Source organism: Centropristis striata, chromosome 5 (genome assembly GCF_030273125.1).
Source record: "Centropristis striata isolate RG_2023a ecotype Rhode Island chromosome 5, C.striata_1.0, whole genome shotgun sequence".
Classification (NCBI taxonomy): Eukaryota; Metazoa; Chordata; class Actinopteri; order Perciformes; family Serranidae; genus Centropristis; species Centropristis striata.
In genome coordinates this window covers 18,407-152,306 of record NC_081521.1, presented here as the reverse complement: position 1 = coordinate 152,306, position 133,900 = coordinate 18,407, and the positions used below count along the sequence as shown (strand labels likewise).

The window sequence follows — 133,900 nt, the reverse complement described above, 5'->3', positions numbered from 1 at the left end:
TGTGTTAAAGTGTTAATGGGTTAATGTGTTTTTGGTCACTTAATGTCTTTTTTTGTCATTTTGTGTTGTTTTTTTTGTCATTTTGTGTATTTTTTGGGTCATTTTGTGTCTTTTTTGGTCATTTTGTGTCTTTTTAGGCCATTTTGTGTCTTTTTTTTTATCATTTTGTGTCTTTTTTTTTTATCATTTTGTGGTCAATTTGTGTCTTTTTTGGTCATTTTGTTTCCTTCTTTTGGTTATTTTGTCTTTTTTGGTCATTTTGTGTCTCTTTTTGATCATTTTGTCTTTTTAGGCCATTTTGTGTCTTTTTTTGATCATTTTGTTTCTTTTTTTAATCATTTTGTGGTCAATTTGTGTCTTTTTTGGTCATTTCGTGTCTTTTTAGGCCATTTTGTGTGTTTTTTTGATCATTTTGTTTCTTTTTTATCATTTTGTGTCTTTTTAGGCCATTTTGTGTCTTTTTTTAATCATTTTGTTTCTTTTTTTTAATCATTTTGTGGTCAATTTGTGTCTTTTTTGGTCATTTTGTGTCTTTTTAGGCCATTTTGTGTCTTTTTTTGATCATTTTGTTTCTTTTTTATAATTTTGTGTCTTTTTAGGCCATTTTGTGTCTTCTTTGGTCAATTTGTGTCTTTTTTGGTCATTTTGTTTCCTTTTTTGGTCATTTTGTTTCCCTTTTTGGTCATTTTCTGTCTTTTCTGGTCATTTTGTTTCCTTTTTTTGGGTGATCTGAACTGTGTGTGTGAGATTGTGTTCAGTGAGCGGGGGTCACGGACAACATGCATGTTAAATTGGGGGTCGCGACTCAAAAAGGTTGAGAACTACTGCTCTAGAGTCACGCCCATTGTAAGATGCATTCAAATCAACTGTCTTTTTCTCTGTCACCTTACTTGCTGTGTTGAACTGTTAAACGCTCCTTTTTTACAATAATATTAAATTCAACTTAACTTTGATACTGTGAATCCAATCGTCTTTATTGAAGGGTCACTCTAAAACAGTGCTGCTTTATGATACCTAAACAATTACTACAATACATCTTAGAATATAAAGATGTAGAACATTCAGAGAGTTTTATCTGTAGCCAGCAGCTGGTGATCAGGGAGGGTCAACCAGCAACTCAACCAGCAACTAGGTTACACAACAACAAGCCAGCAACTCCCTGGAAATACCCACCAGACTGAGCCAGCAGGCCCCAGCAGCGCTGGGTTGATGAAATAACAGCATTCTTTAGTATGAACCAGTAAAACCAGCTGTACCAGTCAGAACCAGTTAACAGACCAAACTCACCTCTGCCTTAAAGGGAAACACGCCTTTTGGAATGTTTTTTTAAATGCCACCAATCTGTTGAAGCCGTTCTCATTGCACTTTATTTGCAGATGTCAAAATAATGCGTACTCTTTTTGCAAATATGTTATAAATATGTAAGTAAACGATCTAAATACTTCTCATCCTAACTCCCTTTTCTTCTTCTCTCTCTTCATTCGTCCATCTTTCCACCTCTCTCTCTCTCTCTCTCTCTCTCTCTTTCTCTTTCTCTCTCTCTCTCTCTCTCTCTGTCCTCTCTCTCTCTCTCTCTCCCTCTCTCTCTCTCTCTCTCTCTCTCTCTCTCTCTCTCTCTCTCTCTCTCTCTCTCTCTCTCTCTCTCTCTCTCTCTCTGTACTCTCTCTCTCCCTCTCTCTCTCTCTGTCTCTCTCTCTCTCTCTCTCTCTCTCTCTCTCTCTGTCCTCTCTCTCTGTCCTCTCTCCCTCTCTCTCTCTCTGTCTCTCCCTCTCTCTCTCTCTCTCTCTCTCTCTCCAGCCTCCTCTCCTGTCCTCAGTCTGTCTCTGTCTCCGTCTCTCAGCCCTGAGGAGTTTGAGCGTCTCTGGTTGGACCAGCAGGTTTCTCCAGCTGAGAGAGGTGATTATTATTATTATTATTATTATTATTATTATTATTATTATCATTATTATATTATCATTAATAAAGGGGAGGAGACAGTTACGCTACTTTAGTCTCTGTGCTGCATGTTTTTCTGATCTTGCTCTTGTTTTATGTGAGCAGGTCCTGAAGAGGCGGAGCAGCAGTTTGTGGTCTGTGAGCAACACCTCCAGGTCCCTGCTGTCCCTCTGTGTTCTCCACAGAGCCTCCAGGCGGCCATGCAGCTGGTCAACATCCAGACGCTGGCCTTCACACCTCCACACACACTCCCCTGGAGGGTCTACCTGTACACACACACACACCACACACACTCACCACACACACACACACAACACACACACTCCGGACACACACACACTCACCACACACACTCCGGACACACACACACTCACCACACACACTCCGGACACACAGCCAGCAGCACGCTGATCGTTGGAGAGCTGCTCTACACCGGAGAGACGGACCAGAGGGGAGGAAGGAAAGGACTGGACGGAGGAGAGGAGGGGGAGAGGAGGGAGGAAGAGGAGGGAGAGGAGGAAGAGGAGGAAGAGGAGGCCACTCCCAACGGGCTGAGAGGGAGAGAAGAAGAAGTCAAAGTGACTCTGAAGCAAAAACCAGGAGATGATGAAGCTCTGAAGGGGTTTCTGTCCATCCTCACCACGGTGCTGCACACACTCTCCTCAGAGACAATATAACACACACACACACACACACACACACACACACACATAAAAACACATCATTACATATCTACACTGCAAAAAGGTGTTTAGTCTAAAAACCAGATCAAACAGATAATTTACCTTGACAAGATTTATTAAATTAAGATTATTAAATTTAGAAATAAGCATGTTGAACACTTAAAATAATAAATTAACTCTTAAAATAAGATGAATTATCTAACACTTCTAAATCTAAAGTCTAATTTATCTGGTTTTAAGACTTAATTTTTTCCCTGTTTTTCTGACTTTTTTCTATTTTTCATGTTTTTTCCCCCTGTTTTTCTGACTAATTTTTTCTGACTTTTTTTTCTGTTTTTCGTGGTATTTTGTCCCTGTTTTTCTGAGTATTTTTTTCTGCTTTTCTGACTTTTTTTCCTGTTTTTCTGACTTTTTTTTCTGTTTTTCTGACATTTTTTTTCTGTTTTTCTGACATTTTTTTTCTGTTTTTCTGACTAATTTTCCCCCTGTTTTTATTAAATCTAGAAATAAGCATGTTGAACACTTAAAATAATAAATTAACTCTTAAAACCAGATAAATTATCTAACACTTCTAAATCTAAAGTCTAATTTATCTGGTTTTAAGAGTTAATTTATTATTTTAAGGACAATTTTTCCCTGTTTTTCTGACTTTTTTCTATTTTTCGTGTTTTTTCCCCGTTTTTCTGACTAATTTTTTCTGAGTATTTTTTTCTGCTTTTCTGACATTTTTTTCTGTTTTTCTGACTAATTTTTCCCCTGTTTTTATTAAATCTAGAAATAAGCATGTTGAACATTTAAAATAATAAATGAACTCTTAAAACAAGATAAATGGGCCAGTTCATCACTGCTGGCAGCTTTACTTTATCTGGTTTTAAGAGAGTTTTAATTTCTTATTTTAAGTGTTCAACGTGCTTATTTCTAGATTTAATAATCTTAATTTAATAAATCTTGTCAAGGTAAATGATCTGTCCATGCAGCAGCAGATTTACTGTTTGATCTGGTTTTAATCACCTTTTATCAGTGTACGGTGGCCCTGAAGGCTCACAGCGCTGCACCTGAAGAAAACACATAAAAACACACAAAACACAGAAAACTGAGAAAACATCTTCATCAGTCTGACAACAACTAGAGAACAGAGACCAGAACACAACACAAGTGTTTCCAGAGGACACTAAAAAGTGACGCACACGTATGGACACGCTCGTGATATTAAGTTATTTCAAGATAATTATAATTTGACGTTCCTTTTGTTGTGTTGTCTTCTGTTTGCAGCTCTTTTGATGGAAGGGTTTTTGTCCTTGAAATGGAATAATTGATTAATAGTTGAGTTTAATATTTGAACTATTACCAGATGTGGCCTTTACCTGGAATATAGATTTGATTTGACAGATTTCTGTGTATGTACAACACATGACTCAAATAAAACATTTGGAAAAACATTTCGCAATATTATGAAGTTTGACCAGTTTTATATGCCAGCAGACAGTGGTAAGTACATTTACTCAAGTACTGGACTTAAGTACAATCTTGAGGTATTTGTACTTTACTTGAGTATTTCCATTCAACACACAAGAGCTCTCTATATTCACAACAGGAGGAAAATAAACCACCATGCAAACCTAAATGCACCTGTATGTTTAGTGTTAAAATGAGGCTTGAGAAAATAAAAACTCTGCTTAAATAAATATATCAGTAATAATAATATTTAGAATATATAAAACAATCTGAGTGGTTCATTCTGCATAATGAGTACTTTTACTTTTGATACTTTAAGTACATTTTGATGCTGATACTTTTGTACTTTTACTTCAGTAAGTATTGAATGCAGTACTTTTACTGTAGTGGAGTCATTTAAATCAGTAAAACCAAAATTTACCAAAAATGACCAAAGACAAGGTAAAATAACCAAGAAAACAAACAAAATTACCTTTAAAAAGCCATAAAAGTTCCAAAAAACACCTAAAAAGACACAAAATTACAGACAAACATTTCAAAAAAAGAAACAAAATTTAAAAAAAAGATTTACAATTACCAAAAAAGTGCAGAGCTGCAGTAGAATATGCAATAAAAAAGACAAATATAGATATTTCCTAGAGCTCCCTCAGAGCTCCCCGCATGCATAAAGTTGCACATTCTGTATTCGTATCAACTTTTCTCCTGTTTTACTGGTGTTTCACATGAAACCAGGCTTTATTTATCCTAATGTTGGAGGATTTAGGAGATAAAAGTAGACAAAGTATAGTTGAATAGAATCTGGTGTGTTTTGGTTGTTTCCACTGGTCTGACAGCAGAAACATGATCAGGAAGCAAAATGACCAAACATTTCAAAACTCATGATGAAATAAAGAAATTATGTTATTGCATGCTGATACTTTTACTTTTACTTTCACTTCAGTAAGTATTGAATGCAGTACTTTTACTGTAGTGGAGTCATTTCACAGTGTGTATTAGTACTTTTACTGTAGTGGAGTCATTTCACAGTGTGTATTAGTACTTTTACTGTAGTGGAGTCATTTCACAGTGTGTATTAGTACTTTTACTGTAGTGGAGTCATTTCACAGTGTGTATTAGTACTTTTACTGTAGTGGAGTCATTTCACAGTGTGTATTAGTACTTTTACTGTAGTGGAGTCATTTCACAGTGTGTATTAGTACTTTTACTGTAGTGGAGTCATTTCACAGTGTGTACTAGTACTTTTACTGTAGTGGAGTCATTTCACAGTGTGTACTAGTACTTTTACTGTAGTGGAGTCATTTCACAGTGTGTATTAGTACTTTTACTGTAGTGGAGTCATTTCACAGTGTGTATTAGTACTTTTACTGTAGTGGAGTCATTTCACAGTGTGTATTAGTACTTTTACTGTAGTGGAGTCATTTCACAGTGTGTATTAGTACTTTTACTGTAGTGGAGTCATTTCACAGTGTGTACTAGTACTTTTACTGTAGTGGAGTCATTTCACAGTGTGTATTAGTACTTTTACTGTAGTGGAGTCATTTCACAGTGTGTATTAGTACTTCTACTGCAGTGAGTCACACCCAGACTGGTTGAGCAGAGAGTAGAACCAGAAAGAGGAAGTTGGTCCTGCTGCTGTTAGAACAAAGGTTATAAATATAATCTAGTTCCGTTCTCTCACGCGTTCCTCTCTGATGATGATGATGATGAAGAGTTGAGTGAAGAGTGAAAGTTATTCTCTGGTTCTCTCCTCACAGAAACATTTCCTCCAGAGACCTGCTGGTCTGTGTCAGCCGTCAGTAGACAGCCAGCTTCAACCTGATTTACTACATTTTAAACATTTTAACATTCCCTCTGAGCTTCTGCTGCTCCAACCGTCTGCTAGGAGTTTACTCTACAAACAGCCTCACCTCCATTCAGATAATATACATATATATGTATATATATGAATATATATATAATGTAAGGGCCAGTAAGGGCCAGTTCATCAATAATAATTTAAGTTAAAAACAGTTAAAAATGAATGATAATAATTTCATTGTAATTCATGCAATGCTAAGAGTATGTTAGTTTAAAATATACAATTAGAAATGTTTAAAGGGTTAAAAATGTTTCTATGCCTTTAAATCTTACATTGTGATGTCACTATGTAGTGGTAACTATGGTAACTGACTGTGTATCTTAAGTTTAGCTTTTAGTCAGAACATGGTGGAAGCAACACAGTCTTTTGACTATATATATATATATATATATATATATATATATATATATATATATATGAATATATAAATGTAATCTAATCAAACTAAGGAATAAAATAATAGCTATATGAAGGAAAATACACTCATATCAAAAGAAAGAAAGCAAACTAAACCGTGTGATTGAGTCTCTTTATCAGCAGCAACACACAGGAACCAAGAAAACTGAATTAATGCAATAATAATTAATAATATAACTGAAGGAGAATACAGAATGTTGATGATGAAAGTTAAATAAATATGTGCACCCAAATAGAAAACTCAAATAAAGAATGTTATGAGTTCTAAATGTGTCCAGTAATTCATGTGATGATATGATGAAAGATGAAAAGTGAAAGAAACAAACAGTTTACTGTGTGGTCATCAAAGGTACAATAGAGAAAAAAAAGATTGTTTGTCCCTGTAATTATTATTTCAATCATCTCTATAAATTCAGTGCTTTTCCTTTAAAACATCAGTTTTCATGTGGAGCATTACTGAGTGATTGTTTGTTATTATGTGTCTCAGTTTTAATGTAAATTGAATCATTGGTTCCAGTAATATTCACTAAACCAGTTCACTGGCTTCATTAGTTCATATTTACCAGTCAAATGTCAGTCAATCTGATATTTATTGGTGTATTTTCATTAAAAATAAGTGGTTCTATTAAATAAATATGACTTATAAACAGCCTGAGGAAAGATTAGAAACACTTCCTGTGGAAAAACCTGCCGAGCTGTTTTAACTAAATGTCTCTCACTGTGTAAATGAAAACGAGTGACAGAAGTTTAATGTGAAAGTGACTTTAGAGAAAAGAGAAAGAGTGGGAGTGAAGGAGAAGAAGAGGATCCTGTAGAGCAGCTATTCTCAACCTGGGGGTCGGGACCCCAATTGGGGTCGCGAGATGATTTCTGGGGGTCGCCAAATCATTTGTTTTAGTCTTTTTGGTCACTTAATGTCTTTTTTTGTTCATTTTGTGTCTTTTTAGGTCATTTTGTGTCTTTTTTTGATCATTTTGTGGTCAATTTGTGTCTTTTTTGGTAATTTTGTGTCTTTTTTTGGTCATTTTGTGTCTTTTTGGTAATTTTGTGTCTTTTTTTGGTCAATTTGTGTCCTTTTCGGTAATTTTGTGTCTTTTTGGTAATTTTGTGTCTTTTTTTGGTCATTTTGTGTCTTTTTTTGGTCATTTTGTTTCTTTTTTGGGTGATCTGAACTGTGTGTGTGAGATTGTGTTCAGTGAGTGGGGGTCGTGGACAACATGCATGTTAAATTGGGGGTCGCGACTCAAAAAGGTTGAGAACTCCTGGTGTAGAGCAGCTGACGGTGTTATCAGGTGTTAACCCCGTCCTGCCCGCCGCCTCCAACACTACACATCAGCTGCTGACGGAGAGATTTCACCTCAAATTAATAAAACCTGATTCACTCTGAGTTGTTGAAGATCAGGGGTCTCAAACTGGCGGCCCGCGGGCCAATTGTGGCCCTCGTGATGATATTTTGTGGCCCCCACCTTGATATGAAAGTTTAATGTGAATTTTATATGAATGGCACTTTACCGTGTTGTGTGTGGAAGGTCCCTTTAATTACTGTTTTTGGTCATTCTGTGTCTTTTTAAAAAATAATTTTGTGTCCTTTTTTTGTCATTTTGTGTCTTTTTTTTGGTCATTTTGTTTCTTTTTTAAGTAATTTAGTTTTTTCTGTCATTTTGTGCCTTTTTAAAAAAATATTTTTTGTGTCTTTTTAAAATAATTTTGTGTCTTTTTTGGTAATTCTGTGTCTTTTTTGGTCATTTTGTGTCTTTTTTAAGTAATTTAGTTTTTTCTGTCATTTTGTGCCTTTTTAAAAAAATATTTTTTGTGTCTTTTTTTTAAATAATTTTGTGTCCTTTTTGGTAACTCTGTGTCTTTTTTTTTGTGGTCATTTTGTGTCCTTTTTTGTCATTTTGCGTCGTTTTGGTCATTTTGTGTCTTTTTAAAGTAATTATATATATACACACATGGACAAAATTATTGGTACCCCTTGGTTAATGAAAGAAAAACCCACAATGGTCACAGAAATAACTTGAATCTGACAATAGTAATGATAAATAAAAATTCTATGAAAATTAACCAACGAAAATCCGACATTGATTTTGAACCGCGGTTCAACAGAATTATTTAAAAAAATAAACTCATGAAACATAAACATTTTTTTTTTTTTGTAATTTTGTGTCTTTTTTGGTCATTTTGTGTCTTTTTTGGTCATTTTGTGTTTTTTTCAGTAATTTTGTCTTTTTTTGGTCATTTTGTGTCTTTTTTTGGTCATTTTGTGTCTTTTTTTGGTCACTTTGTGTCTTTTTTAGTAATTTTGTGTCTTTTTTGGTCACTTTGATCCTGCCTCTAGCGGCTCCAGGTAATTAGAGTTTGAGAGCCCTGCTGTATTGTAACCAAGAGGAGCTCATTAATGTGTGAGGGGAGTTTAGTTCTACTACAAGCTGCAACAGCAGAGTTATTACATATTTTATGTCTAAAATATTCATATAAATTACTTAAAACCAGATGTTTATTCTGGTTTTATGTGGTTTCATTCTGGTTTTATATGGTTTTATGTGGTTTCATTCTGGTTTTATATGGTTTTATTCTGGTTTCATTCTGGTTTTATGTGGTTTCATTCTGGTTTTATATGGTTTTATTCTGATTTTATGTGGTTTCATTCTGGTTTTATATGGTTTTATTCTGGTTTTATGTGGTTTCATTCTGGTTTCATTCTGGTTTTATGTGGTTTTATGTGGTTTCATTCTGGTTTCATTCTGGTTTTATGTGGTTTCATTCTGGTTTTATATGGTTTTATTCTGGTTTTATGTGGTTTCATTCTGGTTTATGTGGTTTTATTCTGGTTTTAAATGGTTACACTACCACAGGGCCACATATAGGAGCATCACTTCACCAGATATGATGAAACTGACATTTTAAATATGTTTACAGTGCAGTAACTTAACATATTTCATGCTCTAATGCATGTTTAACAGTATAAATAGGAACACAAAAGGTTTGAAGCAATAAAAAATAACCACTTACTGTGATTTTTTTTTTTTTTTCAGTGGAAGAACAGCAGACCAACATTAGTACAAGAAGTCATTTTGTGCATTTTTACACTGAACTTTTAAGATTTCATGCTCCAATGCATGTAGTTGTACTGAGGGCCACTTCAGGTGAGGGTGCGGCCGTCTGCGGCCCGCGGGCCTCATGTTGCCCCCCCTGCTCTCTGTGGGCGCTCCCCGCGGTGACACGGTGAGCTGTGAGTGTCTGAGGAGGCGGTGTGGAAAATCAGGTTGAAGCTTCAGTCTCTCCGCGTGTTCACACAGATTCTCTAAACTAAAGTTCCTCTGAAGATTATTGACCCGGAAACAACAATCTGTGGATTTATTCACACACAACCGACTTCATCAATCAATCAATCAATCAATCAATAAAGGAGCGACTGAGTGAGGGAAGAGTCTGTGGGAGGTGAGTTCTGCTGATAACTTTCTATTTTAACAGCAACGTTACTGATCTCTGACCAGCAGCTTTATACTGAACATAGGCACTATTATTATCATCATACATTATTATAATTATTATTATTATTATAATTATTATTATTATACTCTATTTTATCTTGTTTTGTGTCTGTCTGTTCATGCGCGGACCAATAAAAGTTAATAACTAATATCTTCCACGCTCATCTACTTTTATTAAATAAATAGCCGCTGGTCATTTCTAGACTTCATCTTTACAACGTTGCTATTGGACAGTTTTATGGCTTTATTATGGATATGAAGGTGAAATAACTCATTATATTTCCGGATTTGACCTGAACTTTACCTTCGCTTCAACTCTCTGTGAAACTCTCATTCTCACGTTATTTTATCTGTTATTTTATCTTTGTAACTTAACTTTCTTTAAGCACTTTGTAACATGCGTTTTGAGAAGTGCTCTATCAATAAAATCATAATAATTATTATGATATGTAGCCAAAGGCAATAAAAACAACTCTGACTGTTTCACACACACACACACACACACACACACACACACACACACACACCTGTTGTGTCAATAATGTTTGGCCAACCGGATGGTGTTAATATCCACAGGGAATTTCTGAATTTGAAGCCTAATTATAGACATTATACTAATAATATGTATTGTGTTTGTTGTCATGCCTCCTGAATGAAATGTTGTCAGTCTCTGAGAGTAAACAGAGAGAGAGAAAGAGGAGGAGAAGAGGAGCAGAGGAGTCGTCTTACTCCTCTAAATAGACCTCCTGGCTGACATGTGGTGGTGTTTGAACAGGACTACTTCCTGGACACCTTCGGCTCTGTTTATTTTGGCAACAGAGCCACAAACCAGCCAGCCGAGAAACAAGGAAACCAGCCGAAGGAACAATAGAAACAGGAGGATTATCAGTTAAAAAAAAGAAGAAGGTGATAGAATGAGGTGGTGATAAACTGCTGACAGCATGTGGTTCACGCTGTAAAACTGTCAAATAGCATCAGAAACAGGGCGTTTTTTAATTAAAGATTGTTTATCACTTTAGTGGACATTTAATTACCGTGAATCAAGGAATAGTGCAAAACTTAAACTGTTATAATATTTTTAAAAACATTTATGTAAAAAAAAAAAAAGGAATACTCAGTGTAAATGACAGTTTTTTTTCTGATATTTACATTGAAGTCGACAGTATAAAAGTGACTCGGTGTATTTTTACACACCTGTCAGTATTTCAGTGTAAATGAAAGAGTTCCAGTTTGAACCGGTTGCTGCCTGAACAGTTCCTCCTGAAACATTCAGCAACTATCAGATCAATTATTTACTGTCACTGCTGAGAGACACCACAGTAATCACCTGTCTCTCTACCTGTCTCTCTCTCTACCTGTCTCTCTCTCTACCTGTCTGTCTGTCTGTCTCTCTCTCTACCTGTCTCTCTCTACCTGTCTCTCTCTACCTGTCTGTCTGTCTCTCTCTCTACCTGTCTCTCTCTCTCTCTCTCTCTACCTGTCTCTCTCTCTACCTGTCTCTCTCTCTCTCTCTCTCTACCTTTCTGTCTGTCTGTCTGTCTCTCTCTCTCTCTCTACCTGTCTCTCTCTCTACCTGTCTGTCTGTCTGTCTGTCTCTACCTGTCTCTCTCTCTCTCTCTCTCTACCTGTCTCTCTCTCTACCTGTCTGTCTGTCTGTCTGTCTGTCTCTACCTGTCTCTCTCTCTACCTGTCTGTCTGTCTGTCTCTACCTGTCTCTCTCTCTACCTGTCTCTCTCTCTCTCTCTCTCTCTCTACCTGTCTCTCTCTCTACCTGTCTCTCTCTCTCTCTACCTTTCTGTCTGTCTGTCTGTCTCTCTCTCTCTCTCTACCTGTCTCTCTCTCTACCTGTCTGTCTGTCTGTCTGTCTCTACCTGTCTCTCTCTCTCTCTCTCTACCTGTCTCTCTCTCTACCTGTCTGTCTGTCTGTCTGTCTGTCTCTACCTGTCTCTCTCTCTACCTGTCTCTCTCTCTCTCTCTCTCTCTCTACCTGTCTCTCTCTCTACCTGTCTCTCTCTCTACCTGTCTCTCTCTCTACCTGTCTCTCTCTCTCTCTCTACCTTTCTGTCTGTCTGTCTGTCTGTCTGTCTCTCTCTCTCTACCTGTCTCTCTCTCTACCTGTCTCTCTCTCTACCTGTCTGTCTGTCTGTCTGTCTGTCTCTCTCTCTACCTTTCTGTCCGTCTGTCTCTCTCTCTACCTGTCTCTCTCTCTACCTGTCTGTCTGTCTGTCTGTCTGTCTCTCTCTCTACCTGTCTGTCTGTCTGTCTGTCTCTACCTGTCTCTCTCTGTCTCTCTCTGTCTGTCTGTCTGTCTGTCTGTCTGTCTGTCTCTCTCTCTGTCTGTCTGTCTGTCTGTCTGTCTCTCTCTCCACCTGTCTCTCTCTCTACCTGTCTGTCTGTCTCTCTACCTGTCTGTCTGTCTCTCTACCTGTCTGTCTCTCTCTTAGGAGATGCGACATCATAGCAGGAAGATAATTCGCCGTGTTGTGGCCGTGCTGCTTCTCTTCGGAGGATTCTTCTTCATCATCCACTGGGACTTCCTCCTCGATGTCAGTAGTAATATATAACATATAACTGACACTAATGAAATATAACACTGATACATAGTAAACACACATATATAACTCTCACTACTGAAATATAACACACATGTATAACTGACACTAATGAAATATAACACTGATACAAAGTAAACACACATATATAACTCTCACTATTGAAATATAACACTTATAGATAGATAGATAGATAGAGAGAGAGAGAGAGAGAGAGAGAGAGAGAGAGAGAGATAGAGAGAGAGAGAGAGAGAGAGAGAGAGAGAGAGAGAGAGAGAGAGAGAGAGAGAGATAGAGAGAGAGAGAGAGAGAGAGAGATAGATAGATAGATAGATAGATAGATAGATTACTTCATTCATCCCCGAAGGGAAATTCGGTTGTCACAGCAGTCTGGTATTCAAGTACAATCAAATACAATAGAATAAAATACTGAGGTAGCATAAATAAAAACAACAATAGAAAAAAACACAGAATAGAACAAGGACACTTAAGAAGTTAAAAAAAGAACATCAGTTGGTAGGATGGTTGGCAGATGATGGTAATAATTAAACTGGTGATATGATGCAACAATGCTATAATGACTAGACGGTATATAATAATAATAATAGTACAGTATATAATAAACAATATAAAAGTAAAATGAAAAAATATAAATAGAGTAATTACAAGTAAAGTAATATAATATATAATAATAATAATAATAATAATAATAATAATAATAATAATAATAATAAATAAGGCCTGTAAGGCCGGTATAATAATAATAGTAGTATATTACAGTATATAGTAATAATATTTATTATTTAATTATACATAGTAAACACACATATATAACTCTCACTAATGAAATATAACACTGACACATAGTAAAGACACATACGACAACACAGAGGTTCCCAGTCAGCTTCACACTTCAGCCCATCAAATATAACACCTAAACATCTCCACTACTGACAGGAAACAGCCCATATTTATAATTAAAGACAAACCTCAATGTGCAAAACATCAAAGGCTCTACTTTGTTTCCTGCTCTTCAGTTTCACCAGAGGTGGAAGAAGTATTTAGATTCTTTATTTACTGCAGTAAAAGTACTAATACACACTGTGAAATGACTCCACTGCAGTAAAAGTACTAATACACACAGTGAAATGACTCCACTGCAGTAAAAGTACTAATACACACTGTGAAATGACTCCACTACAGTAAAAGTACTAATACACACTGTGAAATGACTCCACTGCAGTAAAAGTACTAATACACACTGTGAAATGACTCCACTACAGTAAAAGTACTAATACACACTGTGAAATGTCTCCACTACTGTAAAAGTACTAATACACACTGTGAAATGACTCCACTACAGTAAAAGTACTAATACACACTGTGAAATGACTCCACTACAGTAAAGTACTAATACACACTGTGAAATGACTCCACTGCAGTAAAAGTACTAATACACACTGTGAAATGACTCCACTACAGTAAAAGTACTAATACACACTGTGAAATGACTCCACTACGGTAAAAGTACTAATACACACTGTGAAATGACTCCACTACAGTAAAAGTACTAATACACACTGTGAAATGACTCCACTACAGTAAAAGTCCTGCATTCAAAACTTACTGAAGTAAAAGTACAAAAGTATCAAAGTAAAAGTACTCATTGTGCAGAATGGATCCACTCAGATTGTTCTATATATTATAAATATATATACATTTTTGGTAATTTTGTGTCTGCTAAATGCACAAAGCTAAATTAGAAAAATATCTGCATAAAAAGTAAAATCATGTTAATACACTTTTTTTTTTTTTTTTACCTTTGCTGAAAAAGAGTTGATGCATTAAATGTGACATGTAAACTTGTGTAAAAGCTTTAGAGTTGAGCTGCAGCAGGAAACATGCTGCTGATGTTTCTACGTCATGAAGAAGTCAAAGAGCTGCGGAGCTTTAATGGACTCCAGACGGTTAATCAATACATGGACGTGTTGTTTTGTTGTGCAGAACCCGAACAAAGCAGCAGAGAAAGATCGTGGTGAAGAGTTGGTGTGGCAGGCGGAGCGGCTGGTCAACAGACAGTCGTGGCTGGAGCAGAAAGACTTCCTACCTCTCAACGTCTCGTATCAGCTGCTGGCTGGAGCTCCAACCAACCAGCAGAGTGAGTCACACACCTGGACTCACTATCTCACTATTATCTCACTATTATCTCACTATCTGACCAAGGTTATTATAGTTAACGAAAACTAGAATTGAAAAAACATTTTCTTTAACTGAAATAAAAATAAAAACTAGAGTTTTTAAAAAACGATAACTAACTGAAACTGTATTGTGAGGTTACAAAACTAACTAAAACTAACTAAAATTATAGTGAAAATGTCCTTAGTTTTTGTTTTTGTCAGCTTTTTTCATTCATAATTCAGTGTTTCTATTTGAACATGCAACACATGTTGCATGTTTACTGAGACTGGGATGTTTACACTAGAACCAAAATACAAAACAGTTAATAACCTTATTGGGGCTGAGATGATAAACCAAAGGACATAAAGGAAACATTTATTATGACCTCTTTGAATCTGGCACCAACACATAGCCCATTACAAAAAAACTAAAACTAACACTAAAACTAATAAAAACTAAACTAAAACTAAGCATTTTCAAAAAATAAAAACTAAACTAAAACTAGAAAACTCACTCTAAAAACTAACTAAAACTAACTGAATTTGAAAACAAAAATTGACAACGAAATTAAAACTAAAACTAATGAAAAATCCAAAACTATTATAACCTTGTATCTGACTCTTATTTGACTCATTGACTCTGCTGTGACAGGTGAAAGGTGAATTCATGTGCTGCTACCTTTGTGTTAAAGCAGGGGGGGGTCATTAACCCATAGGAACCTATGGTGACACCGTGTAACAAACACTTTAAATCTTCTAGAATCTCCCATATTCAGCTTTATGCTTCACTTTAACTCATTAAATCCATAAGAGACGTAACCTCAACACCCTGGTGTGGTGACAGTCATGTGACTTTGACAGGAAGTGAAAATGTGTCTGTGGCTGGAAACAGAAATGTGAAAAAGTAGCTCATTTCAAAAGCTTATTATTTGTTACTAGGCTAAGTTTAAACCTCTAATCCATTAATAGTTTGTCCTGTATTACATTTAACTTGTTCTGACCAGATTTCCTGAACAAATTAAAGTAAAAATTGTGATAAATGTTATGGAGATGTGAACAAAAAGGCAAATGGTTGTTTGTTTTTATTATTGATTTATTCTTATTTTGTTACTTAAAAACTAATCTGAAAAATAATTTCTTGTTAAACAGCGCTTTTAATGTCACAATTTTGATAAATGTTGTGGAGATGCAAAGAAATAGGCAAATTTGTTTTTCTGTAAGCAGAAAATGTCTAGTTTTTTATTTTAAAATAAGAAATATCATAAACATAAATACCATTAACGGCCAATGTAACGTATATGTCACATCACAGATCTTTGACATTTAGGGGTAGATTTTTTTTTTAAAAACATGATAAATGTGTTCTATGTGATTCACTTGTTCTGCGGTGTATCCCCCATAATGTTCCTTTACGGATTACTGGCTCTGGGTTCTTATGTTTAATGTTCCTTTACGGATTACTGGCTCTGGGTTCTAATGGTTAATGTTCCTTTACGGATTACTGGCTCTGGGTTCTAATGGTTAATGTTCCTTTACGGATTACTGGCTCTGGGTTCTAATGGTTAATGTTCCTTTACGGATTTCTGGCTCTGGGTTCTAATGGTTAATGTTCCTTTACGGATTACTGGCTCTGGGTTCTAATGGTTAATGTTCCTTTACGGATTACTGGCTCTGGGTTCTAATGGTTAATGTTCCTTTACGGATTACTGGCTCTGGGTTCTTATTGTTAATGTTCCTTTACAGGATTTCTGGCTCTGGGTTCTTATGTTTAATGTTCCTTTACGGATTACTGGCTCTGGGTTCTAATGGTTAATGTTCCTTTACGGATTACTGGCTCTGGGTTCTAATGGTTAATGTTCCTTTACGGATTTCTGGCTCTGGGTTCTAATGGTTAATGTTCCTTTACGGATTACTGGCTCTGGGTTCTAATGGTTAATGTTCCTTTACGGATTACTGGCTCTGGGTTCTAATGGTTAATGTTCCTTTACGGATTACTGGCTCTGGGTTCTAATGGTTAATGTTCCTTTACGGATTACTGGCTCTGGGTTCTAATGGTTAATGTTCCTTTACGGATTTCTGGCTCTGGGTTCTAATGGTTAATGTTCCTTTACGGATTTCTGGCTCTGGGTTCTAATGGTTAATGTTCCTTTACGGATTACTGGCTCTGGGTTCTTATGTTTAATGTTCCTTTACGGATTACTGGCTCTGGGTTCTAATGGTTAATGTTCCTTTACGGATTACTGGCTCTGGGTTCTAATGGTTAATGTTCCTTTACGGATTACTGGCTCTGGGTTCTTATGGTTAATGTTCCTTTACGGATTACTGGCTCTGGGTTCTTATGGTTAATGTTCCTTTACGGATTACTGGCTCTGGGTTCTTATGGTTAATGTTCCTTTACGGATTACTGGCTCTGGGTTCTTATGGTTAACGTTCCCAAGGCGCCACATGATGAGACACTGTGAAGGTAACGCAGGGACTAAAACTCTGAACTAAATTCTGCTCAAAATGAATTCAATCACTTTATAAAAAGCAGTAAATGATCGATCTGGTTTTGAGCTGCTACCTCAGAATGTTCTTAAGTACAGTACTTGAATAAATGTACTTAGTTACTTTCCACCTCTGAATTTTCCATCTGCAGTAGAAATACTTCATGATACATTTTAGTACATTTGTGATTTCTAATATGAATTGAGTTAACAAGGTGAGCAGGTGAATTCCTATAATTCATGCCTCTAGCAGTGGGAAACATTTATTTATATTTGTTACGTAGCAAAAGTAAAAGTACTCGTTATGCAGAATGGATCCACTCAGATTGTTTATATAGTATAAATATATTATTAGAGTATTTGTATTGATTCATTTATGTAAGCAGTGTTTACATTTTGTAAAGACAGGACTCATTTTATCTACTTAATATACTGTTATGAGGTTTAATTTACCAAAAAAAAAGTCTGATCACTTTAAACTGGTCATGTTTTCATGTTAAATCTGGACCTATAAAGTAACTAAAGCTGTCAGATAAATGTAGTGGAGTAAAAAGTTCAATATTTACCTCTAAATGTAGTGAAGTAGAAGTATAAAGTTACATAAAATGGAAATACTTAAGTAAAGTATAAGTACCTCAAAATTGTACTTAAGTAAAGTACTTGAGTATCAAAAGTAAAAGTACTAGATATGCAGAATGGATCCACTTAGATTGTTTTATATATTTTAAATATATTATTGGATTATTATTATTATTGATGCTTTTATGTAAGAAGTGTTTTAATTTTCTCAAGGTAGAGCTAATTTTAACTACTTAATATGCTGATATGAGGTTTAATTAGATTTTTGAAAAAAAAAAAGTCTAATCACTTTAAACTGATCATGTTTTTATGTTAAATCTGGACCTGTAAAATAACTAAAGCTGTCAGATAAATGTAGTGGAGTAAAAAGTTCAATATTTGCCTCTAAATGTAGTGAAGTAGAAGTATAAAGTTAGAGAAAATGTAAATACTCCAGTAAAACAGTTTCTAGTGTTGTGAGCTGTAACTGAGCCACATACACACACATGTGACTGTCACTGCGTCTACCAGTCCAGTTTAATGTATAATTATTGTTTTATGAGTTTCTGCACCTTGAGCACACAGGAAGCAGAGGGGATTTATGAAGCTGTCAGCAAATCATTTCAACTCAAAGAGTTATTTTTCCACTCCATGCTTTAACCCAAATATGTTTTATTTAAACATTTTTAAATAAACTGTAGTGTATTATTCAAATATTTTATTGGCTTTTTATGCTGAAAACACATACAACACTACAGCAAACAGCAGTCACAAAATATATGGAAAATAAAGCCACAACAATAACATAAACATATACGTATGAAACAGAAAATGTATCATAATGATAATAATAACAATAATAAAAACAACAAAAACAAAAAATAAAAATTAATAAAAATGAAGAGTACAGATTCTAACCCATTACAGAGATCCTGAGTCCAAATTTCCAAGTTGAAATAGTTCAAAAATGGCTGCTAAACGTTGTGAAACCTCTGGGTTGATCCCTGATTGAGTGTTTCAATAAACAACAACTAACATATTAAATAAATAAAAGAAGTTTGAACATGAAATTCCCAGTTCAGCCAAACACATTTACTGACTTGAAGCTGACTCAATAAAGGACCAACAACATCTCTCCTCCTTTATCACCCTCAACATCCTGCTGAGACATTTATTATCTGTCCAGTCTGTCAAATATTTAGACCAGGGGTCTCAAAATGTGAGTTTTATATGAATATTGTGTGGAAGGTCCCTTTATTGCTCCAGCTGGAGCTTTGTTTATCTTGTTTCTATGACGACGTTAACAAAAAGAAAGGCAGCTGCTACCGGAGCGTTTATTATTATTATTATTATTATTATTATTATTATTATTATCATTATTATTATTATTATCTGCTGCGTTGTTGTTACTGCAAGAAGTGGAAATGTTATGGAATGTCATTTTGTGTCTTTTTTTTTAAATTTTGTGTCTTTTTTTTTAAATTTTGTGTCTTTTTTTTGTAATTTTGTGTCTTTTTTTGGTCATTTTGTGTCTTTTTTTTAGTAATTTTGTGTATTTTTTGGATGAAGATAGTTTATGGTTTTGTCAAAAGGATGTTGGATTCAGGGAATGAGTTTAGACACCTGAGCAACTGATTGACACAACAGGAATAATTAGTGTTTTAGTAGTTGATAAAAAGTGTAACATGGTAAATGAACCTGTCCTTGTCCTGTTCAGGGTTTTTATCTATTGGGATCTCGTCGGTGAAGAGGAGGAAGGGCCGGTACCTGGTCCCCACGCTGCTGTCCCTCTTCTCCCAGTCGTCCCCTGAGGAGCGCTCCTCCATGGTGGTGGTCCTCCTGCTGGCTGACTTTGACTCCAGCTGGAGAGAAACAACAGTAAAGGAGATCAGATCTGAGTTCAGTGTGGAGCTGGAGCAAGGCCAGCTGGTGGTCCTCCATGTTCCTCAGGAGTTCTACCCTCCTCTAACAGGTGGAGTACACATCTTTATTTCTTTATTTCTTTATTTAAAGGATCCCCAAGACAACACACTGCTACCAAATAAAACTCTAAATCTGTTGCTGCATGGACAGATAATTTACCTTGACAAGATTTATTAAATTAAGATGATTAAATCTAGAAATAAGCATGTTGAACACTTACAATAATAAATGAACTCTTAAAACCAGATAAAGTAAAGCTGCCAGCAGTGATGAACTGGCCCGAGCAGAGTGACCTGATGATTATTTGGTTCTTACCAAGATGAATAAACTTTTTGTCTTTTTTTTGGTGATTTTACATTTTTTGTTTCTTTTTTTGGTCATTTTATGTCTTTTTGTGTCCTTTTTTTGGGTGTTTTTACGTCATTTCTTTTTCTGGTCATTTTACGTCTTTTTGTGTCTTTTTGTCTTTTTTGTGTATTTCTTTTTGTCTTTTTTGGTCATTTTGTGTCTTTTTACATCTTTTTTTGGTCACAAAATGACCAAAAAAGACAAAAAATTTACAAAAGAAATAAATGAAAGCTGCCAGCAGTGCTGAACTGGCCCGAGCAGAGTGACCTGATGATTATTTGGTTCTACCAAGATAAAAACCTTTAGATTTGGAAGTGTTAGATCATTGATCTCTCTGTGGTTTCTCTGGTTTTCAGGACTAAAGAGGAACTTCAACGATGCTCAGGCGAGAGTGTCGTTCCGCTCCAAGCAGAACCTGGACTACTCCTTCCTGGTCCACTACTGCTCCAGTCTGGGTCGCTTCTACCTGCAGCTGGAGGACGACGTCTCCTCCGCCAAACACTTTGTGTCCAGCATCAGGAGGAGCATCCAGGAGCAGGAGGCCAAGAAGAAGATCACGTGGGCCATGCTGGAGTTCTCCACCCTCGGCTACATCGGGAAGCTCTACAAGTCGGCCGATCTTCCTCTTCTGGCCCGGTTCCTCTTCCTCTTCTACCAGGAGATGCCCTGCGACTGGCTCATGTCTCGCTTCAGGGAGCTGATGACTCAGAAGGCTCCGATCAGCTTCAAACCGTCGCTGTTCCAACACATGGGGACCTTCTCGTCCTTCCAGGGGACCTACAACAAGCTGAAGGACAAGGACTTTGAGGAGAACTGGTTCAACAACCCTCCAGCTGAGGTTTACTCCGACATGTCCACCTACAAGGACCATCAGCCCAAACTGGCCTGGGAGGCTGCAGACGGCTTCTTCTGGGGAAGATCTCCAGAGACGGGGAACCACCTGACCGTGGTGTTCAGGACCCCTGCGGTGGTGACGGGGGTCCTGGTGGAAACAGGGTCAGCAGGTAAAGACCTGCTGGACTCAGCTCAGGTGGAGCTAGGACACGATGTGGTCAGCAGAGAGAAAGAGGAGAAGAGCTGCTCTGAGTTCCAGCCGGTGGGACGGCTGGAGAACGGACGGCTGGAGATCCAAGACCTGGACAAGAAGTTTCCCTCCGCCTCGTCGTGTCTCAGGATCAAAGTGACAGCAGGACAGAAGGAGTGGGCCATCATCTCCAAGATCAGGATCACAACACAGCAGAGTCCACAGCCACACTAGTGAAGGGACAACGAAGCTTCATGGAGCATTCTCCTTATTTACCAAGAGAGGGAGCTCTTTGTTCACCAAAGGGCTTCTAGAACCTGGTAATGTAATAAAAATCTGCACTTGAGTCCATTGAAAATGTAATAAAACCTGATAACGTAATAACTTCCCGATAATGTAATAAAGTGCATTTCCCAATAATGTAATACACTTTTTACCAATAATGTAATAAGTATAACACCAAGCACCTTTAGATTTGAAGAAGCTGTTGAATCATTCAGTTGTCATGGATACCTCGTTTGTGAAAAACGGATGAACGGGTCAAAAGTTACTAAACATTCAACTTTGACCTGTTGGTGGCGCTAGAGCTCTGAGCTAGAGTTGATACACAGTATCACCACTTGAACCCAAGTAATGGGTGGTCTGCTGTCACATTATTACAATATTCGGGAATTATTACATTATCAGGACTTGGCTAACCTGATATTGTAATAACCTCCATTAATGTTATACTTTATGACATTATTGGTAAAAAGTGTATTACATTATCGGGAAGTTATTACATTATCAGGTTTTATTACATTTTCAATGGACTCAAGTGCAGATGTTTATTACATTATCGGGGTTATTACATTATCGGGAATTTATTACATTGTCAGGTTCTACAGGGCTGAAAACACACTCAATCACCAATTCAGTTCAGTTCATTTGGCTTTGTGAGCATGATATAACACTACGTATTGCCAAAGCAAGCGTCAGAAGTAAAAAAAAAAAAAAAAAAGATAACAGTAAGGAAAGCATTGTTAACAATAAATTAATTATAATTCTATCATTCATTTTTAAGGAATTAAGAAATGAACAACCAATAACAATAACAGAAAGCATTGCTGAAGCCTTTTTTAAAGCCAAGACTCCATCTAGTGGAGTCAGAAAATAAAGGAAATGCTTCACGAAGCTTCGTTGTGCTTCATAACTCCACACCGAGCATAGCAGGGACAGTTTTATATATTCTAGATTAATAATAACTTGTTTTTACGTGATATGAAGGCTGAACATGTGACCTCTGTGCCTCGTTAAACAGCTGAAAACAACAACAATCCAGTGTTTAACCCTTTGATGCCCAACATGGTCTACAGTGACCCCAAAGAGTTTTTATATTCTATATCTTTGCAATAAATTATTTTCATCATTCAGTGTTCCAGGTTTTCCTCAATTAGTTTGGTTTTGATCATCATACATCCTAATTTTATGTTTTCCTTTATTCATTTTTAATAAAATCCCTTTTTGTGTCAGTACATGGGTCAAAAATGACCCGTATTTTAGCTAAGTAGCTTGCTAAGCTAACTACTTAGCTAACTTCTTGGCTAAGCATTTAGCCAAGAAGCTTGTTAAGCTAACTTCTTAGCTAGCTTCTTGGCTAAGTATTTAGCTAACTAGCTTGTTAAGCTAACTACTTAGCTAACTTCATGGCTAAGTATTTAGCTAAGTAGCTTGTTAAGCTAGCTAGCTAACTTCTTGGCTAATGTGTATGTGATGAATCTAATACACGAGTTTCACTTTCTGAAATAATTGACAAAAAATATTGAACTTTTTAATGATATTCTCATGTTTTGAGATGTAGCTGTACTGTCTGCACTACACAACACACACACGTCACTTTATATATTTACTATTACACTCTTTCTAATGTTCAAACTAAAGAAACTAAAGAGATAGTAGTAATAAAATAGAGTAATTCTTTCTTGTATGATTTGAGACAACGGCAATGACAAAAGTTTTATCGACTTTAGTTGTTAAAACGATTCACACGCAGAAAAAACAACTATAAACTGGTATATTTATAAAAGATGAATATCCGATGAGAATGTGCTTACATAAATACATACACACATTTTTCAGGTAATGTCTGTCAATCTTCAGATTTTAATCCAATCAGAACTCCTTTATTTCTCCCTGAGGGAGAGTCCAGTGAGTTATCTCTGTTAGAATGAGAGGAGAGAATATTATTATTATTACTATTATTATTAATAATAATAATAATAATAATAATATAATAATAGGAGAGAAGGATCTTTTGAATCTCTCCGTCCTGCAACGGAGAGAGAGGAGCCGTCCACTGCTGTTTTTTGGTCATTTTACGTCTTTTTTTTTGGTAATTTTACATATTGTTGGGGTAATTGAAAAAAAAAAATCTGTAATTTTTACGTCTTTTTGGGGGTGATTTTAGTTCTCTTTTTGGTAATTTATCATGTTTTCGGTAATTTTACATATTTTTTGTGGTAATTTTACATCTTTTTTGTACTTTTACGTATTTTTGGGGGTAATTTTACATATTTTTAGGGTGATTTTTAAAAAAATAATAATTTTTACATCTTTTTTTGTAGTTTCTGGTAATTTTACACATTTTTTGGGTAATTTAGAAAAAAAAATCAGTAATTTTTACATCTTTTCTTGTAATTTTACATATTTTTGGGGGGTAAATTAACTTTTTTTTGGGTCATTTTACATCTTTTTTTCTATTCAATTCAATTCAATTCAAAATCAAAAGTACTTTAAATGCTTTTTAACTTCACACGTGATGACCAGAGAATGTTGAGCTGCTGATCCTGTGAAGAAACACTCAGATCTGTCTAATGGATCCAGAATCCTTTAATTACACGTTTCCATGGAGACAGAAACAACAGCAGTTACTGTCTGACCACATGATGCAGAAAAACCTCCCACAGAACAAACATTTACATCTACAGAGACAAACAGCACAGATACACAACATGTTACCTCACATTTATGAATATTAAACCTGACATGAATAATGTTCCTGCTCAAAAGACTTTAAAAAATGTTTTTTACACTGTAAAAATTAACTGTTGTTTTTATGGTAAAAACCAGCAGAACTTTACCGTAATAAATACGGTGCAACTTTTTAAAATATGACGGTAAAATGATATTAACACTGTTGATTTCATGTTTCAGATTGACATTTTATTCCATATTTTACTGTATAAATAAAAAGTTTTTCCATCAAAAGAAACGCTGTTCTGCCTTATAATTGACCAGAAAATACTTTATAAATGCTGCATAAATTAAAGATTTTACCATTAAACATTACAGTATATTTCTGTTAGAGATATGATGTTTAGTACATTTAACAGTGAGAAAAAGTATTTTTACAAAACATAAATGCAAAAATTACAGTGTTGGCTTACACATTTAAAGCTTTATTTCAGTTTCTTTCACTTAAATTTGCATCTAAAATCTCAGATTTTTTTTTTTTTTTTATTCGTAGATTTACCGGTTTTAATCTTAAAGAATATCAGATTTTTTAAATTTGTATTCATGATATTCAAAAGTGTTTATATATTGCAGTATATTTCTGTTAGAGATATGGTGTTTAGTACATTTAACAGTGAGAAAAAGTATTTTTACTAGAAATAAATGCAAAAATTACAGTGAAGCTTGTATATATATTACATTAAATACATATTACAGTGTATTTTACAGTGGAGTAATGTATTTTTCAAAAAACAAAACTGTAAAAAATCCTTTTTAACTGTTTTGTCTTTTTCTTTTTAAGAGAGCATTGTAAAACTTTTTTTAAGACCTTAAATGTTGCTCACTGACTGGCCAGTAAAGCTCCTTCTGGTTCTGGTTCTGGTTCTGGTTCTGGTTCTGGTTCTGATTAGCAAGTCAACATTATTTTCTGGTTATTTTGTCCCATAATCCTCAGAGCAGAATATTCATGAGCTGCAGGCGCAATCTCATGATGAAGTAATATTTCCCTCTTGTATTTCTGTGGAAGGAAAACTACAGTATGTAGGAGTTCTCCTGGTCGAGGACGCAAAAATGTTCTCACAAAAACTCTTCACAACGTTGTTTTACCAGATGAAAAGAACCAAACAGGAACCGACTTCACGGCTTCACGGCATCAGTCTTTATTAAATATAATAATAATAATAATAATAATAATAATAATATAATAATAATAATAATAATATAATAATAATAATAATAATATAATAATAATAATAATAATATAATAATAATAATAATAATATAATAATAATAATAATAATATAATAATATCATAATAGGAGAGAAGGATCTTTTGAATCTCTCCGTCCTGCAACGGAGAGAGAGGAGCCGTCCACTGCTGTTTTTTGGTGATTTTACGTCTTTCTTTTTTTGTAATTTTACCCATTGTTGGGGTAATTGAAAAAAAATCTGTAATTTTTACGTCTTTTTGGGGGTAATTTTAGTTCTCTTTTTGGTAATTTATCATCTTTTCGGTAATTTTACATCTTTTTTTTTTTTTTTACATCTTTTTTGGGGATAATTTTACATATTTTTTGGGGTAATTTTATATATTTTTGGGGTAATTTTACATCTTTTTTTGTAATTTTACATATTTTTTGGGGATAATTTTACATCTTTTTTGTACTTTTACGTATTTTGGGGGGTAATTTTACACATTTTTTGGGTAATTCAGAAAAAAAATAAGTAATTTTTACATCTTTTCTTGTAATTTTTGGTAATTTTACATATTTTTGGGGGGTAAATTAACTTTTTTTTTGGTCATTTTACATATTTTTTTCTATTCAATTCAATTCAATTCAAAATCAAAAGTACTTTTAATGCTTTTTAACTTCACACGTGATGACCAGAGAATGTTGAGCTGCTGATCCTGTGAAGAAACACTCAGATCTGTCTAATGGATCCAGAATCCTTTAATTACACGTTTCCATGGAGACAGAAACAACAGCAGTTACTGTCTGACCACATGATGCAGAAAAACCTCCCACAGAACAAACATTTACATCTACAGAGACAAACAGCACAGATACACAACATGTTACCTCACATTTATGAATATTAAACCTGACATGAATAATATTCCTGCTCAAAAGACTTTAAAAATGTTTTTTACACTGTAAAAATTAACTGTTGTTTTTATGGTAAAAACCAGCAGAACTTTACCGTAAAAAATATGGTGCAACTTTTTAAAATATTACGGTAAAATGATATTATCACTGTTGATTTCATGTTTAAGATTGACATTTTATTCCATATTTTACTGTATAAATAAAAAGTTTTTCCATCAAAAGAAACGCTGTTCTGCCGTATAATTGACCAGAAAATACTTTATAAATGCTGCATAAATTAAAGATTTTACCATTAAATATTACAGTATATTTCTGTTAGAGATATGGTGTTTAGTACATTTAACAGTGAGAAAAAGTATTTTTACAAAACATAAATGCAAAAATTACAGTTTAAAGCTTTATCTCAGTTTCTTTCACTTAAATTTGCATCTAAAATCTCAGAAATTTTTTTTTTTTTTACTCGTAAATTTACCGGTTTTAATCTCAAAGAATATCAGATTTTTTAAATTTGTATTCATGATATTCAAATTTGTTTATATATTACAGTATATTTCTGTTAGAGATATGGTGTTTAGTACATTTAACAGTGAGAAAAAGTATTTTTACTAGAAATAAATGCAAAAATTACAGTGAAGCTTGTATATATATTACATTAAATACATATTACAGTGTATTTTACAGTGGAGTAATGTATTTTTCAAAAAACAAAACTGTAAAAAATCCTTTTTAACTGTTTTGTCTTTTTCTTTTTAAGAGAGCATTGTAAAACTGGTAGGAGGACGCAAAAATGTTCTCACAAAAACTTTTCACAACGTTGTTTTACCAGTTGAAAAGAACCAAACAGGAACCGACTTCACGGCTTCACGGCATCAGTCTTTATTGAATATAATAATAATAATAATAATAATAATATCATAATAGGAGAGAAGGATCTTTTGAATCTCTCCGTCCTGCAACGGAGAGAGAGGAGCCGTCCACTGCTGTTTTTTGGTGATTTTACGTCTTTCTTTTTTTGTAATTTTACATATTGTTGGGGTAATTGAAAAAAAAATCTGTAATTTTTGCGTCTTTTTGGGGGTAATTTTACATATTTTTTGGGGTAATTTTAGTTCTCTTTGTGGTAATTTATCATCTTTTCGAAAATTTTACATCTTCTTTTGTATGTTTACATATTTTTTGGGGATAATTTTACATATTTTTTGTACTTTTACGTATTTTTGGGGATAATTTTACATATTTTTGGGGGTAATTTTATATATTTTTGGGGTAATTTTACATCTTTTTTTGTAATTTTACATATTTTTTGGGGATAATTTTACATCTTTTTTGTACTTTTACGTATTTTGGGGGGTAATTTTACACATTTTTTGGGTAATTCAGAAAAAAAATAAGTAATTTTTACATCTTTTCTTGTAATTTTTGGTTATTTTACATATTTTTGGGGGGTAAATTAACTTTTTTTTGGGGTCATTTTACATCTTTTTTTCTATTCAATTCAATTCAATTCAAAATCAAAAGTACTTTAAATGCTTTTTAACTTCACACGTGATGACCAGAGAATGTTGAGCTGCTGATCCTGTGAAGAAACACTCAGATCTGTCTAATGGATCCAGAATCCTTTAATTACACGTTTCCATGGAGACAGAAACAACAGCAGTTACTGTCTGACCACATGATGCAGAAAAACCTCCCACAGAACAAACATTTACATCTACAGAGACAAACAGCACAGATACACAACATGTTACCTCACATTTATGAATATTAAACCTGACATGAATAATGTTCCTGCTCAAAAGACTTTAAAAAATGTTTTTTACACTGTAAAAATTAACTGTTGTTTTTATGGTAAAAACCAGCAGAACTTTACCGTAATAAATACGGTGCAACTTTTTAAAATATTACGGTAAAATGATATTATCACTGTTGATTTCATGTTTCAGATTGACATTTTATTCCATATTTTACTGTATAAATAAAAAGTTTTTCCATCAAAAGAAACGCTGTTCTGCCGTATAATTAACAACAAAATACTTTGTAAATGCTGCATAAATTAAAGATTTTACCATTAAATATTACAGTATATTTCTGTTAGAGATATGGTGTTTAGTACATTTATCAGTGAGAAAAAGTAGTTTTACAAGACATAAATGCAAAAATTACAGTGTTGGCTTACACATTTAAAGCTTTATCTCAGTTTCTTTCACTTAAATTTGCATCTAAAATCTCAGAATTTTTTTTTTTTTTTACTCGTAAATTTACCGGTTTTAATCTTAAAGAATATCAGATTTTTTAAATTTGTATTCATGATATTCAAATGTGTTTATATATTACAGTATATTTCTGTTAGAGATATGGTGTTTAGTACATTTAACAGTGAGAAAAAGTATTTTTACTAGAAATAAATGCAAAAATTACAGTGAAGCTTGTATATATATTACATTAAATACATATTACAGTGTATTTTACAGTGGAGTAATGTATTTTTCAAAAACAAAACTGTAAAAAATCCTTTTTAACTGTTTTGTCTTTTTCTTTTTAAGACAGCATTGTAAAACTTTTTTAAAAACCTTAAATGTTGCTCACTGACTGGCCAGTAAAGCTCCTTCTGGTTCTGGTTCTGGTTCTGGTTCTGGTTCTGGTTCTGATTAGCAAGTCAACATTATTTTCTGGTTATTTTGTCCCATAATGCTCAGAGCAGAATATTCATGAGCTGCAGGCTCAATCTCATGATGAAGTAATATTTCCCTCTTGTGTTTCTGTGGAAGGAAAACTACAGTATGTAGGAGTTCTCCTGGTAGGAGGACGCAAAAATGTTCTCACAAAAACTCTTCACAACGTTGTTTTACCAGATGAAAAGAACCAAACAGGAACCGACTTCACGGCTTCACGGCTCGGTCCAAAAGGGTTTTATTTATTAAAACAGTCTTTATTAAAAAAGTATTTTTTTAAACAGTCTTTATTAAAAAGTCTTTATTAAAACAGTCTTTATTAAAACAGTCTTTATTAAAACATTCTTTATTAAAACAGTCTTTATTAAAACAGTCTTTATTAAAACATTCTTTATTAAAACATTCTTTATTAAAACAGTCTTTATTAAAACAGTCTTTATTAAAACATTCTTTATTAAAACAGTCTTTATTAAAACATTCTTTATTAAAACAGTCTTTATTAAAACATTCTTTATTAAAACAGTCTTTATTAAAACATTCTTTATTAAAACATTCTTTATTAAAACATTCTTTATTAAAACAGTCTTTATTAAAACAGTCTTTATTAAAACAGTCTTTATTAAAACATTCTTTATTAAAACAGTCTTTATTAAAACAGTCTTTATTAAAACAGTCTTTATTAAAACAGTCTTTATTAAAACATTCTTTATTAAAACATTCTTTATTAAAACAGTCTTTATTAAAACAGTCTTTATTAAAACAGTCTTTATTAAAACATTCTTTATTAAAACATTCTTTATTAAAACAGTCTTTATTAAAACAGTCTTTATTAAAACAGTCTGTGTTTTTACAGGCCAACTACAACAGGTCCACGTCTCCCTCTAGTGGCAGGAAGAAGGAAACACATCTACAGGAACATCTCATTATATTAGAATATGACAGAAAGTTTATTTATGTCAGTAATTCAATAACATATTATATAAATCCATTACACACAGAATGAAACATTTCATGTCTTCATTTATTTCATTTATCCTAATTATAATGATCATGGCTTATATTTAATGAAGACGTAAAATTCACTGTCTCAAAAAATGAAATTGATGAAGTTTTAAAAAGTGTTTCATGGTTTTATTTTGTTTTCACATGGGACTTTCACAGGGGATATCATGTCTTTTTTTAAACATTTTACGTCTTTTTTCGGCAAGTTATGTCTTTTTTTGTAATTTCATGTCTTTTTTTGGTTGTTTAGCGTCTTTTGTGGTTATATCATGTCTTTTTTGACATTTTACATCTTTTTTGACATTTTACGCCTTTTTTGTTCATTTCATGTCTGTTTTTGGTCATTTTACATCTTTTTTTGATCATTTTACATTTTTTTTGGTCATTTAACGTCTTTTTCTTGTCATTTTATGTCTTTTTTGGTCATTTACGTCTTTTTTGGTTGTTTCAAGTCTTTTGTGGTTATATCATGTCATTGGCCTCGTTGCTTCACCAGTTTTTATGTCTCGAAGGATCAGAGAATAATGGAATTCAGTTGTATTTATGTTTTAGACAGCGTCCCAACTTTTTTAGTACAGTTGATTCACATCAGGATCAAAGGTTTCCAGCATATAAAGGAGCATCTCAATAAATCATAATATGATAGACACGTTTATTTATGTCAGTAATTCAATAAGACATTCTATAGATCCATTAGACACAGAATGAAAGATTTCATGTCTTCATTTATTTCATTTCTTCCTTTGGAACAATCACTGAGATCTTCACTTTAAGGTCCCACATTTCACTTTGAAACCACTAAATAAAAAAACGAAAGACTTGTTTCTTTTGTGTATTTTGAGCTTTGTGCTAAAAGGAAATCAGAGACGAATATACACACAGAATTAAACATCACAGGAAGAAAAGTTGAGCATTTGACACTTTTGTGAAGTCTTTGCTCGTTTGCTGATATTTATTTTTTAGTCTTCTGAAACAAAGAAACAAAATGTTCACAGTTTTCTTTTATTTCTCTCGTTTCCTGTTTGGTGTTGAGTAAAAACGGCTCGTCATTTCCTAAAATCACCTCAGACCTTCTCAGCCTGCACAAAATTATAAAAACCTTCAAAAGTGGAATTATATCACAAAAAAATATGTACAGGAGCATCTCAAAAAATTATAATATGACAGAAAGTTTATTTATGTCAGTGATTCAATAAGACATTCTATAGATCCATTACACACAGAATGAAACATTTCATGTCTTCATTTATTTCATTTATTCTAATTATAATTATGGTTTACATTTAGTAAAGACCTAAAATTCACTGTCTCAAAAAAATGTGAATATTACAAAAGACCAATTTTTTAAAAGTCTGTTTAATATGTAAATCCTCTAAAAAGTCTGTCAATTCCGTAATGTTTTTTAATCTTAAAATTCTGATTTTTTAATCTGAAAATTCAGACTTTTTAATCTGAAAATTCTGATTTTTTTAATCTGAAAATTCTGATTTAGTATCTGAAAATCATGACTTTTTTTTATCTCAAAATGATGACTTTTTATCTCAAAATGATGACTTTTTATCTCAAAATTGTGACTTTATATCTGAAAAGTATGACTTTTTAACTCATGATGTCAACTTTTTGTATCAAAATTATGACTTTTTATCTCAAAATTCTGACTTTTATATCTAAAAATTATGATTTTTTTAAAATCTCAAAACTATGACTTTGTATCTCATAATTACGACTTTTTATCTCATAACTATGACTTTTTATATCAAAATTATGACTTTTTTAATCTAATAACTATGACCTTTTTAATCTAATAATCATGACTTTTTTCTCAAAATTATGACTTTTTATCTCAAAACTATGACTTTGTATCTCATAATTACGATTATGACTTTTAATATCAAAATTATGACTTTTTATCTAATAACTATGACCTTTTTAATGTGATAATCATGACTTTTTTAAATCTGAAAATTATGACTTTTCTTTCTCAAAACTGACTTTTTGAATCTGAAAATTATGACTTTTTATCTCAAAATATGACTTTTTATCTCAAAAATATGACTTTTTAAAATATGAAAATTATGACTTTTTATCTCGAAATTATGACTTTTTGACTCATAATGTCAACTTTTTGTATCAAAAGTCTGACTTTTCTATCTGAAAATTATGACTTTTCTATCTCAAAATTATGACTTTTTAATCCCAAAATTATGACTTTTTTAAATCTCAAAACTATGACTTTGTATGTCATCATTACAACTTTTTATCTAATAACTATGACTTTTTATATCAAACTTATGACTTTTTATCTAATAATTATGACTTTTTAATGTGATAATCATGACTTTTTTATCTGAAATTATGACTTTTCTATCTCAAAATTATGTATTTTTATGTCAAAATTGTAACTTTTTTATCGCAAAATTATAACTGTTTTATCTGAAAATTATGACTTTTTTATCTGAAAATATGACTTTTATATGAATCAATACTTGGTTGACTTGAACTACTGAAATGGACTTTTTCATCATATTCTGATTCATTGAGATGATTCTGTATAACAGAAAATATTTGAAGAAAATATAATATTTTATATATTTTCCCATGTTGATATTTCATGATTGCTGAGAAACAAGCAGTGAAGCTAAAATAACTAAAAACTGTACCAGATGGAAGCTGTTTGTTTATTTATTTATTTCTGTTTGTTTCTTCCAGCCACTAAGAACTTCATAAATGTCTCTGGTCTGGTTCTTCATCTAGGTGTTTGGAGGATGATGATGGTGGTGGAGCTCCTTCTGCAGGTCTATCAGGTCTATCAGGTCCATCAGGTCCATCAGGTCCATCAGGTCCTGGTCCAGCTGCAGCCTGGTCCTGCTGCTGGTCCATATCGGTCTAAAGGGATCAGAAAATAAGAAGATTATATTAATCTCTAGAGGAAAAGTTCAGGTGTTGAATCACATGGACGGAAATAAACACAAAGAAAGAGGAGAAATAAAAAATAAGAGGAACATTATACACTCCATAGATTTCAGGGTGAAAAACTGTTAAACCATGACAGTAAAAGACGTAAAATGATAAATTAGTTAATTCAGTTTAAGTAACAAAGAAACACTGTTAATGTATAAATCAGCCAAAACTGTGTAAAATTACCCCCAAAAATGTGTAAAATTACCCCCAAAAAGACGTAAAAATTACAGATTTTTTTTTTTTTCAATTACCCCAACAATATGTAAAATTACAAAAAAAGAAAGACGTAAAATCACCAAAAAACAGCAGTGGACGGCTCCTCTCTCTCCGTTGCAGGATGGAGAGATTCAAAAGATCCTTCTCTCCTATTATTATTATTATATTATTATTATTATTATTATTATTGTTATTATTATTATTATTATTATATTTAATAAAGACTGATGCCGTGAAGCCGTGAAGTCGGTTCCTGTTTGGTTCTTTTCAACTGGTAAAAAACGTTGTGAAGAGTTTTTGTGAGAACATTTTTGCGTCCTCGACCAGGAGAACTCCTACATACTGTAGTTTTCCTTCCACAGAAACACAAGAGGGAAATATTACTTCATCATGAGATTGCGCCTGCAGCTCATGAATATTCTGCTCTGAGGATTATGGGACAAAATAACCAGAAAATAATGTTGACTTGTTAATCAGAACCAGAACCAGAACCAGAACCAGAACCAGAACCAGAAGGAGCTTTACTGGCCAGTCAGTGAGCAACATTTAAGGTTTTAAAAAAAGTTTTACAATGCTCTCTTAAAAAGAAAAAGACAAACAGTTAAAAAGGATTTTTGACAGTTTTGTTTTTTGAAAAATACGTTACTCCACTGTAAAATACACTGTAATATGTATTTAATGTAATATATCACTGTAATTTTTGCATTTATCTTTTGTAAAACTACTTTTTCTCACTGTTAAATGTACTAAACATCATATCTCTAACAGAAATATACTGTAATATTTAATGGTAAAATCTTTAATTTATGCAGCATTTATAAAGTATTTTCTGGTCAATTATACGGCAGAACAGCATTTCTTTTGATGGAAAAACTTTTTATTTATACAGTATATATATATATATATATTATCATTCTCTACTTTTTAATTATTTATTTATTTATTATTTTCATCTTTTTATCAAGTTTTTTTTGGCTCAAGCTCTTTTGGTATGTTTTTTATTTTATTTTACCTTACTTTATTTTATCTCATTAATATGTAAGCTGCCTCCAGTGTTTCCTCATTATTTATTTATTTGTTTGTTTGTTTGTTTGTTTGTTTGTTTGTTTGAGGAAACTATTTGTAGAAGTTTTAAAGTGACAGTAACTGTGATGACTGTCACCATTAAAACACCAGCGATGTGAAACAGTTTGTCTGAGAAGAAGAGACGCTCCAATAAACACCTGAAACACTGTCGACCTCACCTGTCTGCCAGCGTCCTGCAGCTGAACGCTGCTGGTCCTGGTCCTGGTCCTGGTGCTGGTTCTGGTGCTGGTGCTGGTCTCTGATGGGTCTAGGCCCCAGGCCCGGATCCTGCTGAGACCCTCCTCAGAGCGTCCTGTCAGGTTGATGTGGGGGGCCGGGATACGAGCTGGAAGATCCCAGGTCCCCTTAAAGTCTGGCCACGCACTGCCCCTCTACACACACACACACACACACACACACACACACACACACACACACACACACACACAGTATGTAGATTCATGATAACAGTACTTTAACCCTGATGAGTCTCCAGAAGACTTGTTGCCTCCATCAGAGTATAAAACAAAGCAGCGTGGAGCCCTACTGTACATTTACCTCTAAAGTTCTGGCTGTAAACTCCATGAGGCCAGTTTCAGTTTGATGATGATATACCAAGTAAAACTGGAGACAAGCTCAAATAGATTTAGTATCAAATGATAGAACTGGATGGAACCCTCTTATATGGCAGATTTGACTCCTTTGGTCACATTTGACACATTTACAATTCTTTATTGAGCATGATAGTGTTTTGAAAGTTAAAAAAAAAGATTCAAAATCACATTTTATGTTGGACTAAAGGACTAAAAAAGACACAAAATGACCAAAAAAAGACACAAAATGACTCAAGAAGACACAAAAAAGAAACAAAAAGACAAAAAAGAAGCAAAAAGACAAAAAACATGAAATTACTAAAAAAAGACACAAAATGACTAAAAAAGACACAAAATGACTAAAAAAAGACACAAAATAACGAAAAAAGACACAAAAAGACACAAAAATGACTTAAGAAAAAGAAACAAAATCACCCAAAAAACACGAAAAGACATGAAAAGGATTAAAAAATGGAGAAAATGTCCCAATAAGAGTGAATAAAGAGAAGCTCTGACCTTCAACACTCCAGGCAGCAGATGTCCTCGATCATCTGCAACGAAGCTGCTGTAACCCTGCTGAGCAGAGGGTCTCTACACACACACACACACACACACACACACACACACACACACACACACACACACACACACACACACACACACACACATATACACACATACACACACACACACACACACACACACACACACACATATACACACATACACACACACACACACACACACACACACACACACACACACACACACACACACACACACACACACACACACACACACACACACACACACACACCAAGGTTATTACAGTTAACTGTGGGCTTTCCTGCACATTTTTATCTGTTTCTTGTACTGTTCTTTCTTTATGATTGTATGTTTTTTTAAGTCCAAGCAACAACAACAACAACAACAACAACAACAATAATAATAATAATAATAATAATAATATGATGTGAGTACCTGTTTGAAGGTCTTGGTCCCGCTCCAGTTCTGCAGCCTCTGAGACTTGAAGGCTCCGTCATACTGACCACGGAGGGAACGTTATCAGCTGATTTATATATATATATATATATGTATATTATAGACACCAACTACACACCTCAATACACACAAAACTGAACATTCAACGTTTGCTGCACTGTAAAAAATGTTTGTGGAAATGACAGTAATGCCAGAACTTCACTGGTTTTTCTATTCTAAATTTAAATGTAAATATCAGCAAAAAATGCAATTTATACTGAATAATCACATTATTTTTAGGGTAATTGTGTCATTCATTCACACATCATGGTATTTCTCCATTAATTTTGCATGAAAATGTTATATTTTTACAGCAAAACTGTGTGTTTCTCCCAGTTTATGACAGAAAAAAGTTAAAGTTTTGTGCTATTGTTTGATTTACGGTAATTAAAAGTGTCTAATACGATGACAAACAATGTTTCATTTTACACCCTATTTCTGATGTATTTGACAGAGTTTTATTGTTGTTTCTACAAACAATTTTGCATCAGAAATAGGGCGTAAATAATAAAAAAATGTACATCACCGTAGTAGACACTTTTAATTACCGTAAATGAAAGAATAGCACAAAACTTTAACTTTTTACTGTAAAAAAAACCTGCAGAAAACACACAGTTTTGCTGAAAAAAATATATAATTTTAATAAAAAGAAATACCATGACGTCACAATGACACAATTACACTAAAAATAATGTGATTATTCAGTTTAAATTACATTTTTTTGCTGATATTTACATTTAAATTTACAGTAGAAAACCCACTCTACAGTGAAGTTCTGGCAACAACAGCTGACGGTTTTTACTGTAAATTAAAACAGTTTTTCTTTTACAGTGTGTCAGTGTGTTATATCTTTATTAAATGTCATCAATGCGTCTCATTTTATTTGTCCAGCAGTCTAATAATCACATTTAAGGAGGTGGAACCAGAGATTTCTAGAGGTGATTTACATCTGGTGGCTGATTCATTTGATATATTGCTGTAAAATAATATTATAATATAACGTTAGTAAGGTACAGACTACAAAACTTTGGTAAGATTTAAGCACAGCTTAGTCCGTTTATCTTTTGGTCATTGGAGTTGTTGTTCATAAAAAATGATATTTAAAAAACAAAATACAGTGGTTATTTGATTTTAGATTCAAAATAAAACACTAAAATTAAAAATACAACACAGCTTTTAACTTCATCAGGGTCAGAAAGATAGACAGATAGATAAAATGTATTTAATTTTCATTTTCTAATTATAATAACAATAATTTAAATCTAAAAAAACGCCTGTTATTCATATTCTGCGACCAGAAGTTGACATTTACAAAATAAAAGCCCGAATGAATGGTCGGTAAATAAAGTTCATTCCTCTTTTCAAATCTTAGTCACATAAATAAAATAAAATATTTGTTTTTTTCATTAGTTTAACTAGAAAACAAACATTTTAAGTTTTAAATATAGTCCCTCTGACCCTGATGAACCAAAAACCTTCTATTTACATTTTAATGTTTGTATTTTAAAACGAAAATCAAATTTCCACTCATTTGTATTTTTTTTACTATCCTTTTATGAACCGAAAATCCAAATCACCAAAAGATACAGATATCTGATCCTGATAACGTTATTCCTGTTGTTTTATCAAACCTGGAACAGATTTGATCTCTTTATCTCCTGAGATCACACGAGATGTTTGACTGACAGGTATCTTAACATTGATACATATTAATATAAAACATAATCAGATTACCTGGTTAGCAGAGTAGCAGCCTGACATCTCTGCGTCTGTTTGTTGACTCGTTGCATAGCAACGCAATCAACCCGTCAACCGGCAACCTGTCCTCTCCTCCAGCAGGATTCATGTCTGCAACACAAAGTTCAGCTCACATCCTGAAAATAACAACAAAACAAACACAATATCAGTTTCATAAAACTGAAAAAAAAAAATCAGAATTAATTATAATAGCTATGTCTTGTGTCTTTGCTTGTTGAAAATGACAATTTGAGTCTGTATGTTTTTTTTATTTATTGATTATCATATGAATAGTTAATAGCGGTCCCGCGTTGTTTGTTGTTTGTGGTCGGTTAACCCAATAAAGCCAAGTGTATCATATTTGATACACAAGTTGTTGAGACCTCTACATCATCAGTCTGATATATTTTTTTCCTGAAAAACCTGATGTATACATGTGTTGGAGATTTAAAAAACAACAACTGAGCAACAAATTGCACAAAAAATACCAGATGTAGCAAAAATGATAGACAGGTTCATTGCTGGGTGAAAACTTAATATCAGCAGATAAATATTTTTTTTCTTGCATATTTGAATTAAATGTTAAAAGGGAAGTCTTAATAGGATAAAAATGTTCGGTTTTATGTTTTTGTTAGTTCAAGAAAAACAAACTGTGAGCAACAAATTGTACAAAAAGACCTGATGTATCAAATATGATACAAATTAGAATTCATATATGCAAATTGATTTATTTATTTTTTGTCAGCAGGTTCAATAAATACTCAAGTTTTTAAAAAATATAATTTTCTGGCAATTATTTCATGGTTCAGGCTTTATAGGGTTAATTACTGCGGTCCATCCATCCAGCAGCTCCAACATCTCCAGTGCGCCCTTATTACCGACTTTACGGTAAATACTCTGAGTCAGCTGGGAGAGTCAGCACGAGATTACTGCAGTGTGTGGAAACTTCCGGTTTTCACAATAAAACGTTGGTATTAAATGTACTCGACTGTCCTCCACTGATTTTGAGCCAAAAGGTCACATGACCTGGAAGCTATTGAGCTTTAATGCTCATATTTATATTATGAAATGTATTTAAAAATCCATATAAAACATGAGAAGTGTTAAAATGCTCTAAAAGAGGTTTGTCTCATACAGTCAGTGTAGATCTACTGTCCTACACTGATTCTGAGCCAATAGTCACATGACCAGGAAGCTATTGAGATACAATTCTGTATTATGAATAAAATTATTAATATAAATGAAGAGGAATATTCAAAGCTACTGAAAAGAGTCTTAATGTGTGTCTTAATCAGCCTGATAGTTATTTGCTCCACCACTGATTTGGAGACACACCTCTTTCTTTTAGCTTTTAATGGTCCTCAAAATTGATAATAAATTCATATTTCTATGAAAAATTCAGCATTTTAGCTCAATAGCTCCCAGGGTATGTGAATTCATGTAGGACAGCAGATCTAGACTTACTGTATGAGACACACCTCTTTTTAGAGCATTTTAACACTTCTCCTATTTTATATGATTTTTTAAAAATACATTTCATAATATAAATATAAACATTTTATCTCAATAGCTTCCTGGTCATGTGACTATTGGCTCAGAATCAGTGTAGGACAGTAGATCTACACTGACTGTATGAGACAAACCTCTTTTAGAGTATTTTACTTCCTCTTATATTTTTTTAATGAATTTTTAATCCATTTCATAATGTAAATATGAGCATCATAGCTCCAGGTCATGTGACCTTTTGGCTCAGAATCAGTTCAGGATCTCACTTGTTTTATGAGACATCTCTTCCTGTATTCACATCTTAACACTCCTCATATTTTTAAAATTAACTTTTAATACATTTAATACCTACGTTTTATTTTGAAAACCGGAAGTTTCCACACTCTGCAGTAATCTAGTGCTGACTCTCCCAGTGGTCTCAGATTTACCATAAAGTCGGTAATAAGGGCGCACTGGAGATGTTGGAGCGGCTGGATGGATGGACCGCAGTGGTTCATTTAATAAGGAGCAATTTATGAAAGTAAATTGTGTTTTTGATATCTTATTTTAGTAGACTGTCTCATTGTATTCCACACAACAGTTCGTGTATCATCTCATTGGATTTTCGTTTTACAAAAGAATATTAAAAAACAAATGAGTGGTATCCTAGTTTGATTTTTGTTTTAAAATAAATAATAAAAACTATTTTTTTTTCTTGTTGATTTGTGACAACTTTGTGTATTTACATGTATTTCTTACCATTCTTCTTCTTATCATTTATTATTTCTTTTGTTTTTATTATTTATGTCAATAATCAATAATATTGACTTGACTATTATGCTGTAAAAAAATCCTGTTTTGTCTGATATAAACTTTTATAGTGTTTCATTGTTACTGAAACTGAATTAACTCATTTATCATTTTACGTCTTTTACTGTCATGGTTTAGCAGTTTTTCACCCTAAAATCTACGACATTTTTTAATTTATATATGATATATGTGTTAAAATATTAATCACAAGTCAAAACAATGCTAAATTATAAAAGGTATAAGTGGTGAAATGAAGAGCCGGATCACTAGAAAGAGACCAGATCACCATCACTACTCATTTGAAGGTCAAGAGACAGAGAAAGTTGACTTCACCCTCTTTGTTAGTGGTATAAATATTATGAGTCACCACTGTAATAATAAACATATAAGGAATCTTTTTCAGGAAAAGGAAAATTACTCCCAGAGGAACATTTGTATGGTTCTCCTCGTTTTCTGACATTAACTGGAAAGCAACATAGATCCTTCCACATAAAAATCTGCTATCTCCAATAAAATTAAAGAAGTTCAATATAAAATTATACATAACATTTACCCAACTAACAAACGTCTGTCAAAATGTATTAATATTGATATGAAGTGTGTATTTTGTAATGCTGAAGTGGGAACAATCAGGAACCTTTTTGTTTTGAAAGTCATTTTTCCCAGATTTTTTAGAAAAAAATTGAAGTTTACATCACCTCACATTCCAACCTACCAATTAATTTGAAGCCCATAGATATACTTTTACATGATAGCAATAACAATAGGAAAATTCAACACTTAATTAATTTGATTATTGGCAAAATTCCACATACATAAAGCCAAATTTTCCAAAGGTCGACATTTCTTTGCTGCTTTTGAAATTTAATTCAATAACTACCTTGAATGTATTAAAACAATTGATCATAACAAATGTATACATACTCTTAACATAATTCAAGAAATATTTGGAGAAATGTAATATATCATGCCTTTTTCTTTTTTTTCCCTCCTTCCCTTTTAATTTAATTATCTTTATTATTCTGTTTAATTTACACCTGTACTGACTTATGCACTTCATTCACTTTATCTCATATTTATTTATTTTCTTTTGTGATGCCAGACTTTGTTTGTTCTATCCGACATGAATGTTCTGACTGTATTTGGAATTTATCATTAAAGTTTAAAAAACCCCAAACATCACTACTCCTAACTTTCACTTTCACTACTCATCGATTTCTCTATTTACATGATGAGCTACAGTGGTTGGCTAAGTTACCACTCACTCATATTTGACCGTGTGCCATTGGCTGAAAGTCTGTGATGTGGGCGGGACTAATATTCGTGTTCGTGTCGGGTCCGACAGGAGAACTAAAGGAAGGAAAGGATCTCTAATCTAACGGTAAAATCACTAAAATGACTTAAAATAGAGCTAGATAGAACTTAAACTAATATTTCACTGATTCCATGACAACAGGCTGCATAAGAATATAATTGAATATTAAGGTGACATTAGAGTTGAATAGTTATCTGTAATGTAAAGTTAAACTGACTACAGTTAAAGGGAACTATAGCAGAGAGGAAGTGAAGTTATGTTGTAATGTAACAAGCTAAACTAGAAACTTTCCTCTGGGGAAATTGTGAAAGGGCCACAGGGGCTACTGCCGGTGATGAGATTCTTCAGAGATTTATAACAATTAATACTAGTAATGTTATAATACTATATAATATACAAGGAGCACACCTACAACAAGCCTTCCTTTACAAGTATTTATTTATACAGCAACCTATGACCTTTAACCTCAAAATGTGTGTGTGTGTGTGTGTATCTGATATGAGGGGTATTTTATGCCGGTGAACTATACTAAAACGCGTGTACAGCGGCTATGCGATGACATCAAACCTCTAACGTGTGCGTGTAAATTCCATTCACTTTCAATGAACAGAAGAGCGTGACGGTGAACTACGCCTCAAATACGTGACATGAAGACCCGCGTGACTTTTTAAGTACAATTCTACATGAGCGTACAGACACACTGTGTAGTGTGTGTGGAAATCAAATAGCGATGGCTCATTCGTGCCGTGCGAACGCATCGCACGCCTGTGTGCACGCTCGTCTCAATGTACAAATAATTATTTACTTTACGATGACAATTTTTGAGTTTAACAGCCGTTCGCTTCATAATTAAAGCAATTCATGTATCACCAAGAGAGACCGATGAGACAGTTTAGGCTATTTCAAGTCTACACGTGCACACGTTAAGGCGTCTGAAGCTTTGGCTTTAGGACAATAACACACACGCGTTAATGCCTGTAACAGATTATCAGGACTGGACCGCTGCTCGGACGCCAAACTGAGGAAGAGATTGTGCGCATTTACCCACGAGGTCCACTGGATCATCAGGACCTGACAGTTATTAATTTTCTATGTTCTGCAGCAAATCTACACAGATCAGCTGTTACACAGAGTCTCATAGGTTCATACGGGAGTGTTTATAAGAAAGCAGAACTGATGAAATCCAAGACCCAACAGAGCTGTCAGGATATTTCTATTATTTTCAGGCTTGTTTTTATTTTCTTGATAACGAAATCTCTCTCTCTCTCTCTCTCTCTCTCTTTCTCTCTCTCTCTCTAGGTTTGAATGATATCTAATTGATATTTGATGATAGCAAAGGTGAAAGGGATAATTAAAATAATTTCAGCTACTAAAAAATAGTAATAGTAAAGTGTGACGCTCACAGCCAGTTCCCAGCTTCGCGCGCGGACACACAGTTCATTACGCACCAGCTGAGGTGTACACACAATGCCCAGGTGTCGACTTAAATTGCTATTAGGTAGGTTTACCTGCCCGCAGACACCATAATCACCGCTGAATATTCATTAGCCATGTGGACAGCAGTCTCTTCACAATATGATTCCATCGGACCTTATATCTACACTGTTTAACCCAATTTGGCACCTATGCACAGTCCCATTATGTTTTACAGACTTTTGTAGTTAACCAATAAGGTAAAACATTTTGTTTATGCTGCATTTTGCTGACTTTCACTTCCCTTTGTATCATGCGTCAGGCACTTCCCGCAAAACAGCCAAACTAAGCCTAAGTTCATCTGGTACGTATTAGAGATAGATCTATGTAGATCTGCAGAACATAGCAAATTATTAACTGTCAGGTCCTGATGATCCAGTGGACCTTGTGCGTAAATGCATACAACTGTCCTAAAGCCAAAGCTCCAGACGCCTTAACGTGTGCACGTGTAGACTTGAAATAGCTAAACTGTCTCATGAGTCTCTCTTGGTGATACATGAACTGCTCCCGCGACCCGGCCCCGGATAAGCGGACGAGAATGGATGTTTATGCACTTTAACCAACAATGACACACATCAAGAGCAGAATTACATGGAAAACAATGGTTGTAGGTGTTTTTTTAAGTCCATCATGTGCTGCTGATGTTTACTGATGTCACAGTAATGATTTGTAGTCAGCTTCAGCTTTACTCTGAGATTGAGGCAGGGCCCTCACAGAGATCTCCAGCAAAAAAACAGAAGTTTAACCTGGCTCAGTGTTAATCACCAGCAAAGCATAGGAAAATAATGCCAACATTTTTCACTTTTGTCACATGAACATTGTATTTCCACAGTTCTTTTTACAATCATCACAACAGGAGATGGAGTTTCCCATGACAAACTGTTCATTCTGTCCATAATATGCTTGAACACTGGGGAGCTACGCTAACAAATAGCTTGACTCTGTTCAGGAGTAAGTCATTACTGTGTCATTAAATCTGAGCTGACTGAACATGTCTGTCAACATCGCTTGTCTTGTTTGCTTATAAATGTATTTATTCTGTTATTATTCTTTCAGATGGCTGCAGTCACAAAGAAACTACTGATAGTTGGTGATCGAGACTGTGACAAGACCTGCCTCCTCATCGTGTTCAGCAAAGACCAGTTCCCTGAGGTTTACGTGCCCACAAGGTTTGAAAACTATGTGGCAGATATTGAGGTCGATGGTAAACAGGTAAGCAGGGTTATCTGACCTTCTTTTGTCATTTCAAAACAAGCCAGTTAAGACAGGTTTTGATGTATTGATTATACAGTCATGGAAAAAAATATTAGACTATTGTTTTCCTCAATTCCTTGTTCATTTTAATGTCTGGTACAACTAAAGGTGCATTTGTTTGGACAAATATAATGATAACAAAAATATCTGATAATAACGGCACCACAACTGTGGCCGCCGTCACTAACTGTGCACAGCTTCCGCCGCTTATTGTAAACAAACCGGCATGCTAATTGTACATAAAGTGTCTGCCACTGATCGTGAATTAACCGGCATGCTAATTGTGCTTACTTCACATACATACATAATTTTAGTGACCAGAAGGCCTGAGGATTCAGAAAGTGTGCAGCCTCTGAGCCCAGGACACAGTAAAGATATTCTGATGTATGTCTCAGTGACATCCTTGGTGGTGATGTAGTCCTGTTCTCCTGTCCTGTTCTAGGTGGAGTTAGCTCTTTGGGACACATCGGGTCAGGAGGATTATGACAGAGTGAGGCCTCTGTCCTACCCAGACACAGATGTCATCCTCATGTGTTTCTCCTTCGACAGCCCAGATAGTTTGGGTGAGATTTTCTTTTTGTTGTTGTTTTTCACAAACATTCTCATTGCATGTGCTCCTTTTTCAACATGTTCACCTTGTGCCTGATGCAGAGAATATTCCAGAGAGGTGGATTCCTGAGGTCAAGCACTTCTGTCCCAACGTGCCCATTATTCTAGTGGGAACAAAGAAAGACCTGCAAAATGATGAGCACACTCGCCGAGAGTTGGCCAAGATGAAGCAGGTCAGTGAGGTCTTTGTTTGCTAATCTACCAAAGGAGGAGGAACTACTCCCAGATTTCTTTTTTTCACTCAGTCAAATAGATATAAATGTATAACTTTTATAAATTGTGATCTGGATATTTTTTTTGTATTCTGTCTGTCACTGTTAATAAACCTACCATTAAAATTTAACATTCATTTATTTGTCAGTGGTAAAATTTAGCAAAAATCAAAAAATTGGCAAGGGATCAAACAATTATTTCCCTCGCTGTATATATATATATATATATATATATATATATATATATATATATATGTATAAATAGATGGATGCAATTCTAAGGTCACCAAACCGGATCCCTTCCTCCCCCGGCTGCTCCTTGAGATCCATGAAGACCACGAAAGAATCGGAGACAAGGGGCAACCCTGGCGGAGGCCAACACCCACCGGGAATGTGTTTGACATTCAAAACAAATCAAATCAAACTTTTTTTATATAGCGCTTTTCATACACAGAAATGTAACACAAAGTGCTTTACAAAAAAAAAAAAAGGATTAAAAACAGACAATAAAATGACAAAACCCACCCCTCCCTCCCCCACATACACATCTGTAAGTATACATACACAAACATGCACACACACGCATTTAGCCACGCACACACACAAACACACACTCAGACTCACACACAGCACATATTGATTGACAGTGTAGAGACATGGCAAGGCACCGAGGATCCAGATGAGGAAAAAGCAACCTGAGGGAGCCTCCACACTGAGAGTTTGTCAATAACACAGACAGACAGACAGACGAACAGCAGTCAACAAAAGAAATATGGAGAAAAAATGGTGAGGTGGTATTACATGGTAGAAAAACAGTTGCAGGAGTCAGTGAGAATGTCTCAGCTTTGAAGGCAGGGATGGAGATGAGCTGGTCCAGTTTGAGGGTTTTTTGCAAAGCATTCCAGTCAACGGCAGCAGCCGATTGAAAGGATGGAGGTGGAGGTTTTTGGTATTTTTAATTTGATGTAGAGTGAGGACCGGGTATTGTGTGTGACAGACAAAGGGTGCAATAGGTGATGCAGATAGGGGGGTGTAAGACCAAGACAGGTTTTGTAAATAAAAGTAAACCAGTGCATGTTTCGACAGGTGTGAAGTGAAGGCCAGTGGACCAGAGAGTATAGCGTGCAGTGCAATGTGTGTTGAAGGGAGCGTTTGTGGCAAACAGGATGGCGGAATGGTAGAGGGTGTCAAGTTTGGAAAGTGTACCTTTGCATGCAGACCTGTATATGATGTCACCATAATCAATCATGGGGAGAATTGTCATTTTGATGAGGGTGAGTTTGGCAGAGGAGGTGAAGGTGAAACGGTTTCTGTAGAGGAACCCGAGTTTGGCCTTTACTCTGGATTGGATGTTTGAGATGTGGTTGGAAAAGGATAGTGTGCTGTCTAACCAAATGCCCAAGTACTTATAGACCATGACCTGGTCCAGGGAAGTACCCTCGCTGGTGGTGATATTGAGGACAGGGGGGGGTTTAGCACCCTTACGACAGAACCACTTGACCTTGGTTTTTGAGGTGTTTAGAGACAGTTTAATGTGAGTGAAAGCCTGTTGGATGTGGAGGAAGCTATCTTGAAGTGTTTTGATTACAGTGTTGGAGGAAGGACCAGTGGCGTAAAGGATTTGTGTCATCAGCATATAGGTGAATAAGTGAGTTACCAGAAGACAGAGGTATGTTATTAATGTATATGGAGAACAGTGTAGGACCGAGTATGGAGCCTTGGGGGACACCCTTGGATACTGGAAGAGGATGAGAGAGAAGGTTTTCAAACCTCACCCGCTGTACCCGATGTGAAAGATAGTGAGAAAACCAGGACAGTGAGTGATTAGTGACCCCAATACTGCTCAGTCTATCTAAGAGGATGTTATGATCAACAGTATCAAAAGCTTTGGCAAGGTCAATGAATATTGCAGCACAGTGTTGTTTAGCGTCTAGCGCAGATGTGATATCATTGAGAACCTTTAAGGTAGCTGTAACACAACTGTGACCAGAGCGAAAACCAGACTGCAACCCAGACAGTATATCATACATATCCAAATAACTAATTAGCTGTTTGTTGACAAGCTTTTCAAGTACTTTGGACACACAAGGCAAGATGGAGATGGGCCTGTATTTGTTTGGGTCAGCCTGATCATCACCCTTAAACAGAGGAGTTACAGTTGCTTCTTTCCAATCGGATGGAATCTCGGCCGTCTGGAGGGAGAGGTTAAAGATGTCTGTCAAGGGAGTTGCAATGATGGGGGCAGCAATCTTGATAAAGAATGCAGCAAGCTCATCAGATCCAGCTGGTTTTTTGGGGTCCAGTGAGGTTAATTCCTGCAAGACCTCTCCCACCAAGAAGAACATGTTGAACATGGCCCATTCTGACTCCATCTCCCCAGCCTCACCCGGGATGCTGGAGAAATTCTTCCGGAGGTGTGAGTTGAAGACCCTGCAGACGTTCCCAGTTCACCCTCACTACATGTTTGGGTTGCCAGGTCTGTCCAGCAGCCTCCCCCACCACCTGATCCACCTCACCACCAGGAGGTGATCAGCTGACAGCTCTGCTCCTCTCTTCACCCGAGTGTCCAGAACATGATCAGATATGATGATACGATAATGAAATCAATCATTGATCTTTGGCCTAGAGTGCTCTGGTACCAGGTACACCTATGAGCAACTCTTTGTTCTAACATGGTGTTTGTTATGGACAAACCGTGACTAGAACAGAAGTCCAATAACAGAACACCACTCTGGTTCAGATCGGGCCGTTCCTCCCAATCACCTCCTCCAGGTACCATCATCGTTACCCACGTGAGCGTTGAAGTCTCCCAGAAGAACTATAGAGTCCCCAGGTGGTTCCCCTGCAGGACACCACCCAGAGACTCCAAGAAGGCCGGGTACTCCGCCTGCTGTTGGTGTATAAGCACAGACAACAGTCAGAGACCTTCTCCTTGCGACTTGCAGGGTCAGCACGCCCAGGTACCCTCCTTCACCTGCTGCTGACTCACACTGCACCGACCCCTATGCCCTACTCTGTGGGTGGTGGGCCCACAGGTCGGTGGATCCATGTGGCTTTTTCCGGCTGATCCCGGCCGGGCCCCGTGGACAAAGGCCCGGCCACCAGACGCTTGCCTGCGTTCTCCCCTCCCGGGTCTGGCTCCAGGAATCTCTCTTAGTCTGGCCCCTCCACTGGGACCACTTTGCCTTGGGAGACCCTACCAGGAGCTACAGGAGACACAGCTCCCAGGATCACTGGAGCACACAAACCCTCCACCACGATAAGGTGGAGATTCTTGGAGGAGACGTGTAAATAGTTTATTGTAAATATACATATAGAAGTTGGGACAGGAGCAGGTTTACCACAGTGTTCCATCACCTTTTCTTTAATGTGCTGTGTACGTTTCAGTCAGTCCAGTGTGTACAATAAAAACCTGTTTTACAACACAGAGCTGAAGATACCTGTAGAAATAGATTCTATAGATAGAACATCTATGTTCTTGCTCAAAAGAGGTAAAGTTGTTAGCATAGAGATCATAAAATAAAGTTATCCCACATTTTGACCTTTAATTGACAATGTCTTTTATGTTTAAAAAATAAAAATATATTATTTTATTTCTTATTAACATGATGTCCTGTTTCCTTGATATTTTTGGTTTATCTAAACAGGAACCAGTGAAGTCTGACGAGGCGAGGGACATGGCCAACCGGATAAACGCCTTCGGGTACGTGGAGTGTTCAGCCAAGACGAAGGACGGAGTGAAGGAGGTGTTAGAGATGGCCGCCAGGGCGGCGCTGCAGGAAAAGCAGGAAAAGAAGGGAGGGAGCGTCTGCCTCCTGCAATAGGGGTCAGAGGTCAGAGGAGGAGGAGGAGGAGGAGGAGGAGAAACAAACCAACAAACCAACAAACCAACAAACCAACAAACCCAGCACCACTGAATGGGTGTTAGAGGGACCAGCCAGAAAAGTTCAGATGCAATGAAAAAAAAAAGGGAGTTTATACATTTATGCAGTGGTGGAAAGTAACTAAGTATATTTACTCAAGTGCTGTACTTCAGTACAATTTTGAGGTACTTGTACTTTACTTAAGTATTGTGAATGTTAAGTGATTACACATGTTTTAATTAAACCACACAGCAGTATATTAAGAAGTTAAAATATGCCCTGTCTTTGCACTGCAAAAAAGGTTTCTAAAAACCAGATCAAACAGTAAATCTGAGGGAAATGATCTTGCTGCATGGACAGATAATTTACCTTGACAAGATTTATTAAATTAAGATTATTAAATCTAGAAATAAGCATGTTGAACACTTAAAATAAGGAATTAACTCTTAAAACAAGATGAATTAAAGCTGCACTGACAATTATTTGTTTCTTTCCAAGATAAAAAAACAACTTTTTTTTGTCTTTTTTGGTGGGTTTTATGTCTTTTGTTTATTTTTTGGTCATTTTATGTCTTTTTGTGTCTTTTTTGTCTTTTATGTCTTTTTTGTGATTTTACATCTTTTGTTTCTTTTTTGGTCATTTTGTGTCTTTTAACATCTTCTTTTGAACAAAATCACTTAAATAATAAATGAACTCTTAAAACCAGATAAATTAAACCCGAGCAGAGTGACCTGATGATTATTTGGTTCTTACCAAGATAAAAATAACTTTATATTTAGAAGTGTTAGATAATTTATCTTGTTTTAAGAGTGTCCAACATTAAAGCACTTACATTAATGCATCAATGCAAATAATCTATTGATATATTTAGAATATATAAAACAATCTAAGTGGGTCCATTCTGCATCACGAGTACTTTTACTTGTCATGCTGTCTGAAATACTCAAACACTGATTTTTTTGTTTAGTTTTATTTACAGTACTGACTTGTTTACTGTAAGAATAAAAACAGTTAAACTTTGTGATTTTTAATGGTACTGTATATGGCAATACGACACAGTAAACAATGCTGTTAATTTGATAATAATTTAATCATTACTCTTATATAAAGAACTAGTAATTGCAAGTAATTACGCTATACGCTAAAGAAAATAATATTAATTTAATTAAGTTAATTATTTAAACAGCATTTGTATCGGACTAATTCTGATCAAAATTATGATAAAAATTGAAAAATACAGTCATCTACTTTACTTTTCATACTGTCTACTGTGTTTTTTCTACAGTAATGATTTAACTACTGTGATTTTTATTTTTCCTTTTAATGTTAATAATTGTTCTGTATTAGTGATAATGTTAAGTTTGGACTAATACTGAAGGTGTCTCTGGGTTACTGTGACAGCTTTTCTTTCTATTTTCATCATTTTTAAAAACAATCACTCAATTATTGGAGAAAATAATTCTTATTAATAGTTCAAAATGAGCTCCACTTCACCCAACTACTAAAGTAAAATCCTCCTTTTACATAAATGCACCAGTAGTAGTAGTAATAATAATAATAATATTAATAATAATAATCCATCAGTATAATATATAAAGCAGTTAAACATTGACATGTTTCTGATTTGAGTACTTTACTTTAATACTTTAAGTATTACTTTATGGTCATGTAATAATAATAATAACACTGAATTATTACTTTGATACTGTTCTTTTGTGGTGGATTTTAATATTACAAACAAAATAGAAAAGAAACTGTTGAAAATAATACTTATTAATAGTTCAACATGAGCTCCACTTCACCAAACTACAGAATTAAAATCCTCCTTTTACATTAATGCACCAGAAGTAATAATAACTAGAAAATTTCCTCTGGGAAAAAATTAGAATATTGTGAAAAAGTTGAATTTTGGAGTCCACAGTTGGTATTTTTCTGTCTCTTTTGGTAAATTTATGTCTCTTTTTGGTCATTTTGTGTCTTTTTTTGGTCATTTTTGTGTCTTTTTTTGGTCATTTTTGCATCTATTTGACGTGCTTTTTCACTCAGACAACGACAAAACAAATATGCATATTTTATCTATGTGACGAAGATTTGAAAAGGGGAATAAACCATTTGCGCTTTTATTTTGTAAATGACAACTTCCGGTCGCAGAATATGAAATAATGGGCATTTTTTCGATTTAAATTCTTGTTGTTATAACTAGAAAATGAAAATGAAATACATTTTATCTATCCATTGATCCCTTTCTGACCCTGATGAAGTAAAAAGCTGTATTGTATTTTTAATTTAAGTGTTTTATTTTGAATCTAAAATCAAATAACCACTGTATATTGTTCTTTAAATATAATTTTGTGAATGACAAATCCAATGACCAAAAGATACACAGACCCACAACTTCCATTTAAAGTGTTTTGGGGTATTAAACTAAAACTAATTTCTTTTTTCTTATACATTTATTTTGGAATATTGACAGGAAGTCTAAACATTTAACTTCCGGTGTGCCTTGCCACTATAGACCTAGCAGATTAAGTACACTGTAAAAAAAAACCCTTACAGTATATTTATGTTAGAGATATGGTGTTTAGTACATTTAACAGTCAGGAAAAGTGTTTTTATAAAAAATAAATGCAAAAATTACAGTGATAGCTTGTATATGTAAAGCCCTGTAAAAGCCCTTTTGGGTTATATAAATAAAAAATGGACTTGAATTGACTATTATGCTGTAATAAATCCTGTTTTGGCTGATATAAACATTTACAGTGTTTCATTGTTACTGAAACTGAATTAACTCATTTATCATTTTACGTCTTTTACTGTCATGGTTTAACAGTTTTTCACCCTAAAATCTACAGACATTTTTTTATTTATATATGATATATGTGTTCAAATACCAATCACAAGTCAAGTCACTCCTAACTTTCACTTTCACTACTCATCGATTTCTCTATTTACATGATGAGCTACAGTGGTTGGCTAAGTTACCACTCACTCATGATTTGACCGTGTGCCATTGGCTGAAAGTCTGTGATGTGGGCGGGACTAATATTCGTGGACGTGTCGGGTCCGACAGGTGAACTAAAGGAAGGAAAGGATCTCTAATCTAACGGTAAAATCACTAAAATGACTTAAAATAGAGCTAGAGAGAAGTGAAACTAATATTTCACTGATTCCATGACAACAGTTGGCTGCATAAGAATATAATTGAATATTAAGGTGACATTGGAGTTGAATAGTTATCTGTAATGTAAAGTTAAACTGACTACAGTTAAAGGGGACTTTAGCAGAGAGGAAGTGAAGTTATGTTGTAATGTAACAAGCTTAATTAATGCTGTATAATGATTATTGTTATTGTTGGTTAAAATAGCTTTTACCGACAGTATGAAGGTGTGTAATGTAATGTTGTGTCTCTGAAGCAGGTAGATAGTTCATTTACAGGTACATCTCAAATAATTAGAATTTAATGAAAATGAAAGTGAAACACATACATTATATAGATTAATTACACATGTGAAATATTTCAAGCCTGTTTTTCTTGTAATTTTGATGATTCTGGCTTAGAAATAATGAAAACCCAAAACTCAGTGTCTCAGAAAATTAGAATATTGTGAAAAAGTTCGATTTTGTCCACAGTTGTTGTTTTTTGTGTCTCTTTTTGTAAATTTATGTCTCTTTTTGGTATTTTTGTGTCTTTTTTGGTAATTTTTTTTGGGTCCTTTTTGTATCTATTTTTGGTGTTTTTTTACACAGGTAAATCTAAAAAATTGAATATCATGAAAAAGTTCAATATTTTTTGTCAATCATTTAGGAAAGTGAAACTCATAATTTATATAGATACACAGTGGACCAACACCAGCAGAGACCCCTCTCAGTATAAAAGTAGAATCTAGCTGGTGAGTGTAATGTGCTGTTCCTGGGTCAGTGGTGGTTTGGTTCATGTCCTCTGCTGCTGTTGCTCCACTGGGTTTATCAAGTCCACAGTCAACATAGCAGCCAGGACATTTAGAGGAGGAGGAGGAGGAGGAGGAGGAGATGAGGAGGTCCATCTAGCAGGACATTTAGAGGAGGAGCAGGAGGAGGAGCAGGAGGAGATGAGGAGGTCCATCTAGCAGGACATTTAGAGTCTTCATGCTCCCACAAGCTCCCAGGAGATGCTGGTTTCGTTTTCCAGCAGGACTTGGCACCTGCCCAACTGGTAAAGGTACCAAAAGCTGCTTCAGTGACCATGGTGATACTGGGCTGGACTGGCCAGCAAACTCCCCATAGGAGTCTATGGGCTGTTGTCAAGAGGAAGGAGAGAGACACCAGATGACAACAGACTTTTCAGAAGCCTGACATTTGTGTTTAAAATATCATTTTTTTTATTGATCTTATGTAATATTCTAATTTTCTGACACACTGAGTTTTGTGTTTTCATTCTCTCTAAGCCAGAATCATCAAAATTACAACAAAAACAGGCTTGAAATATTTCACTCTGTGTGTAATGAATCTATATAATGTATGAGTTTCACTTTCTGAAATAATTGATCAAAAATATTTACCTTTTTCACGATATTCACATTTTGTGTTGTTTTTTGCTAGAATTAAAAAAGAGAAGAAAATCAGTGCTGGTCGGTGGACCAGTGTGAAATGTTTTGACAAATATCAGATTATTATATCTAGACATTTAACATGGTTTTCTTGAAAATTTTTTTGGTTATCATCAAGAAAACCATGTTAAATGTCTAGTTAGCAGCTCTTAAATTAAACTCTTATCAGATATTTTTGTTGTTATCATTATATTTGTGCAATCAAATGTACCTTTAGTTTTACCAGACATTAAAATGAACAAGAAATTGCAGAAAAAGGTGGTCTAATAATTTGTTCCATGACTGTATACATTAAACATGGAGGTTTGCAGTATTATGGATTGAATGTAATAAAACTGTTGTTTAAGCCGTTGACAAGCGAGAATAGGGTGGTGGCTTATCCTAAAGTGTTTATGCACTTTAATCCTCCAAGAATCGCCACCTTAACGTGGTGGAGGGTTTGTGTGCTCCAGTGATCCTGGGAGCTGTGTTGTCGGGAGCAGTAGCTCCTGGTAGGGTCTCCCAAGGCAAAGTGGTCCCAGTGGAGGGGCCAGACTAAGAGCCATTCAAAGACCCTTATGAAGCGGGAAAACACACAACCGAGTACCTCGCCCAGCACGGGTAAACCGGGGCCCCCTCCTGGAGCCAGACCCGGTTGGGGAGCACGCAGGTGAGCGTCTGGTGGCCGGGCCTTCATCCACGGGGCCCGAAGAAACCACGTGGACCCGCCGACCTGTTGGCCCACCCCCCGCAGAGTTAGGCTGAAGGGTCAGGAGCAGTGTGAGTCTGGCGGCAGGTGAAGGAGGGTACCTGGGCGTGCTGACGCCTGGAGCGTTACCAGCTAGAAATAGTTGGGCTCACCTCCACACATAGCCTGGCTCTGGACCAAACTCCTGGAGAGAGGCTGGGGGTCCAGGAGGAGCTGGACGTTGTGGCTGGGGAGAGGGGCGCCTGGAATGCCCTGCTTATCCTGCTGCCTCCGCGACCCGGCCCCGGATAAGCGGACGAGAATGGATGTTTATGCACTTTAACCAACAATGACACACATCAAGAGCAGATTTACATGGAAAACAATGGCTGTAGGTGTTTTTTAAGTCCATCATGTGCTGCTGATGTTTACTGATGTCACAGTAATGATTTGTAGTCGGCTTCAGCTTTACTCTGAGATTGAGGCAGGGCCCTCACAGAGATCTCCAGCAAAAAAACAAAAGTTTAACCTGGCTCAGTGTTAATCACCAGCAAAGCATAGGAAAATAATGCCAACATTTTTCACTTTTGTAACATGAACAGTGTATTTCCACAGTTCTTTTTACAATCATCACAACAGGAGATGGAGTTTCCCATGACAAACTGTTCTTTCTGTCCATAATATGCTTGAACACTGGGGAGCTACGCTAACAAATAGCTTGACTCTGTTCAGGAGTAAGTCATTACTGTGTCATTAAATCTGACCTGACTGAACATGTCTGTCAACATTGCTTGTCTTGTTTGCTTATAAATGTATTTATTCTGTTATTATTCTTTCAGATGGCTGCAGTCAGAAAGAAACTAGTGATAGTTGGTGATCAAGCCTGTGGCAAGACCTGCCTCTTCACCGTGTTCAGCAAAGACCAGTTCCCTGAGGTTTTCGTGCCCACAGTGTTTGAAAACTATGTGGTAGATATTGAGTTGGATGGTAAACAGGTAAGCTGTTTTTTATGTTTTTTTGTGAGTGTGTAGTTGGAGACACCTGAACCTCTTTCACACCAATGACCGGGGTTAGACCAGGGTTATCTGACCTTCTTTTATCATTTCAAAACAAGCAAGTTAAGACAGGTTTTGATGTATTGAATATACAGTCATGGAAAAAAAAAATTAGACTATTGTTTTTCCAACTGCAGCCACCGTCGCTTACTGTGCACAGTGTCCACTGCTTATTGTAAACAAACCGGTATGCTAACTGAACATAAAGTTTCTGCCACTGATCGTGAATTAACCGGCATGCTAACTGTGCACAGAGTGTCTGGTGCTTGTTGTAAACAAACAGAGATCGCTAAGTGAACACGAACTTCAAGATGTCAAAACCTTTAAAACTAGTTTGAGGATTCAGAAAGTGTGCAGCCTCTGAGCCCAGGACACAGTAAAGACATTCTGATGTCCACAGTGACATCCTTGGTGGTGATGTAGTCCTGTTCTCCTGTCCTGTTCTAGGTGGAGTTAGCTTTTTGGGACACATCGGGTCAGGAGGATTATCCCAGACTGAGGCCTCTGAACTACCCAGACACAGATGTCATCCTCATGTGTTTCTCCTTCGACAGCCCAGATAGTTTGGGTGAGATTTTCTTTTTGTTGTTGTTTTTCACAAACATTTTCATTGCATGTGCTCCTTGTTCAACATGTTCACCTTGTGCCTGATGCAGAGAATATTCCAGAGAAGTGGGCTCCTGAGATCAAGCAATTCTGTCCCAACGTGCCCATTATTCTAGTGGGAACAAAGAAAGACCTGCAAAATGATGAGCACACTCGCCGAGAGTTGGCCAAGATGAAGCAGGTCAGTGAGGTCTTTGTTTGCTAATCTACCAAAGGAGGAGGAACTACTCCCTTTTTTTTTTTTTTTTTTTTACCTTTTTCACTCAGTCAAATAGATATACAGTACAGCCCAAAAGTTTGGACACACCTTCTCATTCAATGTGTTTCCTTTATTTTCATGACTATGACATTGTAAATTCATCAAAACTATTAATGAACACATGTGGAATTATGTACTTAACAAAAAAGTGTGAAATAACTGAAAACATGTCTTATATTCTAGTAAGCAAAGGGTGGCTACTTTGAGGAATCTAAAATAAAAGACATGTTTTCAGTTATTTCACACTTTTTTTGTTAAGTACACAATTCCATATGTGTTCATTAATAGTTTTGATGCCTTCAGTGAGAATCTACAATGTAAATAGTCATGAAAACAAAGAAAAACGCATTGAATGTGTCCAAACTTTCGGCCTGTACTGTAAATGTATAACTTTTATAAAATCTAATTTTCTGGATATTTAAAAAGAAAATTAAATTACTACCATTAATATATATATGTATATATATATATATATATATATATACAACCATTGTTGCACACTGTCTTAAGTCATAACTTAAATGTAGTGCAGTCATTTGCTAATCCTAAATTCAAGTGTAAATATCCATCCATCCATCCATCCATTTTCCTCTGCTTATCCGGGACTCTGCGGGGGTCGCGGGGGCAGCAGGCTAAGCAGGGCGTTCCAGGCGTTCCTCTCCCAGCCACAACGTCCAGCTCCTCCTGGACCCCGAGGCGTTCCCAGGCCAGGAGAGAGATATAATCCCTCCACCGTGTTCTGGGTCTTCCCCGGGGCCTCCTACCAGTTGGACCTGGACCTCCTCTAACGGGAGGCGCAGGGAGGATCCTTACCAGATGCCCAAACCTCCTCAGCTGGCTCCTTTAGAGGAGAAGGAGCAGCGGCTCTACTCCGAGCTCCCTCCGGGTGTCTGAGCTCCTCCCCCTATCTCTAAGGCTGAGCCCAGCCACCCTACGGAGGAACGTAGATGGAGCGGTAAATCGAGAGCTTTGCCTTCAGGCTCAGCTCCTTCTTCACCACGACGGTCCGGTACAACGCCCGCATCACTGCTGACGTTGCACCCAACCTCCTGTCCATCTCACGCTCCGTTCTACCCTCACTGCTGAATAAGACCCCGAGATACTGGAACTCCTTCTCTTGAGGCAGTACCTCTCTCCACCCAGAGGGGGCAGTACCTCTCTCCACCCAGAGGGGGAAGTACCTCTCTCCACCCAGAGGGGGCAGTACCTCTCTCCACCCAGAGGGGGCAGTACCTCTCTCCACCCAGAGGGGACAGTCCACCGTTTTCCGGCAGAGAACCATGGCCTCAGACTTGGAGGTGCTGACTCTCATCCCAACCGCTTCACACTCAGCTGCAAACCACCACCAGCAATTCTAAGGTCACCAAACCGGATCCCTTCCTCCCCCCGGCTGAGCCTTGAGATCCTGTCCATGAAAACCACAAACAGAATCGGAGACAAGAGGCAACCCTGGCGGTGTCCACCAGCGGGTTCTTGGGTTGCTGCCACGACGCCGACGGCCTTCAGGCCACAGCTCCTACCAGCCGCATCAACAATTGAGGCTTTGAACATGTTGAACATGGCACATTCGGACTCCATCTCCCCAGCCTCACCCGGGATGCTGGAGAAATTCTTCCGGAGGTGTGAGTTGAAGACCCTGCAGACAGGGGCCTCCGCTAGACGTTCCCAGTTCACCCTCACTACACGTTTGGGTTGCCAGGTCTGTCCAGCAGCCTCCACCACCACCTGATCCACCTCACCACCAGGTGGTGATCAGCTGACAGCTCTGCTCCTCTCTTCACCCGAGTGTCCAGAACATAATCAGATCTGATAATACGATAATGAAATCGATCATTGATCTTTGGCCTAGAGTGCTCTGGTACCAGGTACACTTATGAACAACTCTTTGTTCTAACATGGTGTTTGTTATGGACAAACCGTGACTAGAACAGAAGTCCAATAATCAAACACCACTCTGGTTCAGATCGGGCCGTTCCTCCCAATCACCTCCTCCAGGTACCATCATTGTTACCCACGTGAGCCTTGAAGTCTCCCAGAAGAACTATAGAGTCCCCAGGTGGTTCCCCTGCAGGACACAACCCAGAGACTCCAAGAAGGCCGGGTACTCCGAGCTGCTGTTGGTGCATAAGAACAGACAACAGTTAGAGACCACGTCCCCAGAGCTAGCCGCTGGAGCCGGGGGTCAGGGGTCAGAATGCCCAGGTACCCTCCTTCACATGCTGCTGACTCACACTGCACCGACCCCTATGCCCTACTCTATGGGGGGTGGGCCAACAGGTCGGTGGATCCATGTGGCTTTTTCGGCCCCGTGGACGAAGGCCCGGCCACCAGACGGTGTCCTGTGTGGTGCCCTCCTGGATCTGGCTCCAGGAGGGGGCCCTGGTTTACCCGTGCTGGGCGAGGTACACCACTGTACAGGAATCGGCTTCATAAGGGTCTTTGAATGGCTCTTAGTCTGGCCCCTCCACTGGGACCACTTTGCCTTGGGAGACCCTACCAGGAGCTACAGGAGACACAACTCCCAGGATCACTGGAGCACACAAACCCTCCACCACGATAAGGTGGAGATTCTTGGAGGAGACGTGTAAATAGTTTATTGTAAATATACATATAGAAGTTGGGACAGGAGCAGGTTTACCACAGTGTTCCATCACCTTTTCTTTAATGTGCTGTGTACGTTTCAGTCAGTCCAGTGTGTACAATAAAAACCTGTTTTACAACACAGAGCTGAAGATACCTGTAGAAATAGATTCTATAGATAGAACATCTATGTTCTTGCTCAAAAGAGGTAAAGTTGTTAGCACAGAGATCATAAAATAAAGTTATCCCACATTTTGACCTTTAATTGACAATGTCTTTTATGTTTAAAAAAATAAAAATATATTATTTTATTTCTTATTAACATGATGTCCTGTTTCCTTGATATTTTTGGTTTATCTAAACAGGAACCAGTGAAGTCTGACGAGGCGAGGGACATGGCCAACCGGATGAACGCCTTCGGGTACGTGGAGTGTTCAGCCAAGACGAAGGACGGACTGAAGGAGGTGTTTGAGATGGCTGCCAGGGCGGCGCTGCAGCACAAGAAGGGAGGGAGCGTCTGCCTCCTGCTATAGGGGTCAGAGGTCAGAGGAGGAGGAGGAGGAGGAGGAGGAGGAGGAGGAGGAGGAGGAGGAGGAGGAGAAACAAACCAACGAACCAACAAACCCAGCACCACTGAATAGGTGTTAGAGGGACGAGCCAGAAAAGTTAAAGTGCAATTAAAAAAGGGAGTTTATACATTTATGCAGTGGTGGAAAGTAACTAAGTATATTTACTCAAGTGCTGTACTTCAGAACAATTTTGAGGTACTTGTACTTTATTTAAGTATTGTGAATGTTAAGTGATTAGACATGTTTTAATTAAACCACACAGCAGTATATTAAGAAGTTAAAATATGCCCTGTCTTTGCACTGCAAAAAAGGTGTTTAAAAACCAGATCAAACAGTAAATCTGAGGGAAATGATCTTGCTGCATGGACAGATAATTTACCTTGACAAGATTTATTAAATTAAGATTATTAAATCTAGAAATAAGCATGTTGAACACTTAAAATAATAAATGAACTCTTAAAACAAGATAAATTAAACCCGAGCAGAGTGACCTGATGATTATTTGGTTCTTACCAAGATAAAAAAAAACTTTATATTTAGAAGTGTTAGATCATTTATCTTGTTTTAAGAGCGTCCAACATTAAAGCACTTACATTAATGCATCAATGCAAATAATCTATTAATATATTTAGAATATATAAAACAATCTATGTGGGTCCATTCTGCATCACGAGTACTTTTACTTTTGATACTTTAAGTACACGTTGATGCTGATACTTTTGTACTTTTGTACGTTTTTTGAATGCAGGACTTTTACTGTAGTGGAGTAATTTCACAGTGAAGTATTAGTACTTTTACTGCAGTAAAGGATCTGAATACTTCTTCCACCACTGCTCATATTTAGTATGTTACTCCGTAGCAGCTCTGGGTGTTCCCTGATCAGCATGAACACACACACACACACACACACACACACACACAATGTCATCCTGTCTGAAATACTCAAACACTGATTTTTTTGTTTTGTTTTATTTACAGTACTGATTTGTTTACTGTAAGAATAAAAACAGTTAAACTTTGTGATTTTTAATGGCACTGTGTACGGCAATACGACACAGTAAACAATGCTGTTAATTTGATAATAATTTAATCATTACTCTTATTGAATTTACTAGTAATTGCAAGTAATTACTCTATACGCTAAAGAAAATAATATTCATTTAATTAAGTTAATTATTTAAACAGCATTTGTATCGGACTGATTCTGATCAAAATTATGATAAAAATGGAAATATACAGTCTTCTACTTTACTTTTCATACTGTCTACTGTGTTTTTTCTACAGTAAAGATTTAACTACTGTGATTTTTATTGTAAATTATACAGCACTACACTGTAAAAATCAAACACAGTGATGAACTGTGAATAATAGTAAATAACTGGAGATTTCACAACGACTATTTACAGTGTATACTTAATGGACTTTTACTTCACTAAATTGTTTTTGCAAACAAATAATATGAAGAGCTTGTAAAATATGATTAAATAAATGACCTAATAATAAAAACAACTGATTGACAGCAAATGAACTATTGACTATTTTGTTTAGTTTCGTTCAAGTAATTTTTCATGTAAAAACATTTAATGGATCAAGCTTTATGAATGTAAAAATGTGCTGCTTTTCCTTTTAATGTTAATGATTGTTCTGTATTAGTGATGATGTTAAGTTTGGACTAATACTGAAGGTGTCTCTGGGTTACTGTGACAGCTTTTCTTTCTATTTTCATCATTTTTAAAAACAATCACTCAATTATTGGAGAAAATAATTCTTATTAATAGTTCAAAATGAGCTCCACTTCACCCAACTACTAAAGTAAAATCCTCCTTTTACATTAATGCACCAGTAGTAGTAGTAGTAATAATAATATTAATAATAATAATAATCCATCAGTATAATATATAAAGCAGTTAAACATTGACATGTTTCTGATTTGAGTACTTTTCTTTAATACTTTTACATTTTTGTACTGACATATTTTTACTGATATCGTCAGTGCATGTTTATGTAACAGTGGCTACTTATGGTCATGTAGTAATAATAATAATAATAATGAATTATTACTTTGATACTGTTCTTTTGTAGTGGATTTTAATATTACAAACAAAATAGAAAAGAAACTGTTGAAAATAATACTTATTTATAGTTCAACATGAGCTCCACTTCACCAAAATACAGAAGTAAAATCCTCCTTTTACATTAATGCACCAGAAGTAATAATAACTAGAAAATTTCCTCTGGGAAAAAATTAGAATATTGTGAAAAAGTTGAATTTTGGAGTCCACAGTTGGTATTTTTCTGTCTCTTTTGGTAAATGTATGTCTCTTTTTGGTCATTTTGTGTCTTTTTTTGGTCATTTTTGTGTCTTTTTTGGTCATTTTTGCATCTATTTGACGTGCTTTTTCACTCAGATAAAATATGCATATTTGTTTTGTCGTTGTCTCTGTGACGAAGATTTGAAAAGGGGAATAAACCATTTGCGCTTTTATTTTGTAAATGACAACTTCCGGTCGCAGAATATGAAATAATGGGCATTTTTTCGATTTAAATTCTTGTTGTTATAACTAGAAAATGAAAATGAAATACATTTTCTCTATCCGTTGATCCCTTTCTGACCCTGATGAAGTAAAAAGCTGTATTGTATTTTTAATTTTAGTGTTTTATTTTGAATCTAAAATCAAATAACCACTGTATATTGTTTTTTAAATATAATTTTGTGAATGACAAATCCAATGACCAAAAGATACACAGACCCACAACTTCCATTTAAAGTGTTTTTTTGGGTATTAAACTAAAACTAATTTCTTTTTTCTTATACATTTATTTTGGAATATTGACAGGAAGTCTAAACATTTAACTTCCGGTGTGCCTTGCCACTATAGACCTAGCAGATTAAGTACACTGTAAAAAAAAACCCTTACAGTATATTTATGTTAGAGATATGGTGTTTAGTACATTTAACAGTGAGGAAAAGTGTTTTTATAAAAAATAAATGCAAAAATTACAGTGATGGCTTGTATATGTAAAGCCCTGTAAAAGCCCTTTTGGGTTATATAAATAAAAAATGGACTTGACTATTATGCTGTAAAAAATCCTCTTTCGGCTGACATAGACAATTACAGTGTTTCATTGTTACTGAAACTGAATTAACTCATTTATCATTTTACGTCTTTTACTGTCATGGTTTAACAGTTTTTCACCCTAAAATCTACAGACATTTTTTTATTTATATGTGATATATGTGTTCAAATACCAATCACAAGTAGCCTGGGTATACCCAGACTGCCTTGCGCGCTCAAATTTAATTTCGAACCTCCAGGCAGTCTGGCAACCAGGAAGCATTCCTAGCCCTGTTTTAGGATCCAATCACAGAGCGGGGAGGGACGGTGAGACGATGACGCGTACTACTCGGCACTTGGAAGTTTTCCGGATCCAACATGGCTGCTGCAGACGCGAAACTCTCTTTAGCTGCAGACGGTGTTTTAAATAGTTTAGAGCGAAAGGTCTCTCGGCGGCTCCGCTGTCCCCTGGCTGGTAGCCAGATCACCGGTAGCGGGGCTATTAGCGCCGCACGGGCGGTCTCGGTGGCTCGTAGCGCCGAGCCGGCGAGACCGCCGGTCACCGCCGGTGATCTTGCTCCGAATCGGAGACAGCGGAGCCGTCAGAGACCCCCAGCAGCTTGTTTGTTGCCCATAAAATCAGTGGATGTGTGGCTGAATGACATGAGGGGGAATAAAGCGTGAAAATAAATAATCTTGCAGAAAGCGAGAACTGGAGAAGCAAAGCAGCAGCTTTGCTTCTCCATCACACAGTAGAAAGCCAGCGGAGCAGCTTCTCTACAGGCTGCTCCAGCTCCGCTGTCATAGGGACAGATATAAAAAATCTTTCCTGCCACATGCCATCACACTGTACAATAACAAATAATAACCTGGTTCATTACATACTGTCTATGCACTTTATGTGTTTTTATGCACACTGTTCATTGCACCTTATTTGTTTCATAGCACCAACATTTTATACTGTATATTCATATTTATTCTGCACTGGAATTCTATTCTACTCCTTCTTTAGACACTTTATATTTTATTGTATTTTTATTGTATTTTTATATTTTATTGCTTGAAGTATGCCTAGGTTGTTCTTTTTACTTAATTGTGTTGTTATTGTCTCTGTGTGTAATGCTGCTGCTACACTGTAATTTCCCAGCTTGGGATAAATAAAGTCTATCTATCTATCTATCTATCTATCTATCTATCTATCTATCTATCTATAACACTCTCTCACAGACACACACAACAAACATCCATCTCTGTGGCTCTACTACGTCATCTGGTATAACTGATCTGATTGGCTAAGAGCTACCTACAGACGCTTTGATAGACATTCTAAGCGTCCAATAAACGGCTCCGGAGGATCGTAAACCACGCCTCCTCTACGGAGAAATCCATTGAAGGTGTCCAGACCAGATCTCCAATGAGATTTGGTCTGGTGTTAGCCAGGCTACATCACAAGTCAAGTCACTCATAACTTTCACTTTCACTACTCATCGATTTCTCTATTTACATGATGAGCTACAGTGGTTGGCTTAGTTACCACTCACTCATATTTGACCGTGTGCCATTGGCTGAAAGTCTGAGATGTGGGCGGGACTAATATTCGTGGACGTGTCGGTTCCGACAGGAGAACTAAAGGAAGGAAAGGATCTCTAATCTAACGGTAAAATCACTAAAATGACTTAAAATAGAGCTAGATAGAAGTTAAACTAATATTTCACTGATTCCATGACAACAGGCTGCATAAGAATATAATTGAATATTAAGGTGACATTGGAGTTGAATAGTTATCTGTAATGTAAAGTTAAACTGACTACAGTTAAAGGGGACTTTAGCAGAGAGGAAGTGAAGTTATGTTGTAATGTAACAAGCTGAATTAATGCTGTATAATGATTATTGTTATTGTTAAAATAGCTTTTACCGACAGTATGAAGGTGTGTAATGTAATGTTGTGTCTCTGAAGCAGGTAGATAGTTCATTTACAGGTACATCTCAAATAATTAGAATTTAATGAAAATGAAAGTGAAACTTTTTTTTATCTTGTAATTTTGATGATTCTGGCTTAGAAATAATGAAAACCCAAAACTCAGTGTCTCAGAAAATTAGAATATTGTGAAAAAGTTCAATTTTGGAGTCCACAGTTGGTATTTTGTGTCTCTTTTGGTAAATTTATGTCTCTTTTTGGTCATTTTGTTTCTTTTTTGGTCATTTTTTGGGTGTCTTTTTGGGTCCTTTTTGTATTTATTTTTGGTCATTTTGTGTGTGTGTGTGTTTTTGACACAGGTAAATCTAAAAAAATTAGAATATCATGAAAAAGTTCAATATTTTTTGTCAATCATTTAGGAAAGTGAAACTCATAATTTATATAGATACACAGTGGACCAACACCAGCAGAGACCCCTCTCAGTATAAAAGTAGAATCTAGCTGGTGAGTGTAATGTGCTGTTCCTGGGTCAGTGGTGGTTTGGTTCATGTCCTCTGCTGCTGTTGCTCCACTGGGTTTATCAAGTCCACAGGCAACATAGCAGCCATCTAGCAGCATTCTAGATTCTAGATTATTCATGCTTCTTGGCACCTCCCCACACTGGCAAAGGTACCAAAAGCTGCTTCAGTGACCATGGTGATACTGGGCTGGACTGGCCAGCAAACTCCCCATAGGAGTCTATGGGCTGTTGTCAAGAGGAAGGAGAGAGACACCAGATGAGCTGAAGGCTGCTATAAAAGCAACATGGTGCTGTAGGCTGATCTCCTCCATGCCACCAAGTATTAATTCACTAATTCATGATTCAAAAGGAGCCCAACCAAGTATTGATGGACAGAAATGAACAGACTTTTCAGAAGCCTGACATTTGTGTTTAAAATATCATTTTTTTTATTGATCTTATGCAATATTCTAATTTTCTGACACACTGAGTTTTGGGTTTTCATTCTCTCCAAGCCAGAATCATCAAAATTACAACAAAAACAGGCTTGAAATATTTCACTCTATGTGTAATGAATCTATATAATGTATGAGTTTCACTTTCTGAAATAACTGATCAAAAATATTTACCTTTTTCACGATATTGTATTGTGAGTGTTGTTTTTTGCGAGAATGAAAAAAAAGAAAATCAATGCTAGTCGGTGGACCAGTGTGAAATGTTTTGACAAATATCAGATTATTATATCTAGACATTTAATAGGTTTTCTTGAAAATGATTTTGGTTATCATCAAGAACACCATGTTAAATGTCTAGTTAGCAGCTCTTAAATTAAACTCTTATCAGATATTTTTGTTGTTATCATATTTGTGCAATCAAATGTACCTTTAGTTTTACCAGACATTAAAATGAACAAGAAATTGCAGAAAAAGGTGGTCTAATAATTTGTTCCATGACTGTATACATTAAATATGGAGGTTTGCAGTATTATGGATTGAATGTAATAAAACTGTTGTTTAAGCCGTTGACAAGCGAGAATAGGGTGGTGGCTTATCCTAAAGTGTTTATGCACTTTAATCCTCCAAGAATCGCCACCTTAACGTGGTGGAGGGGTTTGTGTGCTCCAGTGATCCTGGGAGCTGTGTTGTCGGGAGCAGTAGCTCCTGGTAGGGTCTCCCAAGGCAAAGTGGTCCCAGTGGAGGGGCCAGACTAAGAGCCATTCAAAGACCCTTATGAAGCGGGAAAACACACAACCGAGTACCTCGCCCAGCACGGGTAAACCGGGGCCCCCTCCTGGAGCCAGACCCGGTTGGGGAGCACGCAGGTGAGCGTCTGGTGGCCGGGCCTTCATCCACGGGGCCCGAAGAAACCACGTGGACCCGCCGACCTGTTGGCCCACCCCCCGCAGAGTTAGGCTGAAGGGTCAGGAGCAGTGTGAGTCGGGCGGCAGGTGAAGGAGGGTACCTGGGCGTGCTGACCCCTGACCCCCGGCTTCAGCAGCTCTGGAGACGTGGAACGTCACCTCGCTGGCGGGGAATGAGCCTGAGCTTGTGCAGGAGGTGGAGCGTTACCAGCTAGAAATAGTTGGGCTCACCTCCACACATAGCCTGGCTCTGGACCAAACTCCTGGAGAGAGGCTGGACTGGGACAGTGCCAGTGGAGTGGCAGACCGGGGTGGTGGTTCCCATTTTTAAAAAGGTCCGGAGGGTGTGTTCCAATTACCGTGGAATCACACTGCTCAGCCTCCCGGGAAAGTCTACTCCAGGGTGCTGGAAAGGAGGCTCCTGGAACCTCAGATTCAGGAGGAACAATGCAGCTTCCGTCCTGGCCGTGGAACAACGGACCAGCTCTTTACCCTCCCAGACTTCTGGAGGGGTCATGGGAGTTTGCCCATCCAGTCTACATGTGTTTTGTGGACTTGGAGAAGGCCTATTACCGTGTCCCTCGGGGAGTCTTGTGGGGGGTACTGAGGGAATATGGGGCACAGGGCTCGTTGCTACGAGCTATCCGGTCCCTATACAACCAAAGTGAGAGCTGTGTCCGCATACTCGGCACAACGTCAAACACGTTCCCAGTGGGTGTTGGCCTCCGCCAGGGTTGCCCCTTGTCTCTGATTCTGTTCGTGGTCTTCATGGATCTCAAGGTGCAGCCGGGGGAGGAAGGGATCCGGTTTGGTGACCTTAGAATTGCATCTCTGCTTTTTGCAGACGATATGGTTCTTTTGGCTTCATCAGACCGGGACCTCCAGCACTCACTGGGGCGAAGCGGTTGGGATGAGAGTCAGCACCTCTAAGTCAGAGGCCATGGTTCTCTGCCGGAAAAGCGGATAAGCAGACGAGAATGGATGTTTATGCACTTTAACCAACAATGACACATATCAAGAGCAGATTTACATGGAAAACAATGGTTGTAGGTGTTTCTTAAGTCCATCATGTGCTGCTGATGTTTACTGATGTCACAGTAATGATTTGTAGTCGGCTTCAGCTTTACTCTGAGATTGAGGCAGGGCCCTCACAGAGATCTCAAAAAAAAAAAAAAGTTTAACCTGGCTCAGTGTTAATCACCAGCAAAGCATAGGAAAATAATGCCAACATTTTTCACTTTTGTCACATGAACAGTGTATTTCCACAGTTCTTTTTACAATCATCACAACAGGAGATGGAGTTTCCCATGACAAACTGTTCATTCTGTCCATAATATGCTTGAACACTGGGGAGCTACGCTAACAAATAGCTTGACTCTGTTCAGGAGTAAGTCATTACTGTGTCATTAAATCTGAGCTGACTGAACATGTCTGTCAACATCGCTTGTCTTGTTTGCTTATAAATTTATTTATTCTGTTATTATTCTTTCAGATGGCTGCAGTCACAAAGAAACTACTGATAGTTGGTGATCCAGTATGTGGCAAGACCTGCCTCCTCATCGTGTTCAGCAAAGACTGGTTCTCTGAGGTTTTCGTGCCCAAAGTGTTTGAAAATTATGTGGCAGATATTGAGGTGGATGGTAAACAGGTAAGCTGTTTTGTATGTTTTTTTGTGAGTGTGTAGTTGGAGGCCCCTGAACCTTCTACCTCTTTCACACCAATGACCGGGGTTAGACCAGGGTTATCTGACCATCTTTTATCATTTCAAAACAAGCACGATAAGACAGGTTTCGATGTATTGAATATACAGTCATGGAAAAAAATATTAGACTATTGTTTTCCTCAATTCCTTGTTCATTTTAATGCCTGGTACAACTTAGGGTGCATTTGTTTGGACAAATATAATGATAACAAAAATATCTGATAATAACTGCACCACAACTGCGGCCGCCGTCACTAACTGTGCACAGCGTCCGCCGCTTATTGTAAACAAACCGGCATGCTAATTGTACATAAAGTGTCTGCCACTGATCGTGAATTAACCGGCATGCTAACTGTGCTGACTTCACATACTTCAAGATGTCAAAACCTTTAAAACTAGTTTGAGGATTGTTATAACCTTTATTTAACCAGATGAAAACCCATTGAGATCAGGATCTCTTTCACAAGGCTGACCTGGCCAAGAGGTCAGCAGCACACATCATAAAAACTATTACAGGGAGGTGACAGTAGACATTAAAACATACAGTTTTCAAAGTGCATAAGTGTTTTACAATAAAAAAGGGCGGGAACTTGTAACGTGAGCTGGTGCAGGCGGAGAGGCTAGCAGTTAGCATTAGCAGAGGCTCCGGATAGCAGGTTAGCTTGGAGAGATGACAGACACAGAAGCGGGGATTTCCACACGGCGGCTTCATTCTACAGAGTCTAAACATTGACCATACAAAGCCAGGTCTCCACAGCGCTACGTTCACTAACCATACAGGGATAGCAGTAGGTAGACAGCACAACCAACACCAACTCGTTAATATATACTGAGAGTTCTCTTCTGAGGAAAGTCCGCAGAGCAAGAGGCATGGTGAATGACCAAGGAGGCTCTGTATACACACCCAAACAGGAAAGAGGTGCCACCCCCTTGTGGCGCTATACCGTACTACAGTAATAGCACTTCTAGACTGACTGTTACAAACTGTAACAAACAACAATTTAAAGTTTAAAAACACAAGCACTGGTCGATGTTCTCATGCTGTCTCTTCCTCAGGATGGAACGGAAGAACTTCAGACAGTTTCAGTTCAGTCTGTAAGGTATTCCATGTCCAGGGGGCAGCAAAGCTAAAGATCTTTTTCCATATTCAGTCCTTACACGAGGAACACATAAAAGAGTAGCGCAGGAACGTAAGGCATAGTAACTGTTTTTTCTCTGCAATAAGGAGCACAAATAGGGAGGAATCAAGCCTAAGAGAGTCTTATAAATTAGCATCATGGTCACCTAACATATATATTACAAAATAAATGAAAAAAAATGCTCTTCTTCTTTTCTCTTCTTCTCTTCTTTAACATATAGCACTCCTGTAGTGATGACAGTTAGCTCTTAAAGTTATGTACTTACTTATTCCTGTGGTCTAAGTCTAGTACCATCAGGTTGAATGCACTTATTGAAAGTCGCTTTGGACAAAAGCGTCAGATAAATGACATGTAATGTAATGTAAAAAGAGTCAGCCAATGTGTGTATCTGGGTGCACTCAAAGAAGGCAAGTCCGATTTCAAATACAATTCACAATAGTGGGTGAGACGACTGTAGCCAGTAACAAATCTCAGTGCTGAGTGAAAGACAGTGTCCAAGGACTTGAGACATTTGGATGAAGCACTCAAATAAAGCATGTTTCCATAATCAAATATAGGCAAGAAGGTCGCTGTCACTTATTTCTTTCTGACTCTGAGGGAGAAGCAGGTTCTATTTCTGAAAAAGAACCCAAGCTTCACCCTAAGTTTAGTGACCAGAAGGCCTGAGGATTCAGAAAGTGTGCAGCCTCTGAGCCCAGGACACAGTAAAGATATTCTGATGTCCACAGTGACGTCCTTGGTGGTGATGTAGTCCTGTTCTCCTGTCCTGTTCTAGGTGGAGTTAGCTCTTTGGGACACATCGGATTTGGAGGATTATGTCAGACTGAGGCCTTTGTACTACCGAGACACAGATGTCATCCTCATGTGTTTCTCCATCGACAGACCAGATAGTTTGGGTGAGATTTTCTTTTTGTTGTTGTTTTTCACAAACATTTTCATTGCACATACTCCTTGTTCAACATATTCACCTTGTGCCTGATGCAGAGAATATTCCAGAGAAGTGGATTCCTGAGGTCAAGCGCTTCTGTCCCAACGTGCCCATTATTCTAGTGGGAACAAAGAAAGACCTGCGAAATGATGAGCACACTCGCCGAAAGTTGGCCAAGATGAAGCAGGTCAGTGAGGTCTTTGTTTGCTAATCCTACTAAGGAGGAGGAACTACTCCCAGATTTTTTTTTTCACTCAGTCAAATAGATATAAATGTATAACTTTTATAAATCGTGATCTAGATATTTTTTTATATTCTGTCTGTCACTGTTAATAAACCTACCATCCTCCGGATGTCTGAGCTCCTCCCCCTATCTCTGAGGCTGAGCCCAGCCACCCTACGGAGGAAACTCATTTCAGCCACTTGTATCCGTGATCTCGTTCTTTTGGTCACTACCCAATGCTCATGACCATAGGTGAGGGTTGGAACGTAGATGGAGCGGTAAATCGAGAGCTTTGCCTTCAGGCTCAGCTCCTTCTTCACCACGACGGTCCGGTACAACGCCCACATCACCGCTGACGCTGCACCAAACCGCCGTCCATCTCACGCTCCGTTCTACCCTCACTGCTGAACAAGACCCCCAGATACTGGAACTCCTTCTCTTGAGGCAGTAGCTCTCTCCACCCAGAGGGGGCAGTACCTCTCTCCACCCAGAGGGGGCAGTCCACCGTTCTCACCCAGAGAACCATGGCCTTGGAAGACTTGGAAGTGCTGCAACCACTCCACACCCGGCTGCTAACCACCCCAATGAATGCTGAAGGTCCCGGTCTAATGAAGCCAAAAGAAAAACATTGTCTGCAAAAAGCAGAGATGTAATTCTAAGGTCACCAAACCGGATCCCATCCTCCCCCTGGCTGCGCCTTGAGATCTTGTCCATGAAAACCACGAACAGAATCGGAGACAAGGGGCAACGCTGGCGGAGGCCAACACCCACCGGGAACGTGTTTGACGTTGTGCCGAGTATGCGGACACAGCTCTCACTTTGGTTATATAGGGACCGGATAGCTCGTAGCAACCAGCCCGGTAACCCATACTCCCGCAGTACCCCCCACAAGACTCCCGAGGGACATGGTCGTAAGCCTTCTCCAAGTCCACAAAACACATGTAGACTGGATGAGCAAACTCCCATGACCCCTCCAGAAGTCTGGGAGGGTAAAGAGCTGGTCCGTTGTTCCACGGCCAGGACGGAAGCTGCATTGTTCCTCCTGAATCTGAGGTTCGACAATCAGCCGGAGCCTCCTTTCAGCACCCTGGAGTAGACTTTCCCGGGGAGGTTGAGCAGTGTGATTCCACGGTAACTGGAACACACCCTCCGGTCCCTTTTTAAAATGGGAACCACCACCCCGGTCTGCCACTCCACTGGCACTGTCCCAGACCTCCACGCAACACTCAAGAGGCGTGTCAGCCATGACAGCCCAACAGAGTCCAGAGTCTTCAGCATCTCAGGGCGAATCTCATCCAACCCTGGTACCTTGCCGCTGGGCAGCTTTTTAACTACCTCGGTGACTTCTGCCAGGGATACTGATGAGTCTTCCCCTGAGTCTTCAGACTCTGCCTCCTCCACAGAGGACGTGTTGGCTGGATTAAGGAGTTCCTCAAAGTGTTCTTTCCACCGTCTGAGGACATCCCCAGGTCAGGTCAGCAGGTCTCCTCCCCCGCTGAACACAGCTTGGGCCAAGCCCTGCTTTCCCTTCCTGAGTCGCCTGACGGTTTCCCAGAACCTCTTTGAGGCCGACTGAAAGTCCTCCTCCATGGCCTCCCGGAATTCCTCCCATACCCGAGTTTTTGCTTCAGCGACTGCCGCAGCTTCAGCCCTTCTGGCCGAACGGTACCTATCTGCTGCTTCCAGAGACCCCTCAGCCAGCCAAGTCCGAAAGGCCTCCTTCTTCAGCCTGACGGCCTCCCTCACCACTGGTGTCCACCAGCAGGTTCTTGGGTTGCCGCCGACGGCCTTCAGTCCACAGCTCCTACCAGCCGCGTCAACAATTGAGGCTTTGAACATGTTTAACATGGCCCATTCTGACTCATCTCCCCAGCCTCACCCAGGATGCTGGAGAAATTATTTCGGAGGTGTGAGTTGAAGACCCTGCAGACAGGGACCTCCGCTAGACGTTCCCAGTTCACCCTCACTACACGTTTGGGTTGCCAGGACTGTCCAGCAGCCTCCCCCACCACCTGATCCACCTCACCACCAGGTGGTGATCAGCTGACAGCTCTTCTCCTCTCTTCACCCGAGTGTCGAGAACATGCGGCCATAGATCTGATGATACGATAATGAAATCGATCGTTGATCTTTGGCATAGAGTGCTCTGGTACCAGGTACACTTATGAACAACTCTTTTTTCTAATATGGTGTTTGTTATGGACAAACCGTGACTAGAACAGAAGTCCAATAACAGAACACCACTCTGGTTCAGATCGGGCCGTTCCTCCCAATCACCTCCTCCAGGTACCATCATCGTTACCCACGTGATCGTTGAAGTCTCCCAGAAGAACTATAGAGTCCCCAGGTGGTTCCCCTGCAGGACACCACCCAGAGACTCCAAGAAGGCCGGGTACTCCGAACTGCTGTTGGTGCATAAGAACAGACAACAGTCAGAGACCTTCTCCTCCTCTGGTTCCTCTGGTTCCTCAGGGAGAACTCCAACACAGCGGCGCTCAACCGTGGGCTTGTGAGTATCCCCACACCCACCCACAGCCTGTCACCCTGGGCAACAACAGGAGAGAGTCCAGCCTCTCACCATGGGCAACAACAGGAGAGAGTCCATCCTCTCACCCTGGGCAACAACAGGAGAGAGTCCAGCCTCTGACACTGGGCAACAACAGGAGAGAGTCCAGCCTCTCACCCTGGGCAACAACAGGAGAGAGTCAAGCCTCTCACCCTGGGTAACAACAGGAGAGATTCAAGCCTCTCACCCTGGGTAACAACAGGAGAGATTCAAGCCTCTCACCCTGGGTAACAACAGGAGAGAGTCCAGCCTCTCACACTGAGCAACAACAGGAGAGAGTCCAGCCTCTCACCCTGGGTAACAACAGGAGAGAGTCAAGCCTCTCACCCTGGGTAACAACAGGAGAGATTCAAGCCTCTCACCCTGGGTAACAACAGGAGAGATTCAAGCCTCTCACCCTGGGTAACAACAGGAGAGAGTCTCACCCTGGGTAACAACAGGAGAGAGTCCAGCCTCTCACCCTGGGTAACAACAGGAGAGAGTCAAGCCTCTCACCCTGGGTAACAACAGGAGAGATTCAAGCCTCTCACCCTGGGTAACAACAGGAGAGAGTCTCACCCTGGGTAACAACAGGAGAGAGTCCAGCCTCTCACCCCGGGCAACAACAGGAGAGAGTCCAGCCTCTCACCCCGGGCAACAACAGGAGAGAGTCTCACCCTGGGTAACAACAGGAGAGAGTCCAGCCTCTCACCCTGGGCAACAACAGGAGAGAGTCCAGCCTCTCTCCAGGAGTTTGGTCCAGAGCCAGGCTATGTGTGGAGGTGACCAAGTTGGTCACCTCCACCTCCTGCACAAGCTCGGGCTCCTTCCCGCCAGCGAGGTGACGTTCCACGTCCCCAGAGCTGCTGGAGCCGGGGGTCAGGGGTCAGGGGTCAGCACGCCCAGGTACCCTCCTTCACCTGCTGCCCGACTCAAACTGCACCCGACCCCTATGCCCTACTCTGTGGGGGGTGGGCCCACAGGTCAGTGGATCCATGTGGCTTTTTCAGGCTGATCCCAGCCGGGCTGCATGGACGGAGGCCTGGCCACCGAACCCCTCCACCACGATAAGGTTGTGATTCTTGGAGGAGAAGTGTAAATAGTGTAGTGTCAATATACATATAGAAGTTGGGACAGGAGCAGGTTTACCACAGTGTTCCATCACCTTTTCTTTAATGTGCTGTGTACGTTTCAGTCAGTCCAGTGTGTACAATAAAAACCTGTTTTACAACACAGAGCTGAAGATACCTGTAGAAATAGTTTCTATAGATAGAACATCTGTGTTCTTGCTCAAAAGAGGTAAAGTTGTTAGCATAGAGATCATAAAATGAAGTAATCCCACATTTTGACCTTTAATGGACAATGTCTTTTATGTTTAAAAAAATAAAAATATATTATTTTATTTCTTATTAACATGATGTCCTGTTTCCTTGATATTTTTGGTTTATCTAAACAGGAACCAGTGAAGTCTGACGAGGCGAGGGACATGGCCAACCGGATAAACGCCTTCGGGTACTTGGAGTGTTCAGCCAAGACGAAGGACGGAGTGAAGGAGGTGTTTGAGATGGCCGCCAGGGCGGCGCTGCAGCACAAGAAGGGAGGGAGCGTCTGCCTCCTGCTATAGGGGTCAGAGGTCAGAGGAGGAGGAGGAGGAGGAGGAGGAGGAGGAGGAGGAGAAACAAACCAACGAACCAACAAACCCAGCACCACTGAATAGGTTTTGGAGGGACGAGCCAGAAAAGTTAAAGTGCAATTAAAAAAGGGAGTTTATACATTTATGCAGTGGTGGAAAGTAACTAAGTATATTTACTCAAGTGCTGTACTTCAGAACAATTTTGAGGTACTTGTACTTTACTTAAGTATTGTGAATGTTAAGTGATTAGACATGTTTTAATTAAACCACATAACAGTATATTAAGAAGTTAAAATGTGCCCTGTCTTTGCACTGCAAAAAAGGTGTTTAAAAACCAGATCAAACAGTAAATCTGAGGGAAATGATCTTGCTGCATGGACAGATAATTTACCTTAACAAGATTTATTAAATTAAGATTATTAAATCTAGAAATAAGCATGTTGAACACTTAAAATAATAAATGAACTCTTAAAACAAGATAAATTAAACCCGAGCAGAGTGACCTGATGATTATTTGGTTCTTACCAAGATAAAAATAACTTTATATTTAGAAGTGTTAGATCATTTATCTGGTTTTAAGAGCGTCCAACATTAAAGCACTTACATTAATGCATCAATGCAAATAATCATAAAATGATATATTTAGAATATATAAAACAATCTAAGTGGGTCCATTCTGCATCACGAGTACTTTTACTTGTCATGCTGTCTGAAATACTCAAACACTGATTTTTTTGTTTTGTTTTATTTACAGTACTGATTTGTTTACTGTAAGAATAAAAACAGTTAAACTTTGTGATTTTTAATGGTACTGTGTACGGCAATACGACACAGTAAACAATGCTGTTAATTTGATAATAATTTAATCATTACTCTTATATAAAGAACTAGTAATTGCAAGTAATTACGCTATACGCTAAAGACAATAATATTAATTTAATTAAGTTAATTATTTAAACAGCATTTGTATCGGACTAATTCTGATCAAAATTATGATAAAAATGTAAAAATACAGTCGTCTACTTTACTTTTCATACTGTCTACTGTGTTTTTTCTACAGTAAAGATTTAACTACTGTGATTTTTATTTTTCCTTTTAATGTTAATGATTGTTCTGTATTAGTGATGATGTTAAGTTTGGACTAATACTGAAGGTGTCTCTGGGTTACTGTGACAGCTTTTCTTTCTATTTTCATCATTTTTAAAAACAATCACTCAATTATTGGAGAAAATAATTCTTATTAATAGTTCAAAATGAGCTCCACTTCACCCAACTACTAAAGTAAAATCCTCCTTTTACATAAATGCACCAGTAGTAGTAGTAATAATAATAATAATATTAATAATAATAATCCATCAGTATAATATATAAAGCAGTTAAACATTGACATGTTTCTGATTTGAGTACTTTACTTTAATACTTTAAGTATTACTTTATGGTCATGTAATAATAATAATAACACTGAATTATTACTTTGATACTGTTCTTTTGTGGTGGATTTTAATATTACAAACAAAATAGAAAAGAAACTGTTGAAAATAATACTTATTAATAGTTCAACATGAGCTCCACTTCACCAAACTACAGAAGTAAAATCCTCCTTTTACATTAATGCACCAGAAGTAATAATAACTAGAAAATTTCCTCTGGGAAAAAAATAGAATATTGTGAAAAAGTTGAATTTTGGAGTCCACAGTTGGTATTTTTCTGTCTCTTTTGGTAAATTTATGTCTCTTTTTGGTCATTTTGTGTCTTTTTTTTGGTCATTTTTGTGTCTTTTTTGGTCATTTTTGCATCTATTTGACGTGCTTTTTCACTAAGACAACGACAAAACAAATATGCATATTTTATCTATGTGACGAAGATTTGAAAAGGGGAATAAACCATTTGCGCTTTTATTTTGTAAATGACAACTTCCGGTCGCAGAATATGAAATAATGGGCATTTTTTCGATTTAAATTCTTGTTGTTATAACTAGAAAATGAAAATGAAATACATTTTATCTATCCATTGATCCCTTTCTGACCCTGATGAAGTAAAAAGCTGTATTGTATTTTTAATTTTAGTGTTTTATTTTGAATCTAAAATCAAATAACCACTGTATTTTGTTTTTTAAATATAATTTTGTGAATGACAAATCCAATGACCAAAAGATACACAGACCCACAACTTCCATTTAAAGTGTTGTTTTGGGTATTAAACTAAAACTAATTTCTTTTTTCTTATACATTTATTTTGGAATATTGACAGGAAGTCTAAACATTTAACTTCCGGTGTGCCTTGCCACTATAGACCTAGCAGATTAAGTACACTGTAAAAAAAACCCAAAAAACCCTTACAGTATATTTATGTTAGAGATATAGTGTTTAGTACATTTAACAGTGAGGAAAAGTGTTTTTATAAAAAATAAATGCAAAAATTACAGTGATGGCTTGTATATGTAAAGCCCTGTAAAAGCCCTTTTGGGTTATATAAATAAAAAATGGACTTGAATTGACTATTATGCTGTAAAAAATCCTCTTTCGGCTGACATAGACAATTACAGTGTTTCATTGTAACTGAAACTGAATTAACTCATTTATCATTTTACGTCTTTTACTGTCATGGTTTAACAGTTTTTCACCCTAAAATCTACAGACATTTTTTTATTTATATGTGATATATGTGTTCAAATACCAATCACAAGTAGCCTGGGTATACCCAGACTGCCTTGCGCGCTCGAATTTAATTTCGAACCTCCAGGCAGTCTGGCAACCAGGAAGCATTCCTAGCCCTGTTTTAGGATCCAATCACAGAGCGGGGAGGGACGGTGAGACGATGACGCGTACTACTCGGCACTTGGAAGCTTGTAGTTTTCCGGATCCAACATGGCTGCTGCAGATGCGAAACTCTCTTTAGCTGCAGACGGTGTTTTAAATAGTTTAGAGCGAAAGGTCTCTCGGCGGCTCCGCTGTCCCCTGGCTGGTAGCCAGATCACCGGTAGCGGGGCTATTAGCGCCGCACGGGCGGTCTCGGTGGCTCGTTGCGCCGAGTCGGCGAGACCGCCGGTCACCGCCGGTGATCTTGCTCCGAATCGCTCCGAAGCGGAGCCGCCAGAGACCCCCAGCAGCTTGTTTGTTGCCCATAAAATCAGTGGATGTGTGGCTGAATGACATGAGGGGGAATAACGCGTGAAAATAAATAATCTTGCAGAAAGCGAGAACTGGAGAAGCAAAGCAGCAGCTTTGCTTCTCCATCACACAGTAGAAAGCCAGCGGAGCAGCTTCTCTACAGGCTGCTCCAGCTCCGCTGTCATAGGGACAGATATAAAAAATCTTTCCTGCCACATGCCATCACACTGTACAATAACAAATAATAACCTGGTTCATTACATACTGTCTATGCACTTTATGTGTTTTTATGCACACTGTTCATTGCACCTTATTTGTTTCATAGCACCAACATTTTATACTGTATATTCATATTTATTCTGCACTGGAATTCTATTCTACTCCTTCTTTAGACACTTTATATTTTATTGTATTTTTATTGTAGTTTTATATTTTATTGCTTGAAGTATGCCTAGGTTGTTCTTTTTATTTAACTGTGTTGTTATTGTCTCTGTGTGTAATGCTGCTGCTGCACTGTAATTTCCCAGCTTGGGATAAATAAAGTATATCTATCTATCTATCTATCTATCTATCTATCTATCTATCCATCCATCCATCCATCCATCCATCCATCTATCTATCTATCTATCTATCTATCTATCTATCTATCTATCTATCTATCTATCTATCTATCTATCTATCTATCTATCTATCTATCTATCCATCCATCCATCCATCCATCCATCCATCCATCCATCCATCTATCATCTATCTATCTATCTATCTATCTATCTATCTATCTATCTATAACACTCTCTCACAGACACACACAACAAACATCCATCTCTGTTGCTCTACTACGTCATCTGGTATAACTGATCTGATTGGCTAAGAGCTACCTACAGACGCTTTGATAGACATTCTAAGCGTCCAATAAACGGCTCCGGAGGATCGTAAACCACGCCTCCTCTACGGAGAAATCCATTGAAGGTGTCCAGACCAGATCTCCAATGAGATTTGGTCTGGTGTTAGCCAGGCTACATCACAAGTCAAGTCACTCATAACTTTCACTTTCACTATCATCGATTTCTCTATTTACATGATGAGCTACAGTGGTTGGCTTAGTTACCACTCACTCATATTTGACCGTGTGCCATTGGCTGAAAGTCTGTGATGTGGGCGGGACTAATATTCGTGGACGTGTCGGTTCCGACAGGTGAACTAAAGGAAGGAAAGGATCTCTAATCTAACGGTAAAATCACTAAAATGACTTAAAATAGAGCTAGATAGAAGTTAAACTAATATTTCACTGATTCCATGACAACAGGCTGCATAAGAATATAATTGAATATTAAGGTGACATTGGAGTTGAATAGTTATCTGTAATGTAAAGTTAAACTGACTACAGTTAAAGGGGACTTTAGCAGACAGGAAGTGAAGTTATGTTGTAATGTAACAAGCTTAATTAATGCTGTATAATGATTATTGTTATTGTTGGTTAAAATAGCTTTTACCGACAGTATGAAGGTGTGTAATGTAATGTTGTGTCTCTGAAGCAGGTAGATAGTTCATTTACAGGTACATCTCAAATAATTAGAATTTAATGAAAATGAAAGTGAAACTTTTTTTTATCTTGTAATTTTGATGATTCTGGCTTAGAAATAATGAAAACCCAAAACTCAGTGTCTCAGAAAATTAGAATATTGTGAAAAAGTTCAATTTTGGAGTCCACAGTTGGTATTTTGTGTCTCTTTTGGTAAATTTATGTCTCTTTTTGGTCATTTTGTTTCTTTTTTGGTCATTTTTTGGGTGTCTTTTTGGGTCCTTTTTGTATTTATTTTTGGTCATTTTGTGTGTGTGTGTTTTTGACACAGGTAAATCTAAAAAAATTAGAATATCATGAAAAAGTTCAATATTTTTTGTCAATCATTTAGGAAAGTGAAACTCATAATTTATATAGATACACAGTGGACCAACACCAGCAGAGACCCCTCTCAGTATAAAAGTAGAATCTAGCTGGTGAGTGTAATGTGCTGTTCCTGGGTCAGTGGTGGTTTGGTTCATGTCCTCTGCTGCTGTTGCTCCACTGGGTTTATCAAGTCCACAGGCAACATAGCAGCCATCTAGCAGCATTCTAGATTCTAGATTATTCATGCTTCTTGGCACCTCCCCACACTGGCAAAGGTACCAAAAGCTGCTTCAGTGACCATGGTGATACTGGGCTGGACTGGCCAGCAAACTCCCCATAGGAGTCTATGGGCTGTTGTCAAGAGGAAGGAGAGAGACACCAGATGAGCTGAAGGCTGCTATAAAAGCAACATGGTGCTGTAGGCTGATCTCCTCCATGCCACCAAGTATTAATGCACTAATTCATGATTCAAAAGGAGCCCAACCAAGTATTGATGGACAGAAATGAACAGACTTTTCAGAAGCCTGACATTTGTGTTTAAAATATCATTTTTTTTATTGATCTTATGCAATATTCTAATTTTCTGACACACTGAGTTTTGGGTTTTCATTCTCTCTAAGCCAGAATCATCAAAATTACAACAAAAACAGGCTTGAAATATTTCACTCTATGTGTAATGAATCTATATAATGTATGAGTTTCACTTTCTGAAATAACTGATCAAAAATATTTACCTTTTTCACGATATTGTATTGTGAGTGTTGTTTTTTGCGAGAATGAAAAAAAAGAAAATCAATGCTGGTCGGTGGACCAGTGTGAAATGTTTTGACAAATATCAGATTATTATATCTAGACATTTAATAGGTTTTCTTGAAAATGATTTTGGTTATCATCAAGAAAACCATGTTAAATGTCTAGTTAGCAGCTCTTAAATTAAACTCTTATCAGATATTTTTGTTGTTATCATATTTGTGCAATCAAATGTACCTTTAGTTTTACCAGACATTAAAATGAACAAGAAATTGCAGAAAAAGGTGGTCTAATAATTTGTTCCATGACTGTATACATTAAACATGGAGGTTTGCAGTATTATGGATTGAATGTAATAAAACTGTTGTTTAAGCCGTTGACAAGCGAGAATAGGGTGGTGGCTTATCCTAAAGTGTTTATGCACTTTAATCCTCCAAGAATCGCCACCTTAACGTGGTGGAGGGGTTTGTGTGCTCCAGTGATCCTGGGAGCTGTGTTGTCGGGAGCAGTAGCTCCTGGTAGGGTCTCCCAAGGCAAAGTGGTCCCAGTGGAGGGGCCAGACTAAGAGCCATTCAAAGACCCTTATGAAGCGGGAAAACACACAACCGAGTACCTCGCCCAGCACGGGTAAACCGGGGCCCCCTCCTGGAGCCAGACCCGGTTGGGGAGCACGCAGGTGAGCGTCTGGTGGCCGGGCCTTCGTCCACGGGGCCCGAAGAAACCACGTGGACCCGCCGACCTGTTGGCCCACCCCCCGCAGAGTTAGGCTGAAGGGTCAGGAGCAGTGTGAGTCGGGCGGCAGGTGAAGGAGGGTACCTGGGCGTGCTGACCCCTGACCCCCGGCTTCAGCAGCTCTGGAGACGTGGAACGTCACCTCGCTGGCGGGGAATGAGCCTGAGCTTGTGCAGGAGGTGGAGCGTTACCAGCTAGAAATAGTTGGGCTCACCTCGACACATAGCCTGGCTCTGGACCAAACTCCTGGAGAGAGGCTGGACTGGGACAGTGCCAGTGGAGTGGCAGACCGGGGTGGTGGTTCCCATTTTTAAAAAGGTCCGGAGGGTGTGTTCCAATTACCGTGGAATCACACTGCTCAGCCTCCCGGGAAAGTCTACTCCAGGGTGCTGGAAAGGAGGCTCCTGGAACCTCAGATTCAGGAGGAACAATGCAGCTTCCGTCCTGGCCGTGGAACAATGGACCAGCTCTTTACCCTCCCAGACTTCTGGAGGGGTCATGGGAGTTTGCCCATCCAGTCTACATGTGTTTTGTGGACTTGGAGAAGGCCTATTACCGTGTCCCTCGGGGAGTCTTGTGGGGGGTACTGAGGGAATATGGGGCACAGGGCTCGTTGCTACGAGCTATCCGGTCCCTATACAACCAAAGTGAGAGCTGTGTCCGCATACTCGGCACAACGTCAAACACGTTCCCAGTGGGTGTTGGCCTCCGCCAGGGTTGCCCCTTGTCTCTGATTCTGTTCGTGGTCTTCATGGATCTCAAGGTGCAGCCGGGGGAGGAAGGGATCCGGTTTGGTGACCTTAGAATTGCATCTCTGCTTTTTGCAGACGATATGGTTCTTTTGGCTTCATCAGACCGGGACCTCCAGCACTCACTGGGGCGAAGCGGTTGGGATGAGAGTCAGCACCTCTAAGTCAGAGGCCATGGTTCTCTGCCGGAAAAGCGGATAAGCAGACGAGAATGGATGTTTATGCACTTTAACCAACAATGACACATATCAAGAGCAGATTTACATGGAAAACAATGGTTGTAGGTGTTTCTTAAGTCCATCATGTGCTGCTGATGTTTACTGATGTCACAGTAATGATTTGTAGTCGGCTTCAGCTTTACTCTGAGATTGAGGCAGGGCCCTCACAGAGATCTCAAAAAAAAAAAAAAAGTTTAACCTGGCTCAGTGTTAATCACCAGCAAAGCATAGGAAAATAATGCCAACATTTTTCACTTTTGTCACATGAACAGTGTATTTCCACAGTTCTTTTTACAATCATCACAACAGGAGATGGAGTTTCCCATGACAAACTGTTCATTCTGTCCATAATATGCTTGAACACTGGGGAGCTACGCTAACAAATAGCTTGACTCTGTTCAGGAGTAAGTCATTACTGTGTCATTAAATCTGAGCTGACTGAACATGTCTGTCAACATCGCTTGTCTTGTTTGCTTATAAATTTATTTATTCTGTTATTATTCTTTCAGATGGCTGCAGTCACAAAGAAACTACTGATAGTTGGTGATCCAGTATGTGGCAAGACCTGCCTCCTCATCGTGTTCAGCAAAGACTGGTTCTCTGAGGTTTTCGTGCCCAAAGTGTTTGAAAATTATGTGGCAGATATTGAGGTGGATGGTAAACAGGTAAGCTGTTTTGTATGTTTTTTTGTGAGTGTGTAGTTGGAGGCCCCTGAACCTTCTACCTCTTTCACACCAATGACCGGGGTTAGACCAGGGTTATCTGACCATCTTTTATCATTTCAAAACAAGCAAGATAAGACAGGTTTCGATGTATTGAATATACAGTCATGGAAAAAAATATTAGACTATTGTTTTCCTCAATTCCTTGTTCATTTTAATGCCTGGTACAACTTAGGGTGCATTTGTTTGGACAAATATAATGATAACAAAAATATCTGATAATAACTGCACCACAACTGCGGCCGCCGTCACTAACTGTGCACAGCGTCCGCCGCTTATTGTAAACAAACCGGCATGCTAATTGTACATAAAGTGTCTGCCACTGATCGTGAATTAACCGGCATGCTAACTGTGCTGACTTCACATACTTCAAGATGTCAAAACCTTTAAAACTAGTTTGAGGATTGTTATAACCTTTATTTAACCAGATGAAAACCCATTGAGATCAGGATCTCTTTCACAAGGCTGACCTGGCCAAGAGGTCAGCAGCACACATCATAAAAACTATTACAGGGAGGTGACAGTAGACATTAAAACATACAGTTTTCAAAGTGCATAAGTGTTTTACAATAAAAAAGGGCGGGAACTTGTAACGTGAGCTGGTGCAGGCGGAGAGGCTAGCAGTTAGCATTAGCAGAGGCTCCGGATAGCAGGTTAGCTTGGAGAGATGACAGACACAGAAGCGGGGATTTCCACACGGCGGCTTCATTCTACAGAGTCTAAACATTGACCATACAAAGCCAGGTCTCCACAGCGCTACGTTCACTAACCATACAGGGATAGCAGTAGGTAGACAGCACAACCAACACCAACTCGTTAATATATACTGAGAGTTCTCTTCTGAGGAAAGTCCGCAGAGCAAGAGGCATGGTGAATGACCAAGGAGGCTCTGTATACACACCCAAACAGGAAAGAGGTGCCACCCCCTTGTGGCGCTATACCGTACTACAGTAATAGCACTTCTAGACTGACTGTTACAAACTGTAACAAACAACAATTTAAAGTTTAAAAACACAAGCACTGGTCGATGTTCTCATGCTGTCTCTTCCTCAGGATGGAACGGAAGAACTTCAGACAGTTTCAGTTCAGTCTGTAAGGTATTCCATGTCCAGGGGGCAGCAAAGCTAAAGATCTTTTTCCATATTCAGTCCTTACACGAGGAACACATAAAAGAGTAGCGCAGGAACGTAAGGCATAGTAACTGTTTTTTCTCTGCAATAAGGAGCACAAATAGGGAGGAATCAAGCCTAAGAGAGTCTTATAAATTAGCATCATGGTCACCTAACATATATATTACAAAATAAATGAAAAAAAATGCTCCTCTTCTTTTCTCTTCTTCTCTTCTTTAACATATAGCACTCCTGTAGTGATGACAGTTAGCTCTTAAAGTTATGTACTTACTTATTCCTGTGGTCTAAGTCTAGTACCATCAGGTTGAATGCACTTATTGAAAGTCGCTTTGGACAAAAGCGTCAGATAAATGACATGTAATGTAATGTAAAAAGAGTCAGCCAATGTGTGTATCTGGGTGCACTCAAAGAAGGCAAGTCCGATTTCAAATACAATTCACAATAGTGGGTGAGACGACTGTAGCCAGTAACAAATCTCAGTGCTGAGTGAAAGACAGTGTCCAAGGACTTGAGACATTTGGATGAAGCACTCAAATAAAGCATGTTTCCATAATCAAATATAGGCAAGAAGGTCGCTGTCACTTATTTCTTTCTGACTCTGAGGGAGAAGCAGGTTCTATTTCTGAAAAAGAACCCAAGCTTCACCCTAAGTTTAGTGACCAGAAGGCCTGAGGATTCAGAAAGTGTGCAGCCTCTGAGCCCAGGACACAGTAAAGATATTCTGATGTCCACAGTGACGTCCTTGGTGGTGATGTAGTCCTGTTCTCCTGTCCTGTTCTAGGTGGAGTTAGCTCTTTGGGACACATCGGATTTGGAGGATTATGTCAGACTGAGGCCTTTGTACTACCGAGACACAGATGTCATCCTCATGTGTTTCTCCATCGACAGACCAGATAGTTTGGGTGAGATTTTCTTTTTGTTGTTGTTTTTCACAAACATTTTCATTGCACATACTCCTTGTTCAACATATTCACCTTGTGCCTGATGCAGAGAATATTCCAGAGAAGTGGATTCCTGAGGTCAAGCACTTCTGTCCCAACGTGCCCATTATTCTAGTGGGAACAAAGAAAGACCTGCGAAATGATGAGCACACTCGCCGAAAGTTGGCCAAGATGAAGCAGGTCAGTGAGGTCTTTGTTTGCTAATCCTACTAAGGAGGAGGAACTACTCCCAGATTTTTTTTTTCACTCAGTCAAATAGATATAAATGTATAACTTTTATAAATCGTGATCTAGATATTTTTTTATATTCTGTCTGTCACTGTTAATAAACCTACCATCCTCCGGATGTCTGAGCTCCTCCCCCTATCTCTGAGGCTGAGCCCAGCCACCCTACGGAGGAAACTCATTTCAGCCACTTGTATCCGTGATCTCGTTCTTTTGGTCACTACCCAATGCTCATGACCATAGGTGAGGGTTGGAACGTAGATGGAGCGGTAAATCGAGAGCTTTGCCTTCAGGCTCAGCTCCTTCTTCACCACGACGGTCCGGTACAACGCCCACATCACTGCTGACGCTGCACCAAACCGCCGTCCATCTCACGCTCCGTTCTACCCTCACTGCTGAACAAGACCCCCAGATACTGGAACTCCTTCTCTTGAGGCAGTAGCTCTCTCCACCCAGAGGGGGCAGTACCTCTCTCCACCCAGAGGGGGCAGTCCACCGTTCTCACCCAGAGAACCATGGCCTTGGAAGACTTGGAAGTGCTGCAACCACTCCACACCCGGCTGCAAACCACCCCAATGAATGCTGAAGGTCCCGGTCTAATGAAGCCAAAAGAAAAACATTGTCTGCAAAAAGCAGAGATGTAATTCTAAGGTCACCAAACCGGATCCCATCCTCCCCCTGGCTGCGCCTTGAGATCTTGTCCATGAAAACCACGAACAGAATCGGAGACAAGGGGCAACGCTGGCGGAGGCCAACACCCACCGGGAACGTGTTTGACGTTGTGCCGAGTATGCGGACACAGCTCTCACTTTGGTTATATAGGGACCGGATAGCTCGTAGCAACCAGCCCGGTAACCCATACTCCCGCAGTACCCCCCACAAGACTCCCGAGGGACATGGTCGCAAGCCTTCTCCAAGTCCACAAAACACATGTAGACTGGATGAGCAAACTCCCATGACCCCTCCAGAAGTCTGGGAGGGTAAAGAGCTGGTCCGTTGTTCCACGGCCAGGACGGAAGCTGCATTGTTCCTCCTGAATCTGAGGTTCGACAATCAGCCGGAGCCTCCTTTCAGCACCCTGGAGTAGACTTTCCCGGGGAGGTTGAGCAGTGTGATTCCACGGTAACTGGAACACACCCTCCGGTCCCTTTTTAAAATGGGAACCACCACCCCGGTCTGCCACTCCACTGGCACTGTCCCAGACCTCCACGCAACACTCAAGAGGCGTGTCAGCCATGACAGCCCAACAGAGTCCAGAGTCTTCAGCATCTCAGGGCGAATCTCATCCAACCCTGGTACCTTGCCGCTGGGCAATTGGTACCTTTCCACCGTCTGAGGACATCCCCAGGTCAGGTCAGCAGGTCTCCTCCCCCGCTGAACACAGCTTGGGCCAAGCCCTGCTTTCCCTTCCTGAGTCGCCTGACGGTTTCCCAGAACCTCTTTGAGGCCGACTGAAAGTCCTCCTCCATGGCCTCCCGGAATTCCTCCCATACCCGAGTTTTTGCTTCAGCGACTGCCGCAGCTTCAGCCCTTCTGGCCGAACGGTACCTATCTGCTGCTTCCAGAGACCCCTCAGCCAGCCAAGTCCGAAAGGCCTCCTTCTTCAGCCTGACGGCCTCCCTCACCACTGGTGTCCACCAGCAGGTTCTTGGGTTGCCGCCGACGGCCTTCAGTCCACAGCTCCTACCAGCCGCGTCAACAATTGAGGCTTTGAACATGTTTAACATGGCCCATTCTGACTCATCTCCCCAGCCTCACCCAGGATGCTGGAGAAATTATTTCGGAGGTGTGAGTTGAAGACCCTGCAGACAGGGACCTCCGCTAGACGTTCCCAGTTCACCCTCACTACACGTTTGGGTTGCCAGGACTGTCCAGCAGCCTCCCCCACCACCTGATCCACCTCACCACCAGGTGGTGATCAGCTGACAGCTCTTCTCCTCTCTTCACCCGAGTGTCGAGAACATGCGGCCATAGATCTGATGATACGATAATGAAATCGATCGTTGATCTTTGGCATAGAGTGCTCTGGTACCAGGTACACTTATGAACAACTCTTTGTTCTAATATGGTGTTTGTTATGGACAAACCGTGACTAGAACAGAAGTCCAATAACAAAACACCACTCTGGTTCAGATCGGGCCGTTCCTCCCAATCACCTCCTCCAGGTACCATCATCGTTACCCACGTGATCGTTGAAGTCTCCCAGAAGAACTATAGAGTCCCCAGGTGGTTCCCCTGCAGGACACCACCCAGAGACTCCAAGAAGGCCGGGTACTCCGAACTGCTGTTGGTGCATAAGAACAGACAACAGTCAGAGACCTTCTCCTCCTCTGGTTCCTCTGGTTCCTCAGGGAGAACTCCAACACAGCGGCACTCAGCCGTGGGCTTGTGAGTATCCCCACACCCACCCACAGCCTGTCACCCTGGGCAACAACAGGAGAGAGTCCAGCCTCTCACCATGGGCAACAACAGGAGAGAGTCCATCCTCTCACCCTGGGCAACAACAGGAGAGAGTCCAGCCTCTGACACTGGGCAACAACAGGAGAGAGTCCAGCCTCTCACCCTGGGCAACAACAGGAGAGAGTCAAGCCTCTCACCCTGGGTAACAACAGGAGAGATTCAAGCCTCTCACCCTGGGTAACAACAGGAGAGATTCAAGCCTCTCACCCTGGGTAACAACAGGAGAGAGTCCAGCCTCTCACACTGGGCAACAACAGGAGAGAGTCCAGCCTCTCACCCTGGGTAACAACAGGAGAGAGTCAAGCCTCTCACCCTGGGTAACAACAGGAGAGATTCAAGCCTCTCACCCTGGGTAACAACAGGAGAGAGTCTCACCCTGGGTAACAACAGGAGAGAGTCCAGCCTCTCACCCCGGGCAACAACAGGAGAGAGTCTCACCCTGGGTAACAACAGGAGAGAGTCCAGCCTCTCACCCTGGGCAACAACAGGAGAGAGTCCAGCCTCTCTCCAGGAGTTTGGTCCAGAGCCAGGCTATGTGTGGAGGTGACCAAGTTGGTCACCTCCACCTCCTGCACAAGCTCGGGCTCCTTCCCGCCAGCGAGGTGACGTTCCACGTCCCCAGAGCTGCTGGAGCCGGGGGTCAGGGGTCAGGGGTCAGCACGCCCAGGTACCCTCCTTCACCTGCTGCCCGACTCAAACTGCACCCGACCCCTATGCCCTACTCTGTGGGGGGTGGGCCCACAGGTCAGTGGATCCATGTGGCTTTTTCAGGCTGATCCCAGCCGGGCTGCATGGACGGAGGCCTGGCCACCGAACCCCTCCACCACGATAAGGTTGTGATTCTTGGAGGAGAAGTGTAAATAGTGTAGTGTCAATATACATATAGAAGTTGGGACAGGAGCAGGTTTACCACAGTGTTCCATCACCTTTTCTTTAATGTGCTGTGTACGTTTCAGTCAGTCCAGTGTGTACAATAAAAACCTGTTTTACAACACAGAGCTGAAGATACCTGTAGAAATAGTTTCTATAGATAGAACATCTGTGTTCTTGCTCAAAAGAGGTAAAGTTGTTAGCATAGAGATCATAAAATGAAGTAATCCCACATTTTGACCTTTAATGGACAATGTCTTTTATGTTTAAAAAAATAAAAATATATTATTTTATTTCTTATTAACATGATGTCCTGTTTCCTTGATATTTTTGGTTTATCTAAACAGGAACCAGTGAAGTCTGACGAGGCGAAGGACATGGCCAACCGGATGAACGCCTTCGGGTACGTGGAGTGTTCAGCCAAGACGAAGGACGGAGTGAAGGAGGTGTTTGAGATGGCCGCCAGGGCGGCGCTGCAGCACAAGAAGGGAGGGAGCGTCTGCCTCCTGCTATAGGGGTCAGAGGTCAGAGGAGGAGGAGGAGGAGGAGGAGGAGGAGGAGGAGGAGGAGGAGAAACAAACCAACGAACCAACAAACCCAGCACCACTGAATAGGTTTTGGAGGGACGAGCCAGAAAAGTTAAAGTGCAATTAAAAAAGGGAGTTTATACATTTATGCAGTGGTGGAAAGTAACTAAGTATATTTACTCAAGTGCTGTACTTCAGAACAATTTTGAGGTACTTGTACTTTACTTAAGTATTGTGAATGTTAAGTGATTAGACATGTTTTAATTAAACCACATAACAGTATATTAAGAAGTTAAAATGTGCCCTGTCTTTGCACTGCAAAAAAGGTGTTTAAAAACCAGATCAAACAGTAAATCTGAGGGAAATGATCTTGCTGCATGGACAGATAATTTACCTTAACAAGATTTATTAAATTAAGATTATTAAATCTAGAAATAAGCATGTTGAACACTTAAAATAATAAATGAACTCTTAAAACCAGATAAATTAAACCCGAGCAGAGTGACCTGATGATTATTTGGTTCTTACCAAGATAAAAATAACTTTATATTTAGAAGTGTTAGATCATTTATCTGGTTTTAAGAGCGTCCAACATTAAAGCACTTACATTAATGCATCAATGCAAATAATCATAAAATGATATATTTAGAATATATAAAACAATCTAAGTGGGTCCATTCTGCATCACGAGTACTTTTACTTGTCATGCTGTCTGAAATACTCAAACACTGATTTTTTTGTTTTGTTTTATTTACAGTACTGATTTGTTTACTGTAAGAATAAAAACAGTTAAACTTTGTGATTTTTAATGGTACTGTGTACGGCAATACGACACAGTAAACAATGCTGTTAATTTGATAATAATTTAATCATTACTCTTATATAAAGAACTAGTAATTGCAAGTAATTACGCTATACGCTAAAGAAAATAATATTAATTTAATTAAGTTAATTATTTAAACAGCATTTGTATCGGACTAATTCTGATCAAAATTATGATAAAAATGTAAAAATACAGTCGTCTACTTTACTTTTCATACTGTCTACTGTGTTTTTTCTACAGTAAAGATTTAACTACTGTGATTTTTATTTTTCCTTTTAATGTTAATGATTGTTCTGTATTAGTGATGATGTTAAGTTTGGACTAATACTGAAGGTGTCTCTGGGTTACTGTGACAGCTTTTCTTTCTATTTTCATCATTTTTAAAAACAATCACTCAATTATTGGAGAAAATAATTCTTATTAATAGTTCAAAATGAGCTCCACTTCACCCAACTACTAAAGTAAAATCCTCCTTTTACATAAATGCACCAGTAGTAGTAGTAATAATAATAATAATATTAATAATAATAATCCATCAGTATAATATATAAAGCAGTTAAACATTGACATGTTTCTGATTTGAGTACTTTACTTTAATACTTTAAGTATTACTTTATGGTCATGTAATAATAATAATAACACTGAATTATTACTTTGATACTGTTCTTTTGTGGTGGATTTTAATATTACAAACAAAATAGAAAAGAAACTGTTGAAAATAATACTTATTAATAGTTCAACATGAGCTCCACTTCACCAAACTACAGAAGTAAAATCCTCCTTTTACATTAATGCACCAGAAGTAATAATAACTAGAAAATTTCCTCTGGGAAAAAAATAGAATATTGTGAAAAAGTTGAATTTTGGAGTCCACAGTTGGTATTTTTCTGTCTCTTTTGGTAAATTTATGTCTCTTTTTGGTCATTTTGTGTCTTTTTTTTGGTCATTTTTGTGTCTTTTTTGGTCATTTTTGCATCTATTTGACGTGCTTTTTCACTAAGACAACGACAAAACAAATATGCATATTTTATCTATGTGACGAAGATTTGAAAAGGGGAATAAACCATTTGCGCTTTTATTTTGTAAATGACAACTTCCGGTCGCAGAATATGAAATAATGGGCATTTTTTCGATTTAAATTCTTGTTGTTATAACTAGAAAATGAAAATGAAATACATTTTATCTATCCATTGATCCCTTTCTGACCCTGATGAAGTAAAAAGCTGTATAGTATTTTTAATTTTAGTGTTTTATTTTGAATCTAAAATCAAATAACCACTGTATTTTGTTTTTTAAATATAATTTTGTGAATGACAAATCCAATGACCAAAAGATACACAGACCCACAACTTCCATTTAAAGTGTTTTTTTGGGTATTAAACTAAAACTAATTTCTTTTTTCTTATACATTTATTTTGGAATATTGACAGGAAGTCTAAACATTTAACTTCCGGTGTGCCTTGCCACTATAGACCTAGCAGATTAAGTACACTGTAAAAAAAACCCAAAAAACCCTTACAGTATATTTATGTTAGAGATATAGTGTTTAGTACATTTAACAGTGAGGAAAAGTGTTTTTATAAAAAATAAATGCAAAAATTACAGTGATGGCTTGTATATGTAAAGCCCTGTAAAAGCCCTTTTGGGTTATATAAATAAAAAATGGACTTGAATTGACTATTATGCTGTAAAAAATCCTCTTTCGGCTGACATAGACAATTACAGTGTTTCATTGTAACTGAAACTGAATTAACTCATTTATCATTTTACGTCTTTTACTGTCATGGTTTAACAGTTTTTCACCCTAAAATCTACAGACATTTTTTTATTTATATGTGATATATGTGTTCAAATACCAATCACAAGTAGCCTGGGTATACCCAGACTGCCTTGCGCGCTCGAATTTAATTTCGAACCTCCAGGCAGTCTGGCAACCAGGAAGCATTCCTAGCCCTGTTTTAGGATCCAATCACAGAGCGGGGAGGGACGGTGAGACGATGACGCGTACTACTCGGCACTTGGAAGCTTGTAGTTTTCCGGATCCAACATGGCTGCTGCAGATGCGAAACTCTCTTTAGCTGCAGACGGTGTTTTAAATAGTTTAGAGCGAAAGGTCTCTCGGCGGCTCCGCTGTCCCCTGGCTGGTAGCCAGATCACCGGTAGCGGGGCTATTAGCGCCGCTACCGGCGGTCTCTGCGGCTCGTTGCGCCGAGTCGGCGAGACCGCCGGTCACCGCCGGTGATCTTGCTCCGAATCGCTCCGAAGCGGAGCCGCCAGAGACCCCCAGCAGCTTGTTTGTTGCCCATAAAATCAGTGGATGTGTGGCTGAATGACATGAGGGGGAATAACGCGTGAAAATAAATAATCTTGCAGAAAGCGAGAACTGGAGAAGCAAAGCAGCAGCTTTGCTTCTCCATCACACAGTAGAAAGCCAGCGGAGCAGCTTCTCTACAGGCTGCTCCAGCTCCGCTGTCATAGGGACAGATATAAAAAATCTTTCCTGCCACATGCCATCACACTGTACAATAACAAATAATAACCTGGTTCATTACATACTGTCTATGCACTTTATGTGTTTTTATGCACACTGTTCATTGCACCTTATTTGTTTCATAGCACCAACATTTTTATACTGTATATTCATATTTATTCTGCACTGGAATTCTATTCTACTCCTTCTTTAGACACTTTATATTTTATTGTATTTTTATTGTATTTTTATATTTTATTGCTTGAAGTATGCCTAGGTTGTTCTTTTTATTTAATTGTGTTGTTATTGTCTCTGTGTGTAATGCTGCTGCTACACTGTAATTTCCCAGCTTGGGATAAATAAAGTCTATCTATCTATCTATCTATCTATCCATCTATCCATCTATCCATCTATCTATCTATCTATCTATCTATCTATCTATCTATCTATCCATCTATCTATCTATCTATCTATCTATCTATCTATCTATCTATCTATCTATCTATAACACTCTCTCACAGACACACACAACAAACATCCATCTCTGTTGCTCTACTACGTCATCTGGTATAACTGATCTGATTGGCTAAGAGCTACCTACAGACGCTTTGATAGACATTCTAAGCGTCCAATAAACGGCTCCGGAGGATCGTAAACCACGCCTCCTCTACGGAGAAAAGCATTGAAGGTGTCCAGACCAGATCTCCAATGAGATTTGGTCTGGTGTTAGCCAGGCTACATCACAAGTCAAGTCACTCATAACTTTCACTTTCACTATCATCGATTTCTCTATTTACATGATGAGCTACAGTGGTTGGCTTAGTTACCACTCACTCATGATTTGACCGTGTGCCATTGGCTGAAAGTCTGTGATGTGGGCGGGACTAATATTCGTGGACGTGTCGGTTCCGACAGGAGAACTAAAGGAAGGAAAGGATCTCTAATCTAACGGTAAAATCACTAAAATGACTTAAAATAGAGCTAGATAGAAGTTAAACTAATATTTCACTGATTCCATGACAACAGGCTGCATAAGAATATAATTGAATATTAAGGTGACATTAGAGTTGAATAGTTATCTGTAATGTAAAGTTAAACTGACTACAGTTAAAGGGGACTTTAGCAGAGAGGAAGTGAAGTTATGTTGTAATGTAACAAGCTGAATTAATGCTGTATAATGATTATTGTTATTGTTGGTTAAAATAGCTTTTACCGACAGTATGAAGGTGTGTAATGTAATGTTGTGTCTCTGAAGCAGGTAGATAGTTCATTTACAGGTACATCTCAAATAATTAGAATTTAATGAAAATGAAAGTGAAACACATACATTATATAGATTAATTACACATGTGAAATATTTCAAGCCTGTTTTTCTTGTAATTTTGAAGATTCTGGCTTAGAAATAATGAAAACCCAAAACTCAGTGTCTCAGAAAATTAGAATATTGTGAAAAAGTTCAATTTTGTCCACAGTTGTGTTTTTTTTTTTGTCTCTTTTGGTAAATTTATGTCTCTTTTTGGTCATTTTGTGTCTTTTAAGGTAATTTTTTTTGTTTCTTTTTGGGTCCTTTTTTTGACACAGGTAAATCTAAAAAAAATAGAATATCATGAAAAAGTTCAATATTTTTTGTCAATCATTTAGGAAAGTGAAACTCATAATTTATATAGATACACAGTGGACCAACACCAGCAGAGACCCCTCTCAGTATAAAAGTAGAATCTAGCTGGTGAGTGTAATGTGCTGTTCCTGGGTCAGTGGTGGTTTGGTTCATGTCCTCTGCTGCTGTTGCTCCACTGGGTTTATCAAGTCCACAGGCAACATAGCAGCCATCTAGCAGCATTCTAGATTCTAGATTATTCATGCTTCTTGGCACCTCCCCACACTGGCAAAGGTACCAAAAGCTGCTTCAGTGACCATGGTGATACTGGGCTGGACTGGCCAGCAAACTCCCCATAGGAGTCTATGGGCTGTTGTCAAGAGGAAGGAGAGAGACACCAGATGAGCTGAAGGCTGCTATAAAAGCAACATGGTGCTGTAGGCTGATCTCCTCCATGCCACCAAGTATTAATGCACTAATTCATGATTCAAAAGGAGCCCAACCAAGTATTGATGGATAGAAATGAACAGACTTTTCAGAAGCCTGACATTTGTGTTTAAAATATCATTTTTTTTATTGATCTTATGCAATATTCTAATTTTCTGACACACTGAGTTTTGGGTTTTCATTCTCTCTAAGCCAGAATCATCAAAATTACAACAAAAACAGGCTTGAAATATTTCACTCTGTGTGTAATGAATCTATATAATGTATGAGTTTCACTTTCTGAAATAATTGATCAAAAATATTTACCTTTTTCACGATATTCACATTTTTAGAGTGTTGTTTTTTGCAAGAATGAAAAAAGAGAAGAAAATCAATGCTGGTCGGTTGACCAGTGTGAAATGTTTTGACAAATATCAGATTATTATATCTAGACATTTAATAGGTTTTCTTGAAAATGATTTTGGTTATCATCAAGAAAACCATGTTAAATGTCTAGTTAGCAGCTCTTAAATTAAACTCTTATCAGATATTTTTGTTGTTATCATATTTGTGCAATCAAATGTACCTTTAGTTTTACCAGACATTAAAATGAACAAGAAATTGCAGAAAAAGGTGGTCTAATAATTTGTTCCATGACTGTATACATTAAACATGGAGGTTTGCAGTATTATGGATTGAATGTAATAAAACTGTTGTTTAAGCCGTTGACAAGTGAGAATAGGGTAGTGGCTTATCCTAAAGTGTTTATGCACTTTAATCCTCCAAGAATCGCCACCTTAACGTGGTGGAGGGTTTGTGTGCTCCAGTGATCCTGGGAGCTGTGTTGTCGGGAGCAGTAGCTCCTGGTAGGGTCTCCCAAGGCAAAGTGGTCCCAGTGGAGGGGCCAGACTAAGAGCCATTCAAAGACCCTTATGAAGCGGGAAAACACACAACCGAGTACCTCGCCCAGCACGGGTAAACCGGGGCCCCCTCCTGGAGCCAGACCCGGTTGGGGAGCACGCAGGTGAGCGTCTGGTGGCCGGGCCTTCATCCACGGGGCCCGAAGAAACCACGTGGACCCGCCGACCTGTTGGCCCACCCCCCGCAGAGTTAGGCTGAAGGGTCGGGTGCAGTGTGAGTCGGGCGGCAGGTGAAGGAGGGTACCTGGGCGTGCTGACCCCTGACCCCCGGCTTCAGCAGCTCTGGAGACGTGGAACGTCACCTCGCTGGCGGGGAATGAGCCTGAGCTTGTGCAGGAGGTGGAGCGTTACCAGCTAGAAATAGTTGGGCTCACCTCCACACATAGCCTGGCTCTGGACCAAACTCCTGGAGAGAGGCTGGACTGGGACAGTGCCAGTGGAGTGGCAGACCGGGGTGGTGGTTCCCATTTTTAAAAAGGTCCGGAGGGTGTGTTCCAATTACCGTGGAATCACACTGCTCAGCCTCCCGGGAAAGTCTACTCCAGGGTGCTGGAAAGGAGGCTCCTGGAACCTCAGATTCAGGAGGAACAATGCAGCTTCCGTCCTGGCCGTGGAACAACGGACCAGCTCTTTACCCTCCCAGACTTCTGGAGGGGTCATGGGAGTTTGCTCATCCAGTCTACATGTGTTTTGTGGACTTGGAGAAGGCCTACGACCGTGTCCCTCGGGGAGTCTTGTGGGGGGTACTGAGGGAATATGGGGCACCGGGCTCGTTGCTACGAGCTATCCGGTCCCTATATAACCAAAGTGAGAGCTGTGTCCACATACTCGGCACAACGTCAAACACGTTCCCAGTGGGTGTTGGCCTCCGCCAGGGTTGCCCCTTGTCTCAGATTCTGTTGGTGGTCTTCATGGATCTCAAGGTGCAGCCGGGGGAGGAAGGGATTCGGTTTGGTGACCTTAGAATTGCATCTCTGCTTTTTGCAGACGATATGGTTCTTTTGGCTTCATCAGACCGGGACCTCCAGCACTCACTGGGGCGAAGCGGTTGGGATGAGAGTCAGCACCTCCAAGTCAGAGGCCATGGTTCTCTGCCGGAAAAGCGGATAAGCAGACGAGAATGGATGTTTATGCACTTTAACCAATAATGACACATATCAAGAGCAGATTTACATGGAAAACAATGGTTGTAGGTGTTTTTTTAAGTCCATCATGTGCTGCTGATGTTTACTGATGTCACAGTAATGATTTGTAGTCAGCTTCAGCTTTACTCTGAGATTGAGGCAGGGCCCTCACAGAGATCTCAAAAAAACCCAGCAAAGCATAGGAAAATAATGCCAACATTTTTCACTTTTGTCACATGAACAGTGTATTTCCACAGTTCTTTTTACAATCATCACAACAGGAGATGGAGTTTCCCATGAAAAACTGTTCTTTCTGTCCATAATATGCTTGAACACTGGGGAGCTACGCTAACAAATAGCTTGACTCTGTTCAGGAGTAAGTCATTACTGTGTCATTAAATCTGAGCTGACTGAACATGTCTGTCAACATTGCTTGTCTTGTTTGCTTACAAATGTATTTATTCTGTTATTATTCTTTCAGATGGCTGCAGTCAGAAAGAAACTAGTGATAGTTGGTGATCCAGTATGTGGCAAGACCTGCCTCCTCATCATGTTCAGCAAAGACCAGTTCCCTGAGGTTTTCGTGCCCACAGTGTTTGGAAACTATGTGGTAGATATTGAGGTGGATGGTAAACAGGTAAGCTGTTTTGTATGTTTTTTTGTGAGTGTGTAGTTGGAGGCCCCTGAACCTTCTACCTCTTTCACACCAATGACCGGGGTTAGACCAGGGTTATCTGACCATCTTTTATCATTTCAAAACAAGCAAGATAAGACAGGTTTCGATGTATTGAATATACAGTCATGGAAAAAAATATTAGACTATTGTTTTCCTCAATTCCTTGTTCATTTTAATGTCTGGTACAACTTAAGGTGCATTTGTTTGGACAAATATAATGATAACAAAAATATCTGATAATAACTGCACCACAACCGCGGCCGCCGTCACTAACTGTGCACAGCTTCCGCCGCTTATTGTAAACAAACCGGCATGCTAATTGTACATAAAGTGTCTGCCACTGATCGTGAATTAACCGGCATGCTAACTGTGCTGACTTCACATACTTCAAGATGTCAAAACCTTTAAAACTAGTTTGAGGATTTTTATAACCTTTATTTAACCAGATGAAAACCCACTGAGATCAGGATCTCTTTCACAAGGTTGACCTGGCCAAGAGGTCAGCAGCACACATCATAAAAACTATCACAGGGAGGTGACAGTAGACATTAAAACATACAGTTTTCAAAGTGCATAAGTGTTTTACAATAAAAAAGGGCGGGAACTTGTAACGTGAGCTGGTGCAGGCGGAGAGGCTAGCAGTTAGCATTAGCAGAGGCTCCGGATAGCAGGTTAGCTTGGAGAGATGACAGACACAGAAGCGGGGATTTCCACACGGCGGCTTCATTCTACAGAGTCTAAACATTGACCATACAAAGCCAGGTCTCCACGGCGCTACGTTCACTAACCATACAGGGATAGCAGTAGGTAGACAGCACAACCAACACCAACTCGTTAATATATACTGAGAGTTCTCTCTGAGGAAAGTCCGCAGAGCAAGAGGCATGGTGAATGACCAAGGCGGCTCTGTATACACACCCAAACAGGAAAGAGGTGCCACCCCCTTGTGGCGCTATACCGTACAAACAAACAAACAACAATTTAAAGTTTAAAAACACAAGCACTGGTCGATGGTCTCATGCTGTCTCTTCCTCAGGATGGAACGGAGGAACTTCAGACAGTTTCAGTTCAGTCTGTAAGGTATTCCATGTCCATGGGGCAGCAAAGCTAAAAGCTCTTTTTCCATATTCAGTCCTTACACGAGGAACACATAAAAGAGTAGTCCAGGAACGTAAGGTATAGTAACTGTTTTTTCTCTGCAATAAGGAGCACAAATAGGGAGGAATCAAGCCTCAGAGAGCCTTTAAACTAGAGTCAGCCAATGTGTATATCTGTGTGCACTCAAAGAAGGCAAGTCCGATTTCAAATACAATTCACAATAGTGGGTGAGACGACTGTAGCCAGTAACAAATCTCAGTGCTGAGTGAAAGACAGTGTCCAAGGACTTGAGACATTTGGATGAAGCACTCAAATAAAGCATGTTTCCATAATCAATTATAGGCAAGAAGGTCGCTGTCACTTATTTCTTTCTGACTCTGAGGGAGAAGCAGGTTCTATTTCTGAAAAAGAACCCAAGCTTCACCCTAAGTTTAGTGACCAGAAGGCCTGAGGATTCAGAAAGTGTGCCGCCTCTGAGCGCAGGACACAGTAAAGATATTCTGATGTATGTCTCAGTGACATCCTTGGTGGTGATGTAGTCCTGTTCTCCTGTCCTGTTCTAGGTGGAGTTAGCTTTTTATGACACAGCGGGTCACGCTGATTATCCCATACTGAGGTCTCTGAACTACCCAGACACAGATGTCATCCTCATGTGTTTCTCCATCGACAGCCCAGAAAGTTTGGGTGAGATTTTCTTTTTGTTGTTGTTTTTCACAAACATTTTCATTGCATGTGCTCCTTGTTCAACATGTTCACCTTGTGCCTGATGCAGAGAATATTCCAGAGAAGTGGGCTCCTGAGATCAAGCAATTCTGTCCCAACGTGCCCATTATTCTAGTGGGAACAAAGAAAGACCTGCAAAATGATGAGGACACTCGCCGAGAGTTGGCCAAGATGAAGCAGGTCAGTGAGGTCTTTGTTTGCTAATCTACCAAAGGAGGAGGAACTACTCCCAGATTTTTTTAAAACATTTTTTTTACCTTTTTCACTCAGTCAAATAGATATAAATGTATAACTTTTATATATTGTGATCTGAATATTATTTTTATATTCTGTCTGTCACTGTTAATAAACCTACCATTAAAATTTAACATTCATTTATTTGTCAGTGGTAAAATTTAGCAAAAATCTAAAAATTGGCAAGGGATCAAATAATTATTTCCCTCGCTGTATATATATATATATATATATATATATATATATACATATAGATGGATGCAATTCTAAGGTCATCAAACCGGATCCCTTCCTCCCCCGGCTGCTCCTTGAGATCCTGTCCATGAAGACTATGAACAAAATCGGAGACAAGGGGCAACCCTGGCGGAGGCCAACACCCACTGGGAACGTGTTTGACGTTGTGCCGAGTATGCGGACACAGCTCTCACTTTGGTTATATAGGGACCGGATAGCTCGTAGCAACCAGCCCGGTACCCCATATTCCCTCAGTACCCCCCACAAGACTCCCCGAGGGACACGGTCATAAGCCTTCTCCAAGTCCACAAAACACATGTAGACTGGATGGGCAAACTCCCATGCCCCCTCCAGAAGTCTGGGAGGGTAAAGAGCTGGTCCGTTGTCCCACGGCCAGGACGGAAGCCGCATTGTTCCTCCTGAATCTGTATGGAAGAATTATCTTATCTACGATAACTAAACTACGATAACTCTTTTTAGGACTACTTAAGATTAATTCTACATAAATATGCTGCGTGTTAATAGGTGACGATTCAAATAGCTGGCTAATAAGGTAAATTGGTGTATTTTAAGAAAGAAGCAGTTTTACAAACAGACCATATACCCCTACGGAGCGCTCAAAAAGGCGAGGGAACGCACCCAAGACGGGGCCACACTCTAGCTGTCTCCCTATTGGTTGGTGAAACACACTATTTTAAGCGCAGGGCGGGACATCGTTCAGTCTGAGCAGACACCTCAACCTGAGAGGACGTGCGTGTTCTGAGTGCGAGCACAAAAGTTTTAAGAGCGCAGCGTTGAGATCCGAGCACGTAGACTTTGGATCTGAGTGCGTAGACTTTAGATTTGAGCGCGCACAGGACATATTTGAGTGCAAGCAAAATGTTTGTGTCCAAGAAGAAGAAATGTGAGCACAAGCATGTGATTTTTATGTGCACGCACACATTTTGAAAGAAAGCAGCAGAAATCTGAGTGCGAGCGCAAAATGTGAGCATGAGGAGAACAAATCTGACACCAGAAAGACAAATCATGCTCTCAAACTGAAAATCTACGCTCTTGAATAAAGATAGGATAATTCTTCCATAAATCTGAGGTTCCACAATCGGCCGGAGCCTCCTTTCCAGCACCCTGGAGTAGACTTTCCCGGGGAGGCTGAGCAGTGTGATTCCACGGTAACTGGAACACACCCTCTGGACCTTTTTAAAATGGGGACCACCACCCCGGACTGCCACTCCACTGGCACTGTTCCAGACCTCCACGCGACACTGAAGAGGCGTGCCAGCTATGATAGCCCAACAGTGTCCAGAGCCTTCAGCATCTCAGGGAGAACCTCATCCAACCCTGGCGCCTTGCCGCCGGGCAGCTTTTTAATTACCTCGGTGACTTCTGCCAGGGATTCTGATGAGTCTTCCCCTGAGTCTTCAGACTCTGCCTCCTCCACAGAGGACGTGTTGGCTGGATTAAGGAGTTCCTCAAAGTGTTCTTTCCACCGTCTGAGGACATCCCCAGGTCGGGTCAGCAGGTCTCCTCCCCCTCTGAACACAGCTTGGGCCAAGCCCTGCTTTCCCTTCCTGAGTCGCCTGACGGTTTTCCAGAATCTCTTTGAGGCCGACTGAAAGTCCTCCTCCATGGCCTCCCGAATTCCTCCCATACCGAGTTTTTGCTTCAGCGACTGCTGCAGCCCTTCTGGCCGAACGGTACCTGTCTGCTGATTCCAGAGACCCCTCAGCCAGCCAAGACCGAAAGGCCTCCTTCTTCAGCCTGACGGCCTCCCTCACCGCTGGTGTCCACCAGCAGGTTCTTGGGTTGCTGCCACGACACCGACGGCCTTCAGGCCACAGCTCCTACCAGCCGCATCAACAATTGAGGCTTTGAACATGGCCCATTCTGACTCCATGCCCCCAGCCTCACCCGGGATGCTGGAGAAATTCTTCCGGAGGTGTGAGTTGAAGACCCTGCAGACAGGGGCCTCCGCTAGACGTTCCCAGTTCACCCTCACTACACGTTTGGGTTGCCAGGTCTGTCCAGCAGCCTCCCCCACCACCTGATCCACCTCACCACCAGGTGGTGATCAGTTGACAGCTCTGCTCCTCTCTTCACCCGAGTGTCCAGAACATGATCAGATATGATGATACGATAATGAAATCGATCATTGATCTTTGGCCTAGAGTGCTCTGGTACCAGATACACTTATGAACAGCTCTATGTTCTTTTTCAGTCCAGTGTGTACAATAAAAAACAGTTTTACAACACAGAGCTGAAGATACCTGTAGAAATAGTTTCTATAGATAGAACATCTGTGTTCTTGCTCAAAAGAGGTAAAGTTGTTAGCACAGAGATCATAAAATAAATCCACACATTTTGACCTTTAATTGACAATGTCTTTTAAGTTTAAAAAATAAAAATATATTATTTTATTTCTTATTAACATGATGTCCTGTTTCCTTGATATTTTTGGTTTATCTAAACAGGAACCAGTGAAGTCTGACGAGGCGAGGGACATGGCCAACCGGATAAACGCCTTCGGGTACGTGGAGTGTTCAGCCAAGACGATGGACGGAGTGAAGGAGGTGTTAGAGATGGCCGCCAGGGCGGCGCTGCAGGAAAAGAAGGGAGGGAGCGTCTGCCTCCTGCTATAGGGGTCAGAGGTCAGAGGTCAGAGGAGGAGGAGGAGGAGGAGGAGAAACAAACCAACAAACCAACAAACAGTTCAGCACCACTGAATGGGTGTTAGAGGGACCAGCCAGAAAAGTTCAAATGCAATTAAAAAATCTTGCTGCATGGACAGATAATTTACCTTGACAAGATTTCTTAAATTAAGATTATTAAATCTAGAAATAAGCATGTTGAACACTTAAAATAATAAATTAACTCTTAAAACCAGATAAATTAAACCCGAGCAGAGTGACCTGATGATTATTTGGTTCTTACCAAGATAAAAAAAACTTTATATTTAGAAGTGTTAGATCATTTATCTTGTTTTAAAGGAAAAGTCCACCGTTTTTTCATATTAAAACATGTTATTCGGGTAAGTAAGACGAGTTGATACAGACCTCTTGCGTCTCAATGCGTGCACTCAATCGCCCTGGCGCGCGGAGCTACTTGGCTAGCACTTAGCTTAGCCCAGTTCATTCATTAGGATCCAAACAGATGGACAGTTAGAAGCCACCAAACTCCTCCACGTTTTCCCTATTTAAATACAGCTACACGAGTAGTTAAACGACCAAGTATGGCAACACAAAATAAAACGTGGTGCTTTTCGAAGCGGATAAAAAGGAGAACTATAATGTATGGCGGAATAGCACTTGGGAGCACTTCGACTCGGCGCAGTAATATCATCACTCCTGACGGAAGTGAGAGGGAGCGGAAGTGATGATATTACTGCGCCGAGTCGAAGTGCTCCCAAGTGCTATTCCACCATACATTATAGTTCTCCTTTTTATCCGCTTCGAAAAGCGCCACGTTTTATTTTGTGTGGCCATACTTGGTCGTTTAACTACTGGTGTAGCTGTATTTAAATAGGGAAAACGTGGAGGAGTTTGGTCGCTTCTAACTGTCCATCTGTTTGGATCCTAATGAATGAACTGGGCTAAGCTAAGTGCTAGCCAAGTAGCTCCGCGCGCCAGGGCGATTGAGTGCACGCATTGAGACGCAAGAGGTCTGTTTCAACTCGTCTTACTTACCCGAATAACATGTTTTAATATGAAAAAACGGTGGAGTGTTCCTTTAATTAAAGCACTTACATTAATGCATCAATGCAAATAATCTATTGATATATTTAGAATATATAAAACAATCTAAGTGGGTCCATTCTGCATCATGAATACTTTTACTTGTCATGCTGTCGGAAATACTCAAACACTGATTTTTTTGTTTTGTTTTATTTACAGTACTGATTTGTTTACTGTAAGAATAAAAACAGTTAAACATTTAGATTTTTAATGGTACTGTGTATGGCAATACGACACAGTAAACAATGCTGTTAATTTGATAATAATTTTATCATTACTCTTATATAAATACCTAGTAATTGCAAGTAATTACTCTATACGCTAAAGAAAATAATGTTAATTTAATTAAGTTAATTATTTAAACAGCATCTGTATCTGACTAATTCTGATCAAAATTATGATAAAAATGGAAAAATACAGTCGTCTACTTTACTTTTCATACTGTCTACTGTGTTTTTTCTACAGTAAAGATTTAACTACTGTGATTTTTATTGTAAATTATACAGCACTACACTGTAAAAATCAAACACAGTGATGAACTGTGAATAATAGTAAATAACTGGAGATTTCACAACGATTATTTACAGTGTATACTTGATGGACTTTTACTTCACTAAATTGTTTTTGCAAACAAATAATATGAAGAGCTTGTAAAATATGATTAAATAAATGACCTAATAATAAAAACAACTGATTGACAGCAAATTAACTATTGACTATTTTGTTTAGTTTCGTTTTAGTCATTTTTCATGTAAAAACATTGAATGGATCAAGCTTTATGAATGTAAAAATGTGCTGCTTTTCCTTTTAATGTTAATGATTGTTCTGTATTAGTGATGATGTTAAGTTTGGACTAATACTGAAGGTGTCTCTGGGTTACTGTGACAGCTTTTCTTTCTATTTTCATCATTTTTAAATACAATCACTCAATTATTGGAGAAAATAATACTTACTTAATAGTTCAAAATGAGCTCCACTTCACCCAACTACTAAAGTAAAATCCTCCTTTTACATAAATGCACCAGTAGTAATAATAATAACTAGAAAATTTACTCTGGGGAAATTGTGAAAGGGCCACGGGGGCTACTGCCGGTGTGTGTACACTATGATGAGATTCTTCAGAGAACAATTAATACTAGTAATGTTATGATACTATATTATATACAAGGAGCACACCTACAACAAGCATTCCTTTACAAGTATTTATTTATACAGCAACCTATGACCTTTAACCTCAAAGTGTGTGTGTGTGTGTGTGTGTGTGTGTGTGTGTGTGTGTGTGTATCTGTAACTGTAATCACATCAAAGCATCAAAGCGTTTGGGTCGACCAATCAGAGCAGAGCAATCAACAGAATTAACAGCTGTGGAATCTTCTGGCACAGTGACAGCAGAGGTGGACAGACTGGAATTTCTGGCCTCGAACAGAAAGCATTTTTGGCAAAACCATAATACCTATCATTGATCCGACTTCACTTTGAGCGTCCTGAGTTCTTCCTGAACGTCTACATAATTTTTTTTTGAAGAAAAATTAAAAAATAGCTTTGTTAGAGCGATCTAAAAAAACTTTTCCATCTCCCTTTTTCAGAAATCTCCCTGCGTTTTTAATATGGGAGCCAATGAGGCTGTTGGTGGTGTTGGTGGATCATCTGTGCGTCCTACGCCCAAACTATAACTCTGACAGCTTTACCAGAGGATTGTGAGGGAGAAGACTAATTTTCCTACGTTTCTATGTATAAATTATTTCTGTAGAGTGGAATTTGCGGCCTGGAGCGCAGTTTTAAAATTTATTTTTTGACAGTTTTACCTCTCCCTCTACACTCTGGTGATGATGTCACACACTGTGACACGAACATTCCGTGCAATACACACCCATTATAATCTCAGAATTTCTCCAAAAATGATCATGGTCATTGAACAGGGATTGATAAAAAACTATATGACCTATCGAAACGTGGATTACTACACCGATACACAAGACTTGTGTCTACTGTTTAAAGTTTAAATGGAGTCTCTAGGTGAAATTATGCCGGAGAAGTAGACGTTTAAAAATCTCCAATTATTGTTCTTTTTTGCTCTTTTTTTTTCCCGGCTGTCCCATTCACTTCAATGCAAAATTTTGTATTCTGTAGAGAAAAGTAATAGCACACGATCCCGATCAAACTGCATGTTTTGATATATAATTTGGTGACTAGTAGTGGGACGAAATTGCGTCCAGAAGAGGAAGAAGAAAAAATCCACAGTATAACAGTAGTACGATTGCCCCGTTGCCCTAATAATAATAATAATAATAATAATAATACCGAATTGTTACTTTGATGCTGTTCTTTTGTCGTGGATTTGAATATTTTACAAACAAAGTTGAAAAGAAAGTGCTGAAAATAATAAAGTAGAATGCAGCGAGGGTATGAAACCGCTGGTTCGTCTTTTAATCATTTCAACATAACACATGACAAGTCAAAGATACACGGTACTGTACAATAAGTCAATAGTTCTGTTGTTGTGTTCATCATCTCTTTGGATCAACCAATATACAAATCTGTCACTTCTACATTGCAGCAACTGATTGCATGTGAGATATGTAACAAAAAAGCAAAGACTTCTCATTTTCTTTCTTTCTCCAAAGCACATCATTTATATAATCTCCCTGTAGTTGATAAACTCCATGCTATATAAAATAGTGTAAGTGAATGCAAATATTCTATTTTCGTTCACCTTTTTTCACCCTTTTTATTCCAGAGGTGGCTGTAATAGCAAGTGATAAAAATAAAATGGGCTATGTCACTAAACGAGATACACAAAGAGGTTGGAATGCAAGACTTACATAAGCTAGAAAAATATATAAAACTACATGTGGCGTTGCCTGCAGCAGACAGCACACACTTTATCACTAAAAGCAAAAAAAATAAAGAGGGAGAGAAAGAGAGAGAGAGAGAGAGAGAGAGAGAGAGAGAGAGAGAGAGAGAGAGAGAGAGAGAGAGAGAGCATTATTCAAATTATCAGTTAAACTGATCAACAAATTCCCTTAAAATGTTTGTGTTCTGCACCTAGTAGTAAAGAGGAAGAGAGGATAAGTGCATCCCTAGTAGGTGCAGGTCGAGGTAACGGAGCTGCAGCCAAGAGGGAACAGGACAACATGAGGTCAGAGGTCAGAGGTCAGAGGTCAGAGGTCAGCACAGGATCGCTCATATCAGAGGCAGATAACTCTATAGAAGGCCACTGGGCCAGAAAGAGGAAAAGATGAAAACTAAATGGGAAATATATGGAAAATATGGTCACACTTTCAGCATTAATTAGCTGCTTTTTAGCATGTAAATCAGTCACATATTGTCTCTTAATGAGGCGTTATTAAGTAGTTATTAATCCTTTTTCTGCCTTATTATACAACCAGTCAGACATTAACTAAGAGTTTTCCCTCAATAACCTCAGAATTATTGATTATTAGTAGTAAGTAAGGGAGTTGTTGTTTATGATCTTAATATGCTTTACTTTGTCTGGACTTTATAATCTCTACATAGCGGTGAAGGTAACCATGGAAACGGCAAATAGCAAACACCTTCTGCAGACCTTTGACTGACTGGAGGCTCCTTCTGATGACTGATGAGGATTGGTGGATTGTGATGTCATTTTCAGACCAAAATGATAAAAAATGCGTATTGAATATTAAGTTAACTGGTTCTAATATCTGTCTTATTAAACAAAATGTTTCTATGTTTATGTACATCTGTTTAATGGTGCCTATGTGAGTATATATATATATATATATATATATATATATATATATATATATGCATCTAGCCTACGCTGTTGTAGTTTATGTTGTTGTTTATTTTTTCGGTTCAAAAAGAAGAATTAATAAAATGAAAATAAAATAATTACTCTACAACTTGGTCACTTTGAGCCAATGTTAGTCTACCAGTGAGCCACTTTATAGAGTTATGATTGACATGACATGGTTTGGTTATTTCTGATTGGTGTGATTGATGTGATTGATCTGATTGGTGTGATTGATGTTATTGATGTTATTGATCTGATTGGTGTGATTGATCTGATTGGTCTGATTGGTGTGATTGATCTGATTGATGTGATTGATCTGATTGGTCTGATTGGTGTGATTGGTGTGATTGATGTGATTGGTGTGATTGGTGTGATTGGTCTAATTGGTGTGATTGGTCCGATTGATGTTATTGATCTGATTGGTGTGATTGATGTGATTGATGTGATTGGTCTGATTGATGTTATTGATCTGATTGGTGTGATTGATGTGATTGGTCTGATTGATGTGATGTTAGAGCGTGTTGATCTCATCCTCCTTCCACATGTGCTCGTCTGGTTTATTCGGGTATTTCTATTTTCATGTTTCCATTCTTTTCTCAGCATTAATGGGCTTCCATAGAGCCAGTTACTCTGATATTATTCAGCTGATATGTTTCTCTCTTCTGTCTTCAAATATCTGAAGTTAAACTCCTTTTCAACTGCGTCATGACTTTAAATGAAGTGACATTCATGTAAAGGTAAATTTGATCATCAATCAGCAGAAACTGTCCAACGTGCTTCTTACAACACTCTGACATTATTATTATTATTATGATTATTATTATTGATATGTATCAGGGATGAACCACTTCAGTGAGCATGTCTGTAAGCTTTAAGTGCTTTAAAGTTTTGGGGTCCCTCCTGACTGTTTCCCTTCAGCTTGATGGTTCAGATGTGTTGGAACTAGTTTTCTTGTTTCTCTGCCTCAGACTAACAGACGAGTTGTTTCTGTTCTCTTGGAGCTCTCGGCTGCAGCGTTTGATAAAGAAACATTTTATTCTGAGAGAAGGCAAAGCTGCTTATACCCAAAAAGAAAAAGGTTTGAGAGGAGGAGGGGCAGGGAGCTCTAATTCAGAAGGATATTAGTGGAAATCTATCAAAAATACTGTTATTCTTTTGGGAGAGAAATACTCAAAGGTTGATAAAGTCTACACATCAAACTAATAGCACATACATATACAGGATCAATACAAAATTAAAAACATATGAACATATAAGCTGAAATTTTAAAAGAAAAAATACTCTCTTTTTTTTTTAAAGGTTGAAAGTGCTAGAATTCAGATTAGCTCACAGAAACCCAGGGAGGACAAACTGAATACATGCCAAAAGCTTTTCTTTCACTTTTTCTTTCTTTTTTAAGGACTAAGATTAATAATATTTGTTGCAAAAATATAAATGCTCAATTTGATTGCTACAAATTTGGCTTAAGCCAAGAGGATTTTTCTTCTTTTTTTCACTCATAATAAAGATCAAATTAGAATTTTTTTTAATATATTGTGAAAATTCTCACAAAGGTGCCAACAGCTAATTTATTTAGGATCAATATAAAGTTTGATCATTTACAAGAATCATTATCAAGATAATGTTTTTTTTCCAGGTGGGAGACTAAAAATAAAATTCAAATTAGTTTAGAACTTGGAATATAAAATCTGCTATTTTAGCAGAGAAGCTGTGATAAATAGTCTTTTTTTTTTGGGGAATATTCAGCCGTCTAACGTTTTTAATATCCAACAGGATCAATAATCAGAAAACACTTGTAGCTTTTTTGTAAGAAGCAATTGTGCAAAAGCGTAGTTTCTTCTCCCCAGGTTTTGGTAAGAAAAATAAAACAAATAAAAATGAGGTGATGTGTTGTGTTGTTTTTCGAGGTCCTGTTTTAAACAAACAGAAAATAATATATCATATGACATCAAACAAAACAAATATATGACTATGAGCAATACCCCAAAGTGTCAGTCAGTCATGTTCCCCAAAGCTTTGAATGTCAAAGCTCAGGGGGTCCGGAGACCGCCGTGTTCTCCTGGAGGAGCAGGAGGAGGAGGAGCAGGAGGAGGAAGAGGAGGAGGAGGAGGAGGAGGAGCAGGAGGAGGAGGAGGAGCAGGAGGAGGAGGAGCAGGAGGAGGAAGAGGAGGAAAAGGGGGCGGGGCCAATAATGAAGAACACTGTGGGTGGTCTGTGCATGTTTTCAGCTCACTGTCCATCTTGCAAAAAAAAAAAGAAAAACAGAAAATGTTCTAGTGGTCTACAGTTGTCGTCCATCAGCAACCGTAGCTAAAAGCAGCAATATGTGTTTTATTTTTCATTTTTATGTGCTATGTTTTTCCTCTTTTTTTCTTTGTTGGTTTTTACTCAGCGGGGCTGAACTTTTGCTCTGATCTCAGTCAACAGGATCTTCTTCTTCTTCTACACTGTAAAAAGGTTTAAAAACCAGATAAAAACAGTAAATCTGCTGCTGCATGGACAGATAATTTACCTTGACAAGATTTATTAAATTCAGATTATTAAATCTAGAAATAAGCATGTTGAACACTTAAAATAAGGAATTAACTCTTAAAACCAGATAAATTAAAGCTGCCAGCAGTGATGAACTGGCCCGAGCACAGTTTATCAGTTATCAGCATCAGTTTAATTTACGGTAAAATACCGTCAGCAATGTAAATATTATCAAAAACTGTTGATAATTTGACTGAATATTCCCTTTATTTTTTGGGTGAGTGTGTCCGTGTGACATTATGGTATTTTTCCATTAATTTTACCTGAAGAAAACAGTTTTCTACAGTTTAAAAGTTTTGTTCTATTCTTTGATTTACGGTAATTAAAAGTGTCTACTACGGTGATATTCAATTTTTTATTTTACGCCCTATTTATAGGCTATTTTATATTTTTCTATCCTTGGAATGTTTTGTCTTTGATGTAATTTCACTCTGTAATTCCTACAAACATGTTTTACAGAGCAGAATGACCTGTAAATTACTTGTTTCTTACCAAGATAAAAAAAACTTTACATTTAGAAATGTTAGATCATTTATCTGGTTTTAACCCTCAGATTTATTTTGATGATATTAAGTAAAACTGGAGATAATGTCAAATATATTTAGTATAAACATATAGAACTAGATATTATCCTCATTTTACCTGTTATATGTCATATCTGCAACATTTAAAATTCTGTTTATTGAAATATCATTTTGAAGATCAGATTTTATGTTTTCCTTTGTTTCTTTTGGGTTAAAAATTAATAATCAGGAGACTTTTTAACAGATTTTTTAAAGGACATAATAGCCGAAGATTTCAGAGGGTTAAGAGTTAATTTCTTATTTTAAGTGTTCAACATGCTTATTTCTAGATTTAATAATCTTAATTTAATAAATCTCGTCAAGGTAAATTATCTGTCCATGCAGCGAGATCATTTCCCTCAGATTTACTGTTTGATCTGGTTTTAAACACCTTTTTATCTGGATAGTGAGATAAAGAGCAGCTGTTTGACTGATCTTGATTTACTTTGGGCTCAGGTTGTTCCTGGTGGAGGTCAGAGAGGATCTAAAACCTCCTCAAACCTCCTCAAACCTCCTAAAACCTCCTCAAACCTCCTCAAACCTCCTCAAACCTCTGAGCTGGAGGAGAAACTGGCTGATTCCTCCACAGCTCAGAGCTTCAGATCCGCCCGGAGACAGTGGGAGGTCTAGTTCTAGTTCACATCTAGCTGATATTAATCCTCTAACAGCTTCTATAGACACACATGTGTCCCGTCCAGCGCTCTGATTGGCTGACTCGGGACAGGTGAAGGTAAAGGTGGATATGACACAGAAAGCTTCAGGGAAAAAGCTAATACTTCATCCATTTGTTTGATCAAAAATAAAATAAAAAGCAAGATACACACAAATGTAAACCTGCCATCAGACATCAGAAACATCATCACTTAGTTTTAATACGTCTACCTAAAATACACCTTACTGAGATAAAAGCAAAAATAATATTCATTTTTGAGATATTTCGTACACTGCAATAACATTCTTTAACACATTTTTACTCATCTGTCACTGAAATCTGTTTTTTTTTTTTAATGTTGCCATTCACATATGTCAGGGTTCATCATTACCGCCATGACGCCTCTTTTATCAAAGACTGCCTGAATAAAGAGAGATCTTTATCCAAGAATAGAGGTTTTAGGTGTGTCGGGCAGCAGAGTTATAGCTGCAGATATGGTTCTGTAATTAACATGGGAGCTTTAAAATATCATAAGTGTTAGAGGAGAGAGGAGAGGAGGAGGAAGTCTCAGTGAAACCTCTGGAGGAGGAGGAGATGAGAGGTTATAAAGAGGTTATTAACGTCAAGTGCCTTTTGATTTCAAATATAAAAGTGCTTCTCTTGAGAAACAGTTAAAGGGCCAGAATGATATTACATCATTTTAATCAACTCACACACTTTCACTCGCTTTTTATCTTTTACTTTTCTTTAATAATGTGTGACTGGTCTCAGTGTTAACAGCAAACAGCTCTTCAATCAGAAATATTATTATATTATAAGATTAGAGCCTCACTGTTGGGTTTTTAGTTGGGTTTTCCCAATATATATATATATATACATATATATATATATATATATATATAAAAGAATATTGGAGCTGCAACAATAATTCTATTAATGGAACAATAATCGATTATTAAATGAATCGTCAACTATTTTGATAATCCAATAATTGGTTTTTTTTAAAGACAATAAGTCCAAATTCTCTGATTTCAGCTTCTTCAACGTGAATGTTTCTGGTTTCTTTGTTCCTTTATGACAATAAACTGAATATCTCTTTGGTTTGTGGACAAAACAAGAGATTTGAGGACGTCATCTTGTGGTTTGGAAACACTCATTGATATTTTTATACATTTTATTCACCAAACAACTAATCAAGTAATCGTTTAAATAATCCACAGATTAATCCATAATGAAAATAATTGTTAGTAGCAGCTCTAAATTTTATATATATATATATATATATATATTTCTTTTTGGGGCGATGTTGATCCTGCTTTCAGGAATATTTAAAACACTATTTATATTTATATTTATATTTATGTGCAGAAAGGTCTGAGAACTTTAACTTTGCTGTTTTCTGTTCCAGCATGTGAATGTTCCTTCTGTTGATGTTTGTCTGTTTGTCTTTTCAGAAGATAATAAACAGAAACACTGCTGGTTTATAGTTTATCACTCAGCTGGCTGCTGCGTTTCTTGAGAGACTTTAAAGTCCGGGTGAAGTCAAATCAGGGATTTGTAGAAAAACATATTTTACAAGGTACAAAATCATTTCTGATATAAAATTGAGTTTTGGAGTTGGACCATTAAACAGTTTTCTCCGTTTCTGTGTTCAGGATGTTTTGGTTCTGGTTCATTGATCAACTGGAGCTTCTTATCATAACTAACATGATCAATATCTTTATTAACGCTGATTAGAGGTCGATCGATGTGTTGGAAAACAGAGAAACACATCAAACATGTGGATGATCTGAGGAATATAACAACAGACACATTGTTTACTATCCAACTGTTGATATGTTTGGTTTGTTTTGTTCATAAATGTTTCTTTGTTTGTTTAATTTGAGACTCGTGTCACATTTGTTATCGTGTCATTTTATCATGTAAATGGAGGAGAAAAGGAAAATATGTCAGAATAATCGGTAAATAATCGGCCTTAATAAACCGTATCGATCGACCAATAACACTGAAACATTTACTGATGATATACTGTATAATTTCCACTTTTCATTATTTTTAAACCACATTTTTTAACACCTGCGTTTCCCTTTCTGACTCAAACTTGGCTAGTATTATTATTATTATTATTATTATTATAGTATTAGGCTGTTTAATGACACTGTTTTCTGTGGTGTGAAAGCTCAGATCACATATATAATTCTTCTTTCCCCGGACTTTAATCTCCTGGTTGAAGACAATATAGATTATTGATAGCAGCTTGTTGTTATTCTACACAACCCAAACATCTTCCTGCATTATATTCTGAAAGAAAAGTTCACATATCTGCACATATTGGACAACATTTGACTCTGATGCTGATATATCTGTGATGGGCTAATATAATTATATTCTTTAGAGATAAAAGGTTTCATATGGACACAGATACTGATATATATATATATATATATATATATATCAATTATTGGCCGTTATCAGCTGATAGAATCAGTTGGTTGGGCTCTAAATAACTTTCTGTTTCCTCATTTTGTGATTTATTTCCATTTAAACTGACCTGACTCTAGGAGCACGCTGGTGGCAGTGAAATAAAATAAAAACTACATCCAGGGATGTTTAAAGAGCACTTTGTTAGAGGCAGAAGGAAAGATTTAAGTATTAATATCTGAATCTCTTCATCCCTTCACTGAGAGAGAGAGAGAGAGAGAGAGAGAGAGAGAGAGAGAGAGAGAGAGAGAGAGAGAGAGAGAGGCTGATGTTTTGATATTTTGATGTTTTGATATTTTGATATTTTTGGGTTATTTGGTGGTTAAGATGAGACATTTTCTACCATGTTCTTACATTTGGAAAATAAATAAAAGTAAAACAAAATATCCACTTCAAACTATTTTTCTGGGTCACAACAAGACAGATAATCTTCACTAAAAAATTATCTTTTATTTTTTTATCTTTTTATTATTACTTAAAGTATGCAGTACCAAACCTTTAGGCTCCTGGTGCTGCTCTATGCTAGTAAATAGGGTTCGGATGGGGATAAAGGGGAATAAATGAAAATAAAAGTGGGTTAATAATACGTCGTTATAACTAGAGGAAGACGAGGGGAAGCCCGAATAAAAGCTACTTCAACTTCTGTTCTCACCTTTTTCCTTTGATGCTTAAAGGGTTAAACTTCCTCTTAAGGCTCAATCAAAAGCTTTTGTGCACTTTCATATAAGGCTTTTAAGTGTTTATTTTTTTATTCTAATTTTTCTTCAACGGGCCCTTAAGGAGAAGCTCGGCCCGGATCCACAGGGAGCTGAGCTGGGCTGGGGCTGGGGGCCAGACCAGGGGCCGGGCCAGACCAGGGGCCAGACCAGGGGCCAGACCAGGGGCCAGACCAGGGGCCGGGCCAGACCTGGGGCCAGACCAGGGGCCAGACCAGGGGCCAGACCAGGGGCCAGACCAGGGGCCGGGCCGGGGGCCGGGCCGGGGGCCGGGCGCCTCACTGGAAGGCCTGGTGGAAGCGAGGCAGTGTGGTGGTACTAAGGCTGGAGCTGAATACTGGTGGTAGGGGGTGCAGGGGTCCGAGGCCCAGACCCCCACTGGAGCTCTGTGGCTCCTGAGGTTGCGGTTGCAAAGAGGTAAGAGGTGCTGTGGCGACGGCAGCTGCAGCGTGGGGCTCGGCAGCGTGCAGAGATGAGCACGAGGAAGAGGAGGAGGAAGAGGAGGGGGTCGCTGACGAGGTGTAGCCCATCACCAGCCCTCCCGTGCTCATGGGGGCGCTGTAGGGGGGCAGGTTGAGGGGCAGGAAGCCCAGCAGGTGGGAGAAGTCCATGTTAGCAGCACACAGAGACTCAGCGATCACCGCGGGGCTCTTGGACAGGAGGTGGTCCCCACCGCAGAGCTCCTCCACCAGGCCCGAGGTGGGCTCCAGCCCGTCCTTGGGGGGCGAGGCAGCAGCATGTGGCTCTGCAGAGGGGGCCGGGCCGGGGGAGCCGCTCTGCAGGTCCATGAGGAAGCTCTCCATCTCCACTTTCAAGGGCTTGTCCAGCAGGTATGAGGTAGATCCCAGCTGGTACTTGGGGGCCTGCTGGGGCTGGTGCTGCTGCTGGGGAGCCAGGGGCTGGTGGTGGGGGGGCAGCGGGGGGGAATGGTGGTGGTGGTGGTGGTGGTGATGGTGGTGGTGGTGGTGGGAGTGTGGGTGCAGAGACCCAGGGGACTCCATGTGGCAGCCCATGCCCATGGCTGCAGACAGGGGCCCGGGCATGAGGGACGGGTGAGGGGGGCCCACCCCGGAGTTAGACATGGCCTGCAGGTGGTGGGGGGTGTACATGCCCATGGGGAACGGGGCCCCACTGGGGAAGGGCTTGCCCATCATGGGGTCTTTGTTGGGCCCCATGCCACACATCATGGGGCTGAGCTCCTCCTTCACGGAGCAGGGCGGGGACCCCGACCCCAGCAGACCCAACATGTCGGGGGGCTCCGTCTTGATCTTCAGCAGCTCCTGCGAGTGGCTCTTCTTCACGTGGCGCGTCAGGTGGTCCTTCCTGCCGAAGCGCTGGGCGCAGTACTGGCACAGGAAGTCCTTGCGGCCCGTGTGGACCACCATGTGGCGCCTCACGTCCTTCCGGGTGTAGAAACGGCGGTCGCAGTGGTCACACGGGTGTTTCTTCTCCTTGGTTCCCCCTGAAGACTTCCCCGAGTGGCTCTTCAGGTGCTCCAGCAGCACCGGCGTGCTCTCGTAGCTCTGCATGCACACCTTACAGGTGAGGTCCCCCGCCGTGGCAGAGTGCATGGCCACATGGCGCTTGTATCCCAGCTTGGTGTTGTAGTGCTTCCCACACTCCTCACACTTGAAGGCCTCCTTGTTGGGGTCATGGGTCTGCAGGTGGTTCTTCAGGTGATCTTTGCGGTGGAACATTTTCTCACAGAACGAACACTGGTGGGTCTTCTGTGGAGAGTGTGTGGCCATATGCCTGAAATGAAACACAAGAACAAGAGTTTTAGGAGAAGTTACACGTTAGTTTAGTCTCCACTGCTGCTCCAACCCTCTGGACCTCCTCACTACTCACATCCTCAATCCAGAATCACTCCAAACCTTCAAAAATCTACTCAAAATCTTTTCAAAATAGCTAAAAAGACCTGAACTCATTGTATCACATCTCAGTTTAGTTTTTGTTTTCTCTGCATTTTGTGTTTGCCTTGATTCTGTTATGTTAACGACTTTGAGTACCTTTTAAAAGTGATATAAAAATCTAATGTATTATTTTTATTATTATTATTATTATTATTATTATTATTACTATTACTATCACATCTGTTACAGTCTGTCAGCAGCTAGAAGGACACATGGATTCATCTCAGTCCACATTAATGAGTCAGTGGTTTGCAGCCAGGAACCAAAATGGATTTTGAGAAACCACTTCCTATGCAGGATCCCAAATATCCAAGTATGTTGATGAGTTTGCTGATATTTTATCACCTTGCAACATGGATAGGGTGAACAGTTTCATATTGACACATCCAGGAGGGCTTCATCATTCCTCTGGAGTAGATGACTTGAACAACTGTATTTGTGCATATTGGACTGATCTGAGGGTGGGTTCTCATTAGTTTGTAGTTAATGTGTTATTTTGGAGGGATCGTCAGTTTTCAAGTGGTAAAAACTGTTATTTCGGCAAAAAAATCTGTTCAACAAATGGTATCAACTCAGGAATTGTTGCAACAACTTCTGAGACCTAAGAGCCGATGGGAATGTTGGTTCGGGGTTCCTCAGGGCAGACTAAAGGGAACGCTGAAGAAGCAGAGCATCATAGAGTATGTAAAGGACGTCAGCTGAGTGATGTGATGACTGTGATTACCTGAAGAGTTTGTATTTGGAGCTGAAGGCCTTGGGACAGTGTGGCTGGGAGCAGTGGAAGGGTTTCTCTCCCGTGTGACTCAAGGCGTGGAGGCGGAGCTTCTCCTTGGAGGCGAACAGAGCCCCGCACACCAAACACTCGTTCCCACTCGCCTTCCCTACGTCTTCTCCTTCTCCTTCCCTCTCTCTCTCCCTCTCTCGCTCCCTCTCTCGCTCTCTCTCTCTCTCTATCCGTGGCAGCGGGGCGGCGCTCCCGTACAGCTTGGCGGCAGTCCGTCGTCCCTCTTCCTCCGGTGTCAGTGTGGTAATACGTTGTGAGGCATCAGCGGCAGCAGCTGCCATGGCAGCCCTAGAGTGCCGCTGCCATGACGATGTGCTGGTGGCTCCCCTGCCTCGCAGCAGGCTCAACGTGGGAACTGGTACGGGCCGTCGAGTGGAAAAGAAGAAGCTCAACAGCTCAGGAATGGACAACAATCCAGCAGGAACATGGAGGCAAAACCTGTGGTGAGACAGAAACAGATTGGAGCTTTGAGTGTTTCTGAGTTAGAAAGAAAGAAATAACAACCAAAGGAAGATACAGGTAGCAGCAAGAAACCCAGCAGGGCTTCTACAGGCCTCAAAAACAAGTAATTTTGGCCTTGATGCCCAGTGAAAAAATGTTCAATTTAGGGCCAAGGTGGCTTTAGCGCTCTTGTCAAAGTTCCAGTATAAACACAACGCTAGTGACGTGGTGGGCTGATAGAATCATACAGCCATCCTATTGGTCAGACCCGATCAGTCTCCTCCTTCAGACATGCATCAACACATGGCTCATTGAATATTCTAATGAGCCATGTGTTGCCAGTTGCTTCCACCAGGCTGTCAATCAAGCTCAGTAGGCTAGTTCTGTGTCTGTGGATCAGAACCATTGATCTGCTGTGATTGCTCCAAAATAGCCGCGCAGGTGAAGTCAACATCACCTGAAAGAAGAAGGTCAACCAGCCTCCTCAGCCTCTCAAAACAGGAGCAGGACAAGCACAGGTAAGCTAGCAGGACAAGCTGTTTTAATATGTAGCTGAAGTATGTGGTAGTTTTTGACAGGACTTAACATGTACGTTTTTATAGAAAGTACTATTGATAGGTAATAACCACTGTATTAGCCTATTGAAAGTCGACTCGTTGACGTTACATTTTTGCGTCATGAAAACTAGCGATAGCTAGCTAGTTGGGATAACGTCTTCCCTAGCTCTGGGACTAGCTAGCTTCTACTAGCTAGCAGATAGCTGTCAGCTACGGTCAGCTTTGATTCTAGTATTTTTCTGGCTAAGCGGTTTTGATATAATTCATGACTGACTTATGTGGTTTATGGCTGAACTTAACGTATACGTTTAAGAAACACTATTGCCATCCAGCCATTTATCTTAAAACGACCGGTGTCGTCGTTAGCTAGTGCTACGCTTTTCTGTCATGTTGACTGACTAGCGATAGCTGGTGAGCTGTCACTAGTTATCAGCAAGTACATTTTCTGTAGTTGAATGCAAGACAGAATCTGTGAATGAGCTGGATGGAAACACCACCAGTGTTGGGAAGTAGTATTTAGAGTGGTATTTTAATACAGTTACTTTAGTAAATTGTAGAGGTTACTTTTGGAATCCTTCTCAGATGAGTTTCTGGGCTTTTTGAACTCAAATTCGTACATTTCTGTGAGATGATGCATAATGTTTCAGTTGATCCTGTGAAGTTAAGTTGTGGGTTTTTGCTGGCATCATGTGGGTGATTCAAACTCTGAAATAGAAGCTTGAGTCACACTTGATTAAATGTAAAACAGCGCTGATGTAATCCAAGTATTTAGAATACGATAATTAGATGGAGTTATGTAACGGAATACGTTACAAATTACATTTTAGGGCATGTATTCTGTATTCTGTATCTGAATACTCTCTCTCCCATACTCACAGTCTCTTAATGCAATGATTTACAATATGATATGTTTTTCAATGTTTTTGAATTAAAACAAATGTTTTAATACATAATTAATGTTTATTGGTGAATTAAGGTATTAATCTGAAAGGTAAAAGCAGCGTAATTTAACCAAACGGCCTTTGTGCCCTTAAAAAAATGTGAATGGGAAGGCCAAATGGCCTTGCCCCTAAAATGACAAAATTCCAAGTCTGCTTCAAAGTATCGGCTTGACACTCTCTCTCTATATATATATCTATATTTGATATAAAGATAAAGAACTAGATGTTATCCTCATTTACCTCTTATGTGTTATTTGTGCTGCTGTGTTCAGATTTGCCACATTTAAAAATTCTTTACTGAGCATGAATGTGTTTTGTACGACGGCATATTAGGGCCAAGTATGAAAAAAAAAATATATATATGGATCCGGCAGAGGGGGTAATATTTGGAGAAAAAACGTGCAAATTTACAAGATTTAAAGTGGCAAATCTACGAGAAAAAAGCCACAGATTTATGAGAAAAAAAGTGGCAATTTTTATTTCATACTTGGCACTAATACGCAGTCGTAGTTTTGATTTAAAGTGGCAAAACTATGAGAAAAAAGTTGCAGATTGATGAGATTTAAAGCGGCAAAAGTATGAGAAAAAAGTTGCAGATTTATGAGATTTAAAGTTGCAAATCTACGAGAAAAAAGTTGCAGATTTATGAAATTTAAAGTGGCAAATTTGCAGGAAATAAGTTACAGATTTATGAGAGAAAAAGTGGCAATTTTGTTTTCATACTTGGCCCTAATACGCCGCCGTAGCTTTGAAAGTAAAAAAACCACATCTGTTTACTTTAATTCAGTTTTTTTTGCAGTTAATTTTATTTTTTTTTGTTTCCTTTGGGTTTAAAAATGTTAGTCAAGTGATAAATAATAATGATCAGGTCATATCGGTGATGTTTTACTTGTTAATCCAACTTTACCTGAAATACTTCTCGTCTTTCTCTGTACTTTCTCTCTCTCTTTCTGCTTCTTCAGGCTCTCGTCTCCTCCTCACCCGGTCCCAACAGCTTCGGTTGGCGGTGAGTGGGAAACACTGTGTCGCATCTTTACTGTCCTGCAGAGACGGAGAGGAAACATGACACATTAAACATTAAACATTAAAACATAAAGGTCTCTACGGAGTCAGGACTGGTTGATACACACTGAAACATCACGGTGGTTAATGAGGGCAGGGTACTTTCATTTTTTTTTTATAAGTTTCAATTATTTTATATATGAACACTCCAGGTCAAAAGTTTGGAAGCAAGATCAAATTTGTGCCAAAAAAAGATCATAGTTTCATTGCTACAAAATAAACCTGATTATTCTATAAAGAGTCCCTTATTAGAACACATGTTGACTCTAATGATCAGGTCTTTGGGTTTTTATTGCTTAGACTTTGTGTTTCCTTCTTTCCTTAATGTATAAATCTGAACTCTTGTTTCTTCTGTCAGAGATATGAACACAGTTGAGATTTATTGGGATTATTTTTGTCTCCAAACTCTCAAAAGACAAAGAGATAAAGTGAATAAATCAAACTGTGATTTGTTTTTGACTGTTGAACTGTAGTTGTGTCTCTTCCTAATCTCCTCCACCCTAAAACTAAGCCCTTCTTTTCTGTTGGTAACATTTATTCACCAATGGTCTGATAACATCAATGTTTACCTAAAGGTCAATGGAGGAAAATGGTTCAATTCAGTAAAGGTAAAGTCTGTTCATGTAGTAAACACATCCAGAAATACACACAATACACACTGGTTTTATAGAAATACACTGAGAACACAACATTTAAGTTGCTTCATAACCTTTGGCCTCTAGTGTAAATGTATTTATGTTGGATAATAATAATATTTTTTATTTTTTGCACCAATCCTCACCTATTCCTGAATAAATACCTGAATATTTAATCAACCATGAGGACTGACAGGAAGGTTTTTAAAGTAAATCAGTGATCCAGACTCATTTTATTATGAAGCTCTGACAAAACAAGAAAAAGCAACAACAACCACTTGAGCCCATAAATTAATAATCCAACAGGCTGAACTTGAATCATAATATGTGATTCTTAAATCCTCCTTGAGAAGCAGTTTCCCTGTGAGATCACTAGGGGGCGCTGGACTACAAGTCTGACGGACAGAAACAGAAAGCTTTAGATAAAAACTGTTGTTAATCAGGATCAGAGTCACAGCAAAACATGCAGGACAAGGTTTTAGTTTTAGATATTTCATCAGTTTTAGTTTTAATTTTGTTATGATTTTTTGTTTTCAAATTCAGTTAGTTTAATGAGTTTTTAGAGTGAGTTTGATGTTGTTAGTTGTAGTTTAGTTTTTATTAGTTGTAGTTTAGTTTTTATTAGTTGTAGTTTAGTTTTTATTAGTTGTAGTTTAGTTTTTATTAGTTGTAGTTTAGCTTTTATTAGTTTTAGTTTAGTTTTTATTAGTTTTAGTTTAGTTTTTATTAGTTTTAGTTTAGTTTTTATCAGTTTTAGTTTAGTTTTTATTAGTTTTAGTTTAGTTTTTATTAGTTTTAGTTTAGTTTTTATTAGTTGTAGTTTAGTTTTTATTAGTTTAGTTTAGTTTCTATTAGTTGTAGTTTAGTTTCTATTAGTTGTAGTTTAGTTTTTATTAGTTTTAATTAAGTTTTTATTAGTTTTAGTTTAGTTTTTATTAGTTGTAGTTTAGTTTTTATTAGTTAAGTTTAGTTTCTATTAGTTGTAGTTTAGTTTTTATTAGTTGTAGTTTAGTTTTTATTAGTTTTACTTTAGTTTTTATTAGTTGTAGTTTAGTTTTAATTAGTTATAGTTAATTTTTTATTAGTTGTAGTTTAGATTTTATAAGTTGTAGTTTAGTTTTTATTAGTTTTAGTTTAGTTTTTATTAGTTTTAGTGTAGTTTTTATTAGTTGTAGTTTAGTTTTTATTAGTTGTAGTTTAGTTTTTATTAGTTGTAGTTTAGTTTTTATTAGTTGTAGTTTAGTTTTTATTAGTTTTAGTTTAGTTTTTATTAGTTGTAGTTTAGTTTTTATTAGTTGTAGTTTAGTTTTTATTAGTTTTAGTTTAGTTTTTATTAGTTGTAGTTTAGTTTTTATTAGTTGTAGTTTAGTTTTTATTAGTTTCAGTTTAGTTTTTATTAGTTGTAGTTTAGTTTTTATTAGTTGTAGTTTAGTTTTTATTAGTTGTAGTTTAGTTTTTATTAGTTGTAGTTTAGTTTTTATTAGTTGTAGTTTAGTTTTTATTAGTTGTAGTTTAGTTTTTATTAGTTGTAGTTTAGGTTTTATTAGTTGTAGTTTATTTTTTATTAGTTGTAGTTGTTGTGTAATGGGGTATTTGTTGGGTCCAGATTCAATAAGGTCACAATAAATGTTTCCTTTATTTCCTTTGTCTGATCCATCTCAGCCCCAATAAGTTTATTAAGTCATAAAACCAGATAGATGGAATAGATTTCATATCAACCAAAAAGGTTTACGGAGGAAAAAAGTTGACAAAGACCAAAACGAAGGACGTTTTCACTATAATTTAGTTAGTTTTAGTTAGTTTTGGAACCACAAAATACAGTTTCAGTTAGTTATCGTTTTTTTTTTTTTTTAACTCTTGTTTTTATTTTTATTTCAGTTAAAGAAAATGTTTTTTCAATTCTAGTTTTGGTTATTTTGTTAGTTTTCATTAACTATAATAACCTTTGTGTAGAGGAGGGTGAACTGTAACATTAAAATAAGCCAGAAATACTTGAAACTAGCAGTTTTTCCCTCATTTCAGTATCTGTGGGTAGATACTGGTGGTAGAAATACTTTTGAAATATCATTTAAACTCCATGCAACTAAAACTCTCAACTGGAGCCAATATTTGAGGTAAAAACTCACCATATTCAACAGTTGAAGAGATTGAAAAGCATGAAAAAGCTCACAATGTCAATCCTAAAAACAAGTCTTTACACCAGACTGAAATCCCTGTGAAGAGGTTATTCACTCATTTAGTTACAAAAAGACACATGTTGTTAAAATAAGCACATAAAGCTATGGTCAGTAGGTTAATTATACTCAGAACAAGATAATTAAGATACTATTGATGGATAGAAGAAGAAAATACTTGGTCAGCTTCATGTTTTTTTGCAGTGACCCTCTTCTTCTTCCCAACACTGTTAACTCTACAGAGTCTTGGGCTATTTTGGTAATTCTGTCTTCTCATTTTGTCTTTTTTGGTCATTTTGTGACTTTTTGTGTCTTTTATTAGTCAATTTGTGTCTTTTTTGTCTTTTTGTGTCTTTTTTGTGATTTTTTTTGTCTTTTTGTGTCTTTTTTTCATCATTTTGTGTCTTTTTTTCATCATTTTGTTTCTTCTTTGTCTTTTTGTGTCTTTTTTAGTCCTTTAGTCAAGACTGAAATCCCTGTGAAGAGGTTATTCACTCACAAAAAGACACATGTTGTTAAAATTAAGCACATAAAGCTATGGCCAGTAGGTAAATTATACTCAGAACAAGATAATTAAGATACTATTGATAGATAGAAGAAGAAAATACTTGGTCAGCTTCATGTTTTTGCAGTGTGCAAACTTTGAGGTAGAAAAAATGGAGATAATGACTGAAAACTGCATGGAAACAGCTAGTGAGCTGCAGCTGTTTATTAACTCATTTAAGGCGGGAAAGTATTACCACATCTCTACCATTAAAACCTGTTGGTCCTGTTGTGTTTATCTACCATTAAAGCGGAAAGTGGATACGTCGTTCTGTAGTATTTGTAGTATTTGTAGTATTTGTAGTATTTTCGGACTCTTGTCCAATGAAATGCATCAGAATACATGTGGGAGTGTCCCAATGCATCATGGGACTTTTCCAGAACTGAAATCATCACCAAAAAAAGACACAAAATGACCAAAAGAAGACACAAAAAGACACAACATGACTAAAAAAAAAGACACAAAAAGACACAAAATGACCAAAAGAAGACACAAAAAGACACAAAATTACTAAAAAAAAGACACAAAAAGACACAAAATGACCAAAAAAAAGACTCAAAAAGACACAAAATTACCAAAAAAGACTCAAAAAGACACAAAATGAGAATCCATGTGGGAGTGTCCCAATGCATCATGGGACTTTTCCAGAACTTATAAATCATGGTGAAGACGACTATAGCGGAGGAGCTCAGATATAACAGCTATAAGCTCTCACATACTTTATGAATTTCATTTCTATAAAAATCTATTATTTAGTAGAAGAGTTGACACTTCTGTTGGATTTACAGAGAAACTTCAGGTTTTAGGGGCTGATTTTAAAATCACCAACCAGAGGTTTTACAGGCAGTTTATACAGGCGTTTTAGGCCTAAATGGGTTAAATAAACAATAAATAATATTAACTTGTGTTCTGACTGAACTCTGTCTCTTATTTACCCTCCGATGCCTCTGTGACCTCTGACAGTTGAACTCTGCTTTTAAGCTTATAGCCACATGTTTACACTTTATGGCTAAATAATGAACACTACAGGCCAAAAGTATGGAAGGAAGATCAAAATTGTACAAAAAAAGATCATAGTTTCATTGCTATACTGCTACAAAATAAACCTGATTATTCTATAAAGAGTCACTTATTAGAACACATGTTGACTCTAATTATCAGGTCTTTGGGTTTTTATTGCTTAGACTTTGTGTTTCCTTCTTTCCTTAATGTATAAATCTGAACTCTTGTTTCTTCTGTCAGAGATATGAACACAGTTGAGATTTATTGGGATTATTTTTGTCTCCAAACTCTCAAAAGACAAAGAGATAAAGTGAATAAATCAAACTGTGATTTGTTTTTGACTGTTGACCTGAAGTTGTGACTCTTCCTAGTCTCCTCCACCCTAAAACTAAGCCCTTCTTTTCTGTTGGTAACATTTATTCACCAATGGTCTGATAACATCAATGTTTACCTAAAGGTCAATGGAGGAAAATGGTTCAATTCAATAAAGGTAAAGTCTGATCATGTAGTAAACACATCCAGAAATACACACAATACACACTGGTTTTATAGAAAGACAGAACACAACATTTAAGTTGCTTCATAACTTTTGGCTTGTAGTATAAATATAATATTTGTTGTGTAATATTTCATGTAATTGAATTCTCACTGAATTATTTTAAGTCACTTCTCAAAACACATTTTTACAGACTTTCATTCACGTGATGTTGCTATTTTTAACTTCTAACTCTTTTAACTTCTTCATTGTTGGTTTCCTATTTTTGCAGGAGTTTTATTCATGCTTGTTCTGTCAAAGCTGTTTTTAAAGCTGCTATATAAATAAAGGTATTATTGTTATTATTATTATTATTATTATTATTATTATTATTATTAATAAGAATATCTTCTATAGGAGATAGATTGTGTGTGTCTCAGTGTGTACATGTGCAGGCTGTGTGTTGGTCCTCATCGTGTGTGTGTGTGTGTGTGTGTGTGTGTGTTTCCAGTGGTGGTTAAGAGGAGCTGACAGCTGTAGAATAGTCCGGTGGTCATCACCCAGCGGGGAGGGTGCCGGGGGGTGACACCGTCCATTGACCACCCTCAGGGAGCCGCCTCTTTCATACAGCGCCGTACACCGCACATTCCTGCCTGAACCGTCCGTGTCTCGCTGCACGCTCCTCGCCACACAACACACACACACACACACACACACACACACACACACACACACACACACACACACACACACACACACACACACAGACACACACACACACAGAGTTCTGGTCACGCCGAATGCTACATCATGTCCACTACACCCGCAAACCCACCCAGCAGCTCACACACTCACAAAGGCTGCACACACACACACACACACACACACACACACACACACACACACACACACACACACACACACACACACAGTAACAATGAAGAGAATCTACACCAGGGGTCTCAAACTCAAATTAACTGGGGGCCGCTGGAGGCAGAATCAAAATTACCAAAAAAAAGACACAAAATTACAAAAAAAGACACAAAATTACCAAAAAAAGAAATAAAATGACCAAAATAAGACACAAAATTACAAAAAAGACACAAAATGATATAAAAAAAAACCTAAATTACTGAAAAAAGACACAAAATAAGCAAAAAAAAAATACATAGAACTACCAAAAAAGACACAAAATTGTTTTTTTAAAAAGACGCAAAATGACCAAAAAATTACACAAAATGACAGGAAAAAAACTAAATTACTAAAAAAGACAGAAAATTACCCAAAAAAGGACACAAACGGACCAAAAAAGACACAAAATGACAGAAAAGAACTAAATCAATTAAAAAAAGAAACAAAATGACCAAAAAAGACACACAATTATTAAAAAAAACACAATTACCAAAACAGTAACTAAAGGGACCTTCCACACACAACACAGTAAAGTGCCATTCATATAAAACTCACATTAAACTTTCATATCAAGGTGGGGGCCACAAAATATCATCACGAGGGCCACAGTTGGCCCGCGGGCCGCCAGTTTGAGACCCGCGATCTTCACCATCAAGTTAGAGAAATAAGCCAAACAACCACCTGGTCAACACTATTACACTTACAGTATGGAGTTTAAGTTTTTAATTTTTCCACAATAATCAGACAAAAAGAAAAACAAATAACAACAACAGGAAGGTGAAGGTAGCGGTAAGAACCCCAACACTGTAAAAAATGTCTGTAGATTTTAGGGTGAAAAACTGCTAAACCATCTGCATATATACAGCTCCAGATGGACTCATGTTAAACACTCTCATAATAATAACTAGAAAATGTCCTCTGGGTAAATAGTGAAAGGGCCACTACTGCCGGTATGTGTACACTATGATGAGATTCGTCAGAGATTTATAACAATTAATACTAGTAATGTTATGATACTATATAATATACAAGGAGCACACCTACAACAAGCATTCCTTTACAAGTATTTATTCATACAGCAACCTATGACCTTTAACCTCAAAGTGTGTGTGTGTGTGTCTGTGTGTGTGTGTGTGTGTCTAACTAAAATTACATAAAGTTACGTGTGCGTGTATCTGTAACTGTAATCACATCGAAGCATCAAATCGTTGCGGTCGACCAATCAGAGCAGAGCAATCAACAGAATTAACAGCCACCTGAATGTTCCAGAACAGTGACAGCAGAGGTGGACAGACTGGAATTTCTGGCCTCGAACAGAAAGCATTTTTGGCAAAACCATAATACCTATCATTGATCCGACTTCACTTTGAGCGTCCTGAGTTCTTCCTGAACGTCTACATATGTTTTTTTTAAGAAAAATGAAAAAATAGCTTTGTTAGAGCGATCTAAAAAAATTGTTCCATCTCCCTTTTTCAGAAATCTTCCTGCGTTTTTAATATGGGAGCCAATGAGGCTGTTGGTGGTGTTGGTGGATCATCTGTGCGTCCTAAGCCCAAACTATAACTCTGACAGCTTTACCAGAGGATTGTGAGGGAGAAGACTAATTTTCCTACGTTTCTATGTATAAATTATTTCTGTAGAGTGGAATTTGCGGCCTGGAGCGCAGTTTTCAAATTTATTTTTTGACAGTTTCTTCTCTCCCTCTACACTCTGGTGATGATGTCACACACTGTGACACGAACATTCCGTGCAATACACACCCATTATAATCTCAGAATTTCTCCAAAAATGATCATGGTCATTGAACAGGGATTGATAAAAAACTATATGACCTATCGAAACGTGGATTAATACACCGATACACAAGACTTGTGTCTACTGTTTAAAGTTTAAATGGAGTCTCTAGGTGAAATTATTCCGGAGAAGTAGATGTTTAAAAATCTCCAATTGTTGTTCTTTTTCACTCATTTTTTCCGGCCGTCCCATTCACTTCAATGCAAAATTTTTGGTATATTCCGTAGAGAAAAGTAATAGCACACCGATCCCGATCAAACCGCACGTTTTGATATATAATTTGGATTTTTTTCTTCTTCCTCTTCCGGACACAATTTCGTCCCGCTACTAGACAAATTCTATATCAAAATGTGCGGTTTGATCGGGATCGGTGTGCTATTCGTCCAGGAATTTTTAACCCTGCAGCCTCCAGTCATCATTCTGTTCTCCAATGAAAGGAAACATGTTGCTGTTGTGGTTGTATCTTAAAATGTTAAAATGTGGTTTTAATCAATAGAATCACAAGAATGTTTTCAATGATATGTAGCATGAATATCAACTCAGACACAGAGTAACAGTGTAGTAACAGTGTAGTAACAGCCCTCATGTCCCATATATGGGTCAAGGAACACTAACAGGTTCACTGATAATGACTCATTAATTAATGACCATGGCCATATTTGTCAATAATTAGTAATGAGCATCTTGTCAGTTACATAACTGCAGACAGACCCCAGTGGGTCAAAGGTCACAGAGCTTCAGAACCAGAACAAACAGCACAACTGGAGGCGTTTTCAACCTCTTATCTCACTTCCCTGCAGCCACCAGAGGCACAAACTGCTGCAGGACAAAACTCACTTCGAAACAACTTCACTCCAAAACAACTTCACTTTTAAAACAACTTCACTCTAAAACAACTTTACTCCAAAACAACTTTACTCCTAAACAACTTTACTCCAAAACAACTTTACTCCAAAACAACTTTACTCCAAAACAACTTTACTCCAAAACAACTTTACTCCAAAACAACTTTACTTTTAAAACAACTTTACTCCAAAACAACTTTACTCCTAAACAACTTTACTCCAAAACAACTTTACTCCTAAACAACTTTACTTTTAAAACAACTTTACTCCTAAACAACTTTACTCCAAAACAACTTTACTTTTAAAACAACTTCACTCCAAAACAACTTCACTTTAAAACAACTTTACTCCAAAACAACTTCACTCCAAAATAACTTTACTCCAAAACAACTTCACTCCAAAACAACTTCACTTTTAAAACAACTTTACTCCAAAACAGCTTTACTCCAAAACAACTTTACTCCAAAACAACTTTACTCCAAAACAACTTCACTCTAAAACAACTTCACTCTAAAACAACTTTACTCCAAAACAACTTTACTCCAAAACAACTTCACTTTTAAAACAACTTTACTCCAAAACAACTTCACTTTTAAAACAACTTTACTCCAAAACAACTTTACTCCAAAACAGCTTTACTCCAAAACAACTTTACTCCAAAACAACTTTACTCCAAAACAACTTTACTTCAAAACAACTTCACTCCAAAACAACTTCACTCTAAAACAACTTCACTCTAAAACAACTTTACTCCAAAACAACTTTACTCCAAAACAACTTCACTCTAAAACAACTTTACTCCAAAACAACTTTACTCCAAAACAACTTTACTCCAAAACAACTTTACTCCAAAACAACTTCACTCTAAAACAACTTCACTCTAAAACAACTTTACTCCAAAACAACTTTACTCCAAAACAACTTCACTCTAAAACAACTTTACTCCAAAACAGCTTTACTCCAAAACAACTTTACTCCAAAACAACTTTACTCCAAAACAACTTCACTCCAAAACAACTTCACTCTAAAACAACTTCACTCTAAAACAACTTTACTCCAAAACAACTTTACTCCAAAACAACTTTACTCCAAAACAACTTCACTTTTAAAACAACTTTACTCCAAAACAACTTCACTTTTAAAACAACTTTACTCCAAAACAACTTTACTCCAAAACAGCTTTACTCCAAAACAACTTTACTCCAAAACAACTTTACTTCAAAACAACTTCACTCCAAAACAACTTCACTCTAAAACAACTTTACTCCAAAACAACTTCACTTTTAAAACAACTTTACTCCAAAACAACTTCACTTTTAAAACAACTTTACTCTAAAACAACTTTACTCCAAAACAACTTTACTCCAAAACAACTTCACTTTTAAAACAACTTTACTCCAAAACAACTTTACTCCAAAACAACTTTACTCCAAAACAACTTTACTCCAAAACAACTTTACTTCAAAACAACTTTACTCCAAAACAACTTCACTCTAAAACAACTTTACTCCAAAACAACTTTACTCCAAAACAGCTTTACTCCAAAACAACTTCACTTTTAAAACAGCTTTACTCCAAAACAACTTCACTTTTAAAACAACTTTACTCCAAAACAACTTTACTCCAAAACAGCTTTACTCCAAAACAACTTCACTTTTAAAACAACTTTACTCCAAAACAACTTCACTTTTAAAACAACTTTACTCTAAAACAACTTTACTCCAAAACAACTTTACTCCAAAACAACTTTACTTTTAAAACAACTTCACTCCAAAACAACTTCACTTTTAAAACAACTTTACTCCAAAACAACTTCACTCCAAAACAACTTTACTCCAAAACAACTTCACTCCAAAACAACTTCACTTTTAAAACAACTTTACTCCAAAACAGCTTTACTCCAAAACAACTTTACTCCAAAACAACTTTACTCCAAAACAACTTCACTCTAAAACAACTTCACTCTAAAACAACTTTACTCCAAAACAACTTTACTCCAAAACAACTTCACTTTTAAAACAACTTTACTCCAAAACAACTTCACTTTTAAAACAACTTTACTCCAAAACAACTTTACTCCAAAACAGCTTTACTCCAAAACAACTTTACTCCAAAACAACTTTACTTCAAAACAACTTCACTCCAAAACAACTTCACTCTAAAACAACTTTACTCCAAAACAACTTTACTCCAAAACAACTTTACTCCAAAACAACTTTACTCCAAAACAACTTTACTCCAAAACAACTTTACTCCAAAACAACTTTACTCCAAAACAACTTCACTCTAAAACAACTTTACTCCAAAACAACTTTACTCCAAAACAACTTCACTCTAAAACAACTTTACTCCAAAACAGCTTTACTCCAAAACAACTTTACTCCAAAACAACTTTACTCCAAAACAACTTCACTCCAAAACAACTTCACTCTAAAACAACTTCACTCTAAAACAACTTTACTCCAAAACAACTTTACTCCAAAACAACTTTACTCCAAAACAACTTCACTTTTAAAACAACTTTACTCCAAAACAACTTCACTTTTAAAACAACTTTACTCCAAAACAACTTTACTCCAAAACAGCTTTACTCCAAAACAACTTTACTCCAAAACAACTTTACTTCAAAACAACTTCACTCCAAAACAACTTCACTCTAAAACAACTTTACTCCAAAACAACTTTACTCCAAAACAACTTCACTCTAAAACAACTTTACTCCAAAACAACTTTACTCCAAAACAACTTTACTCCAAAACAACTTTACTCCAAGACAACTACACTCTAAAACAACTTTACTCCAAAATGGCAGAAGGCGTCATGACAAACGTCCACATGGAGCCTCTCTCTAAACTCTCCCTCTCTCTCTCTCTCCCTCCCCCTCTCCCTCTCTCTCTCTCTCTCTCTCTCTCTCTCCCTCCCTCTCTCTCTCGCTCTCTCTCTCTCTCTGCTGATCAGAAACGTTGGAGCCGAGCTGAACGGCTCTCGGTGTCTTTGGTTTCTGTCGTGGATGAAAGAGCTTCCACATTCCTTTGCTGAGGGGTCAGAGGTCATCCTCTCACTGCCTGCCTGCCGCATGCTGAGTGACTGGTATTAACCCTTCACTGCCTGCTGCAGCTCCACTCAGCAACACGTGGGGAAGCTTTCAGTTTAACAAACTTCACATACTGCCAGTCTACGATATTAATATACTTCAGTCATGCATATTTGTACATAAATATATTCATCTTTCCCACTTGCTGCCCAAATCTTTTCATGAATTCTTTCCAGTGAACTCTCAGCTCCATTCTCACAACACCAGACACGTAATAATATAATAAACTAGGAAATGTCCTCTGGGTAAATAGTGAAAGGGCCACTACTGCCGGTGTGTGTACACTATGATGAGATTCTTCAGAGATTTATAACAATTAATACTAGTAATGTTATGATACTATATAATATACAAGGAGCACACCTACAACAAGCATTCCTTTACAAGTATTTATTTATACAGCAACCTATGACCTTTAACCTCAAAATGTGTGTGTGTGTCTGTGTGTGTGTGTGTGTGAAACGTGTATCTGGAGGAGTGTGCGCACTTACGCGCGCATTTGTGTGTGTGTGTCACAAAAATCACATAATGTTACCTCTGTGTGTGTGTGTGTGTGTGTGTGTGTGTGTGTGAAGCATGTGTATCTGGAGAGTGTGCGCGCTTACGCGTGCGTGTGTGTATAACCAAAAACACATGAAGTTACCTGTGTGTGTGTGTGTGTGTGTGTGTGTGTGTGTGTATGTGAAGCATGTGAAGCATCTGTATCTGGAGGAGTGTGCGCAGTTACGCTCGCATGTGTGTGTATCTGTAACTGTAATCACATCAAAGCATCAAAGGCTTTGTGGTCGACCAATCAGAGCAGAGCAATTAACAGAATTAACTGCCATCTGAATGTCCCTGAACAGTGACAGCAGCCAGAGGTGGACAGACTGGAATTTCTGTCCTCGAACAGAAAGCATTTTTGGCAAAACCATAATACCTATCATTGATCCGACTTCACTTTGAGCGTCCTGAGTTCTTCCTGAACAGCTACATATGTTTTTTTTTCACATCTTTTTTTATCTTTTTTACATCTCCCTTTTTCAGAAATCTTCCTGCGTTTAAAAACTATATGACCTATCGAAACGTGGATTAATACACCGACACACAAGACTTGTGTCTACTGTTTAAAGTTTAAATGGAGTCTCTAGGTGAAATTATGCCGGAGAAGTAGACGTTTAAAAATCTAAAAAACCAATTATTGTTCTTTTTTGCTCATTTTTTTCGGCCGTCCCATTCACTTCAATGCAAAATTTTGGGCAGTTTTTCGCGACTTATGGCACTTGTATTACTTTCTTTTCTGTTGTTATTTGTTGTTGCTTTCCCTCATTGTTGTTGATTTATTGTTGAATGTTTGTATATTTTTTGGAGGAGGAGCTTTTTATAAACCCATAAAGGGTTTATAACCTCTCTGCACTTACTATTCTGGTTTCATTTCTGATTTTTGTAATTGTCTTTTCTTATGGTGCAAATAAATGAATAAATATGGTTTGGTGTGTTATTGGTGTTGTGGATGGTTCTGATGCCAGAATAGAACCGGCTGGTGTTCTCTGCAGAACAGGCTGGAGAACCCTGATCCACAGAGTTGCACAGAGCTGCAGAGATTCAACTTTACAGTACAAACAAACTAAATATAGAAGGTGAGTTCACCGTCCAGAGCTTAGGTGTCAACAGCCTCCACTGCAGGGGAGGGTGTGTGTGTGTGTGTGGTCATCCTGCTAAACATGTTGCACAAACATTTGAAGTAAAACATTTTATTTAGATTTAATAATCTTCAGAATTTCAGCCAGTTTCTTTTGTTGTTATTTTAGAGAGCCATTAACCCTTCGATGCACAACAGTGACCCCACAGAGTCATCATCATAAATCCTCATTTTATGTTTTCCTTTATTCATTTTTTTAATAAAATCCCTTTTTGTGTCACTACTCTAAAAAGCTCCTCCCCAAAAAATGACCCAAATCCATTTTTAGCTAAGTAGCTTGCTAAGCTAACTTCTTGGCTAAGTAGTTAGCTTAGCAAGCTAGTTAGCCAAGTAGTTAGCTATGTAATAATACAAAAGCTTTTTTTCTTCATAAAGTATGAGAGGCAAAATGTAAATAATGATCTGTTGTGGGGTTAACATTATTTCAGAATAAAGCCAATCAGAAATGTCTGTCTGTGGCCAATATAGATTAGTTGATGTTTATCAGTATTGGATGATAAATGGACTTAAATAGTGATGTTCCAGTCTAGATCACTCAAAGCGCTTTACACTACAGACAGAGCTCATTCATCCGTTCACAAACACATTCAAACTGGTGGCAGAGGCCCTCAACGTGCCACCATCAGGATGCCCACGGATACTTTGACTTCGAACCATCACAATCACATCAGTGTCTACTAACTGAGCTACAGCTGCAGTGATTTACACTACAGGACAAAAGTTTGGTAAATGGTAATGGACCTGCACTTATATAGCGCTTTTCTAGTGTCTTTGCGACCACTCAAAGCTCTTTACACTCCAGACTGACTCATTCAGGAGACTGAACCAGGAGATGAAGGCAGCATCACCTCACTGATGTCAGGAAACATTTCAGAAACTCCACAAATAAACTAAAATCTGAAAACACTTTACTTACAGTACAGGTTGGCGTGCAATACAACAACATTTTTTAGAAACACTGTCTATTCTTTTCAACCTGTTTTCTTATATAACCAAATTGTCAGATGTGATCAGGTTCATTCTTATGAGACAAGGTCAGCTAATGGTGGTCAGATGATGTTACCATGTCAAACGCCTTAAAGAGAACAGTTATTTATCGTGCTATCAGTTATTGGAATAACTGAATATACGTGAACTGAATAGTAAAGTATCTTTTAATTATTACTTGAGAATGCACTATTTAAATTTGTGAGTAGTGAATTAACATATTTACTGTATGAAAGTGAGAATTAATGTAATAGATATGAATGTAATAACTTATTCGGAATGATTTCTGATGACGTATATAATAATGTCTACAATGTTTAATTGTTAAGTGATGTTTGTTTTGTCTTGTGGACCCCAGGAAGACTAGCTCCTCCCACTTGGTGACAGCTAATGGGGATCTTTTTAACAATAAACAATAAACAATAATACAGTGGTGTTCAGTATAATATCAGTCCAGTGTGACTAACCAGATTAATCAGGTTTTTAGTATTTTTTTATTGCTACATGGTAAACAAGGTACCAGCAGGTGCAGCAGATTCTCAGAACACCAACCAGACCAGCATTGGTGATATGCAGCTCTGAAAGCTGTCACATTGGGTAATTAGTTGAAAGGGGTTTGTTCAAAAATATAGCAGTGTCTGCTGTTGACTTTACAAACACAAAACTATTTTGTACAAACTTTGTTATTTCTAGGATTTATCAATCCTGTGAATCACTAAACTAATATTTAGTTGTATGACCACTGTGTGTGTTTTTTATTTAAATGTCACTTTATTTATTTAAAAAATGTTCTCCTGTTGTTATACCGTATTTATGTTCACTTAAATAAATCAATAAAACTACTTGTGACATGTCAGATTAGACTTTGACTGAACATTTGAGATAAAAATATCAGGATATATATCGTATATCGATATTCAGCCTAAATATATCAGATATGACTTTTGGTCCGTATCACCCAGCCCTACCTGTCATCATTATGAGATTCAACATTTTAAAATGACTTGCCAGGGAATAATCATTAAACCTGCACTGAAACAAATTGGAGTGACATTTAGTTAAAAACAGCTCGGCAGGTTTTTCCACAGAAAGTGTTTCTAATCTTTCCTCAGGCTGTTTATAAGTCATATTTATTTAATAGAACCACTTATTTTTCATGAAAATACACCAATAAATATCAGATTGACTGATGTCCCTCAGTGACATTTGACTGGTAAATATGAACTAATGAAGCCAGTGAACTGGTTTAGTGAATATTACTGGAACCAATGATTCAATTTACATTAAAACTGAGACACATAATAACAAACAATCACTCAGTAA

General features: G+C 38.1%; 9 protein-coding genes across 11 annotated transcripts in view; 7 read left to right on the top strand and 2 right to left on the bottom strand.

Annotated features, from left to right (window-relative positions):
* ap4b1 (adaptor related protein complex 4 subunit beta 1) overlaps positions 1 to 4,133 on the top strand; it is a 33,958-nt gene extending 29,825 nt beyond the window's left edge. The window contains exons 12-13 of the mRNA XM_059332522.1: positions 1,798 to 1,896; positions 2,041 to 4,133. Coding sequence (XP_059188505.1) covers positions 1,798 to 1,896; positions 2,041 to 2,612 — 671 coding nt within the window. The 3' untranslated portion in view covers positions 2,613 to 4,133. The remainder of the gene's footprint in view (positions 1 to 1,797; positions 1,897 to 2,040) is intronic.
* An 8,156-nt stretch (positions 4,134 to 12,289) lies between these two features.
* LOC131971207 (alpha-1,3-mannosyl-glycoprotein 4-beta-N-acetylglucosaminyltransferase C-like) lies at positions 12,290 to 21,205 on the top strand. 2 transcript variants are annotated; one of them, XM_059332528.1, is made up of 4 exons: positions 12,290 to 12,388; positions 14,399 to 14,552; positions 19,333 to 19,587; positions 20,243 to 21,205. In XM_059332528.1, exons 1-4 carry the CDS (start codon positions 12,290 to 12,292, stop codon positions 21,142 to 21,144), a joined length of 1,410 nt encoding a protein of 469 aa, XP_059188511.1. In that variant the 3' UTR covers positions 21,145 to 21,205. The 2 variants fall into 2 exon arrangements, with proteins under 2 accessions (XP_059188511.1, XP_059188512.1); XM_059332529.1 differs by lacking the exons at positions 12,290 to 12,388; positions 14,399 to 14,552 and adding an exon at positions 16,971 to 17,035.
* Positions 21,206 to 32,348: 11,143 nt separating this feature from the next.
* Positions 32,349 to 37,364, bottom strand: cfap126 (cilia and flagella associated protein 126). Its single transcript, XM_059332541.1, has 5 exons — positions 37,294 to 37,364; positions 35,500 to 35,562; positions 35,035 to 35,109; positions 34,105 to 34,317; positions 32,349 to 32,569 (listed from the first exon to the last, which is right to left on the bottom strand). Exons 1-5 carry the CDS (start codon positions 37,318 to 37,320, stop codon positions 32,405 to 32,407), a joined length of 543 nt encoding a protein of 180 aa, XP_059188524.1. The 5' UTR covers positions 37,321 to 37,364; the 3' UTR covers positions 32,349 to 32,404.
* Positions 37,365 to 40,930: 3,566 nt separating this feature from the next.
* LOC131971216 (rho-related GTP-binding protein RhoA-B-like) lies at positions 40,931 to 48,286 on the top strand. The gene is made up of 5 exons (XM_059332538.1): positions 40,931 to 40,972; positions 43,436 to 43,591; positions 44,076 to 44,196; positions 44,285 to 44,415; positions 48,102 to 48,286. The coding sequence occupies exons 2-5, from the start codon at positions 43,436 to 43,438 to the stop codon at positions 48,276 to 48,278; spliced, it is 585 nt and encodes a 194-aa protein (XP_059188521.1). The 5' UTR covers positions 40,931 to 40,972; the 3' UTR covers positions 48,279 to 48,286.
* A 3,047-nt stretch (positions 48,287 to 51,333) lies between these two features.
* LOC131971215 (rho-related GTP-binding protein RhoA-C-like) lies at positions 51,334 to 58,603 on the top strand. The gene is made up of 5 exons (XM_059332537.1): positions 51,334 to 51,423; positions 54,410 to 54,565; positions 55,073 to 55,193; positions 55,282 to 55,412; positions 58,436 to 58,603. The coding sequence occupies exons 2-5, from the start codon at positions 54,410 to 54,412 to the stop codon at positions 58,601 to 58,603; spliced, it is 576 nt and encodes a 191-aa protein (XP_059188520.1). The 5' UTR covers positions 51,334 to 51,423.
* Positions 58,604 to 63,106: 4,503 nt separating this feature from the next.
* Positions 63,107 to 76,599, top strand: LOC131971212 (rho-related GTP-binding protein RhoA-C-like). Its single transcript, XM_059332535.1, has 5 exons — positions 63,107 to 63,352; positions 66,965 to 67,120; positions 69,089 to 69,209; positions 69,298 to 69,428; positions 73,466 to 76,599. Exons 2-5 carry the CDS (start codon positions 66,965 to 66,967, stop codon positions 73,631 to 73,633), a joined length of 576 nt encoding a protein of 191 aa, XP_059188518.1. The 5' UTR covers positions 63,107 to 63,352; the 3' UTR covers positions 73,634 to 76,599.
* Positions 76,600 to 77,909: 1,310 nt separating this feature from the next.
* LOC131971214 (rho-related GTP-binding protein RhoA-C-like) lies at positions 77,910 to 87,952 on the top strand. The gene is made up of 5 exons (XM_059332536.1): positions 77,910 to 77,983; positions 81,599 to 81,754; positions 83,723 to 83,843; positions 83,932 to 84,062; positions 87,785 to 87,952. The coding sequence occupies exons 2-5, from the start codon at positions 81,599 to 81,601 to the stop codon at positions 87,950 to 87,952; spliced, it is 576 nt and encodes a 191-aa protein (XP_059188519.1). The 5' UTR covers positions 77,910 to 77,983.
* LOC131971211 (rho-related GTP-binding protein RhoA-C-like) lies at positions 77,911 to 103,007 on the top strand. 2 transcript variants are annotated; one of them, XM_059332533.1, is made up of 5 exons: positions 77,911 to 77,983; positions 95,806 to 95,961; positions 97,662 to 97,782; positions 97,871 to 98,001; positions 100,758 to 103,007. In XM_059332533.1, exons 2-5 carry the CDS (start codon positions 95,806 to 95,808, stop codon positions 100,923 to 100,925), a joined length of 576 nt encoding a protein of 191 aa, XP_059188516.1. In that variant the 5' UTR covers positions 77,911 to 77,983; the 3' UTR covers positions 100,926 to 103,007. The 2 variants fall into 2 exon arrangements, with proteins under 2 accessions (XP_059188516.1, XP_059188517.1); XM_059332534.1 differs by lacking the exon at positions 77,911 to 77,983 and adding an exon at positions 92,072 to 92,208.
* A 9,997-nt stretch (positions 103,008 to 113,004) lies between these two features.
* plagl2 (pleiomorphic adenoma gene-like 2) lies at positions 113,005 to 118,396 on the bottom strand. The gene is made up of 3 exons (XM_059333516.1): positions 118,280 to 118,396; positions 115,374 to 115,871; positions 113,005 to 114,488 (listed from the first exon to the last, which is right to left on the bottom strand). Exons 2-3 carry the CDS (start codon positions 115,712 to 115,714, stop codon positions 113,015 to 113,017), a joined length of 1,815 nt encoding a protein of 604 aa, XP_059189499.1. The 5' UTR covers positions 115,715 to 115,871; positions 118,280 to 118,396; the 3' UTR covers positions 113,005 to 113,014.
* Positions 118,397 to 133,900: the final 15,504 nt, after the last annotated feature.

What these genes read in the sequence shown, in the direction of transcription:
- cfap126 (XM_059332541.1), bottom strand. Translation starts at nt 37,320, where the DNA reads ATGTCAGGCTGCTACTCTGCTAACCAG. An exon ending in GCTGCTACTCTGCTAACCAG is followed by an intron (nt 35,563 to 37,293) that starts GTAATCTGATTA and finishes CTCCGTGGTCAG; the next exon opens with TATGACGGAGCCTTCAAGTC. An exon ending in TGCAGGACGCTGGCAGACAG is followed by an intron (nt 32,570 to 34,104) that starts GTGAGGTCGACA and finishes TGATCCCTTTAG; the next exon opens with ACCGATATGGACCAGCAGCA.
- LOC131971216 (XM_059332538.1), top strand. Translation starts at nt 43,436, where the DNA reads ATGGCTGCAGTCACAAAGAAACTACTGATAGTTGGTGATCGAGACTGT. An exon ending in TTGAGGTCGATGGTAAACAG is followed by an intron (nt 43,592 to 44,075) that starts GTAAGCAGGGTT and finishes GTCCTGTTCTAG; the next exon opens with GTGGAGTTAGCTCTTTGGGA. An exon ending in AGTTGGCCAAGATGAAGCAG is followed by an intron (nt 44,416 to 48,101) that starts GTCAGTGAGGTC and finishes TTATCTAAACAG; the next exon opens with GAACCAGTGAAGTCTGACGA.
- LOC131971215 (XM_059332537.1), top strand. Translation starts at nt 54,410, where the DNA reads ATGGCTGCAGTCAGAAAGAAACTAGTGATAGTTGGTGATCAAGCCTGT. An exon ending in CGACAGCCCAGATAGTTTGG is followed by an intron (nt 55,194 to 55,281) that starts GTGAGATTTTCT and finishes TGCCTGATGCAG; the next exon opens with AGAATATTCCAGAGAAGTGG. An exon ending in AGTTGGCCAAGATGAAGCAG is followed by an intron (nt 55,413 to 58,435) that starts GTCAGTGAGGTC and finishes TTATCTAAACAG; the next exon opens with GAACCAGTGAAGTCTGACGA.
- LOC131971211 (XM_059332533.1), top strand. Translation starts at nt 95,806, where the DNA reads ATGGCTGCAGTCAGAAAGAAACTAGTGATAGTTGGTGATCCAGTATGT. An exon ending in TTGAGGTGGATGGTAAACAG is followed by an intron (nt 95,962 to 97,661) that starts GTAAGCTGTTTT and finishes GTCCTGTTCTAG; the next exon opens with GTGGAGTTAGCTTTTTATGA. An exon ending in CGACAGCCCAGAAAGTTTGG is followed by an intron (nt 97,783 to 97,870) that starts GTGAGATTTTCT and finishes TGCCTGATGCAG; the next exon opens with AGAATATTCCAGAGAAGTGG.
- plagl2 (XM_059333516.1), bottom strand. Translation starts at nt 115,714, where the DNA reads ATGGCAGCTGCTGCCGCTGATGCCTCACAACGTATTACCACACTGACA. An exon ending in TCCAAATACAAACTCTTCAG is followed by an intron (nt 114,489 to 115,373) that starts GTAATCACAGTC and finishes GTTTCATTTCAG; the next exon opens with GCATATGGCCACACACTCTC.
- LOC131971207 (XM_059332528.1), top strand. Translation starts at nt 12,290, where the DNA reads ATGCGACATCATAGCAGGAAGATAATTCGCCGTGTTGTGGCCGTGCTG. An exon ending in AGCTCCAACCAACCAGCAGA is followed by an intron (nt 14,553 to 19,332) that starts GTGAGTCACACA and finishes TGTCCTGTTCAG; the next exon opens with GGTTTTTATCTATTGGGATC. An exon ending in GTTCTACCCTCCTCTAACAG is followed by an intron (nt 19,588 to 20,242) that starts GTGGAGTACACA and finishes TCTGGTTTTCAG; the next exon opens with GACTAAAGAGGAACTTCAAC.
- LOC131971212 (XM_059332535.1), top strand. Translation starts at nt 66,965, where the DNA reads ATGGCTGCAGTCACAAAGAAACTACTGATAGTTGGTGATCCAGTATGT. An exon ending in TTGAGGTGGATGGTAAACAG is followed by an intron (nt 67,121 to 69,088) that starts GTAAGCTGTTTT and finishes GTCCTGTTCTAG; the next exon opens with GTGGAGTTAGCTCTTTGGGA. An exon ending in AGTTGGCCAAGATGAAGCAG is followed by an intron (nt 69,429 to 73,465) that starts GTCAGTGAGGTC and finishes TTATCTAAACAG; the next exon opens with GAACCAGTGAAGTCTGACGA.
- LOC131971214 (XM_059332536.1), top strand. Translation starts at nt 81,599, where the DNA reads ATGGCTGCAGTCACAAAGAAACTACTGATAGTTGGTGATCCAGTATGT. An exon ending in TTGAGGTGGATGGTAAACAG is followed by an intron (nt 81,755 to 83,722) that starts GTAAGCTGTTTT and finishes GTCCTGTTCTAG; the next exon opens with GTGGAGTTAGCTCTTTGGGA. An exon ending in CGACAGACCAGATAGTTTGG is followed by an intron (nt 83,844 to 83,931) that starts GTGAGATTTTCT and finishes TGCCTGATGCAG; the next exon opens with AGAATATTCCAGAGAAGTGG.